This window comes from Cydia pomonella, chromosome 7, assembly GCF_033807575.1.
Source record: "Cydia pomonella isolate Wapato2018A chromosome 7, ilCydPomo1, whole genome shotgun sequence".
In the NCBI taxonomy this organism is placed as follows: domain Eukaryota; kingdom Metazoa; phylum Arthropoda; class Insecta; order Lepidoptera; family Tortricidae; genus Cydia; species Cydia pomonella.
Window position 1 is genome coordinate 25182733 of NC_084709.1, and position 122638 is coordinate 25305370.

Here is a 122638-nt window from a genome sequence, read left to right on the forward strand (position 1 = left end):
AATATTAAGAATATGTGTCGTTGTTGACTCGCCGACAACGGAATTGAGATCTATATGGGTGCCATGTTCTGTGTTGTGTAGAAAATCCTGAAATTATAAAGGATTTGTCTTGGCTAGTTTTTACGTATAGGCTACGTATCACCGAAACGTCACAAACACCACGAAGGTTCGGCTTGTACGGGCCCTCGTTTTTCCTATATTCTTATACGCTGCGGAAACCTGGACTATCCGAAAGACAGAGAAGAAGACGATAGACGCCCTAGAAATATGGTGCTGGAGGAAAATGCTGGGGATATCCTGGACCGAGTTTCGGACTAATGTCTCCATCCTTAAAGAACTCCGTATCAAGCAGCGCCTTTCGACTCTCGTAAAGACCCGCATACTCAGTTTTTTCGGTCACGTCTCGAGGAGGAACAACGACTCCATAGAGCGTCTAGTGGTGCAGGGTAGAGCAAACGGAAAAAGACCGCGCAAAAGGCCACCTATGCGATGGACTGACCTAATCAAATCTGCCATGAAGGGTCCCCTGAACGCATTTGCCAGAATGGCCCCCAACCGCGAAAAATGGCGAGAAATCGTACGGCAAGCAACATCTGCGCCTGATATCAGCAGTTGACCACGACGCTCTGCAAAGAGTACAACGACAAAGAAGAAGAAGACGTATCATATTTGTCTAAAATTTGGTTTATTGATACACACACAAGGGATAGTCTCTAGCTAGGTACGGGGTGCCACACTCGTCAGCGCGACGGCGATATTTTTTACCTTTTACCTAAAAATCTCAAATTTGTGTACGGGCTCAGCTCCTGTTTCGTCTTAAGCCTGAATTTAACAGATTCTGACTCACAGGGGGCTTTGAGCATGTTGTTGCGTTCGTTTTCAAATTTTGAAAAAAAAGAACTAGCCTAACAACACAATAAATGCTTGTTTTTCCGCATTCTTCACTATATCTCCCTGTCTCACTACTATCTGACCTTCTAACCCAGAGGGGAAAATATACCTTATTGGGGCTACTCCATCTTCCTCATGATAATATATTTTACTTTACTGAAAAGCAATCGGTACATGATACAAGATGCACATTGTTAAGAGCCGGGGTTAAAACCCACGACCATTGGTTTTAAAATGAAGCTTTGTATATATTTAATTTGTATTTTATAATAAATCTGTTTTCTTGTTGACATTTTGTGTTCTTTCATCCTGGACAATTGTCACATGCGTCACATGTACGTTTTTATGATAGATCTACATCGACGCAACTGCATGTCATTGTCAAAGAGCATATAATCACTAGGTTTTAAGAGACGGGACTTCCATACTAGCGAGTGGAATCAGTTTGTTTCGCAAATCATTACCAAAATGTACGACAAAGAACTGTCAAAGAACCATAGTACCAACATAAGCGATTTAAATAGTGTAGTACGCTACACGCTTACGATTCTTATCGATATCGATAAAATGGGGAGGGTTGAAACATAGGCTCCTGTCTAAAAATTTTGTACTCGAAATCAGGTTAGCATCGAGTCCACATTTAAGTTGTATGTTATATAGTGGATAGTTCTTAATTGGACTACTATCTGGTCGGGCTTAATGTGGACCCGAATTATTTTAATACAGTTTTTAAGTCGAATTTTTATTTTATTAAATGCTTGATTTTCATAATGATGTGCACATACATGTTTGAATAAATGTAACTTTTCTATGGGAAGATGTATCAGGTCTTCGATCCCAACAAATTTGGCCCACTGCCTGCATCTGAAAACATACAGCCTTGGAAAAACATGACTTTATCTACAGTTTATATTCCATGTGTTTGCTAATGAGATGATCAACTGATTATTTCGCGCTAATATGCATCTATAAATCATGTTTTTCGGCATCCAGTTATCAACAACCCTTTATCAATGCTTTAACTTTTTATGTATTTATATGTCTGTTAATCATGAGAACGGGTCTGGCCTTGTTGGCAGCGACCCTGCCTATGAAGCCGATGGTCCCAGGTTCAAATCCTGGAACGGGCATTTATTAGTGTGATGAGCATGAATATTTGTTCCTGAGACATGGGTATTTTCTATGTATTTATAAATACTTATAAATTAGGTCTATGCACATATATATATATATATATACATTATTGCACAAACTGACTTAGTACTAAAGTATGAATGGCATGTGTTGTGGGTATATATATATATATATATCGTTGTCTAAGTACCCACAACACATGCCATTCATACTTTAGTACTAAGTCAGTTTGTGTAATAATGTCCTATAATATTTCTTTATTTATCATAAAAACAGAGATTAATTTTCTTACATTTTAGGTTAATATATTAAATAATCACTAGATAAAAAAATATGTTAACTAATGACCATTAATGCATAAGTAATAGATAATTTATGCACTATTAATCTTCGACGAATTAATTATGGTCATATTGCATGCTATTTAGTTCTAAGGAAATTTCACATATTTAATTTAATTATTTACACTGATATACAAATAAAACTACAGTTATCGATAGTTATAGTACATCCCTAGTTCACAACGAAAAATAATGTAAAATATCTAATTTTCGATGTGTTTATAGCCTGCTGACCCAAAATAAGGTCAAAAGTATTTAAAGCAATACTTACCAGTCTTCATCCAAGGGAAATTTCGCCATAAAATCCCTTTTTTCGTGATTTTCTCGAGTGGCTCGCTTGCCACATATTTCACACTTAGTAAACCGTTTTCTCGCTGGCATTGTAACAAACTCGCTCTTTACTCTGATCACGGTTGACTATTTTCGATTTTTGCACTAAATAATAAAGAAATTACACGAAATACCCGAACAAAACATTGAAGCCTTCAAAACAAACAAAGCATTTAGGCTGACAGTAGACTTGATGTAAACTTGACATAATAAATAGCACTGACGTTTTCTTTTTCTTCGTTGGCAATGATTTGCGAAACAAATTCCATACAAAACTTTTTTCTTCCTAGTTGCGTCAGCCTGATCGGAATTTGGCAGCTAACTCCATCTTGCGTCCAGTAGAAGAATCAAAATCGTACAGGTAAAACTACTCTCTGCCTTAGGATCCCCTTTTAAATGTCATAAATCCAAACATGGCAGCCATACCCATCGACAAAAAAGTCTACCGTTGATCTAATTTCATTTGACAGTTAACTAATACGTATTCGACACGCTTATATTTGACAACTAGAATCCTGACTAGAGCTGGGACTGCGTACCAAAAGTACGTCTCTGTTACTCGTACCAAAAGTACGTCTAAAATACCAGTTTTACGAGTATGACCCCCAATAGGCAGTTTACGTATTTGCCGTGCTTAGGCGTCTTACAAATAAGGATTATTTATACAAATATCGACTTATTATTTCGGTAAGGGTCGGAAATATGGTGACGTTTTGAGTGAAGGCTATGAATCTATTGTCATATTTTTGTTATATATTATTACATTATTTTTAGATACAACAGACACCCAGACGACCATCTGTTAACAAAATTTTATTTTACCTTAAGTAACGGTAAGAATGGAGGTACGAGGTGATAAAAGTTTCATATTTGTTTTATTTCAGAAATCAAACTCCGTACTTTTAAATACTCGACAAGCTAAAAGTAGTCTATTACAAATAACCTGTTCCAAAAACTATTCCGGTACAACGCCCCGCCTCTAGTGTGGATATTGTTCACTGACAGGTGGTGATAATAGCAATTCGACAAGTCACAATATTTCTCACATCAAATGGAAATCAACACGAAACGTCACTTTTAGCATGTCGAATAAGGGCCCTGGAAGCGATCTCTACAAGCGAGTATTATACATATAATACTCGTACGACCGTAATAGCTCCTGTACGAGTTACGACCAGCATTGTGGCATTTGGTCACAGTTTGCCGTTGGCATTTCATTTCGAATAACACGTCATTTCTGCTGATAACTAATAGAAATGAGGTTAAATCAAATTCCTAGATATTTTCAGAGATGTTCGAAATTGTGTATTTGTTATTTTTTTATTATATACATGTACATTACTTATTATTACGCAATAATAACATTTTCACATATAAGTAATAAGAAATTTGTCCTAATACTAATAAACAGTTTACCTTTATGTTGCTCATAATTATGCGGTTTTTGAACGCATTATAAATTATAAAGGGTTGATATAACATTTATTATATTATGATGAGGATATCCGCAGGAAAAACAAAATTGTCCAGATAGCTCAGAGAATTGCCAGACTTGAGTGGCAGTGGGCGGGCCACATTGCCCGCAGAACCGATGGCCGATGGGGCAGAAAGGCACTCAATTAGCTTTTAATCTTATGACTTGAACATAATAAGTATCAAAATGAGCTTATTTTAATTTAATGTATGTGCTTGCACCTCCTAGTTTTAGTGTAATTTAAAGTTTTACTTGCTGTGCCCTACCTATCTACGGCACTAACTACTATGCTACCCCCGCGGTATGCTACGAGTATAAATGAATTAGATGGACCGACCTAAAGTCCCGGAAAACCGTTGGTTGAGGGTTGAGGACAGCGAATGACTGTTCGTTGTGGAGATCTTTGGGGGAGACCTTTGTCCAGCAGTGGACATCTTTAGGCTGAGATGAGGATGATCTGATGTGTGTAGATAATAGTACATTACGATACAAGTGCGAAAAATAGGAAATTTGAAACGAGTGGCGATAAATTAAAACACGACCGAAGGGAGTGTTTTAAATCGACACGAGTTGCGAATTACCTATTCGCACATGTATCATATTACGTTACTGTGTCGAACATTTAAAGGGCCATATGTACTGTAAAACGTTGTACGATACATGTGCGAATAGGTAATTCGCAACTCGTGCCCATTAAAAACACTCCCTTCGGTCGTGTTTTAATTTATCGCCACTCGTTTCGAATATCCTATTTTTCGCACTTGTATCGTATTCATTCGTCGGGCATTGTTTATCACGCGGGGACAATGCGCCTGATTTAGATACACCCAAGCCACCAGGCAGTTACATTTAGTCATTAAGTGTCTCAATTGTAACTTATTTGTAAGATTGGTTTATTGTGCTTGTGTTTTATCGACGAGTCTATAAACGCGCCGCGGCTAAAAGCTTTTAATTCGTCGACTATTGTTGAGTGGTGCCGGTGACAATGCGCCTGATTTAGACGTCGAAAGTGCCGCCAATAATAGATCGGACACGTGTACGATGTAGGCCCGTGGTTGGAAGAATGGCAGTATTGTCTTAATTTTAGTTAGTGTCCGATCGAAGCTTCATTTTTTATTTCGGCAGGTTTCGGTATAAACATCAGGTTCGTTTTCGGCCGAAACTAGAGCAAAATCGAACTTTCAGTTTGCGCAAAAAATCCGGTTTCGGTTGGACACTAATTTGAGTGCAATAACTGTGAAGTTCATTATGCCCCAAAGCATTATTGTCCTTGTCCGATAGTTTAGGAAATGTCAATGAATTCGATTTTTGTGCCACTTGATCGGTAAGTAGATAGGTCGTCAAAGTAGATTCAATATCACTCTAACGTACCTACTTGACTATACGAAGAGGCACAGACAGGGCCGGATTTAGGGGAGGGCAACCGGGGCTCCTGCCCCGGGGCCTCCACAAAAGAGGGGCCCCCACAATAGAGGATTCGGAAAATTTACCATTTTATTTGGAAAAAATTTGGGGCCAGGGGGCCTCCACTCCTTTATTGCCCGAGGCCTCCAGACCTCCAAATCCGGCATTGGGCACAGAAACCAAATTCCTACGACCAGCTGTGGAATAAATAAATAAATATTTGGGGACAATCTTACACAAGCAAGGCGTGTACAGTCAGCATCAAAAGTAATAGCGGATGAAACAACGCGCCAAAAGTATCTGATATTGCGGATAACTTTTCCAAATGTAGATAAATCTCAAAAGTTCACGTTCAAAACTACATCTTGTACAGTCTCAATTGTTCTACATATAGAACCATTCCTTCTTGTGAAGCTATTACAGAATCGTAGAATGTTTTGAAGCGTTGTTTGATCCGCTACTTTTGATGCTGACTGTACTATGGATACTAGGCGACTATATACATACTTACATATATATGTAGATAGATATATACATAAAAAACATCCATGACTCAGGAACAAATATCCATGCTCATCACACGAATAAATGCCCTTACCAGGATTTGAACCCGGGACCATCAGCTTCGTAGGCAGGGTCACTACCCACTAGGCCAAACCGGTCGTCAAAAGCGATTGCACTTGCATTTCAAGGTATTACAGAAGGTGTTACAGGCGATTCGACTGCTCGTTTGCTGGTTTATTACGAAAAAATCCTATATTACTTGATATGATAAAATGAAACGTTTTGCAATAAATAGCTACTTTTATTAAACTGGTTATAATTATATTAACCGGAGAGCTAGGTACATAAGGCGAAGGCCTAAGCTAATTGTAGCGTGTATGAAATAATTTATAAAAAGTTTTTTCTCTCAAATAGGTATTTGAGAAAGCAGAGTTTGGTTTTGACCGTCGTCGAGGCTGGTCGGGTCCCGGGACGCCTCTGGGAGCCCTTTTGAGGACCATTCTGTCGCCAGATGTGCGAACCGGACCGTGTTGAATTGACCGCGCGGGTTTCTCGTTTGATTTTCGACTTTATTAAAATATCCCGAGAAACGCGGGTTTAATGTGTGTCGGTTTTATAATGTGTAAAATCACCGCGCATACGCCGAAGTTATAAGAGTACGAGCTGTACGTGTTACCTGGTGAGAGCTTTCCATTTAACCTCTAAATAAAATTATGTTATTGTGCTTTGGGCAGGAGCACCTGCATGCCAGCTTGGACCATTCGACTCAGTCCAAAGGCGCGCTGTACGAATCGTCGACGATCCCAAACTCACAAGCGGTATTGAACCTTTAAGTCTAAGGAGAGACTTTGCCTCCTTGTGTGTGTTCTACCGCTTGTACAATGGGCTGTGCTCTGAAGAATTGTTTGACATGATGCCAACGGCCGCTTTCTATCACCGCACCGCTCGCCGTCGGCAGGGTGTTCATCCTCACACCCTAGAACCTAAATGGTCGCGTACTGTGCGGTTTAAGAGGAATTTCCTCCCGCGAACGCTTCGGCTGTGGAATGAGCTTCCTGCCGAGGTTTTCCCGAGGGGCTACAGTATGGGGTTCTTCAAAAAAGGAGTGTACAGGTTTTTAAAGGGTCGGCAACGCGCATGTAATGCCTCTGGTGTTGCAGGCGTCCATAGGCTACGGTGACTGCTTACCATCAGGCGGGCCGTATGCTTGTTTGCCACCGTCGTGGTATAAAAAAAAAAAATACAGTTATGGCATGTACAAGCAGGTAACAGTTGTTGTTTTCTTACGAACATCCTTGACTCTTGCCTCAAAATAGGCACAGTGCATTCGTACTAGTCTAGGTACTTAAAGACAGGTTAGTAAACGAACTCTAATTTTGTTTTTTAATCATTCCAATGTCGTTCTAAATAAACGATTTATAGGGCTCGTACGAAGGACGCTGCATTATAAGTAGTTGGCAAAAGCAAGTCAAGCCAAGCCAAGCAAGCAATACGCAAGAGAATTTCGCTTAAACAAAGAAATCAAAATACGAAGCCCCACAAATGGTCATTCTATTATTAACTAACTACAGAACTCTTTTTTTATATGGTCCAACTTCAATGGTCCCATCCCAACACGTGCATTTGTGCAGTTGTAAAAAAAAAAAAGGGTATGGCTACTTTCACCACACGGCGCCGGAGCGTCAGAAATATACCCAATAGAAATGCTGGTCTAGAGACTTCAAAATAAATACGAGTACCAGACTGAATTGCAAACTAAAAGATACCAAGTATGATCAGTAGAAGGCATTTTTGCATTACGAAATAGATTAGATACCTACCGGAATGGAAGAGGGTGTCAGGGGTCTCTGGTAGACCAAACTACCTAATAACACTAATAGTTTGTGTGTATTTATTATTGAATGTGTGTGTTTTCTTTAAGTGACAGTGCAGTTTTGTTATGCTCAAAGTAATTAAGTCGGTGTGCAAATTATATCTGTTTTTGTGTTTTCCTTGTGCTAGAAGTGTCTGTGTTGTGCAGTGATATAATCCAGTTTTGTATGTCCGCTGAGCAACCAACCCCGTCGTGACTGTCTAAACTACTATCGACATTTACATATATGCTGAAATTGTGTAAATCATCTGGAGGGCCGTATGCTTGTTTGCCACCGTTGTGGTATTAAAAAAGAAGAAAAAGGTAATACATAAGAAAACTATAGCGCGACTCAAGCAACTTGATTTACCTACTTGTCTTAACACTGACATGTCTAAAAGTGACCTGATGGCACCTCGCGAAGCCTAGAAGTGCTTAGTTTTGGTGCGCTTAAATTACTATATACCTATATACTCGAATTAGTTTGATATTTATGGATAAGGAAGAAATGTAAATATTTCTACCGTGCTAATGGCAGCGTTGTTTATATTTTACTATTATTTTATATAAACTACTATGTTTATTGGGTCGAGTGCTATTATGTACGAGCCTACCAGCCTTGCTTAATAAGTGCTATTACTTTTGGTTTATCATCAGTAACACAGTGCATAGTGGAGCTTGTACTCGACCGTATATTAAGAAAGCTAACGGTCCTCTTAGATACTCCTGCACCTATACAACCATTAAATAAAATTAAATATCTTGGTACTTATATCACCTCAGGTCATGACAGGAGAGCTACGATAAAAACAGTTCTGAAATATAAAGAGAAGAAGGGACGCCCAATATACCTATACGTGGGAGGTCTCACTGAACCACGATATTCGGCACTATTACCCTGATCCTATTGGGAACACATATCCGAAATCAGAAGCAGCCTAAAGAATCAAGTGGAAAGAATATATAAACAACCGGAAATGGAAGGAATCAGAGCCAGAGGAAGCCGAAAGCAACGGCGGTACTAGCGGTAGGCCATGTAATACGGAGCCAGCCCCAGGTGTCACCACGCTTTGATCAACATCAGACATTACGAATTAAGGATAAGATTATCTGGCTCTTAAAGTTGTAAGAAACAAGGGGGGGGGGGAGGGGACTTCATAAAAATAATAATACAGCAGTCACATACCCTCACATTCCTAATACCAAGTATTTATTACACACCAAGTATAGTATCTATCTACCCCATGCTGACTTAACGATGCCTTGTATTCGGGTCGGCTAAAACTTTCCCGTCTCTCCTACTATCCTGACTGCAAACCCTACACTCCAGTCCTATCTACTGGGTGCTCCGGTGTCTCGGGCAGGCTGCGGGTGCCTACGGCGGGGTGGCAGGGGTTGTTGCGTAATGAGCCGGTGTGCGAGCATACTTTGTTTGATTTCGCGTTTGAGGCTTAGCCGGTGGCATGTGACGCTGACATAATCCACCGACTCGCTGCCTCTTAGGTTGAATTAGCAGAGTCATGCGAGCCTACAGTGCTACTTTGTATCAACATCGCCTCCCCCTTGTAGTCTCCCCTTCCTAGTCCTTGCTGCAGGATCTGCTGGCTGGAGTTACCCCAAGTATCAGTATCAGTATCAGTATCAAATAGGTATTTGAGAAAGCAGTTAATTTTAATTAATCAGCAATTAATAAGTCAGCTCAATAAAATTAATACCCAGTATAATAAAATTAGCTGTTTCTTGCAAAACATTTCTTCCTTATAATCAAGTATATTCCTTATTATGGTACCTTCTACGAAGCCTTCACGTAGATAAAACACATTACATTACATGTTAAAAATTCTTACCTACCAAGTACGTCGTTAACGCGATGACATGTCGATGTTGCGCGCGCAGTTAAAACGGAATAAAACAAATCGCTATCGCGACTGCGCCTGCGCTGACAGCTGTCGTTAACTGTATTGTGTTCGTGCTAGTATATCATAAATCAAGAGGCTTATTGTTATTGATGGGGAACTTAAATAAGAGTCATCAGGCAGGTGTAGCCTCGTTCTGCATTTTATATCGCATGTATAACGCGGAGTGCTCCGAGAGTAGAGGTTGGCATTCCTTCTCTGTCCGTTTCTCCAGAAACTTCCTGCCTCGCACAGCTAAACTGTGGTATGAACAATCACCCGCGGACTCTCAACAATCATTCCGGACCGATACGACCTTTAAACCTTCAAGAAAATCCCATGTTAAATGCCGACAACGCAATTACAACCCCTCTGGTGTTACAGGTGTCCACGGGCAATGGCTTACCATCAGGCCATTCGTCTGTTCCCTTGCCTCCTAAATCATAAAAAAAAAATTAAATATATCGAGGAGTTTATCAAAACGATACGCAACGGTATGCATAAGTAGGTACTTATGCATACCGGTACTTATAGGTATAAGTAGTCAAATTTCAAAATTTCCGTCGACACCGGCAGGTATTACTCGCGATGCACATACAGTATTACCTACATATTCAGATTTTCCCTTAATTTATGTTTCTAAATTAACTTTGTAATTATCCCGTGCAACCCAAGCTTCACTAACAGACACAATTAGAAGTAATTAAGAGTTTAAACGAGTCCTGAGGGCTCTCGACTCGACGCAGCGGAGCGGAGCGCGGGCAACTCTTCACTAGCTAGTCTATTTAATTTAATTTGTGTCGTAAAATTTAATTCCTTGAAAAATAGAATTTTAAAATCTGATAAGTAGATAATACCAACCATTTCGCCGCTCCACATGAACCGACGTAGTTTCTAAAGACAGTCGTAGTATGAGGTCCGAAGCCAGAATACTTTACCTCATTTAGGTATTTTTTAATAGAACAAAACAGAAAATTCAATCACCAATTACTTGTATCATGTAAATGGTTTTTAATTAATCCTGATCAGAGACATTCCGAGGCCGCTTCTTAATAAATATAAATTTAAAGTACATATTTAAGAAGTCTTTTAAAAAAGTTTGGTTTCAAGTATTTGGTACTTACTCCTTTTTGACGGGAGTTTTTCATATTTTAAAAGTTAAATTTTAATTTGACTTATATTTTATTAAATAAGTACACTTTAATTAAAAAAACGATACCTCCTAAGTAGGGCAGAGTCGGCTATATCGTACCGCCGGTTAAATCGTACCACCTATAGTTTTCTCACTAAACAACTTAGTTTATTTACACCGCACCGTGCCGATGCAGTCTAGGATGGAACATGCTTACCTAAAAGATGTCTATTCTCTCTCGATTTAAAAAGATCCAAATTATAGTGGACTGGGAATAGATTTGCAGGAAGTAAACACCACTCCTACTTCCTACTCCACTTCTACTCCTGTATATTACCTAATTATCAAAACATTTGTAATTCATCAAATAATTGTAAATCGAATTGTTTTATTATCAGTTTGTTTACCACGTCAACCCAGTGAGTTGTATCCGTATGCTACACGTTTTTCACCCTTCTCCACGTTACTGTCCCGCGTAATGTGGGCAAGTGACTTGCCTCAGTACCTATACAATGTTCGAGTACCTGGATATAAAATGACGTTAGTTGCATCCATATTTCCAAAACCAATACGAAATTCAGCATTGGTGTTTTTATCATAAATATGTAAAACACGTAAAATCATAAAAATGTCACTTGCCTCAGTACTTAGGAGGTATCGAAATAGTCAGTGCATCGAAACTTTTTATTAATTAGCTAAACATTTAAAGAATACTTCATGAGAATTATTTTTAAGGAAACGTATAACAGCAGTTGGAAAACAAAATGAGACAAGAAAAGAGTTTTCAAAATGTATATTTAAATAATGCGTCTACTTACAGGCCCGGGAAAGTCCGGCCCCGCCACGGGTCGTCGGCCAGCTGCCTAATATCAACTCCACACCGGCCGTCGGCGCGCATCAATGGGGTTGGCCGATAGAAGTATTTTACAGATGGAGCTAGAATATTTTAAGACTTAAGCCAAATAGAACAATTCTATAGACAGTTAAAACCAATGCTGTCGCTATCTATACAAATCTTTGACAGTTACCAACCCCATTGATATTAAAAGGGTCGATTACATTATGAAACATTGATAACAATTAGTGTCGTTTCGAAATGATGTTGCTGGCATTGTATGATAGCACAGAAGCCGACAGACTTCAGAAGAGCCAACCGCATAATAAACATCAGTTTCAGGAACCTTAAAGAACCACATATCTATTATATATACGAGGTTTTGCGTGGTCTAAATACACTTTGTTACATTTTTGAGTGATTTAAAGGCGCCACAAACCATACGGCTCACGAGCTGCGGTTGGCCGACCTGGTCTAGCATTATACTTAACGGCAGCCACCTACCGTTCTTATAATATAACACATACATATTATGTATGACACCATTCTTACGTGTCTTGTGTGGTAAATACTAAAGCGCAAGATATTGGCGGAGCCGACAATAATCACTTTAACCAAATCATTTCTTTATTACTTTTGTATAGTTTTAACTCACTAACGCATTAATGTTACAAGTGCTAAGCACAATTTCTTTATTAATCATATAATTTTAACGAGATGACCGGTTACTGGAAGTTCATCCGATAAATTGCACAAAAACTTCTATATAGCATTAATAATAAATTACAAACATAAATGAGTGGTTTAGAGTCCATCTAGGGTATCTACTTGAACGTGACGAGTGGCATTGCCACACGTTTTCGTTGCAAACGCCATGCAGCACGCAGAGTTAGCTTGGTTCTGCTTTAATTAGTAAACTACTCATTTGTGTATGTACTAGTAAGTAGGAAGTTCCTATATGTGATTAGGCATAATGGTTTAGAGACACAAGGTCACGTCCTAAGTCTAGGATGAACGTCCAGCAGCCCTCGCGTCAGAACGATCCGTAACAATGGAATCTACGAACACAATCTTTCTTGATTCTTTACCCAGCAATTTACTTCGTGGCTTGTTATGTTATCGGGTTCTGTTTGCATTTCTTTCAACATTATGTAATCAGACAAGTATGATGCAAATTTTTAAATTAAGGAAGAATTTAAAAAGTCACCACTTCGGGTAAGATTCGAACTTCCGACCATTTGGCACACCGGTCCGATCGCTCTTAAGCAACTGAGTTACTGAAGTTTACCAGAAGCGTGCGAATTATTCCATTCCTTCCTTTTATTGACACGCCTCAGGGAGGCGCATAGCGACATCTACTGTAACAAGATGAAAATGACGCGGCGAAGCAACGTCATAACAATCCATGAACAGAATTGGCGGGTTTTCTCAAACAGTAAATACTATACATTATGAGCTCAGCATACATATTTTTCACAGAAATTTGACAAAATACTGAGGATCGGACCGATGAACTTTAATTTCACACTTTTTGAAATATATTCATAACTTAATTTTTCCAAAAATTAGATGTTTTTAACATGTTTTTTTCTTGGACACAATAATGTGGGTCTAATGTGTATATATTTATATTAAGCACAGTATACGTTTGCTACTAGCCAACTAATACACCTGGTTGAGCATGTCTGACCTGACATGGCTGGTATACGTGGGTATTGTAATATTATTGCACGTCTATGTACAGCCTGTACGAGTGGGTCGGCGCGAGCCGCCGGCGCCGGCGCAACGAACTTAGCTTCCGTCTAAACTAACTTTGCATCGACTTTAACAAAACAGAATGAAGAGTGTCATTATGAACGTCATATTTTCATTAAAATATAACATTAATGATGATATAGCCACACGTTGTCTTTTGCAAATGTCGTGCAGAGTTAGCTTGGTCCAACTGTTATAACACACGATAAGGCATCCCAAACTTTTTAAATACTTAGTGTCAATGCTTTATTGTCTACCATGCGATATACGCGAGTGTTTAGAAGCTACAATAAGTGTAGACATATCGAGGCTATATGGTTGTAAAATATTTTCTATGTGTGAACACGAGCAACGCCTTATTTATAAACAAGTATCAATATCATTTTGAAAAACGGACGTTACCCATTAAGTTTTTTAGTTAAGAGTAATTAAATGCCATGTAACAATGCTGCCGACATGTTCGTTCCGTGTCCCACGGGCGGGGCTCCCGGGGCGGCGCCCCGCGGCCCCCCGCGGCCCCACGGCGCCCGACATCACTCATCCTCCGCATTATCCGACCACTGATAGCGATAGCATCTTACACGCGATCTGATACCGCCGTGACTCGCCCAAACTAATGATACCCGAGCGAGCCGTGAGACGACGCCTATCTTGCTTCGATCACTCGAAATAACTGCTCAATTTACTGTTACTTTATTGTTTCCTGAGTTTAGAACTGGGTTGAGTAACGATCTATATCGCGCGCTCTGGCGACTCGCGCTTCGCATTTTCCGTACGCGTTTCACCTATCACATATCATCTATTCTTACCTATTCTAAGTAAATCTATGCTCTATAGTATGTACAAATCATAACTCTAGGTATCGCTAAATAAGTAGGTCGTATCTAAATATTTATATGGGTACTAAACGATATATTTACATAGTGTTGTGGAACTGCGCCTGCCCGCCGAGACAATTAATTTAAATTCAGTTCGAATGGAAACGGCGAAGTGATGTCGCCAGTGAACGACCGTCTCAAGGTGAAATCAGCAAACCATCACATCACTGAAACTGACACGTTCGGTATACTTGCAACGATTTATTGCACCGCGCGCAGCACTTTAGAAAAGATAATCATCACGCCAGCAAACATCCGTTAAGACGGATGGGATATAAACATCGCATGCGCTGTTATAATGCACTCATAACTCTCGTGCATCTAATTCAAAGGTAAATGACGCCTCGCAGTTGCAATTCATGCGATGTCTAAAAAACAGATATTTTCCACATCGTGGGTGACAGAAACGTATAATATGATCGTAGCGCGTTCCGATAAGTTTAATATTTATAAGTGAGGGTCGCAACACAAAAACCCTCATTATCTGGCAATTTACGGGCGCAGTGCGCGCCGCCACCTGCGCCTGCCATCCATACTCGTCACCCGCGCGAGCCTATGATGGTAGGCCTTATGGCGAGATCAAGATACGATTTATCATCCGGTCCTACTTACTGATGTACAAATGGAACAAATGCTTTATCTTTCCTATTAAACCAGCAAGCCTGACCATCTCAAATCCTCAAGATTCCGTTATTATTTTAGGTAAGCTCTGTTTATTATCCACATCATTATCATCAACAGCTTGTTCTACCAATATCGACCTGCTCCAGATCTCCGGATACAAGTATTTAATGTAATCCTAAACTACGAGGCACGAGGTGCTTTAGAAAAGGCTAATGAGGCGAAAGTCGTTCGTTTTCAATTCAAAGTGATAAATATAAAGATACAATGCAACTGAGCGAGGCGGACGCAGTTTACACGACACTGGATAAGACTGCACCAAATTCTCTAACGGAAGCGGCGCGGCGTGATATAACACGAAATATCTTGTCACTTGACAATATAACACAATTTTGACATACACGCACTTGAAAACCTGCATCCAGCGTCCTATTGTCCATTACACACTACACTAGAAACACACAGTCAATGTTCAGAGTTTTGCGTCTTCGCAGCAATTCAGGTTCAGGAGAGCTTTTCCCAAAAACTATCCGCCGCTGCAGCGTTCAGCTGTGCCATCCCAGGGTGCCATGGTGGTTAGATTGGCGTCAGACAGTGGGCTCGCTGCCGGGTGAGGGGCACACTTGTACAGGTCCCGTGAAGACTGCTGGTGGGCGATAGCGGGCGGTGGGCTCACTACGCGAGGGCACTAGTGTGCGGCAGGCCCGGCGGACTCTCAGAACCAGTACAGGTCCTTGGATGTGTCCTGCACCTGCGCTTCCAGACCTGCAACAACAACAATCGTTAGGACGATGTTGAAACATTAGGGAAAAGGCATGTAGGGTGACAAATTTTTTTTCAACATTTTATTGCCTTACTTACGTGAGGACCTAAGTAGGCAATAAAATGTAGACTTTTAAAGTAAAGACCGCACGTTGCGAGGCAAAAAGAACCGACCCAAAAATGCAAGAGGTACGTATATACCTAGTTAAAATAAATAAAATATTAGAGGACATTATTACACAAATTGACTAAGTCCCACAGTAAGCTCAATAAGGCTTGAGTTAAAAACATTATTGAAATGATAAATAGTTTTAAAAAAATATTTTGATAAGGAGGGTTGCATTCATTTATAAACAAACACCGATATATCTCTTAATAAGAGCTATTGCAAGGGCATCATAACACTGGTTTAAAATCGAGGTATAAAGATTGGACGTTATTTACCTAACTAAGGTTATTTGAACCCTAAGCTTAAAAAGCTATTTCATGTCTAATAAATAATGCACGTATAATTTAACATCTGGGTAACTAACTACTACCTACCTAACTTCACAATGTAGAGTTTGTGAAGTTAGGTTAGGTTAGTTTAGTCAAAATATGTGGCTTGGTCGACACTACATTCACATGGGCTTAAGGTGAAAATTATTGACTAAGTATTCATTATTTTTTACTATACATTAGTTCTTGTAATAACGAAACGGCCAAGGCACAATATTTTGATTAAGGTAATAAAGGTATTCATAAAGGTAAAAAAAAAAAAAAAAAAAAAAAAAGTAATTAGTAGATAGTAGTAGAGGTAATTAGGGCTTGTAGAATTAGAACACTTAGAACCTTGGCTCTACAAGAGATCTTAAATGAGATACAGATTTTACATGAAAATATTTTTACTGGGATTAGCATTAGCAATAAGGTTTTGCTCAATAAATTATTCTATTCTATTCTAATTAGTACCTTATTCGAGTTTTTTTTATTTAACACAAAATTTAACAAAATACACGGAATGTTTTTTTGACCCGGACCCTGTACTATAATAGTATCTACCGAGAACGAGATTTCCCAGTTTGCGCTAGGCATACCTAATAACAACTATCTGTGCAAGGTATTAAATATAAAATCGTATAAACTGTACATGTTTTTGATGTTGAGAAAATGAAGTGCGAAGTGATCATTCTCGGCAATTGGCAGCGACGGGAGTGACGTCTGATGGTATCTACATGATTAATATCGCCATGTCGGACATAGAACAATCACTATAGCCGATGCTTGCCGAGATTTATTAGAGCGCGCGGGGGGAGGGGGGACGGGGGAGGCTGATTGTTATAAATGATGTCGTGGTGATGGCGATAGCATCTCCGCCGTCGTGTCGTGCCGCGCCGTGCCGGCAGCACGAAACAACTATCATCCTAAATTATTTGCGCAACTTTGGCCGAGCATTTAGAAGTAACCTTTAATCTCTTTTAAAATAAATTCCCTTTATAAAATCAGCTTGTAATTATAGAAATCATATCCATACTTAATTAATAATTAAAGCCTAGATGTAGTACTACATAAAATATCTATAAAGCATGTGGAGCCGGCGGCAGCGGCGGGAGAAGCCGCTTGATGATAGTTAATTGCGGCGCGCGGGCACGCGGCGGCGATAATTGACAGGAGCTCGTGATTTAGTGGCGGGGGAGGGAGGGGGCGGATCGATGTCCGAGCGGTCAGCGCGCGCCGATTGGTCGGCGGCCCCGCCCCCGCCCGCGCGCCATCGCGGCACCCGCCACCGCCGCCGGCCTCTGCGCGCCTGGTACCCGCGAGTCGCCCGCATGCCGGACAATCATACTGGACTTCAAATACCGCATGGGATAAAATGTACTTCTTTAGCGTAACTTGCACAGGCAAAGGAATAATAAAATAGTTAATGCCAGGTGAACAAGGTCTAGGTCTCCTGGAATTCGCCGAGTATGATAGTGCCACAAAGGGCCATTGATACTGATCAATCTTTAATTAGTACATTATTGTCGAGGCTGGGAACTACTTGCCGGCTGGGGATTCGTTTTCAACGGACGACCGAAGCCAGGTTACTTAGCCTTCCAGCTGAGTCATAATACTCATAATATGTGCTTCTCTCAAAAATGGTGCAAGAAATATTTTACAAAAGCAACGTTCTTCGTCCGTATATATTTTAGAAAAAAGAAAAAGTAAAAATATTTGAAAAGATTTGCTTTGTCACCTTTTTAGGGTTTCGTAGTCAACTAGGAACCCTTATAGTTTCGCTATGTCCGCCTGTCTGTCCGAGGCTTTGCTCCGTGGTCGTTAGTGCTAGAAAGCTGAAATTTGGCATGGATATATAAATCTATAAAGCCGACAAAGTCGTACAATAAAATCTAAAAAAAATTTTTTAGGGTACCTCCCCCTTTACGTAATGGGAGTGATTATTTTTTTTTGCTTCAACCATACAGTGTGGGATATCGTTGGAAAGGTCTTTCAAAACTAATAGGGGTCTTCATCAAAAAAAAAAGTGAATATTTTCGGAGATAATCGCTCCGAAAGAAAAAAAAAAAGTGTCCCCCTCCCCCCTCTAACTTTTAACTGAACCATAGGTCCAAAAAATATGAAAAAAATCGTGGAAGTAGAGCTTAAGAAAGACATTATATGAAAACTATAGCGGACATGATCAGTTTAGCTGTTTTTGAGTTATTGCAAAAAGTTTACCCTTCATAGTAAAAGACGTACACCCACAGTTCATCCCTTGGTTAACAATCTACTATACTTTAAGCTTCAGTTCAGCTTATTGTGACGGAAGAGTAACTACGGAACCCTACTCTGAGCATGGCCCGACATGTTCTTGGCTGGTTTATTATTGTATATTAATTTCGAGATCAAATATTGAATAAGGTTAATTTCATGACAGACTTCGGTGTAATAATGATTCAAAACTTCTTTTCGATATGCATAGGTATAGATAACATTGTAAGTAATGCCTTAAAATAATTGGGGTTTCTAATGCGTAACTCTGGTCATTTTACTCAAGCTAAGACGCTGAAAGTTCTCTATTTCTCTTTAGTTAGGAGTAAACTGGAATACGCTTCTTAAATCTGGAACCCCTGCTATAGAACCTACATTGATAGAAGAACGCATTCAAAAAAGTTTCTAAAATTTCTTAACTTAAAACTTAAAAGTCCTTATAACTTATAACTCAACTTACTACTACAGTATTTGCAAAAAAACACCATTTAATACCGTTTTATAAACGTCGTGAGATAGCTGACGTCACCTTCATTCTCAATATCACAAGTGGTAATCTCGATTGCTCCGAACTGCTTGCAAACTTTCATTGAATACGCCTACTCGGTCTAAACGTCATTCTCTTTCAGTTAAATGTGTTTCATACAAATATAGGCAAAATAATATTTTGATTCGAGCCAGTCGTGGCTTAAATAATGTCACAAGAGAGCTAGATATTGACATATTCAATTGTTCCATTCCTTCTGCGAGGCGAAAATTGGCGTCAAGCTGCTTCAATTGAAAAGACTGACTGTAAAATAAATAAATAAAAATAAATCAATTTAAAAATAGAAGTGTATTTTCTTCAATCTATTTGAGACAGCTATATAGTCGCGGTACCATCGTAGTAATAATAAGTACTGATCATCTGTTTGGCTGTTTAATACTTAGACCTATGCCTTCATTTGATATGGCCATTTCAACTTTTTTTTTAATTTGGAACTCGATTTCGATATCATTTTTATCTTTGGAATTTTTGACTGACCATAAACTACGCACTTCGTGACCTATTTATTAACCGGCAAAGTCGACTTTGCCGACTATTTTTGAGAAAAATAGTTTTTGTATGTTTTGTAAGAGCGAGTTATGAATACCATGATAAAACTTTTCTGGCTTGTTTTATTTGTTAGGAAAAACTGACGATTGCCTTTAACACATACACTGTTAGTGACCGCTAGGCGGGTTCTCTGATCGTAGGTAGAAGTTTTCTTCAGCCAGTGTTTCAGTAACTCTTAACTCGTTGCTCGCACTGGTACTGGATGTGTTAAATCAAAACCAAACCAAATTACCATCAGAACGTCCTTTTACATTTTTCAGATAAAAGAGAACGATAATTATTGTTTCTGTAAACATTATATCAGCGCTGTCGCGATCAAAGATGGCGGGTGACGGCCGTAAATCGCGCGATATTCAAATTAAACAATTTGCTGCGTTTGACGCGCCGCAGTCGTGAAGCGGGAGGAGCGGAGGAGCGGGGCACCGCAGGAGGGGGGGGGGGGAGCAAGATTTACGGGGCGCGCCGTGATGGAAACAACCTCTTTCAGTCGCGGGAAACGGTCTAAAGTTTTCAGTCCAAATATTTAAACGTTTACAACAAACAACAATCGACTTCAAACGATCCTGAACAGATTTATAACCAATTAAGATAATTTAGTTGTGTATCTGCCTATAAAACACGTTCGAAATAATGCTTTGTTTCTTTCTTTGACTTCACAGCACAAACGAATACCTACCTAAAGTTCAAAGTAATAATTAATTTAGCATATTGTCAACCTCAACGTATTTCATCAGATAAAATATAAGTAATTCCTTAAATCTTATCGTTTTTGCACAATATACCATCGTAAAAATTTAATTATTATACAAATTGATCCAACGGTCAGCCACAACACAACATATACTTACCTAAGAACTAAGTTATTTAATTATAACCAATTATATGTAAGTAGTATCTATATACCACATTAATGTGGGAATCATTATGAATTAAATAAATAGATACCACCACCTAACCTAAAAAATAACATGAAGTACCTAATACCTACACGGATTATACCTAATAAAAACACATGAGGTTGATACAAATGAGTGCTGGACCTCAGACTACAAACTTATACTTATTTCCTTACATTAGATTAATGTTACAAAAGTTTATCAGCCCACTAGGTATTTATCAGGCCACTATTAGGTATTTATCAGCCCACTAGGTATTTATCAGCCCACTACGTATTTATCAGCCCACTAGCAAATTATACTCCTGAACTATTCTCAAAAACCACTCTATTCATAGATAAAACCGCATTAAAATCCGTACTCAGTAGAACGAAAACACGGTTTCAGTAAACCTACTGTTTTCATAGAAATTATTACGATGTTTGCTTACTTCTCACTTAATAAGGCTTTGTGACAAAATACGCCCATAGTTGCAACCGCCTGTGCGGCGCTGTAGTCGTGCACGGTCCCAGTAAGTCAGGATTTTTGATATTTCGTTCCCGAAATACTTGGAACTTAAATTCGTTTTACGGGCATCATCGTACATCATTCACTCAGTGATCAATATTGAAGTACCTAAGTAGAATTACTTATGTTTAGTTTTGTTCATAACTCAAATAATAACGATAAAACTTTACTTAACTAAAGTAGTACCTAAAGGTAAGTAAGTAAGTAAACACTTTATTGTACGAGAAAAAAGAAAAATTGATTACATCAGATAGAACGTAAATGTGTGTAGTACAAAGGCGAACCTATACCTAAGTTGTCTGTAAGAGATCACTTGACGATTTTTCTATTGTGTGGTAGTACCTATGTAAGTACAAAAATCCTTTATAATATGGCTTTTTGTCAGTTATATTACCTATGTCATGTATATGTTTTATCAAATAAGTTATTTAAATAAAAGACATATTTAGGAATCATAATTTTGTAAAACGTAATGATTATGAAACTGAATTATTGTCAATTGTTGTTTCTGAAATGATTGTTCATTGAACGAAAGACGACAAAAATTAGTGTTAGGTAGCTATTTATTTATTTACCTAAAAATTATCTATATATTTTAGGAAATTTCCCAGGTTTCAGTTATATATTCTTATTCTCTTTTTCTTTGTATCATAAAAAATTACAATTTAATTTATATTTACAATTCTTGTAGAGCACAAGTCACAAGTCTACCCACAGATGGTATTTTATTGTGTATAAATTCCAGGGAGTTATTGGCTATGCTTTATAAGTACTCATGTTTTTAGTATATTATTTATTGTAAGCGCTGTAGAACTTCTCAATAAATAAATATTTTACAAAAGAAAACTTTCACGTACAAAGATTTCAAACATACTTAGGTATATAAAGTTTTTGCCTTAGTATTAAAACGATGCAAACGTATCCTATTAACATAGGTATATTTAATATTGACCGAATAAAACGAGTCACGTAGGCAAATGGATTTTAAACCTCTCAATTAAATATTTCACATTTATTTATTTTTTGCGTAGACTTATTCCTAATGAAAAGTGATTAAGTTTCGGTAGGTAGTCGGTAATTATTACCGTTTACAACATAGGAACTTGGCATATCTATACTCCAGTCATTTCACGGTCGGCTAGTGTGGTGGAATGGAAATTATTCATAATAGCTAAATTATCTTGTATATTGGATACATGATGACTCGAAAATACGTGCGGAATCCTACAAAACATCCATGTATTTAAGAGTTTAAATATGTTAAGAGCCTAAACAAAGGTTTTTTCAGTCGGATTTCTGAGAAAACGCCTTTTCATACTTGAATGAGCTTTTATTAAATAGCTACTTTTTACCATTTGTACTTAATACAGTCATCACTCCCACCATAAAGTCTGTTTATTTTGTAGCCCTTGGGTAAAAGTGTTTGATTTCCCTTTTGACTGATTGTAAACTAAAATGTCGATATATCTCTCAAACAAATATATTTAAGTACCTACTTATTTATACATGTATTTGGATACAAGAACCAGCGCTTTTTCACAAAATGGCTTATAAACCGACATTTGGATGATGATTTTGCAGGATTCTTTCTTAACTAAAAAATATCGAATCCAAATGAAATCAAGTAATAGCTAAGTAAGTTTGCGCAACCGTAACACCTATCAACTTGAGCGTCCTAATGTAATGATGAGTTTTATTTGGCGGTAGAATGATGCGATCTACTACTAAGACGTTACGTTGTTAGTTATGTATGTATAATAGCTACGTATGTTTTTCGTTTCGCATCGTGCCGACTCATGTCTCCGTCCCCGCCGCGGGTCGGTATGTGGCGTCGCACAATAGGGCCGCGCGGTATTTGTCAATAAAGCACCCTCCCTCCCCCCACACGCCGCCACCCCGCGCCGGAATGCGGCCGCCCTTTGATGCCCCCTCCCGCAACCCTTCTCGTGTCCAGCGCGAGAAACATTCCATTAACCGGGCCGCTAATACATTCGCAACCTGCATCAAATACCACCCTATTCCATCTAGATACGCTTTATTTCTCTATGAACGCTTGATGAGATTTGAGAAGTTCCCTTTAAAGTCACGTCTGACGCGAAGGGTCGCTGCGACAATAATTGCGAGAGGAACCTGACCTGACAAGTGAAGTGGTCGAGATATCGATTAAAAAGCATAAGTTATAGCTAAGACAAATGCTTCCGAGGGAGAGGGAGGCACGTAGTGGCGGAAGAACGTTATCAATCAAGCGGATGGCGGAGACCCTCGGAGGGGCGAGGGAGGAATTTAATTTAGCAGGCGGAGAGGGGCGGGGGCGCAAATTAATTTTAATCGGCGTCATTAGACCGCCCTTTCAACTCGCCGGCGGTTTTTGCCCCGCAATTACTCGGGGTCTAAAAATGGCGCAGCACGCGAGGTTTTTGCCCCCTCCGTCCTTCAATCATCACAATAAAGCTGCCGCGCGCGGAATCTCTTTGATAATTAAAATAGAAGAGCGTTGTCTGGCGTGGGACGCGACGTGGGACGCGACGTGGGACACGGCCCGGGAGGTTTTCGGACGGAAGGATTTCTCCCGATAGTCCCGATATTCAGGAATTTTGATAATGTAGGTATGATATCAAGAAAACACAGACGTTAGGGTTGTTGATACGTCCGTGGCGTACATAATATCCAAGACAGCCTACTGGATCCTAATGCCGATAGTTACCTGATGCTATCAGTTTCTGCAAATCGCTTACCAGCCAATTGTAACAACAATTTGTCAAGATTTTTGTTTTACTAAAATCAAGAATTGCCTCAGAATTTTAAAACTTTGCCGTTATTTATATTTCACTTACACATGAATTAGGAAATAATTGCGGGACTGCGGGAATGACTGCGATAAATCCTGATGAATAACAACTTACACCTACACACGCTACACGCCGACTGCGATACTAACGTCAAACATAATACACCTTATGCACTAGTAATACGGCGGAAAACTGTATCCACATCGTTGAGTACAATTTTACTCTAGCGTACTTACGCGTCGCGAATTTAAATAAATGAATGTGGTGCGCGCGAAGAACGCCGAGTGACGGCTCATTCGTAATACTCTAATTCATAATTAAATCTCAAACGCTAATAATACGTCAAATATGTATTTCATGATAGTCAGACTAATTGCGAATGATTGAAAGCTTCGTCACCAACAGTTTATTATTTAAACCGACCGAAGTTCGTCGGGAATGTTAAGTTAAGGCATGCCACTGAAACAAAACATGTTGAATTGAATAAAAAATACTTCAGCTTTCACTTCCGTTGGCCTCATGTCAACATACAATACCTGGACTTGAAACTTTGGCGATCTCACTCTTAAATTAGGTATATGACATGACACACACCTAGATTTTTTTTATTTGAGCGAGATGATAATACTTATATACTTACGAGGTTATGACGTGCACCACCTAAAACACCTGGTACGGTCAAGGAATTTAATTTCAGTACCATGTTGTGATGAGTAAAAAGAAAACACGCTTAAAGCACGTGACGTGTCTATAGTGTAACTAAATAAATGTCATTAATGTTTTATTTATTAGTTAACAAACCAAATAAAAAAAATAGTAACTATCTATTACTAAGAAAGCAAAATAATGTTTGGACCCGGGTACGTCATTAAACTACGTCCAAAAGAGAGGTATGGGCATGTGAATGTCATCTCGCTTTGCTTGGTAGGGCACAGCCAGTGGATGTCATTCCAGATCTAGAGCAGAGCCCAACTGGGGAAGTACCTCCACCTTACAGAAAACAGCAGCCAAATAATACTAGACCCTACTCATAGTGTTGTGTTCCTGTCGGTGAGTAAGGTTGCCAGAGCTACATCTTTTAAAGTTGATCGGAAATCTACCGATTACAGTGTAATTAATAGCACACTCGTTGATGTACTTAACTGTTTTACTATTAACAATTTGCTTCTTCATGCTAAGAAAACCAAATGTATTAGATTTTCTTTGCCAAATGTTAAACCAGCCGAGACTAAGATACTTTTGAATAATGAATGCTTAGAGATGGTAGATAAAGCACTGTTTCTTGGTTTAACATTGAACAAAAATCTACAATGGAGTCCTCATATAAAAACGCTAGCAAACAAATTAAGTTCGGCCGCTTACGCCGTTAGGAAAATCAGGCAATTGACCAATGTTGAGACAGCGTGGCCTGTCTATTATAGTTATTTTCATAGTGTAATGTCATATGGTATTCTGGTTTGGGGCAAAGCAGCTGACATACAAACTATATTTGTCTTACAAAAGAGAGCCATTTGTTCTATATATAACTTAAGAGCACGTGAATCATTAAGAGAATTTTCTATAAAGAAAAGTAGCTACTGTATGTAATTGCATGATTTCTATAGTAATCTAAATTGTACTTTATTTTTCTTATTTAATGCATGTTAATTATAAGATGTAATGTTTTGAAAAGATGTGTCCCGCAGAGTTTCTTGCCGGTCCATATTGGCATACCTTTCCCCAATTGAGGGGGGATTTAAATCTTCTCGGGTCAAAGGTGCAGAGTTAGAGCCGGTGTAGCTTTATTTGACGTTCATAAGCGCATTGTAATATGCCTACTTGAATAATATACTATCTTTATCTAATTATTTAATCAAATCATCACGAAATATTTTTATTAGCAAAATGGCACCATTTTAGCAGCTACATTGTTATATTTGTTACGTTGAGTAAGTATTAATATTGCGTTAAGTTAAAACATTAATTGACTTTAATATTCTTGCCTAGTAAAATACCAGATTGTGGTTTGTTTACATTTTGTTAAAAACCTAAATAAATAGGTACCTCCACTATAGCATATCACATCGCCGGCGCGCATGCCTGCACCTATAGTATTTTTCTGGTTGAATTTTTGATTATTTAGTGCAATTTATGGTAAATAAAAAATTACCATTTGTTTGATTATAAATTTCACCTACGACTGCTATGAGTCTGATTTGTAATAAACCAAAAACATGGTGTTTTTTGAAACTTTCAAAATTTCTGCCTCGAGAAACCCTACCGGCAGCAGTGGATGAAATGATGAGGTCGTACTGACCAGGCACCGCGGGGTAGGAGTAGGGCGAGCAGGCGGCGTGCGCGGCGTGCGGCGCGTGCGGCGCGTGGTGCTCCAGCGAGTGCTGCCACTCCACGGGCTTGTACTGCGCGTGCAGGGGCGAGCGGCCGAGCAGCAGCGGCGGGTAGCCGGCGGCGGCCATGTTGTGCGCCTGCGCGGCCTGCGCCGCCGCCGCCGCGTGGTACTCCGCCGCGTGTCGGTGCGCCGCGTGACCGTACCTGGGGACGTAACACAACAGTTAACCATCTGTGGAAGCAAGCTCAGTGTTCAGTTCAGCAGGCGTACGAAGACGTTATCCATGAGTTAAATAACTGTCACATATTAACACCGCGTGATCGAAAGAGACATATATATCATATAGTATACACAGGAGTCGGAAAACTTTTGAGGAGAAGAACCCACTGCAGTGGAAATTACCAGTTTGAGGAAGCTTAAAGAGCCGCGAATGTTGTTTTCAGTGGTGTAAGAACTCCCAAGGGTTAATTTTATGGATGACGTAAAGAACCGCAATTGTATCTCCGAAGAGACACATACAGGTTGCGAGCCGCGGTTTGCCTATGCGACCATTATATCTGTACCTGGCGTATATCTGGGCGTACACGCCCAGATAATAACTACAGGTTAAAATTATTCCGTTTATCGACAAACGCCAATGGGAAAGTATGAAATGCCGACCGAACGAAGCACAACGATATTTGCCATAAATTAAGTTTCGATCGGCGAATTCTATCAGCGATTATTACTTGGCTAGTTGGTTAGCCCCCTAATTTTCGTAAAACGTTTTTGCAGAGGTCAATTCTTATTTTAAAAATATTATGGTTTTGAACCGGTTTTGATTCGACTATCGGTGATGGAGGCGCATCTCATACGACTTTCACTTATATAATTTCGCATGCACTGAGCGATCTTTAGATATCAAAACCAATTCAAAAACAAATAGTAAAGTTTGTATCGGGCTCCTGGCCGAGAATAGGTCAATTGTCGCCCCTTATAGACGACTAAAAGGGGTCACCGAGGTGACGACGCCATTTGCGGTGCCGCAGTATAGAAGACGGCAAACAATAGCCCGGGCCCCGTTTGTTTATTTTCAGAAACTGGACATTAGTAAGGAAACACCTAGGCAGCTAAGTACTACAAGCCTGTGTGCTCTGTCATTTTTCAAAACAAATTAGTGCTTTTAACACATATTTACGTATCCCAAGGAATAGTAGATTGTTAACCAAAGGCTGAAAGGTACTCATTCCTGTCGAGGTAGTTTGCTAATTAGCATTGAAATAGTACCTTTCACCCGAGTTAAACACTCTACTTGTTAGTCTACGTGCTGGAACAATATTCCTCCACCTATTTATCATATGAAAACCAAGCATTTTTTCAAGCGCGCGCCGCCTCTATAAGGAGTTAACAAAGCGCCTTTTAAAGGCCTCGGGTGACCAGAGGGCTGGGCTGTACTTCGCTCAGCGGATAAGCATTGCTATCCAGAGGGGCAATGCAGCCAGCCTTCTGGGCACCCTACCTATTTTGATAAAATTTCATAGCCGATTATTGGAAAATCGAATTATCGGTTACGGTTATTTTGAGTTATTTAATTATGATGAATGGATCTTCTAATCTCGAAACAATCTAGACTAGTATTTTTTCTACATTTTTTTTGTATGTCTATATTTTGTGAAATTTTTAGTATTAAATTTGATCTATGAATTATATTCATTAGTATTATATATGGAATAATATTTACAACATCAATAAATTGCTCTGATAATTAGATTAAGATAATTATATGTAATACTGTCTTACTATTCATAAGTGCTTGTTGCTAGGCCTACATGAATAAAGTATATTTGAATTGAATAATGACTATAAAATCTCATATATGTACTTAACGATAATATACCAAATTATTTCGATTATTCCCTTATTTTTGATATTTTGATTGAATATTGTGTCACGTTCACGTCCAAAGTCATATTTTCACTTCTACCTACTATATTTTGTGTGTAAGCATTAAAAAAAAACGAAGACTTATATTCACATTCCCTAATACTACACGTTTATTTTAGTACTTTTATGATTACTTGATTGTAAAATTATCATTTTTGGAAAAAAATACCGTCGCCGATTATCGGTTACTTTTTAGTCATAACCGTGTATCTATACCTCATCGGCAATCGTATTCCTTAAATATTGCATTCCCTAATTGTATTGCTCGGTAATAATAATCTAAATATATAAAAGAAGAAACGGACTGACTGACTGACTGACTGACATATCAACGCACAGCCTAAACCGCTGGTTCTAGAGATTCCAAATTTGGTACATAGGTTCTTTAGAAGGTCTAGGAATGCACTAAGAAAGGATTTTTCAAAATTCACCCGCTAAGGGGGTGAAATGGGGGTCCAACGTTTGTATGGGGAAACAAGATTAGTTAGACTATTTTCTTCGAAATTTTACAAGAGTATTCCTAACGACGTTGTTATTTTTGCCAAATTGCAATTCAATCGGTCCAGTAGTTACGGAGCAAATCGGTTGTAACAGATGGATTGACAGAGAGCCACACGTGATCCTGTAAATAATGGTTCTTTTTAGGGTTCCGTAGCCAAATGGCATAAAACGGAACCCTTATAGTTTCGCCATGTCCGTCTGTCTGTCTGTCTGTCTGTCTGTCTGTCTGTCTGTCTGTCTGTCTGTCCGAGGCTTTGCTCCGTGGTCGTTAGTGCTAGAACGCTGAAATTTGGCATGGATATACAAATCAATAAAGCCGACAAAGTCGTACAATAAAATCTAAAAATTTAATTTTTTTTAGGGTACCTCCCCTACACGTAAAGTGGGGGTGAATTTTTTTTTCGCTTCAACCCTAGAGTGTGGGGTATCGTTGGAAAGGTCTTTCAAAACTAATAGGGGTTTTCAAGAAACATTTTTTGATAAAGTGAATATATTCGGAGATAATCGCTCCGAAAGAAAAAAAAAATGTGTCCCCCCCCTCTAACTTTTGAACCATAGGTCCAAAAAATATGAAAAAAATCGTGGAAGTAGAGCTTAAGAAAGACATTAAATAAAAACTATAGCGGACATGATCAGTTTAGCTGTTTTTGAGTTATCGCAAAAAGTTTTCCCTTCATAGTAAAAAGACTTACTTCAATTAGGTACTGATTATGCAAATTTGCCTATTTGTTTAACTCGGGTGAAAGGTACCGTTTCATCCCTTGGTTAACAATTTACTATACTTTAAGCTCCAGTTTAGCTTATTGTGACGGAAGAGTAACTACGGAACCCTACACTGAGCGTGGCCCGACATTTATTATTATTGTGGTTTGTGGGCCTTTGAATGCCACGTCGACCAGGTATTGGTCTATTGTGACAGCCCTTTAAAGTTCATTACTGATGCCCGTTGAATCCAGGAAATTCCAGATTCTTTGGGCCGTAATGTTCTGTACCTCATAGGGTTGCAATACGTGCCGCCCTAGGTGGGTACTTCTTTTTGACATTAGTGGTCCACAGGAGCAGAGAATGTGCATTGCAGTCTCCTCTGACTCATGGCAGAACCTGCATGTCGCGTCTTGTTTCTTTCCGATTTGAAACATGTGTTTGTTCAATTTACAGTGTCCCGACATGCTCTTGGCCGGTTTTTTTAGTTTTTGAAGTATGGAACGAGACCCGCGTTATCCTAATAGATACTACGACAGGACTGTTTCTCCCACGGTCAGTTCTATGTGGCGTGCTCCCGTGTAAGTTCACCTCAAAGTTTGGTTCTATTGCTACCTGGTTATATTTCACAACTTTATACTGATTGAAACGCGTTAGTTTTCACTCATTATTTAAACTAAAACGGGACTGGATCGGGCTTGCAATAATAAAAGTAAGTTTAACAACTTCTTTATGAATTCACATTTATACACGAAGGTTATCTTGTTTTTAAAGATTTATACTTAAAATTTTAGTGTAGACGGTTTTTCCCGGTTTGACGTTCATTGGAGTCTCGTCAGCCATCCATCAGAAAAGGTTTTGTGACAATCTTTTTTTCAAGATATAGGTATACCTAGGAGGCAAACGGACGTCACCTGGTGGCAAGTAGTTACCGTCACCCATGGACACCTGCAACACCAGAGGGGTTTAAGAATGGACGTACGCTCTTTTATTGAAGGTTTGAATTGTCGGTATCGGTCCGGAAATACCACGGGCGTAAGTTCATTCCACAGTTTAGCTGTGCGAGGCAAGAAGTTTTTAGAGAAACGCACAGTTGAGGGCTGCCAACCATCTAATTGGTGAAGAGTGATGTAGAGTATCTGAAATGTTGAATTAAGGGAGGGAAGAGGAAAGGGGTATAACCGGATCGAGACACCGCAGGCCGCGCCGGCTGCAGCTTTAACAAAGGACGCCGGGAGGTTGCGGGACACCATCGGGACAACAAGGGACACATACCGTAGTGCTGATGCCACGGGTCGTAGTCGTACAGGTCGACGACGCAGGCCGGGCCGGCCGCCGCGTTGAAGGAGGTCGGGAGGTTGCGGGACACCATCGGGACAACAAGGGACACATACCCGGAGTAGTGCTGATGCCACGGGTCGTAGTCGTACAGGTCGACGACGCAGGCCGGGCCGGCCGCCGCGTTGAAGGAGGTCGGGAGGTTGCGGGACACCATCGGGACAACAAGGGACACATACCCGGAGTAGTGCTGATGCCACGGGTCGTAGTCGTACAGATCGACGCCGCAGGCCGCGCCGGCCGCCGCGTTGAAGAAGGACGCAGGGAGGTTTCGGGACACCATCGGGACACTCTCTGAAAAACAAATACTAATATTAGCAAATTTATTATTAGGTATGCGAAGAGGGAGATCCTTTTTTTGAAAATTATCTTTTGGTACACATACCTACTCGGTTTAAAAAAGTTTTTGGCAAAAAATTTATTTTTGGTACAAACTTTTATCGCTGACTGTACTTTTCTTTCCACAGGCAACTAATACTCATCGAGTAAATTCTAAAAACCCCAAACACAATTAGGTTGCGTTGTTTTATCACAGAGTTCCTATGTCCCCCTCTTGTCTCCATCATCAGATCAGCTCGATGGTACCATAATATTGCATTGTCACTCGACTTACATATGTATGCAAATTTTCAGCTCAATCGGAAACCGGGAAGTGGATCAAATTTAACTTGCAAGATTTGATTACAAACAGACAACGGTCAGGTGAACGTAAATAAAAGCTTGTAAATAGAACACTCATTGAACCAGCAAATGGAAAACAATGGGTATAAAAATACACGACTTAAAAGTTTGATTATTTATCAACATCGATTTGATTAAAGAACTTTAAACTAAGAGCATTTTCACACTGTCCAATCCGATATCGGATGTCGGGAACCTTTCGAAAAATCAGGTGCTAAGAAATTGCCATATATGGCATCAATCTAGTCCTTTTATTATTATATTAACGCTTTATTTTGAACAACAAACAACAATTAAATGTAAGTGTAAAAAATATTCTGCTTCTTCGTAGTCGTTTCCGACATCCTATATCGGATCGGAGAATGTGAAAACACTCTAAGCCTCTCCATATTGTATGTCTATGGCCTCTCCCTTAATATAGTGTTTTCACATTCGCCGATTCGGTGATCAAGATCAGCCTCAGTGCAAGTTTAGTTCAGCTACACGTAACCATCCAATTAGAACTAAGGTAGACTTCATTTAGACTGTTCCTTAATCGAGGAGGTTGGTATTGTAAGTAACCTATTCATGTGAATCATGTGTGACATACCTACCTACATATACCGAGTTAGTAGAAGTAGTCGAAGTAGCTTACAGCCAAATGAACGAGCATCCCGCCGCCGCCGCCGCGCCGGTGGCCCGCATCCACTTTATTAACTATAATGTATTTTCCTACATTTACCTACCGGTGTTCGATTCATAATATTGATGAAATAGGTTCAAAACAGATCTGATCACAAAATTCGTCGATTTAGCAAATCGATATTGGCTTAATAAGATATCGATATTCAGTCAAATCCTACTTGCTCTTAGCACGCCAAGTACATTTAAGAAGGTAATTTATTATCTACTTACTTAAATTGTTCTGTCATTTTATTTTTTCACGATTATAAATTTTAAATCCTTATAAAGTGATGCCCTTCCACACAACTTTGCTATATTTACACTTATTAAAAAAGGTTTAATTTTTTCATCTCATTATAAACCATTAATTTTGAAGCTATTATGTTTATTTAATTATGTGTGTTTGTTATGTCCTTTATTCATTAATCGTCATATATTCAGTGTATAGTAAAAAGAGGACAATATTAATGAACTCGAAGGATGGCTGATGAAGTCTGCGAGTCACGATTCCGGTAATGTTAATGTACCGTTAATGAAAACGCAATCAGCTGCCGTCACCGTCCATTCTGCCCTTTTTGTTCGACAGTTCCAGTTTGAGATACCATCTCTACAGCCCAGATGGAGGAAACCACGATTTACGTCCGACATCAAACATTATATGAAATTTTTTCGCCTTATGACAACGAGATAAGGCTCAGAGTTTACCTCAAAAGATACGATCTATAGGTTTCCTACACCCACCGTGCACCGCCGATTCCTAATACTCGTAAAAGAGGTTCTCGGAAGACGTGTAGAACATGGGACCGGAGACTGGACCTATTTGTCCTGAATTATTGCTAAACCTAACCATTAGGTAACCAGTTTTTAAGACTTAGGGCTCATTTAAACGGCGCGCGAACTAGCATGCGATTTTAGTAACATTACGGACTATAGAGGTTTCACCCAATTCAGCCAACCCATCGAATACCACAATGTAATGAAACTCGCACGCAAGTTCTCGCACCGTCTAAGAACCCATAAGTAAGGTAGGCGGTAAGCATCAGGTTGGTAATGTAGGTTTAATATGACTTTATATTGCATTCTGTAATAATAAAATGTACCAGATTACAAGTGTCAAATATCTAAAGACTTTTATGTTTACTGTTTGATAACGATCACATCGTAAACTCATTGAACTCAATTGAGGTCCACTCCAGCAAGTGTAAATTAGGTACATTTTTAAATCGTAAATCGTTATCAGAAGTTGAATGAGGAATTTGATTACTTTTCGCACTAACCAAGAACTGAATAATACATGTTAACGATTACGAAGCTGCTACCTTTTTAATATGATTATGCTAGTAGGTAATTATGACTCTTTTGAAAAAGCATTACCCTCTTGTTACTATTAGCCACTCAAGGGCTAGGGGTTACAAACAGAAACAACAAAACAAATAGAAAACAAACTGAGCGCCCCCTCGCGCAGCTCCCGAGATCGCTCAGTCGAGGAAGCTCACAATTATTTAAATGAAAATGCCGATCTCTAAATCGAGTCGGGCCGTACTCTCAATTTAGCCATTACGAGGCATTCCTCATTACGAATTAAAACGCAGACGGAGCCGAGCCGTCTGAGCGGCCGCGGGACAAAGGCGAAATGAAACCGACTTTAGTTTAATAACGCTAAACAAAGGGCCGCGAAAAACGGCGGTGAGATAAAGCGCGTTTGTTTTTGCGCGTCGGCCATCTTTAACGTGATTTGGCGATCTAATCGGTGTCCGGCGATTCGGGCCGGGCTGTGTCGCGCCGACATCTGTCCTCGGACGAGTATCAATCATGTCGGAGTTTCGAAAAATGCGAAATATAAACTGAAAAAATATTTCTGAAACTTCACATAATTTTTGAATAGGAATCGCAGTTTTCCATCGCCAAAATGAAAGTTTCCTTTGTTTCTTGTGAAATCGTCCTGAAGTTTTGGAGAACCTTTCAAACTTTTTGGAAACTTTCCATAACTTGCACATCTGTAGTCGCAGTGTCGTGATAAAGGTGAAAATTGACTAAAAACGACAATGCACTACTTATAAGACGACTCAGGGTGTAAAATTGCATGTTACCTGCTAATAAGTAAAGTCTTAGATACCTTACGCTAGGATGGGCTGCGTGAAATTGGTGTCCCCGAGAAAACACCTACCTTGTAAAGGCCATCTATTGGAATTACTCTTGTAGAGCCTCGTCTCCGAGGATATTCCAGTGAATACGGGTGTGCGACAAGGGTGTCTTCTTTCTCCTCTACTCTTCCTTAACAGGTATGTATGAGTAGGTAAGTAGAGTGTTGCGCATTTCATTTAAAGTTGTACCTACACTTTTATTTGTATATTTATTGTTATTTCGACTCAGACTCACGAGCTTTTTCGTTCCTGATAGGAGAAATAAGGTATCCCAAGGTTTTATTCCCATTCCGTTACTATTTTTCATAGACTTTGTATGGCGGTAACGCAATGGAAAGACCAAATAATAACCTGCCTATGAAAATTTCGGGGCACTTTTGTTCTCCTATAAGGATCGAAAGAGCTCGTGATTCTGATTAGAAATAACATACACGTTTCCCAAATTTCAAAAAAGTGTTGTGTAAAACTTTAAAATAATACGTTCGTATGAAGAGCACCTACCTACAACCTAACTCAAGGCTGCTGTGTACTTACGATGGCGATGGCGAGCTCCGGCTCCGGCTCTGCTCGCAACAGCGAACCACAATGAAGCGTCGTTGCGAAGCGCAATGAAGCGCGGGCTAGTTGTAATGAAGGGGGTTTAATTAAGGCCCGGTTGATTTACCCACCCCCACCCCTTCTAACCGAGGAGGGAGGCGATCGCGGCCGGACTCCGTTACACTACAAAACCGAAGTGATAGGTACTAAACTAAACTTCGTCCGCTTTGCGGAGAAGAACCAATTTAACTTTGGTTATTTGATTTATCAAGGAAACTTTGAAAGGAGCTGAACGCCAATATTACAAAGATCACTTATTTAATTCGCTGTGCAGCAAGCGACTGACAGAAAGCGGCGCGTGGCACACGTCATAAAGCGATGCGCAGGACTATTAGTGCTTGAAAATGGATATTCGTAGGCTCTCCGAACAATGTCACACGAGTGACGAAAACATGTGAGTTAGTGAGCGGTATGGTACGATAAATTTAATTTTTAGTTGGCGTTCATGTTTCCTTTTAAAAGAGATCTATACCTACATATTACTCTTGCAAAATACCTAACTTGTGGACGTAGCGTAATAGTGCGTGAACACGACGCAGTCAGCGCTGACGTACTGCACAGTTGTGGCTCACCTTTAGGCTTGTCGGCGGCGAGGGCCCTGGCGAAGTGCTCGTCGACGACGGCGGCGACGTCGCCCGAGTAGTGCGTGAACACGACGCAGTTGGCGCTGACGTACTGCGCCCGCGCGCGTCCGTGCGCCGCGCACTCGCCCTCCGACTCTGATGATCCGCCACCTATAAAATAACTTTTATTAGTTTGGGAAGATTTTTTTCTAGGTATTTCTATTCCACAGATAGAACGCTATAGGAGTAACAACGTATCAGCTGTTAATATCTGTAACTAAAAAATCCTCACACTCGCTCGCTCTTAAATAGCTCCCAAAGTATTGGTTAAGGATTCTAAACTGTGGACTATAAGCTAGAGGGCACCAGGGCTTCAGGTAGGCGAAGGTCGGTCATATATTTGATCCAGTTTTCAAAATGCCTGTTAGGAGTACGCACCGTCGGCGCTGGCGCGGCCGGGCGCGGACAGCTCCTCCTTGGCGCGGAGGTGCGCCGCGTGCGGCGGGGAGCCCGGGGACTGCGCGCCGGACGAGGCCGACCCGCTGCTGACGCCGGCCGCCGCGCCGTAGCCCTCGCCGCCGTTGCCCGTCTGCACGTTAAACTGCAACAATAAATACAACACATTATTAATCTATAACTAGTGATATATGATGACTGAAACGAGTTATCGTCTCGTTCGAATTTGAAGCAACCCAATTAGGGAAGCATCTAAAGCTAAACAAACATTTTGTTTGGGTAGGTAAAGTCAAGGAATTTATTTTTGGATCAATTCATGCTTTGTCTGCGTAGATGAATCATTGTCGTTGTGACAAGGTAGGTCAGATAGGAAGTTGACCAGAAATTAAATTCCTAATCAGATAGAAATCGACCATATACTTATTTCGGTTGTTTAGTGGCCCTATAAACTGGTTTTTTTTTACAATGAAGTACTGCCCATAAGAAATAGTATGGAACACTCATTATTTTCTTGCATATATTTTTTATGTAAATAAACAATATTTACTCATAAAATGTATAGGCGTGAGTAGGCGACACGAGGACAGTTGGGTTATAATAATAATAATAATAAATTTTCTTTATTTCAGATACATGCGATCCATAATTACACAATCATTAATATTATAGCAATTTTGATAAAATTATTTAGACAAAATAAAAATTAATAAAAACAAATATACATTAAAATTACAATACTTACTTAATTACTTGCACACATAAAATTAAAAACTAAAACGAATAACATACAATTGATAAAAACTAATAAATCAGTTAGACGCCCTGTGCAGCTTATCCCAATGAAGCTGGAAAGGGCCGTCTAGGCGCTCTGCCACCGTCTGAAGGAGGCTATTCGGGCTGCCGCGCAGGCGCCTCACCAAGGACGCAACGCGCTTGCGGATTATGGCATGGAAGCCGTCCGTACGTCTCTCGCAAAACATTCCCGATGCACTGCAATGGCGCGGCAGCCCCAACAGCATCCTAAAGCTATTATTATATTGGACGCGTAGGGCGCTGAGAGCCCGTAGTGTGTAGTTAATCCATAGGCTGCAAGTGTAAAACGATTGACAATACGCCTTAAAAAGGGTAACCTTAGCTTCTTTAGTACACCTTGCGAACCTACGAATCAACATATTGCTCCTTACTGCGAGCGCCCTACGCTCCCTCTCCACATCTTTGTCGTCACTCAGACTGTCCGTGACCCAGTGTCCAAGGTATTTAAACTCTTTAACGATACTAAGAGGTGTGTTGTCCAGTTTAGCCGGCGGCACGCGTGGATAATGTTTGGTACCCGCTTTAAAAACCAACATCACGCTCTTAGACGTGTTGTACTTAAGCCCGTGTGCCTTGGCATACTGTTCACAAATACTGAGCATCTTGTTGAGAGCGTTGACGGATGGGGCTAGCAGCACCATGTCGTCTGCATAACTAATGTTATTCACAAAAGTGCCATCCACAGAGCATCCTACCATGGTGCTACTGAGCTCCCTAATCAACCTGTCAACGTACAAGCTAAAGAGCCTGGGCGACGACAAGCCACCCTGTCTTACACCACATTCCAGCCTGTATGAGACTGACAGCGAATTAGCCCACCTGACAACATTTCTCTGATGGTTGTACCAGTACTTAAATAATTCAACCAACTCACTGGGTAGGTGCGCATCCTCATACAGTTTCTGCCAAAGTTTGTCGTAGCATACCAAGTCGAAGGCCTTTGACAGATCGAGGAAACATGCATACACAGGTGTTTCCCTGTCCGTGTAGTACCGCACAGTGTGTTTCAGACAGAGAACTGCTGTCTCTGTAGAAAGGCCGGCTCTAAATCCAAATTGTGCATCATGCAGAGTCAAATGTTTTTCCAGTTCCCTGTCCAACACACTGTCCAGCACCTTTGCCACAATCGTGGCCAACGAAATGGGTCTATAATTATTTATGGTAGCGACATCTCCCGTTCTATTCTTGACTATGGGCACCACCACGGTCTTCATCATGTCGTCAGGTAGGTATGTATGGCTCACGCATAAAGTGAAGAGCATGGCTAACACTCTTGGCAGATGTGCTCCGGCGTTCTGTAAGTGCTCTATACTAAGAGAATCATGTCCCGGTGACTTACCGCGTCGCATGCCCCTCAAGATTGCTGCCACATCCTTCGCTGTGATTCTCACACGAAAGCCTTCCGTTACCCGCTCCACGTGTGGCACCCCCACGCCAGCCACGCCAGGTTATGAATGGGGTGAGGAGGGATGACAGAGGGGTGAGTTAGTTTTTACAGGCTACTGCGTGCTACGTAAATTTTATATTCTAATAACAAATCAAGCTATTAATCCCAAAGTGTCGATCCAACAATTCTCGAAACTCACCTTAGTAGGAAATCCCTCTTCACCCCTACTACGAGGTGAGCTGAAATTTCCTACTACTTTCGTATTTATCTCTAAAGTTATAAAATGGAACTATACAAAATCATAAAAAAACTAATATTCAAACGACCGGAACTTTTATTATCTATAAAAATCAGTTTGCCACATGTAAAAATAAAATTTTATCGAGGTTTGAACGTCAGTTTTGTGATTTGTCCCTACTCGCCCCATCTTACGGTACCTAAAAGACCAGAGACAGAAGACTATGTTTTTTTCAAAATCAAAAGATTAATTCAAAAATTACGGAAGGTCTCCTAAGACCATTTCCGCATAGCAGCAATGGATCAGGTAGCTGCCCTCAGTGCCCCATTTAAAAATTCCAGCCTGTATAGATTAGTGCAATTATTTATCAAATGAAGTCTCCTTGTTACCAATAGATCGCTAGCAAAAGCGGGTCTCTGACCGTTTGGTGCCAAGCAGTTATGAAATGAAATGAAATGAAATGAAATGAAATTTATTATTAATAACGGAGTTACAGGTCACCACATTTTAAATATCACAATATTAATAATATTTATACAATAGTATATAAATTAATTACATTAGTTTAGTAAATTTTAATTGTAATAAATGCAAATCTCAGTATGTTTTTGGTTTAAATATTTATAGGTAAATCGAAGAAATCTTGATAATTATAAAATAATTCTTGCGACAACCAATTTTTTAGTCTGACTTTAAACGCCGCGATGGAAGTTGCATTTCTTATAGTGTCAGGCAGGCGGTTATCGTATAAGTAACCCAAATGAAATAGGTAATTAGGTACTACTTTGTGGCAAGGTTTGTCGCCCGCGCCGACCACGCTGCGCGGGCGAATTCCGCGCGCGTCGCAACACTCGCAACACGCATCCAGCTAGTTATCCACGGCGATCACTAGCAACTATCGCTACACATCTTACAACGTCGTTAACATGGTACCTAACTTTGTGCAGTCCAAGATGAAACACCTTGGGTATAAATTAATTATAAAGGGTTCAACTTTTTGCGCGTTTCTTTGTGCATGAAGTTTTTCCAGCATACCTACTACAGTCAGCATCTACTCGTACACTAGTCGATGAAACAACGCGCCTAAAGGATCAGCCATCCTCGAATACTTTACCAAGTCTAGATACCTATATCTAGGGTTGCCACCTTTTTTCTACCGAAAAATACTATGTTTGTGTAAATATCAGGCACGGACTTTGCGGAAATCTGATTCAGTTGTCGGGCGTCAGACCGTCAACATCTCCAGCGTCTCCTGAGGATGCCTCGTAGAGAGGCGAAACACGGGTCGAGTTTTGTACTTTTGGTGGTGGGCTATTGTTATATTTATTTCAGTATTTATTTTGCCGTGGGAGGGGGAGAACATTCATTGCATGTAAAACTACTAAACATAACGTGTTAGCACTGATTGCAGAGCACGTTATTTTTTTCGCGGATTAGCAAAGTAACATTTTTTGTTTTAATTTGTCAAATATTGAAAAAATATAGTATTTACTGGGAAAATGGAAAAAAATAGGACACCGATTTGAGCCGAATTGCGGCGTTTAAAAATCAAAGTCGCATAGAGTCAGACCAAACTAAGTTGGCAGCGATTTTGATAGCTCAGCCTGTGCAAGTGTTAAGTAAACGTCATAATTTCATAGATATTTGACGTTTAAAATAACACTTGCGCTGTCTGGGCTATCAAAATCGATGGCAACTTAGCTTGGTCTGACTCTACGATGCGATATCCGGGGATATTTGTATACCCCTTTCTTTAGTGATGAAAATATAGTTTTTTTAGTACTATATCGTTTTTGTATAATATATAAAATATTTATTAACTAAAATATAGTAGGATACTATTTAATATATTTAGTATGGGTGGCAACCCCACCTATATCGTATCGATTTGTTACAAATAATTCCTTAAATTATTTTATATTAGACTTATAGGGAGACACATATCTGTTTGTTAAATTAAAGTATGAGAGAATGGTATTTACTTTTGATGCGTGATTTGACGACACTTCAGCATTCACACGTCTATTAACCCAAGTAGTTATAAATGTTGAAATTTTGCGCAGACGCACACGCATAGTGCAGTGAATGAGCGCCGGTGCGGCGCGGGCGCGGATAGCGCACCGCGCATGCGTCACCGCCGTCGCCGCATTCCGCGCCCAAAAAACTCGCCCGACGACACACCGAGCGCTGGGCGGAGGGGACCACAAGCCAACCACATACCTACTTGTGCTATATTCACGCAGGAAAACACTCTTCTGTAAGAGGCTGTCAATACGTAAAGCGCGCACACTGTCTATTTGTATTGGAGTAAATGAGATAGCACTGTCGCATGTTACTGAGCCTGGGCAACGGAATAATAAGAAAATTATTTAAATAAAAAAAAGTGGATTATTAATGTAATATTTTACTCGTTAGCGGTTTAGATATAAATGTTTTGAAATTTTGATTTTAATTGCAGACCCATAAGTCAAAACAATAAAGACATAGAACCGTTTAATTGTGATTTTAAGACCAATCTTTGCAATTATTTTCTATCGAGCCGATTTCGTTCAATCATGTATCGGGTACAACCACGGTCTTAAAAATATAATTAATATGAACATATATTTTTCTTACTTGACTAAAACAAATAGTCTTTCTTAAAAAACTGTTTAAGTAACATCAATTTCAAGGACATTGGGTGTTGACAGCCCCTTAAGAGGAAAGTGGACGACCGCTTCTCCAAACAAAAGCCTGTTAACAGACGGAGCGCTAATATACCAAAAGATATCTTATCACAAGGCATCTTACGATATATTTTACGTACCATTTGACAGAGTCCACACACGAAGCTGTGGGCTATATACCTATATGTTGGTATCTTACGTTATCTTATAGGAACAAATCTGTATTCATCAATAAATGCCCTTACCGGGATTCGAACCCGGGGCCAACGGCTTCATAGGCAGGGTCACTACCCACTAGACCAGACCGGTCGTCAATAATATTTATTTATTATTGTTATAAATAATATACGAATCCAATCAATGAAAAAAAAATTCAAAACAATTTTTAAAAGCTCCTAATTCTTATTGTTATTAAAGAATCAAAATGAAACCTCAAATTGTGTAAAAGTATTTCCTATAAGATAGACGTTTGTATAGATAAGATAGGCGGTTTCGCGCGATCGGTGAATGTAAGATAATTTAGAATAACCGGCCAAGAGCATGTCGGGCCACGCTCATTGTAGGGTTCCGTAGTTACTCTTCCGTCACAATAAGCTAAACTGGAGCTTAAAGTATAGTAAATTGTTAACCAAGGGATCTAAACGGTACCTTACACCCAAGTTAAACAAATAGGCAAATTTGCATAATCAGTACCTAATTAAAGTAAGTCTTTTTACTATGAAGGGAAAACTTTTTGCGATAACTCAAAAACAGCTAAACTGATCACGTCCGCTATAGTTTTCATTTAATGTCTTTCTTAAGCTCTACTTCCACGATTTTTTTCATATTTTTTGGACCTATGGTTCAAAAGTTAGAGGGGGGGGACACAATTTTTTTTTTCTTTCGGTGCGATTATCTCCAAATATATTCACTTTATCAAAAAATGTTTCTTGAAAACCCCTATTAGTTTTGAAAGACCTTTCCAACGATTTTCCACTCTAGGGTTGAAGCGAAAAAAAAATTTCCATTTTGTGGGGCCCAATAGGGTTGTTTCCATCTACAAATCTTAGGGCAGAATTGTATCCCAATAAATTATTTTGGATTATAAGAACATGTTAAACTACTTTTAGGGGACCTGTAATGACCATATTTTTGTAAATATTAAATTTAAAATATCTTTTGGCACACGTCACGTGACCAAACTCGAAACGTCACTGAATATTCTGATGATGTCACAACTCTCGGGTTGACACTGTTGACAGTTAGGCGATAAACAACAAATTACAAATGTCAGTTGACAGTTCGTATCTTCTACTTGCGTATGTACTTATGTGTCAAACCGTAAACTGTGACGTCACACAATTTTCAAAGAGCGTTTTGGGCGCGAAAGCATCTGTCAAAATATATTTTGTTAATTTAACGTATTTAAAGTCGTTTTTAGTATAATAGTTGAATTTTAGGGCAACTTTTAGTTAATATAGAACGTAATACAAGCGTTTCAAAAAATTGGAAACAACCCTATTGGTGGTTGATTTATCCCATAAGTCACCTGACATACGGCAACCGTGTCCCGCCCAGTCTCTCTTCAGCTAGGCGGCTGTTTCAGCCACGTCAGCTGTTTGGGTTTTGGAGCGTATAGAAGTAAAATATAATAAATCTACTTTCTAAATAACTTCACCTAGTATTCATTTTTTATTACAAAAACTTATTCTAAATCCTAAATGTTGAATACACTCTTTAACCAAATGATGTAATTAGCAGAATTATGATATAATGCTAGTTAAGGCGAAATTATTGTATCTTCCTACTACTCGTAAAGGGAAATGTAATTTAAGGTAGGCAGTAACATTGAAAACGCAGTTTGGTGACTAACAGCAGCACTCATTGACCATTGTTAGATTAGACCATATCTTGTTGTACTAGGTCAATGTCCAATTAGGTATGTATTAGGCGGCCTTACGGGTAGAGGTGGTAGGTAGTACATGATGAGCTCTGTCAGTAGTGGAAGTGCGGTGCGTGGTGGCAGGAGCGGGCGGCCGTACGGGTAGAGGTGGTAGGTAGTACATGATGAGCTACTGACCCGGTCATACTGGAAGTGCGGCGCGTGGTGGAAGGAGCGGGCGGCCGTACGGGTAGAGGTGGTAGGTCGTACATGATGAGCTACTGACCCGGTCATACTGGAAGTGCAGCGCGTGGTGGAAGGAGCGGGCGGCCGTACGGGTAGAGGTGGTAGGTAGTACATGATGAGCTACTGACCCGGTCGTACTGGAAGTGCGGCGCGTGGTGGAAGGAGCGGGCGGCCGTACGGGTAGAGGTGGTAGGTAGTACATGATGAGCTACTGACCCGGTCATACTGGAAGTGCGGTGCGTGGTGGAAGGAGCGGGCGGCCGTACGGGTAGAGGTGGTAGGTAGTACATGATGAGCTACTGACCCGGTCATACTGGAAGTGCGGCGCGTGGTGGAAGGAGCGGGCGGCCGTACGGGTAGAGGTGGTAGGTCGTACATGATGAGCTACTGACCCGGTCATACTGAAAGTGCGGCGCGTGGTGGAAGGAGCGGGCGGCCGTACGGGTAGAGGTGGTAGGTAGTACATGATGAGCTACTGACCCGGTCATACTGGAAGTGCGGCGAGTGGTGGAAGGAGCGGGCGGCCGTACGGGTAGAGGTGGTAGGTCGTACATGATGAGCTACTGACCCGGTCATACTAAAAGTGCGGCGCGTGGTGGAAGGAGCGGGCGGCCGTACGGGTAGAGGTGGTAGGTAGTACATGATGAGCTACTGACCCGGTCATACTGGAAGTGCGGCGCGTGGTGGAAGGAGCGGGCGCCGCGGCCGTACAGGTAGGGGTAGTAGGCGCCGTACATGAGGTCTGGACACGTCACCGCCATGCCCGCCCCATGCCGCGCCGCGCGCCCCGCGCCGCCGCCGGCCCGAGCCTGCAACAACAACACACCATGTGTACTACAGCTCATGGAAGGTCACCATCATAATGGTCATAGCACTCATAGCGCGCACCACGGCATGACCATCCAGGCATTCGGTCTAAGCTGAATATAATCTTCAGCTTTTGCAATCCTTGATGCTTAATATCTTCTATCGTAACTTTCTTTACGAGCAGATTCTAACATAACTGGTAGCGGAACATGTTTTGTTGGGATTCAGGGGCGGATTAAGAAGGCGCGGGGCCCTTAGCACAATAGCTCGCGGGGCCCCCTGGTTTGAAAAAAAAAGAATAAGTGCTATTCAGTACCATCACAACATTTTTACGATGTCTTAATTTTAGTCCACTCGTTCTCTATTAGTTTTTACCATGTTATGCAGTGTATTTTTTAGGGTTTCGTAGTCACCTAGAAACTCTTATATATGTAAGTAGATTCATTTTGTCCGTCTGTCCCTCTGTCCGAGGGTTTGCTCCGTCATCTTTAGTGCTAGATAGCTGTAATTTGGCATGGATACATAAATCATGCTTTGCGACAGAACGGGTAAAATAAAAACTATAAAAAAAAATTGGATACCTCCCATACAAAATGTTTTTTCTTTGATTTTTTTTGCGTTGACCCTGTAGTGTGGCGTATGGTTGAATAAGGTCTTTCGAAACGAATAACGGTCTCAAAAACCTTTTTTTTAAATTAAGTTATTATTTTCTGAAATAATCGCTCCGAAAGAAAAAAAAATTGACGCGCCCCACTCCTCCCAATCGCCTATAGTACCTACAAGTGTGGTGTGCAACCTTTAATTAGTATAGTAGTTTTGTCTATACACATTAATTAGTAGACATTAACTACTACATTGCCAAAAACTATAGGTATATGACGTCATTGAAAATCCGGAGTATTTTCCTATTTATTAATTTGAAGGAATTCCGATTTTTTTTTATTCAGCCATTTTAAAAGAGCCTAATCTTAATGAAGTTGTGTTATTTTATCACAGTTCCTTTCTTTTATATGGGTTTCCTCCGTACCTTCGGTTTTCATCATCAGATCGATTTTGCCAAATTTTGACAAATGGTCAAAAAAATAGTTTGCAGATGGTTTGCAGGTTTTGAAAACAACTTACGAGTATTGCAAGTTAAACAAAAGCATGTAGGGATACTGTTTAACAACATCAATATTATTAAGTTTAATAAAAGCTTTTAAAAATAGGTGAAAAGTGAGTCGGACCTAAGAAGTGGGAACTAATAGCTAAGTGAGCCAAAAAACAAGGCCGAAGGCTGAGCCCCACGAGCTGAATATCCGGACCACCCGATTTCCTAGCGTTCCCGTGCGGAGCTGCAGGAAAGCAGAGCCTAGAATGAAAACAATGCCAGAATGTGAACGAGGCCGTAGGCCGAGCTCCGTATAAGGGTGGAGGCCCGGAGCGATCTATCGTGGCGCGCCACCATGCAAAGGCTGAATTGTAGGAGAACAGAGTTTGGAATTGAACCAATGTTATCTCGGCTCGCCTGCTGCTCGGCCTTAGTTCTTGCTAGAAAATGCGACTTGCTGGGATGCTTTGGGTATCGGGCCCTATGTAGGGCTTTACATCCGGCCTATGCGAATGCAAACCCCTGCATAGGGCCCTCGCTGTTTTCTTTTCATAACATTTTGACAATTAGATCATATGTATCACGGCTTTGCAGCAACGGCATATTTTGGGCCCACGGCCAGCCGTAGAGGAGCGCCTTTGGCCTCCTACGGGCTCAAAGCTGATCATCATTAGGCATTAGCTGTAAGGTGCAATTTGTTATTTGAAATAATAATTAATAAATAAATCATCCTTCCTTGCTTTTCACTAATATGTTTTTAAACACAGTATCTTCTTTTGTTCGTTTTCGATCTCTGCCGTTTCCTGCAGCTTAGCCATGCACAAAAGTTTTAAGACACTCTGCACCTTCGGTTTTATGCTAAAATCTGCTCTTGGTCTTTGCGTATGCCTAAAAAATCTTTGAATTTGGTATTGTCGTAAAGAAAAATAGACAGGATAATAACAAATAATAATAATTGATCAATATTGTTACTGACTTACGAAAAAAATAGATTGTAAATAAAATGTGGTAGTACAGGATCCGCGGAGTGCTAGTTCTACTTGAACTTGGCTGGTACCGCGTGCCGATATCGAATGGTCAGGGTCGGAGCGCGGGGCCCCCCTTAGGCGCGGGGCCCTTAGCATATGCTTTTTCTGCTGTTCGGTTAATCCGCCACTGTTGGGATTGCAGTTCTATCCTAACCTACTTCACTGCTAGCAGATCTTTTTCGTCAGGGTCGTAATTCTGACCTGACCTACTTGCTGGTACAAATTCTTTTTCGATGGGGTCGCGGTACTAACATGACGTAATTTTACAAAGTAGCAGTTTTTTATTGGTTGGGGGTCAGAAGTTCTAAACTAATTTAACCTTCCTAACTGTTAGTGTTGCCTAGGTAAATATTCGTCTACAGTGATTTCACAATAAGAATCTGCCTAAATGTTTAGGTAGATTCTTATTGTAGACTTTAAGTAAGTGAAATACTTAATGAAACCATTAATTGTAATAAACGTTGCTTGTCATGCGATATTTTAGCAAATAATATACCTAAGTACCTATAAAATAAATTAATAGTTTGTGATTTTGGACAGGTCAAATATTTTGTCTAATAAGCTTTGCAAAATTTATTAATTCAACATTGTTTTTTAATAGTGTTGTGTTCCTGCCGGTGAGTAAGGTTGCCAGAGCTCAACGAGGGGGGTGGGGTTAGGGTCGGCAACGCCCATGTAACTCCTCTGGAGTTGCAGGTGTACATAGGCTACGGAGACTGCTTACCATCAGGCAGGCCGTATGCTTGTTTGCCACCGACGTAGTATAAAAAAAATGATGATTTGTGTTTTTATTACATGATTGGACTGGAATTTATTTTATATATTTACGAGTATATTGAAATAAACTATTGAGTTAAAGTATTCATTTGTCTTATTTGACCTTGATTGTATTGTTATACACGGTTCGTTAACATCGGCGCTGGATTCCGACAAAAATAGCTTGACAAAGAAGTGGAATCCCACTTCGAATAGTTTGAATTAAACAACTCTGCTATAATATTTTACATTTAAAGAAACGACACGATTACAAATTATTTTTTCATTATTTTATTACAGCTTTCCTTTCAACTAGTGACAGCCTGACAGTCAGACAGCAACACTTAAAAACTGACATTTCGAATGGTGACGAATAGCCCGTGAACTATGTCGACGATGGTACGTGCAATTTAATTAAGTAGGTATAATTATACATTTTTGGCTGTGTTCCATCCGACATGTTTCAACGACAGCTACATTTTTAGTGACGTATCGAGATATAAAAGACCAATCTCATGAAAATTTCGTCAATGCCATTGTGTTTATGCTGAGTATTCGAACGTCGTAGGACATAGAAAGATGAACGTCGGAGCGGTCTCCTAACCCAGTAGGTATTAGTGACCCTGCCGATCCCTCACGCCGGTGGGGTGATGGAGTGGCCGTCGTGCGCGAGATGCACGCCAATCATTATGGTATAAAAACCAGGTCAAAACCATTCGGTACTTTAGAATCGAAATACCTGAACCAAACGTGGTTATCTACACAACGGATTGAAAGACACAGACAATGACTAATACCTACGTATTTGTGGATACTTACAAATACATATAAGTACACCGTGTTTTTATTGAATTCTGTTAACTCCGGGGTATGGGTAAGTACGTTTAAGGAAACTAAATCGCATAGTTAATTTAAAATATTTTTTGTGATAAGTCATTAATGTTGCATATAGCGTTGATGTAACACGGGCATTACATTTAATTCAACCAAACAATTGAAAACTGTGACATATCAATGTTATTTTGAACATCAATCGTCCGAGATGGTACTTATGTTTAGTAGCAAATGAATACACTCGTACTAAACACTATTCAAATATCTAAACAGACCCTAAGTTAAGTGTATACGCTCGTATATAAGATAAAAATAAATTATTTATTATCTCCGAAATGGAGTTAATTAGAATATCGATGTCTTTGTTACTTAATTACTTAATACAACCTTGAAATTATCGAAAAAAAAGGTGTATAGTGAAACAAAATGACATCAGAAATACTCGCAAGTTCGTCTCACCACACCCTGTGTTAACACGTAGGTGCAACATAAATGTGCTAAAATAATGCAATAAAAGCGGCCAAGTGCGAGTCGGACTCGCCCATGAAGGGTTCCGTACCATTTATGACGTATTAAAAAAAACTACTTACTAGATCTCGTTCTAACCAATTTTCGGTGGAAGTTTGCATGGTAATGTGTATCACATATTTTTTGTTAGATTTTTCATTCTGTTATTTTAGAAGTTATAGGGGGGGGGGGGACACACATTTTACCACTTTAGAAGTGTCTCTCGCGCAAACTATTCAGTTTATAAAAAAATGATATTAGAAACCTAAATATCATTTTTGAAGACCTATTCATAGATTCCCCACACGTATGGGTTAGATGAAAAAAAAATATATTTTATGACGTATTAAAAAAAACTACTTACTAGATCTCGTTCAAACCAATTTTCGGTGGAAGTGTGCATGGTAATGTAATACATATATTTTTTTAGGTTTATCATTCTCTTATTTTAGAAGTTACGGAGGGGGGGGGGGACACACATTTTACCACTTTGGAAGTGTCTCTCGCGCAAACTATTCAGTTTAGGATTTTTTTTTATTAGAAACCTCAATATCATTTTTGAAGACGTATCAATAGATACCTCACACGTATGGGTTTGATGAAAAAAGATTTTTTAAGTTTCAGTTCTAAGTATGGGAAATCCCAATTATTATTTTTTCAATTTTTGTGTAAATATCTTAATGTGTTTCATAGAATACATCTACTTGCCAAGTTTGAACAGTATAGCTCTTATAGTTTCGGAAAAAAGTGGCTGTGACATAATCGGACTGACAGACGGACATGACGAATCTATAAGGGTTCCGTTTTTGCCATTTGGCTACGGAACCCTAAAAATGAGGCGATAAATTATTAAAGGGGTCATTCTTTCCTGTGGACATAATAATATGAATAGACTTTACAGTACATATATGATGTTATTTTCCTGCACTAAGCATTATTCGTGTACAGCTTCGGTCGTGTTTTAATACTTTTAATGTCGCACTTGTATTGTAATAGTATATTACAATACAAGTGCGAAAAATAGGAAATTTGAACAGAGTGGCAATAAATTAAAACACGACCGAAGGGAGTGTTTTAAATCGACACGAGTTGTGAATTACCTATTCGCACATGTATCATACAACGTTTTACAGTACATATGGCAATTTAAATGTTCGACACTAGTGCGGTAAAGTAGCACCAAATGTACTGTAAATAACTATTAAAACCTAATTGGAAATAATAATATAATCATAATAATTTATATATTAATAGTCATGTTCAAACCCACATAATGAATTTCATGCAGATAGACATTTCCCAGTTAAATGATGGGACGGTATATATGTAGTATATGTACAATACAGTGAACCTGAACAGTGTTTGTGTCTGATTTGTATGTGTCGCACGCGTGTTGGTGCGGAGTGCGGACGCGGACGGAGCTCGCCCCGCGGGCCGCGGGCCGGAGCCGGCGCGGCGCCCGGAATGCGCGCGCGCGGCTTTTTCTGCGCCTGCGCAGACCCGTCTGCGCACGGGCATATGCTGCCAGTTTCATAAACATGATGTCTGACTACTGAGCATTTCTCGAACCCTACTGGAATACGTAGGAACCGAATAAACTTGATATTAATTAACAGATTGATTTAAGGTGCGTATGGTTGATTTGCGTTTTAGCTCCGAAAATCAACCTAGCAAAATCCATTGCTCTCATTTGTATTCGATACATTGCTAACTACTGAGTACAAAAAAATCTGGCAACCGACCAAATACCGCAATGTAACGAAAATCACATGCGAGTTCTTGATCCGTCTATAAATAGGGATTATACCGCAGTAAAAAAAAATAACGTAATGAACACGTGCATAGCGAATAGCGCCGTACGAAGTACCGTACTTACTATGACTGCGGTAGAGGTCATGGCCTTACGGCTAGACAAATACAACTGAACTTAGATAAGGGTGCAGTTCTAACCCAACTTACTTTTCTGACAATAGTTCAATTGAGAATATGATAAAGAATCGAAGAAATAATGTTTTCAAACATAGAAACATATGTTGATATGATTCTAAACTACTAATATTTTCAATAAAATAAATGTTATATAACAAATGTTATTTATACAAATTTTGATTTGTTTCCTCATGTTGGTGAATGGACTTTGACATTTTGAAAAATAGATATTAAATGGCGTTCATTTGGATTTAATTTGTAATGTTTTACAATCAGTATTTTCCTCGCGTTGGTGTGATGATTTTTTTCTCGGTAGCAAATTTGGTTTAGCTCTCGTGGTTTGAAACCCTCGCAACGCTCAAGCTAGAGCTTGTTTTTTTAGACTCTTAGAATTTTCTGAGATTATTTTTTCGGCTCAAACCTTAATCCTTTAAGAGGCTGTCAATATCTAAAGCGCGCACACTGTCTATTTGTATCGGAGTAAATGAGATAGCACTGTCGCATGTTACTGGGCCTGGGCAAGGGAATAATAAGAAAAATATTTAAATAAAAAAAGCGGATTATTAGTGTAATATTTTACTCGTTAGCGGTTTAGATATAAATGTTTTGAAATTGTGATTTTAATTGCAGACCCATAAGTCAAAACAATAAAGACATAGAACCGTTTAATTGTGATTTTAAGACCAGTCTTTGCAATTATTTTCTATCGAGCCGATTTCGTTCAATCATGTATCGAGTACAACCACGGTCTTTGGAATATAATTAATATGAACATATATTTTTCTTACTTGACTAAAACAAATAGTCTTTCTTAAGAAACTGTTTAAGTAACATCAATTTCAAGGACATTGGGTGTTGACAGCCTCTTAATCATAACGCATTGCTTCTTTTGTGCACCGCGGCAGCTACCAAATTTGTCATTAGTGAGAAGGATCCAGCCTGTTTAAAAGGCAATTTTAGCGTTCTTCTTACGTATATGGTTCAACTTCATGTAAGTAACAGCATTCGGAGATAAATAACACGTTTGAGTAATGTAGGACGAGTGACCGGCCAAATTCGCATTCAGGTAAAAATCCTCGGAGATAACAATAAGCTAGAGATAAAATGGCCTTTTAAATGGACTTGATTCTTCTCTCATATCAAATTCGGTACCTAGCTACCACGATGCATAAAATAAACAGTGTCTTTGTTAAACAGATTAGGGTTTGAGCCGAAAACATCATCTCAGAAAATCTCAACTATAACACGAGAATACGAGAAGTTAACAAACATCTTTCCGGCTTGTAAAACAAATATACCGACTATTGATACTAAGAGAAAAATAATGCGAAAGTTCTGAATTTAGATCTATAGGAAAAAATGTTTCGGGCAATCGTGCATTATAAGATCGAACTCGATGCCTACATTACCTACTCGTACTACTTAACTTGGTCACTTTTCCGAAGAATAAAACAGCTCCCTTTAAATGGGAGGTAAGACGGCAGTCAATATTACTACACTTTGTACTATAAGGTTTTCTTTTGTGCAATAAATATTAAATAAATAAATAAATTTTCGAAAAACCACATAAAAAGTATCATTTGTTTACCAAAATAACAGTTTTGGAAAAGTAGATTAAAATTAACTTTACTAGTAATACCGGTTATTCTATTTGGGGCCGCAGAATCCGAACGTAACCTATTTACTTGACTAACTCTTGTATCTTTAGGTATTTAAATAAAAGTAAACAAACAATTTGTACATTTTCGGGTAGTTATAACATTTATTGGTTAACCAACCAAATACAAACTCGCCTGGATGTGACTGAACCAGAACGAACTGACTTTAACCTACATTATTTGATCATGTAATGTTTTCATCTACCCTCAACTGGCTTAAGGAGCCATTTGAAGGTAGATTTTGTTTACTTTTATTTAAATACCTAAAGAGTTTTATTTTAAGAGTCTGTCTGTCTGTCTGACCGAGGCTTTGCTCCGTGGTCGTTAGGGCTAGAAAGATGAAATTTGGCATGGACATATAAATCAATAAAACCGACAAAGTCGTAGAATAAAATCTAAAATTTTAATTTTTTTTGGGGTACCTCCCCTACACGTAAAGTGGGGGTGAATTTTATTTTTTGCTTCCGCCCTACATTGTGGGGTATCGTTGGAAAGGTCTCTCAAAACTAATAGGGGTCGACATGCTCTTGGCCGGTTTTTTCTGTATTCCCTTTTCATTATGTGGTGCACAATAAAGAATATATTATTGAGAGTTTATGGAATCTAAAATGAACTGGGCTATTGGGTAAAAGCGATGGACTAAATACTGGGCTATGGGATAAAAAAAAACCGGGCGCCTTCCTAATAAAACGGTATTCAATTTTATTCCCGGCAGACGGTGACTCGCCCCCACAAGATGGGCCCCCACAAAAAGCGACATATTATTATTATTATGCTCTTCATTTTTCTTTCATCTTAAGCTAGGATTTTATAATAAACAAAAAGTTATACACAAATAATACAAAATACATATAAACATATTATAATAAACCTAACCTAGGGTGCAGCCAGTAGCGGGGCAGGGCCCAAGCTGCCGGTGGTCAGAGCCGCAGAGAGAGGAACCGACGGCCTTAAACATAATGTATGATTTAATTATTTTATGTAATAACATAATTTATAATAGATATAGGCATTAAAAGCAGTATGTCAATCCATATTTTTCATTTAAAATGATTGTTAACATCAACTGATTTAAAATTATCGATACAAACGCGGTATGCTGTACATCACTGACCAAGCAGCCTACGTATACTATGGACTATGAGACAATTTGTGATTGAGTGTTTCGTTTTCTAACCCTCATTTCATTGCGCAGTCTTCGTTGTGTTTCATTTACATTGCGGCGTAAACACTTGACTTTGCAATTATGTAACTTGGACAGCAGCAATGTAATATGTTGAATAGGTATTGTTGAATGACAACAAAACGTTAATGTATATATGGATGAATGTCAGAATATTGGGTTGAATTCGTTGTTTTATTATAAATTAATTAATGGTTTTTATCATATTTACCTGTGAAAAGTGATCCCATTGGTATGGAAATCAATCAAGTCACTACGATGTTTGCAGGTAACTATTGCACAACTCGGCATTTTGGATAAAAACGGAATATACTCTGTGTCTCAGCATTAGTGCACACTCGGTAACAACTGACGGTGAACTAGGGGCAGTGTATGCTCAATGAGCTAACATCTGCGACACGGCCGGCGGCTTGTCCTCTCTCTACTATTCTATGCTCTGAGCTATTAAGCTTACAAACAAATTAAAAGTGGAAAAATTCACTGACTTTGAACCCACGACCACTAAGTCGCTAGCCCAGAGCTCTGCCAGCTGAGCTACCAAGAGCGTACCCAATACAGGTTCATACATTAGTGGAAATATTCGCTAATAATTCTCTGTAAGATCAGAAAATGTTATAAAAAAACATGCAAATTATACGCGACCTGTTCAAAGTGATTTTGCCCCTTATTTATTTTACTTTTTTACATGAATCTTACATAAAACAAAAGCTGGGTCTTTTATACCTATAATACATGTGAATTGTCAAAATTGCTACTCTACCTACATGTTTTACCAAACCTATTACCTACTCGTTGGATGGCAGTCAAAAATGAGCGTGCTACAGAAAACTACCCTAAGTTTGAAGGGTATTCGCTGAAGTAGCTACAGACTTGTCGGAGAATTAAATGCTGCTGATAAAATAACGGTCTAGTTGTACCTATTTTATTATTGTATATATAGACACGATCTTAATTTAGTTAATTTTAAACTAATTATAGTACTTATATATTACGTTTTGATCAGTATAAAACAAGGTTTCAAATCATGGCTTTTATTTTTCTAAACTTTATTCATTAAAAGCTTTGTACTAAGTTTAGGTAATTGTTCTTTAATAATGCAGTTAGTTTGGTATATTTTTTGTGGTTAATTTTAACTTTTTGCGTACCTATTTATAAATAGGTACGACTGTTAACATTATTTGCATGTAAAAACATGCAAGTACCTAACTGAGTAGAGCTAAAAGGTAGCACCTGATAGACTAGCACGTTATTATTTCGTGGATTATATAGTAATTTTATTTTAATAAAGCGATTTTAGGAATTATTATTCTAACAAATATGGATCTCCGCAGAATAACGGTTGATTCCATAAATTATACAAAATACTTATTTCTATCGTAGTTACTAACCCAACAGCAACACTTCTTTAACTGACCATCGTATCGATGGACGATGGGCCTTAGGTACTCTAAGGTGCTATGCATTTGCAAGAAGGAGCTAACGAACCTAATTGAAAGCCGTCGGTAGGTGAAGCTATACCTACACACCGACCTAGATAAATGACACTACACGCTCTCAGGGTAAGTTAGGGTCTAGGGTTGGCAATCCGAATATTCGGATATTCAAATGATTCGAATATCCGCCAATATAAATATCCGAAAATATTCGGATAATAACACTCAAAATATCCGATTAAACGGATATTTTAGATAGCACAGAAATGACATTTTTAAGTATGTTTTAATGCAAAGATGTTTAGTAGCTAGACTAACAATAACATCAATCAGTAGATTAAGCAGCAGTAAATAGACCTATAGTTTCCTTAATTTACATATCAAAATACGAAGCTAATGCACTTTTTAAATACAAAAAATCGTATATAAATGCAATCAATTTCTACAATACTTTAAACAAATATCTACAGCTTGTCTATATGCAGTACAAATTGATTAACACCTAAAAATAAAAGTGAATATCAAAGTCATGTGAAATTTAAGCTAAATAACAAGCAAAGATGTATATATCTCAATTATTAGAAAAAATATGCTTATTTAGGTATTCTTTATACATATTATGTAAATGCTTTTTTCAGTAAAGTAGTTGTACAGTTAATATATCCACATCTGTGAGTTTTTCATTATTATTAAACAGTTTACAAACACGTTTAATAAATGCATTACTAGCATAACGAGTCCGACTGCGAGGAATAGAGAAAAGGATTTTTTTGCGACACTGGCGCTCTCGTCTACGCAGAACTCTGAAACTTATTTTATTATTCGAATTATCCGAATAATAAAATCGGACGGATATTGCAAACCCTATTAGGGCCGGAGTCCAGTGCATTGCATGAGCATGAGATACTTCAATGAATCTTGTTTTTGGTGAAATGTATTTAGTCAGAGAGTAAGGGCCGGTACAGACTGACTGCAACTCGACTGCAACTTGTATGGGAACTGCATGCCGACTGCACTCCAACTGCAACGTCGACGTGCAGTTCCCATACAAGTTGCAGTCGAGTTGCAGTCCGTCTGTACCGGCACTTAAGACCTCATTTAAATATATGAATTTGTAGAATATTTGGTTTAGGTACCTTACGTTTAATTCTTGGCGTCACGTCCATTACAGGGTTGTATTTAAAACCTAACATTGAATGTGTTACCGGTAACATATATATGTAAGTACCTAACCATTGGTGCCTAGGTAGTTATATATACTTAAGCTTTCTATAGGTAGGTATGTAGGTTGAGTTAGATTGTAATGTTTCTAAGTCAATCATTTGAAAATAGGTAGTAAGTAGTAACCGGATAGATATAATATGTAGGCAGGTGATGCTTGAGGTGAGCCTTGTGGAGGCGACAGGCTGCTGGACAGAGACGCGTGGAGGAATATAGGAGAGGCCCATACCTACCAAGGGCAACCGGACAAAACGTCTGCGGAGAGAGGCTAGCAGTAACTAAGATATAATATGTTTTTCACCTCAGCAGCTCGATCAAGCCTACTTTCGTCACTCCAGGGAGTGAAGAAAGTGCGACTTTCCTCACTCCAGGCCTTTCAATCATGAATGTAAATAAATGTGGTTAACTTTACTTGATGGTGAATTTTATTAACCTTTAATATGTTCTCACTACTGAGGTGAAAAGTTGTATGTGTCACACGAGAGCAAAGTTATTTTACATCGCGTGTTTTTGAGTCCCTCGCTACGCTCAAGATTCTAACTTAGAATCACTTGCTTCGCTCATGATTCTATTATGGAATCTTTCGCTTACTCAGGACTCAAAATCAACACTCAAGAAAAGCCAACCTTCCTCTTGCACAAATAACTATACCTACATACACGATACTGCCTACTAGATAGGTACTTATACTTACGTTCATCTACCAACCTAAATGAAATTTCTTTTATATTGTCTAATAAGAATATACCGAGGTATCTAATTTCCAATTGGTATCCAACGAGTGTAATAAAATGTTTTGAAAGCGCACGGCAGGTATTTTAATTCCTTCCATCTAAATAAGTGTTCTGAGGGCCTACCGCGTAACACGAAAATCGAAATATCATTATCTGCCTCTCTATCGGTCAAATACCTATGAAAGAGTGATAGAGAGACAGATAACGAAATATAAAATTTTGGACTCAAAAGGGATGTGTCTCAACTCGGACCTAACGCGGCGGATAATGATCTAGGTATTCAAGAAAATACCTACATACCTCGAGCAGGAAATAGGCACCTGTCCAACAAACTACTGTGGTCATAATGATAACAGAACCTAGGTATTTAGCCGTAGCCTAGAAACTATGTAGGTCTATTTTAACCTAACCCATTCAAACAGTCGATGGGTAGTTCTGGCAGTGACCGCTTATTTATATGAATTCGTGCGTCTACGGCGTAGACTTTACAATAGCTTGCCCTACGTAATCCTATTGTTACATACCTATATCAATATTCCAAATGCACTATTATCCTTTCAAACACACTTCAGCATCAGCACCAACAATTCAGAAAACACTACGTTCAAAATAACACTGTATTCCAACACTTAATCCACACTGAGCGCGAAGTCGACACAAGTCACACAACACTCGCGGAGACACACACGTCGACACGTCCACACGTCGGCCGCTGCGGCGCGGCGCGCAACACTGCGCCGCGCGCGCGCATCCCGCCCCGCCCCCGCGCGCCATTGGCTGCGCCTGCACACCCCCCGCGCCGCGCCTGCCCCGCCTATATCACCCTTGGCGAACACGTGGCGCGGGGCTAGACGGGCGGAGCCTCACCGGATTGGTTCCCCCTACCCAGAGACTCCGATTACATTGCAGCAACAGTATTTTATAATATTGCATAGATATCACAGGGCACCTGGGGGCCTACCGCGAAAACCGAAATTCGCAAATTGTGGGGATCTTTCTCTTTTACTCTCACTAAGACGTAATTAGAGTGACAGAGAAAAATGCCCGTAATTGACTAACTTCGATTTTCGCGGTTATAGCCCTGGCAAAAGCGAGTTTCAGTTCACGAAGCCACGACTCACTTTTTTTTTAAAGTTAGTCGTGGAAAATGTAACTTTGTAATAGGTTGTAAGTAGTAGACATACTGGTCGAGCGCGGGCACTAGCCTTTTCGACCACTTTATAACAATAGAAACATCTAGAGCTATAACGTAAATTATTTGATCCGGCCATTTTTTAAAGTTTTGCGTATGATCTATAAAATTAAAATTAAATGAGTTCAATGTACAATACACAATTTAAATACTTAAGTGTTTTCCTTTGTTTTGTTTTTTGTCCCAGTAAAATTTAATTTTTCCCATGTAAAACACCTAAGTACCTACCTACATTGGAATCACCTGTTAGGTAGGATAAGGTAGGACCGGTTGGTTTTTAGGTAGATAGATAGATAGAATACTCTTTATTGGCACACCTCAGTAAAAATATAGGTACAAGAAAAATAAACAATTGATTAAATTTAGAGGCAGACAACAGGCGGTCTTATCGCTAAAAAGCGATCTCTTCCAGACAACCTTTGGGTAGCGGAAATAGAGAAGTTAACTAGGTAGGTTTTATGAATTAATAATTATAGTAATTACAGCTTTACAGCTATAGGGCGAAGTTTGGTTTTCATATACATAATAGTTATATTGTTAAATAGTGTTGTTAGTATAATTTTCATGTGATTATACACTCTAATATTATATTCTATCAAGTGTTTAATTAAGTATTACATTATTATGTCATTATGACATTAAGTACATTAAATTGTCATCATTAATATGTAGGTCACATTAATAACTAATTTTAATATCAACAAATATTACAGTACAAATAATCCAAACGAAATTTCGACCAATCATCATTATTTCACAGTTAAAATTAAATTCACACTAACAAAATTAATAATAAGTACAACATAATATAAACTGACCATAATAACAAACGATTATTAACATTATGTCACAGATTTTACAACAGAGCTAGTAGGGGTTATTTACGATTTACTTACAATACAAGTGCGGAAAATAGGAAATTCGCAACGAGCGGTGATAAATTGAAACACAAACCGAAGGGATCTATATAAATCTACACGAGTTGCAAATTTCCTATTCGCACGTGTATCGTACAACGTTTTACAGTAGGTAGTTTCGGCATATGCACGGAAAGTGCTTATTCCCGCACACGTGCGGGAAAGTAGCACCATAGGTACCTATGTAAGTACATACTGTACTGTAAAACTCTTTGTAACAAAGCCGGATAGGATGACTTCGCCTAATGACCAGGCCAGGCCAGGTGTGCGGAAGAGAATTGTCGTAATTTTGAGTGTTCAAATTATCGTACCGTTGAAAAAAAAGTTGTACGTCCATCTAAAAGACAGTACCCCTAAAATTGCTAAATAAGCTTATATTAACAGCACCAGCAACATTTAAGAGAAAATTTGGAGTGTTTTGATATTTCACCGACACCTGTAAAAATTCTACCGCTTTACACTTTAAAAGTTGAACGGCCAATTCGTCCTTTCTTTTCAATGGAGTTTTATATTTGTGTATTTTTGTGACAGATCCGAATGGTTTACAAAAAAAAATTGTCAATTTTGCTTACCTATGCCAAGGAGCCAAGTATCCAAAAGGTGCTAATTTTAGCCTATTTCTGAGGGGAAGGGTCATATTTTGCTTCAAATACCTACTAGACTTAATTAGGTTAGCATCGTCCAAGGGCTGAAGTTATGGTACTTTTGCATACGATAATGTTCTTTGGAACTTACCTACATCGTGCCGGAGCCCAAATTATCGTTCATGTACCTACGACAATTATCGTAATACAACCTGGCAACACTGCTTTGACATAAGTATCGCTTACTATGACCTATTATTCTTATTTTCATAGAATTATGACAAGTTATACTGACATTTTCACTGGTTTTCCTGACCGTAAGCAGTAAGTGCTTACCACACGTACTCGTACTCGGTAGGTGTAGGTACCTATTTCTCTGCAAAGAGTTAGGAGCTATGTCGCACATGGCATCGGAAGTATTCTTTTTAAATTCTCAGTGTTAAATGTCTCAGTTAATGTTAAACTCAAGGCTAATAAAACTCATCTCTCGCAAATGAATTTAGTATTAATTAAGGAAATTAAGGAATAATTAAGGAAAACGTAACAAAAATATTGATCAACTACCTACCTAGGCTTTGTATGACATCCACTTATTAGGACTATTTACCTACTTATGACATGGTTGGTCAGTTCCCTTCGATGTCTTTATAACCAGATTCTACTATACCTAGGCACCTAGTATCTACTATTAGGTAGGTATTATACCTACATTGGTACCTACAAACAGAAAGATTTAGATATAAGTAGGTAGGTATTTAATTGCAGTGAACTTATTTAGTTACTACTTATATATAAAAGCATGACACAGTGGCTAACAATGACACTAATGAGTTGACTTGCGCCAAGTTTAGCAAAAGAAGTAAGGAATTGATAGATATACTGTACCCCTAGTGTAAATAAATTCGATTTTGAAACGTGACGTACGCGTTTGCGTTTAGTCTCATTTTGTATTGGATTTAGAAAGAGCGCGCCAAGCGGGACGTTTTGGAAACTCAAAATCCTATACAAAATGAGACTTAACGCAAACGCGTTCGTCACGTTATGATGTCGATAAAATTTACACTAGGGGTACTGGTCTATTCTATACAAGGGGTCTATTATGTTTGAGAACACGATTTTGACTGCGATGAGTGCGATGTAAGTCCGGGCTTGTAAAGTAGAGTAGTTGTTGCGACTGCAACTTAATATTATATAAAAATCAATGCAGTAGCTAAACGCAGCCGTCGGGCTCGGCTATTATTCGGAGGCTTTTTAAAAGCACCAATAGGAGCGCTCCACATAATCTGTATCGCGGCCAATTGGAAGCATTTAAATGTAAACCTTTTGTACTGATCAAGTAAAATATGGCAAATCACTCTTGCATCATCCTCCATACTTTCACCACCTATTTTCTACATTGAACCGTTTTGGCAAGAACCCTTGTAAACCAGTACCTTTGGGAAGATTATACTTCACTTCATTATAAATCGAAGTTTTATTTAAGTCGTCGAGATCCTGACCTGTACGGCGGCTACAGTAGTAGTACTGTGTAGACTGTAGACCCAACTAGCAAAACAGTCTTATAAGAATTGATTTACTCAGCCTGTAATCGTATAACAGCCGAGTTACGGTTGTTGAAACACACTCATGTCGATAAAGTCATATCGATGAACTATCGACATTTCTTACATTTAATTTTACTTGAAAGGATTAACGATTAACTATACCTAAAATGAACAGAAAACGATTTTATTCTTTATCGTGGCTATCAGGTCACGATTTGATTATGCTAACACAGGTTGAAACGAAGGGAAAGTTTGGATTTTTAATTACAATACAATAAATAACTACTAAAATATGTTCTCTACAACAATTGAGTTATTTAATTATATTAAAAAATATTTATTATCCATTAGCATATCTATGATGTTTATTTTTAGTGAAGTGCTTTAATTAATCATTATTCCGTTCCGCTGTGTAGCCTCCTCCTAGATCCCTAAAAACACACACATACACATTTTTACGCATAGATACACAGCAGTGTAACCACCAAAATAGCTACGGCTTGAGCATTCAATTTTGTATTGAGAACAGACAACGTTGGGGCCGCAGAGCCATTATTTATCAAAATAAATTGACAACGTAAAGCCTGTCAACAGTTTATTTGACCCTCGCCATTTTGCGGATTTTCAATGGTACTAATTTCTTTTACTGGCAACAAGTACTCTTTGACAACGAACGTTGGAAGTCATCCAATGTCACCGATGTAAACAAACAGAAAATATATTCAAATATAGACGGTTTTATTACAAGAATGCCAATAAAAATTTCCAAAGATGCGAAAAAAATTGTAGTGAATGCAATCAAATACTTACAGCTTAAAAAAGACGAAGGATTACATATCACAACTATTCTATAAATCGTAATGAATATGTAATTTATATCAGCATTCCAATAAACAATGTTTTAAAGTTGGTTATAGTGCGGTTGTATTGAACTGGTTAGTAGTTTGGTTTAAACTTTGATATTTCGTTTAATATTTCATTTAAGGTTGATGTAGATCGACGTTAAAAAATATTTCTAAAAATAATGAGACTGTCTTGACTTTGCCACCTGTACAAAACAAAGCCCCGCACAAAAAGAGAATTCAAATAGACGACTTCGATAAATGTGCCATAAGGCATAAAATTCATGAATTTTATGCCGTGCGAAAACAAGTACCGAGTATTAAAACTCTGCTCACTGCTTTAAAAAAAGACATTTGATTTACTGATTTGAAAACTGGTGAACAGTATGGAATTCAAATATAAAAAATGCAGAAACCAACGTTCAATATTGATGGAGCGTTCCGATTGTTTGTGGTTTGGCGTGAAAGTTATTTGGATCAAATACAAGAAGTAAGGGATAACAATATGCCTATAGTTTATTTGGACGAGACTTACATTCATACTTCTCTGAACCACGCCAAATGTTGGCAGAGCAAAAATGAACCTGGAGTATCGATAGCCGTTTCAACAGGGAAACGACATATATTATTGTTCATGCCGGTGGACCATCCGGATTTGTTCCTAATGCACTTCTGGTATATAATGATAAAGAAAAAAAAGCAGATTACCATGATTCGATGAATAAAAATAATTTTAAGAAATGGGTTACGCAGAAATTAATTCCCAATCTAAGTGAACCCACATGTATAGTTATAGTTATGGATAATGCCCGATACCATTCCTTTCGCATTAATAAACCACCAACATCTGGCGACAGAAAACATGTAATTGCAGAGTGGCTGCGTTCGAATAAAATTTCATTTCCACAAAAAGCATCCAAAGCTAGATTGGTGGAGATTTGAGATTTGATTTGATGAGACGTCAGAAACCTGAACCAATATATGAAATAGACACGATTCTCTCCACATACGGACACAAAGTGATAAGATTACCGCCATATCACTGTGATTTAAATCCTATTGAGATGATTTGGGGCATTGTAAAAGCTAAAGTGGCAGCTAAACATATGTCTATCGATCATAAGGTTTTTCTACAGCTTGTTGAAGATAGTTTTCAGATATAAAACTTATTTTAATGTTGAGAATTTAGTTAAGTTATGTAAATTATTTTGAATTCAGTCAGAATAAATTATTATCGTATAGGAAGTAACTCAGGAAAATTGGAGCAATTGATGTGACCATGTTAAAAAAATTGAAGACGATTATAGGAATAAAGGTCCTATAATCGAATTGCAGACTGAACGTTTTATAATCGAGGTTGGTGGTCCTGAAAGGGACACAACATCTGATGAAAATCAGAATTCGTCAGAGTCAGAAAACGAAGAATATATAAATATTGAATATTTAGAATCAGATTTTGACGAATAGGTAAATTGAAAGAACCGAATTCTCTGTAAGCAATGTTTTGACATTATACGATTATCAACATGAAGCCATTGCCCACTACCCCGACTATACATGACGTACGCACATTATTGCCATACGTAAGCTGTTTGCAGCGACATTATCTCAGGGTTAAATAAACTGTTGTCAGGCTTTAAATAAATAAATAAATGAACTGTAATTGTCGCTCAATACCTAAACATCATCAGAGAGGAATGATAAATTTAGTGCAATTCGGACCACAAGCGTCGTAGCGTGACAGCCAACAAAACTGACATTGACATGGTGAAGCTGTCAAAAGTTGACAACTTCCAATTATTAATTTTCCACAATAAACATCCGTGTTTTGCAAGAAAATGCTCCGGGATCTTTACAATGGATTGCCTGAACGTTGCTGAGTGGTCCCCGGCGCAAGTGGAAGGATGGCTGAAAGGTAACCGCGCGGGCGGGCGCCGGCGGCCGAGAGCGTGACTCACAGGGGCCCCTGCGACGCTTAGGCCTTCGACACCGCTATATCTTGCCGGCAGCTGGTTTCCTGCAGCTGACCAGTTAAAATCCAGATTGTAGTTGGTAGAGGCAGTGGCAGCTACTGTAAATCATGATAGCGAGTGTCAAAAGTGCCGTGTTGGGCGCAAGAACGGTCTGAGAGTAGATAATATTGCCCTTTCACCAAGGAAATACTGTAAAATTGGCTTGAGAAAGGCGGATATTGTATAGAAATGTACATATAGGGTAGTGTTTGCTATAAGTGAGTGAAATTTCATCTTTTTTTTTTTTTTATGGAGGATAGGCAGGCGTTTGACCACGATCACACCTGATGGTAAGTGATGATGCAGTCTACGGTGGAGCACGCTTACCTATGAGATACCTATTTACTCTAGGCTTGAAGAGATTCAGATTGTACTCATACGGAAACACAGACTCGGGCAGGGCATTCCACTCCTTGGCAGTTCACATAAGGAATGTTGAAGCGAAACTTATCATGTAGTTCCAAGCCCAATCTTTCCGTTTAGCAATGTAAGATATGTTGCTTTACATTGTCAGCCTTGAGATTACAAGTAACTAGCCATATTATAATGAATATTACAGCTTTTTGTTCCACTTTACAAGTATTACAGTGTATTTCCAATTTATATCTAACTATTTTGTTACTTTTCTTTATTATGTGGCTCCTCTAAGGGTAAAAGCCACCTCCATTCTTTACCACCTTTCCCTGTCCTTTGCCATGTGCATCCAACTTTTTCCTGCCGTGTTGATTATGTCAGTCCATCTTTTCTTTTGTCTTTTCTTTCACCTTTTGGGCTCGGCCATTTAGTTATTTGGTAAATCCATCTCTTATTTTCGTATCTTGACAAGTGCCTTGCCCAATTACACTTCTGTTTCATAAAAAAATTGCCAACTAGCCTTAAAAAAAATACCAGTTGTGAGGAGTGTCAACTTTGCCTTGCTTGCTTGCCAAAGCAAGAACTTATTTGACTTGATTCTTCTTTGATAATAATAAATTAAGGCACCTATTTTATCTTCGTACATAAAGTCAAGGTTTTCTAATACATTGCTGCCTATCTCATGTATGAAACAAGAAACTTCAACACAATAATAAGAAGAATGAAAAACTCAACATTTAAACTGAAACGGGGCTTTATTGTATGCACTTACTTTGATTTATTATTTTCTTAACTTTTATTAGGCCAAATAATAAAAGTAAGTGCACGCTATTAAGTCCCATCTCATTTTAAATTATGAGTGAAAATTGTGTTTGTTTAAATCAATATAATGAAAAACTCCTTTCTGTGTGTCAGGTCTGGGTGCGCCGGTGGGCGGGTACGCGGCGGGGCTGCGCGCGCGCGGGCTCGACGGCGCCAAGCTGCTGATGCTGCGTTGCGACGACCTCGAGCATCTCGGCATGCGCACCATCGGCCACCAGGAGCTGCTGCTCGAGGCTGTTGAGCATCTCCGCAATTTTGTGAGTGTCAGTTGGGTCTATGAAATCTCACGGTCCCAAGCTGCTGTTGCTGCACTGCGATGACCTAGGGCACCTTGGCAGGCGCAGGAGCTACTGCATGAGGATGTTGAGCAGCTCTGCAATTTTGTGAGTTCATTGTCTGTTGATACCTTGTGATCTCTTGATAAATTACGTCAACTTTGTATGGCATGAGGGTAAGAATTAGATACATTTTACCCGGTAAGCATATACATTTACCTACAAGAAGTGCATACCTAAGATACAAGTACATATTTACTTAGTTTAGGTATTATTATTAATGTACTAGTGTTTAACTATAAATTCTACATATATTTACCATTGTAAAAAATCAATTTATTATTATTATTATTTGGTTTAAGACAGGCAGCTGATGCTGGTACGTCTAAATCAGAGTTCACTACACGATTAAAAAAATAAATAAATAAATAAATATTATCTTATCTTATTTGGCTGGCAAACTAGTAATATAGTCTGGCCTAGGACTGTCTCATTTCAAACATAGACCGATAAAATCATACTGTCTTTGTCTTACGCTGGTATTAGCACCCAAAAGAAAGGGATGAGTATAGTTTTCCTGGTTCTTAGTGACTGATAAGTTGTGTTTGCCAGACTAATTTTATTCTTTTCCTGTTTTTATATAATTATTATCAGAGGTGCAACGAATATTCGGCCACTATTCGGTATTCGGCCACCTTTTCACTATTTGGCCGAATACCGAATAGTACGTTAACGCGTATATACTGGTAAACGAGGGGTACAAAAAGTAACAAACTACAAGTAATCAATTATTAAAATCAGTATAATCCTTCAGACTACCTTTATATTTATAGATAGTACAAAACCATGAGAAAATAATATAAAATATTTTTTTACACACACGACGAAAATGAACGCAACGCAATGTCCGCAATTCAATATGCACTGCGTTCAGAATAAGCGCAATTTCTATCAAAGACTGCCTACAGCGAGAAACGCGCGTTCGAATTTACTTCATTTTAAGTAAAACTTCTAACCGAATATTCGGCGGCCGGATATTTGGCTATTCGGCCGATGATTCCGCCGGATATTCGATATTCGGCAAAGCCACTATTCGTTGCATCTATACAAAAGGAGCCGCAGTAATAGTAAGATACATTTTGCAGGCACAATTAGGCTATTTATTCCTTACTTGCTATTGTATTTTATAAAAAAAATCTATACCACAATAAGATTGTAATTAAGTAAGTTAATTCTTGTACACACCATAGATCTTTCTTATTGACTTTATGAAGGACAAGACTGTTCCAGGGCATGCCCGATGGAAGAAGTTTGTTTTGAGCGAGTCGAGTGCCGGTCATTGTTGTTCTGCAACAAGTATGACTAATCTCGTTTTAAAGTGCGTATATATGGAATGGAGGATGTGCTATTGTTGCCTTATCTGTAACTCGGATGAGTAATGCTTACATTTATACCTGATGACTCATGTTGTCCAAGTATTGTTTAGTCTTATCAAAGGTTTCCTAAGAAGCTAACAACAAGCAAAACATTTAATAAATCTTAACAAACCTACCTTGTAGCTGATATTTTTATATGTTTTTTTTTTGTAGGGTTTTCAGAGAGGGTCAGGAAAAAAAATGCAATTTTAATATCTATACATTTTACACCCTTGTGATGTGAACCAGCATTAATTATATCTATAACTATTATTATTCAGGGTATGATTCGCTTTCATATTAATGTGATTTTATAATTGCACCTATGAAGAAGGTTATATTGACTTACAGACTGTCTCATTAGCTTCAAAATACACGCTTATTGAATCTTTTACATGCACTTTTTATTCGGTACTTATCCATCAATACTATTAGCTTAGCACCTTTGCATACAAGCTTCTATGCCTCTTGGGTACCTTTTCTCTGCAGTTGACTATGTACAGTGACGCTGTAAATAGTGTAAATTAGTGTAAATCATACTTAATTACAGAGAAGTGATAGTTCCTTATAGCTTTCATGTCTGAATACCATGTTGTCGACAGCAATACGAGACCTCACGCGAGTGCGTACAGCAGATGGCGCTGCGAGTGTCCGTGGCGGCCACCGGGCTCGCCCGGGCCCTGGCGGGGGGCTGCGAGCGGCTCGAGACGCAGGCCCTTATGGACGTGGCGCGAGCTGTAGCAGCTGTCAAGGTACATGTGGCGCGGGCTCGCATTATGTTGAAAGTGAAGGACTACCCAGTAGACACCCGTCTAGCGTGTTGGCAGCATTTTAGCGGTATCTCTGAACGGGAAACCCCTTCCTAGAGCTAAGTCGAATGAACGTGTAAACAATTCAAAGGGAAAGCTAATCGTTGGGGCTTTTCGATGAACGACTAAGCCATTTAAAGCTTTTTTCTGGGAAGGGGTGGACGGGTCCCTGAGCAAGATGAAAGAGGCCGCGAGGCCTACTTGTAGAATAAATTTAAATTTTTTCGACATATGCAGGCGCTGGTGTGCTGGCTAGCCCGCTTCCCGATGTCAGGCGGGCTGCTCCGCGACCGCGCCGCGCACCTGCTGGGGCTGTGCCTGGAGGCGGCCACGTGCGCGCAGCGGGACCGCTTCGCCGAGCAGCCGGCGCGGACCGTCGCCTCCGCCGCCGCGGCCGCCGCCGCCTCCGCCGACACCATCATACAGGTACCGTCGGGCTCCACCTGCAGCGTCGCCTCCGCCGACACCATCATACAGGTACCGTCGGGCTCCACCTGCAGCGTCGCCTCCGCCGACACCATCATACAGGTACCGTCGGGCTCCACCTGCAGCGTCGCCTCCGCCGACACCATCATACAGGTACCGTCGGGCTCCACCTGCAGCGTCGCCTCCGCCGACACCATCATACAGGTACCGTCGGGCTCCACCTGCAGCGTCGCCTCCGCCGACACCATCATACAGGTACCGTCGGGCTCCACCTGCAGCGTCGCCTCCGCCGACACCATCATACAGGTACCGTCGGGCTCCACCTGCAGCGTCGCCTCCGCCGACACCATCATACAGGTACCGTCGGGCTCCACCTGCAGCGTCGCCTCCGCCGACATCATCATACAGGTACCGTCGGGCTCCACCTGCAGCGTCGCCTCCGCCGACACCATCATACAGGTACCGTCGGGCTCCACCTGCAGCGTCGCCTCCGCCGACATCATCATACAGGTACCGTCGGGCTCCACCTGCAGCGTCGCCTCCGCCGACACCATCATACAGGTACCGTCGGGCTCCACCTGCAGCGTCGCCTCCGCCGACACCATCATACAGGTACCGTCGGGCTCCACCTGCAGCGTCGCCTCCGCCGACATCATCATACAGGTACCGTCGGGCTCCACCTGCAGCGTCGCCTCCGCCGACACCATCATACAGGTACCGTCGGGCTCCACCTGCAGCGTCGCCTCCGCCGACACCATCGTGCAAGTACTGTAGGGTTCCACTGCTGGGCTTCCCCGGGAGGCGGCCGCCTGCAAGTCGGGCTCGGTACTGTACACTTTCCGAGTTCGATTACAAATCATATTCAGACTGTCGTGAGTCTAATATTGCTGTATAATATTATATTAGTTTCGTGATGTAACTCACGTATTTTAGTCTTCATTTTCATTTTCAAACATTTTTAAGAATGTCGAGTACCGAGTACTGTCGTTCATCACGCTAAGACATTACTATGCCCGGGGGTTTTGGGAATAATTTCGTTTATTTATAACTTTGTTTATTGTAAAACTTGAAAATAATTGTAATAGGTAGGAAACTGCATATGCTTAGAAATGTGAAAATAATTTCCTTTTTACAGTTTTTCTCTATTTTTGGCTAGTGTATAACATCCCCGCACCCAAAACCCCGTGGCATATACATAACCGGTTAGGTTAGTCCGTTGGGAGCCACAACCAATTTCCAAATGATTGTGGGCGCAGCACGTGTCGGACTCGTTCGTGCTGGCGCCGGCGACGCTGGAGACGGTGTCGCTGCGCCAGGCCGGCAAGCCGCTCGGCTTCAGCGTGCTGCCCGCCCTGAGCGGCCACCTGCAGCTGGCCAACATACGCTTCGGCTCCCCGGCGCACGCTTCGGGGGCCGTCCACGAGGGCGATGAGATCGTGCAGGTAATATACCTTAACCTAAACCTATCGCTTAAAAAATACGTCGCTTGACCTTATCAGTACTACTTTTGGTTACCATCAGTCACAGAAATCGTTTGCAAGTCGCTTAGCGTCTGTCTTTTCAATGGGTTTTTAAAGATCTTTCTGTACTAAAAGTGTGAGAATCTGCTATATTACCAACTTAAATTTTGTACAGTGAATATTCATAGATTAAGTGTTATCGAACTCGTATTTGTGTCGACAGGTGGGCGGCCAGTGCGTGGTAGGATGGAGCGGGGCGGCCGTGGAGCACGCGTGCGCGGAGCGGGCGCAGGGCGGCGGCGAGCTGCTGCTGCGGCTGCGGCGGCGGGGCGCGCGCGTGGGTGTGCAGACTCGCAGGGACAGGTAGGATGGAGCGGGGCGGCCGTGGAGCACGCGGGCGCGGAGCGGGCGCAGGGCGGCGGCGAGCTGCTGCTGCGGCTGCGGCGGCGGGGCGCGCGCGTGGGTGTGCAGACTCGCAGGGACAGGTAGGATGGAGCGGGGCGGCCGTGGAGCACGCGGGCGCGGAGCGGGCGCAGGGCGGCGGCGAGCTGCTGCTGCGGCTGCGGCGGCGGGGCGCGCGCGTGGGTGTGCAGACTCGCAGGGACAGGTAGGATGGAGCGGGGCGGCCGTGGAGCACGCGGGCGCGGAGCGGGCGCAGGGCGGCGGCGAGCTGCTGCTGCGGCTGCGGCGGCGGGGCGCGCGCGTGGGTGTGCAGACTCGCAGGGACAGGTAGGATGGAGCGGGGCGGCCGTGGAGCACGCGGGCGCGGAGCGGGCGCAGGGCGGCGGCGAGCTGCTGCTGCGGCTGCGGCGGCGGGGCGCGCGCGTGGGTGTGCAGACTCGCAGGGACAGGTAGGATGGAGCGGGGCGGCCGTGGAGCACGCGGGCGCGGAGCGGGCGCAGGGCGGCGGCGAGCTGCTGCTGCGGCTGCGGCGGCGGGGCGCGCGCGTGGGTGTGCAGACTCGCAGGGACAGGTAGGATGGAGCGGGGCGGCCGTGGAGCACGCGGGCGCGGAGCGGGCGCAGGGCGGCGGCGAGCTGCTGCTGCGGCTGCGGCGGCGGGGCGCGCGCGTGGGTGTGCAGACTCGCAGGGACAGGTAGGATGGAGCGGGGCGGCCGTGGAGCACGCGGGCGCGGAGCGGGCGCAGGGCGGCGGCGAGCTGCTGCTGCGGCTGCGGCGGCGGGGGCGCGCGCGTGGGTGTGCAGACTCGCAGGGACAGGTAGGATGGAGCGGGGCGGCCGTGGAGCACGCGGGCGCGGAGCGGGCGCAGGGCGGCGGCGAGCTGCTGCTGCGGCTGCGGCGGCGGGGCGCGCGCGTGGGTGTGCAGACTCGCAGGGACAGGTAGGATGGAGCGGGGCGGCCGTGGAGCACGCGGGCGCGGAGCGGGCGCAGGGCGGCGGCGAGCTGCTGCTGCGGCTGCGGCGGCGGGGCGCGCGCGTGGGTGTGCAGACTCGCAGGGACAGGTAGGATGGAGCGGGGCGGCCGTGGAGCACGCGTGCGCGGAGCGGGCGCAGGGCGGCGGCGAGCTGCTGCTGCGGCTGCGGCGGCGGGGCGCGCGCGTGGGTGTGCAGACTCGCAGGGACAGGTAGGATGGAGCGGGGCGGGGGCAGTAGACTCGTAGGTGTGTGTAAAGCAGAGTTGGCCCTTACGCTTTTACGGTTCAATTCGTAATGGTTAATGCCGTAAGGGACGGTTTACGGTTCAATTCGTAATGGTTAATGCCGTAAGGGACGGTTTAAGGTTCAATTCGTAATGGTTAATACCGTAAGGGATGGTTTACGATTCAATTCGTAATGGTTAATGCTGTAAGGGACGGTTTACGGTTCAATTCGTAATGGTTAATGCCGTAAGGGACGGTTTAAGGTTCAATTCGTAATGGTTAATACCGTAAGGGACCCTTTAAAATCACCCCTTTTAAGGCAGTCAGGCTATTGTCAGTCATTTTACACCTCAGCCTATGGATCAACTTTACTCAAAAAACTTACACCGCCCTACGCGTGCAATATAATAACGCTTTTAGGATGCTGTTGGGGCTGCCGCGCTATTGCAGCTGTACTCTAGGCATGACGTAGAGTTTCAACGTATGCAAAGGTTACGACCTAATTGAAGAACTTAAATAATAATTATTTATGCATATGTTAAATGTCAACTAAATGTCAGTACACGTAGATGACTACTATATAAACCCGGTATATCTTGAATAAATCAGTTAGTATTGAACCGGGCTCCTGAGTATCAATTACTACCCCTAACGCCTCGCATTTCATGGCGACCCTGCCAATAAATGTTTATTTAATTTAATTTAATTTTTAAATATAAGTTTAGGTCCTTATTTTGTACTCCATAAACTCATTAAAGCTATAATTTAAGTGTGCTCGATCTCGATAAGCCATTTTTCAGTTGCATTTTAATACTCATTTATGACGGCACATTCGTGACATGACCCGGCAATCGGTTGTACACAGTCGGCCCCATTACGTGCTTTAGTTTCGCTGATTTAGCTAACCTATGTTTAACAATCAAGAGTTTGTGAGCGTTCCGCAAGTTACGATCGTGGACGTCAGCCCCCCACGGGTATTCATTAAGGTGACATCGCACATAGACAGCCACTTGGTATATCACCATGGAGGGCAGCGTGAGAATCGGGAGGTCCTTGAAGTGCGGTTTTGCAGATGTACTTTGTCCTACCTGCGCAATCGCTCGGACGGCTGTCGTTTGCGTTCGAAAGACACGCTCCCATTCGGCAGCGCGGCCCCACAGCTCCACGCCGTATTGGACGATCAAGTGCACAGTGGCAAAATAGCAAGACCTTACCCATCCCTGGGCACCACCCTTGCCAGCCGTCACAGTGCGAAGCAGGCATTCGCCAGTCTCTTACAAACTTTAATAGTGTGTGCTTCCCATCAGAGGCCCCTATCAAGTTCAATACCCAGAAATGCGGTGTTTTGGACCTGATCTACTTTGACACGGTCCACGAGTACCATAAGATCCCTAGGATCCCTTCCTCCAAGAGGGAAATGCAGGAAATGGGACTTTTTAGGTTTAGTACTAAGCCGTTCACACTGAAATACCGTGAAATACTGAATTAAGGCAGTTAATCGTAAAAAAGAGACCAGATTACCCACAGACAAAGAATCTTATCATTCACGAACATGGCAACTGACCGATTCAAATATATGAACATCGTAAGTCACCAAAAATAAAAAGAGTTACTCGTATTTATTTCGAACGCTAATAATACATACATTATTTATTTATTTATTTATTTAATCTTTATTGCACAAAAGAAAACAATCTTATAGTACAAAAGGCAGACTTAATGCTAAGAGGCATTCTCTACCAGTCAACCTTAAGGCTAAGCAGAGAGATTGAGAGCGGTGCTACAATTACAATAGCAAAACAAATCAAACAAAAATACATAAAATAACATATACATACAAACATAATACACACATACATATATAAATATATATATATATATATATAAAGACGAAACATCTGAAGCTAATAAATAAATACATTAAGAATCTTTCATTATATTTCGTCACTTCATTTTTCAGATATAATTTTATATTAACCATTGAGTTTCCCTATTGTACAGATAGCATCGCACACATTTAAGAGTAACTATTTTGATTAAAATTGTGAAAACCAACATCCGCCCACTTCCGCTTACTGGTTACCTGCGTGCGGCGACCGCTGCGCTCTTCATTCTTTATTTGTGCGTGGTAGCGTCCACACCTCGGTCTAGTTGCCGAACACTTCGGCACAAGACCACATTTTTTATAACGATTTTCGTTGCCTATGCCTACTATGGTGTTAGCTGTGAGATTTCATTGAATTCGTTGTGCAATATACATATATTTGTTTTTAAAATCGTTGTGCAATCCTTCAACTTGAAGGACATACATACATCCTGGAGGTTAGTCGAGAACTAACACGATGGAAAAAATCATCCTGGAGGTTGGTCGTGAACCAACACGAAGGAAAGTCTGTTCGTATTTCGAACACCGATTTCGCCCGGGGGTTGGTCGTGAACCAACACGAAGGTATAAGATCGGATAACGCACAACGAAACAAAGGCATAAAAAATCATCCTGGGGGTTGGTCGTGAACCAACACGAAGGAAAGTCTGTTCGTATTTCGAACACCGATTTCGCCCGGCGCGGCGATTGGTCGTGAACCAAAAGATCGGATAATGCACAAAGCACAACGAAACAAAGGGCCTAGACATTCATATTGGTGCATTTTTCATAATACCCATATATTTTGTGGGAAATTTATTGCCTTAAAAATGGGAATAATGTTGTGTTACAAAGCCAAGGGAGGCTTTCTTTTTATTTGGTTTTAGATGGCCCAACACTTAAAATATATCCAAATTTTACTCACACCTAACCCATAGTACGGTATTAAATGAAAAAAGAAGTATGAATCCCCGCCCATAGGTTGAATGTAAATCAACAAGCGACTCACAAATGTTGTATTTAACACAATAGTACATTGTGTTTATACTACACTACCCACATAAATATAATATTAATACATTGGGTAGGTATAACTTGTATCTAAAAGTGGGAATTGCTACGTGTACCTACATCACGTCACAGTATTATTTAAAGTATATTCTTTCTGACGTACAATATTTAAACTCTTATATGTTATAAAAGACGTGTAGTGAATTTGAAAGCAATTTCTAAACTTAATCTTGATAAAATATCTTGTTAATATGTATAGTGGTGCCCTGAGAGTGCATACATTTTGGTGTCGATTTTTAAATGATTATGATAAGCAGAAACATTCATAAATCGAACTAAAAAAATATGGCTACGTACGTCAATAATGTTATGGGCGATAAAACTTGAACAACTTTGGTCTACTCCTATATTAAATCGCATAAAAAAAGAGTCAACCAAATGAATACTTATATAAAAATATATATGTATTTATAATATCAGCTTTAAGAATCTTTATTTCTCAGAATAAGATATAACAAAACTTGATAATAAATGAGTAATTATCCTGGTCGCTCATAGGCGATGCCAGTAAGTACTTATTATCTGTTTGAAAATTAGATTTTTTCTTAAAGGTATTTTGGACAATTAATTCAATTGAATCATTAAATTATAATAAGTACAATTACTTCAATTGAATTAGAGGAAGACGAGTTTTCTCATCACAATTTGCAAGAACTCATTGTCAAGCTCCACTAGAGTACCATCCATCTGAGTTAATCAGAAAGCGGTTTTCTCTTCATTTTGGCGAGTTGCACTTATTAATAAATTTTGTTCGCATCTCTCACAGATATTGAGTGTTTATTTTTATGATTGTAAATAATCGGTAACTAGGCTATACCTATTCATATATTTATTTAATTGTATTAAAACAACAAGACGATCACCCTCTGATTATCCTTTAAAGGATTACCCCTCAGATTACTACTTAAATAACTAAGTTATTAAATAGGTAATAGAAATCGTATAAAATTAATAAATTAATGTATGGTTCAACTCTCATGTGTCGGTCGCGGTACTCTTTCAGCCATTATTAATGCGATGGTACTATGCAATACGTTCACTAGACTTAAAACACTCATAACGGTTATGCAATACGTTTTTGCTACGTTTGAAATATATGTACATATACATTTAGTATCATAATTAATATAGTCATTCATAAAATTAAGACCGAATCACTAAATATAATATTTAGTACCCACGCGCGCGTGGGTGTGCAGACTCGCAGGGACAGGTAGGATGGAGCGGGGCGGCCGTGGAGCACGCGGGCGCGGAGCGGGCGCAGGGCGGCGGCGAGCTGCTGCTGCGGCTGCGGCGGCGGGGCGCGCGCGTGGGTGTGCAGACTCGCAGGGACAGGTAGGATGGAGCGGGGCGGCCGTGGAGCACGCGGGCGCGGAGCGGGCGCAGGGCGGCGGCGAGCTGCTGCTGCGGCTGCGGCGGCGGGGCGCGCGCGTGGGTGTGCAGACTCGCAGGGACAGGTAGGATGGAGCGGGGCGGGGGCAGTAGACTCGTAGGTGTGTGTAAAGCAGAGTTGGCCCTTACGCTTTTACGGTTCAATTCGTAATGGTTAATGCCGTAAGGGACGGTTTACGGTTCAATTCGTAATGGTTAATGCCGTAAGGGACGGTTTAAGGTTCAATTCGTAATGGTTAATACCGTAAGGGATGGTTTACGATTCAATTCGTAATGGTTAATGCTGTAAGGGACGGTTTACGGTTCAATTCGTAATGGTTAATGCCGTAAGGGACGGTTTAAGGTTCAATTCGTAATGGTTAATACCGTAAGGGACCCTTTAAAATCACCCCTTTTAAGGCAGTCAGGCTATTGTCAGTCATTTTACACCTCAGCCTATGGATCAACTTTACTCAAAAAACTTACACCGCCCTACGCGTGCAATATAATAACGCTTTTAGGATGCTGTTGGGGCTGCCGCGCTATTGCAGCTGTACTCTAGGCATGACGTAGAGTTTCAACGTATGCAAAGGTTACGACCTAATTGAAGAACTTAAATAATAATTATTTATGCATATGTTAAATGTCAACTAAATGTCAGTACACGTAGATGACTACTATATAAACCCGGTATATCTTGAATAAATCAGTTAGTATTGAACCGGGCTCCTGAGTATCAATTACTACCCCTAACGCCTCGCATTTCATGGCGACCCTGCCAATAAATGTTTATTTAATTTAATTTAATTTTTAAATATAAGTTTAGGTCCTTATTTTGTACTCCATAAACTCATTAAAGCTATAATTTAAGTGTGCTCGATCTCGATAAGCCATTTTTCAGTTGCATTTTAATACTCATTTATGACGGCACATTCGTGACATGACCCGGCAATCGGTTGTACACAGTCGGCCCCATTACGTGCTTTAGTTTCGCTGATTTAGCTAACCTATGTTTAACAATCAAGAGTTTGTGAGCGTTCCGCAAGTTACGATCGTGGACGTCAGCCCCCCACGGGTATTCATTAAGGTGACATCGCACATAGACAGCCACTTGGTATATCACCATGGAGGGCAGCGTGAGAATCGGGAGGTCCTTGAAGTGCGGTTTTGCAGATGTACTTTGTCCTACCTGCGCAATCGCTCGGACGGCTGTCGTTTGCGTTCGAAAGACACGCTCCCATTCGGCAGCGCGGCCCCACAGCTCCACGCCGTATTGGACGATCAAGTGCACAGTGGCAAAATAGCAAGACCTTACCCATCCCTGGGCACCACCCTTGCCAGCCGTCACAGTGCGAAGCAGGCATTCGCCAGTCTCTTACAAACTTTAATAGTGTGTGCTTCCCATCAGAGGCCCCTATCAAGTTCAATACCCAGAAATGCGGTGTTTTGGACCTGATCTACTTTGACACGGTCCACGAGTACCATAAGATCCCTAGGATCCCTTCCTCCAAGAGGGAAATGCAGGAAATGGGACTTTTTAGGTTTAGTACTAAGCCGTTCACACTGAAATACCGTGAAATACTGAATTAAGGCAGTTAATCGTAAAAAAGAGACCAGATTACCCACAGACAAAGAATCTTATCATTCACGAACATGGCAACTGACCGATTCAAATATATGAACATCGTAAGTCACCAAAAATAAAAAGAGTTACTCGTATTTATTTCGAACGCTAATAATACATACATTATTTATTTATTTATTTATTTAATCTTTATTGCACAAAAGAAAACAATCTTATAGTACAAAAGGCAGACTTAATGCTAAGAGGCATTCTCTACCAGTCAACCTTAAGGCTAAGCAGAGAGATTGAGAGCGGTGCTACAATTACAATAGCAAAACAAATCAAACAAAAATACATAAAATAACATATACATACAAACATAATACACACATACATATATAAATATATATATATATATATATATATATAAAGACGAAACATCTGAAGCTAATAAATAAATACATTAAGAATCTTTCATTATATTTCGTCACTTCATTTTTCAGATATAATTTTATATTAACCATGTAGTTTCCCTATTGTACAGATAGCATCGCACACATTTAAGAGTAACTATTTTGATTAAAACTGTGAAAACCAACATCCGCCCACTTCCGCTTACTGGTTACCTGCGTGCGGCGACCGCTGCGCTCTTCATTCTTTATTTGTGCGTGGTAGCGTCCACACCTCGGTCTAGTTGCCGAACACTTCGGCACAAGACCACATTTTTTATAACGATTTTCGTTGCCTATGCCTACTATGGTGTTAGCTGTGAGATTTCATTGAATTCGTTGTGCAATATACATATATTTGTTTTTAAAATCGTTGTGCAATCCTTCAACTTGAAGGACATACATACATCCTGGAGGTTAGTCGAGAACTAACACGATGGAAAAAATCATCCTGGAGGTTGGTCGTGAACCAACACGAAGGAAAGTCTGTTCGTATTTCGAACACCGATTTCGCCCGGGGGTTGGTCGTGAACCAACACGAAGGTATAAGATCGGATAACGCACAACGAAACAAAGGCATAAAAAATCATCCTGGGGGTTGGTCGTGAACCAACACGAAGGAAAGTCTGTTCGTATTTCGAACACCGATTTCGCCCGGCGCGGCGATTGGTCGTGAACCAAAAGATCGGATAATGCACAAAGCACAACGAAACAAAGGGCCTAGACATTCATATTGGTGCATTTTTCATAATACCCATATATTTTGTGGGAAATTTATTGCCTTAAAAATGGGAATAATGTTGTGTTACAAAGCCAAGGGAGGCTTTCTTTTTATTTGGTTTTAGATGGCCCAACACTTAAAATATATCCAAATTTTACTCACACCTAACCCATAGTACGGTATTAAATGAAAAAAGAAGTATGAATCCCCGCCCATAGGTTGAATGTAAATCAACAAGCGACTCACAAATGTTGTATTTAACACAATAGTACATTGTGTTTATACTACACTACCCACATAAATATAATATTAATACATTGGGTAGGTATAACTTGTATCTAAAAGTGGGAATTGCTACGTGTACCTACATCACGTCACAGTATTATTTAAAGTATATTCTTTCTGACGTACAATATTTAAACTCTTATATGTTATAAAAGACGTGTAGTGAATTTGAAAGCAATTTCTAAACTTAATCTTGATAAAATATCTTGTTAATATGTATAGTGGTGCCCTGAGAGTGCATACATTTTGGTGTCGATTTTTAAATGATTATGATATGCAGAAACATTCATAAATCGAACTAAAAAAAATATGGCTACGTACGTCAATAATGTTATGGGCGATAAAACTTGAACAACTTTGGTCTACTCCTATATTAAATCGCATAAAAAAAGAGTCAACCAAATGAATACTTATATAAAAATATATATGTATTTATAATATCAGCTTTAAGAATCTTTATTTCTCAGAATAAGATATAACAAAACTTGATAATAAATGAGTAATTATCCTGGTCGCTCATAGGCGATGCCAGTAAGTACTTATTATCTGTTTGAAAATTAGATTTTTTCTTAAAGGTATTTTGGACAATTAATTCAATTGAATCATTAAATTATAATAAGTACAATTACTTCAATTGAATTAGAGGAAGACGAGTTTTCTCATCACAATTTGCAAGAACTCATTGTCAAGCACCACTAGAGTACCATCCATCTGAGTTAATCAGAAAGCGGTTTTCTCTTCATTTTGGCGAGTTGCACTTATTAATAAATTTTGTTCGCATCTCTCACAGATATTGAGTGTTTATTTTTATGATTGTAAATAATCGGTAACTAGGCTATACCTATTCATATATTTATTTAATTGTATTAAAACAACAAGACGATCACCCTCTGATTATCCTTTAAAGGATTACCCCTCAGATTACTACTTAAATAACTAAGTTATTAAATAGGTAATAGAAATCGTATAAAATTAATAAATTAATGTATGGTTCAACTCTCATGTGTCGGTCGCGGTACTCTTTCAGCCATTATTAATGCGATGGTACTATGCAATACGTTCACTAGACTTAAAACACTCATAACGGTTATGCAATACGTTTTTGCTACGTTTGAAATATATGTACATATACATTTAGTATCATAATTAATATAGTCATTCATAAAATTAAGACCGAATCACTAAATATAATATTTGTTTTCTAAACTCACAATACAACCACAGTAGCAATACAGCAAATACATTTTCTATTTTATTATGTCAGTTCTATAAGTGTATTTTTTTTATACATTATAAAAATATACAACATTACGTCTCAGTCTTTCGTTACCGACAGAGCGAATATTTGGATAAAATAAGAATAGAGGGCATTTGAGATTTGATGCTTAATACCTGAAATACTGTGGATTGTTATTGTTATCGTGGTTGATTGCTGTGCTAGTTTAGTTTGCGCTGAGAGAATAGCAGCTACAGCACCGATATTTGTGCAAATATGGTCAAACGTGTCATGCTGTCATTAATATTTAATAAAAAAAAAAAAGTTCATCTTATTTATCTTTATTCAAATGAAAAGACTTACTGATCATGTTTGTTGTACGCTGACTTTACCTACTCAGGTTTAACTGGTTATTATTAACTAAGCACCGTAATACGAGTAGCTCGAATATACATAAGGTATATAAAATTGATTTATAAATATATTCCGATGTCATTAATTGGCCTTGGCCCTTGCCCTATTTATTGTATGCAATATGAGCGCAATAATAAACATTTGAATTTGGGTAAATTCTAATCTTATATAAGAAATAACTTCGAAAGTTGAGTAGTAGTTATAGTAGCCTTATAAATTTATTTTTTCATAACTTAACCGAAAGCATATGGAATTATGCACGTTCATATATTTCTTATATTTCAAGAACTTGATGGATTTTTACATTTGATAATATCCGAAGTATATTTCTTCTTGAATAGATCAGAGATTTTAACGAATTTCAATGACGTTAGACACGTTTTGGAGAAAAGTAAAATAAAAAACTATTCTTTTTAAGTTAAAAATCTTAAAACGCGCTAGGCCGCGTAAGTCTTTGTAGGCCGTTGTATCACTATTCGTTCAGCAGGAGCTGCTTTAAGCCAACTTGCGTGTGCATGAGCCTAATAACTGAATTTTCTCATTGTCGCCAGCTGCTCAGTGAACACAGCGTATCCCACCCTGTCTGGAGGTAACGCTGGGTTGTATCGTTAACATAAATTAGGTCTTATTTTAGTTATTACTCTTAGACGAGTCTAAAGTTGATATCAATAGTAGTACCGCCTGTCTTCTTTAATTCCGTATCGCGGACAAGGACCGCTAGTGAACGTTCATACATTCATAAAAGGACGTTTTATGAATTAATTCTACTTTTTGTAATCGAATTAAACTGAATGTAAAGTAGACCACAAAGTGTATAGAATCTTAGTGAATTATGTTTCAGTGTGAACAACAAATTGAAACGTGATTGTTAGGCTTTGTTTTGATATCCTAATAGGCGTGTTACAATGTATATATATCATGTGTACATACCTAATATGTACTTTTTATTTTGAACCTACATACCTAAACTTTCTTTATGCTTTTAAACAAGGCTATATAACTCAATTGGCACAGTATACTTGTGTATAGTACATGTACATGTTATGTCCTGAACTTGGTCTGCAGTCTACGCAGGTGGGCTACTCTGCGCTGGTGGGATACAGCGATAATAACTTCAATTACTTGATGGCTTAAAACACAACCCGTTAGACAGTTGTTCGCTAAAGCATTGATTTAATTTTGGTTCAGTTTAATTTACCATACTTCTGGATTTCTTTAGCAGTCAATTAAAATAGTATCATGTGTTTTCATGAAAAAGGATCATCAGATCGTTTTCTTTTATTACAGAATTGGTTAAAGTTAAACGACTGCTGAAATACGGTTTTAAATCATATAACTCAAAACATCAAAATATGGTACATTTGGGACACTAACTTAATACAACTTATCAAAATAAATCCCTGGAAATTGAAAATAAATAAATTCAGATCAAAATAAATCCCTAGCACCTGAAAATAAATAAATTCTTGCCATTAACTTATATAATCTAATAATTTGAAATATTAAACTATAATAATTATAAGTTTTTAATTGTTTTTCCACCCATTTGTGTTTATTATAATAACTGTTTAAATATCACCTTGATTTTGAAACGTGAACTATATTATAAATATCTCATACCAAGGATACTAACTACAAATACAGTAGGTCAGATAAAAAAAAAATACAAAACATTTCGGTTTATCACCATGGTTAACATTAACAAATAAATTTCACCCGAATGACTTATTTTACTTCGGGCTAAGATAGATATATGTTTTTAGTGTCTCACTATGATGTTTTTTAATAATATTTTTCTAATGTTAGTACGGTGTATACGTAACGTAGAGTAATTAAAATAAAAATCCTGCGGTCATTGGCATGGCATATACATTGAGAAGTTTTTTTTTTTTTCTATGTGGTGTGTGGAGTTAGGAGGAACGTCTTAACTTAAACTAGGCACTCAGACAGCCAAAGATTTTGTCTTATTTCAACCAAAACTTATATCTCTAAACATCTACATGGTTAATATAAAATTATATCTGAAAAATGAAGTGACGAAATATAATTGATGATCAAACGAACTTCTTGAAGTGAAGTTCGATCGAAATTATATGAGTCACTTCATTTGAAGATATAATATAAAGTCCCACCCACCCTAGAACCTTGATATAAGTTTTGGTTCTTGCCTTCTCTAAAAATAATGAAGAGCGCAGCGGTCGCCGCACGCAGGTAACCAGTAAGCGGAAGTGGGCGGATGTTGGTTTTCACAGTTTTAATCAAAATAGTTACTCTTAAATGTGTGCGATGCTATCTGTACAATAGGGAAACTACATGGTTAATATAAAATTATATCTTCAAATGAAGTGACTCATATAATTTCGATCGAACTTCACTTCAAGAAGTTCGTTTGATCATCAATTCTGCTAGCAAAGAAAGCACGTAATGATTTTTTGAAAGCGAACTTATTTGGCGCATTTTTGATGTAAAAAGGAAGTCCATTCCAAAGACGCGCCACCTGCACGGTGAACGAATTTAACATGAACCCAGTCCGGTGAAGAGGGATGGACGCCATAATATTGAAAGAAGGATTTGAGGTATTCAGGAGAATGTGGGTCGTTAAGCACAGAAAAAAGAGTGGAAAGCAAGCGAATATTGCGTCGTTGACGAATGGGAAGCCAGCCAAGTTGTGCGCGAAAAGAAGAAACGTGATCATATTTGCGGAGGCAAAAAACGAAGCGAATGCAGTTATTAAGCAGGCGGTCCAATTTATCGAGCAACTCTTCGTTTAAGTCCGGATAACACACATCACCATAATCAATAATGGGCAGTATAAGGGTGTTAATTAGTGCAACTTTAGTTTTGATCGGTAAGAAGTGCTTCATTTTGTTGAGAGAATGAAGTGAGCCCATGACCTTACGGCTGATTTCAGTAACCTGTGCTCTCCAACTCAAGGTACTGTCTAAAAGAACACCCAGGTCTTTAACACTTTGACTAAATATTATTGGGGAGCCGTTAAAGTTTACTGGTGCAAGTGCGTCCAAGTCTAGTTTAGTAAGCTGTTTGGAACTACCTATAACAATAGCTTGGCACTTAGACGGATTTACAAAGAGGCCAAACCTCTCGGACCACTGCTGGATATGTAAAAGGTCTAGATTTAGTTTACCAATGCAAGTTGGAACGTCAGTCACGGAGCACTGGTCGTAGAGTTGCAAGTCATCAGCATACAGATGGTAGGAACAGCGAAGGTCAGGTGTGATAAAATTAATAAAGGTAGAAAAAAGAAGTGGAGATAAGATACCTCTTTGAGGCACGCCAGTCGCCAGATCACACCAGTCAGACAAAGACCGGTCAACTCGGACTGCCTGCTGGCGGCCTCGCAAGTAGGCAGCAAACCAGTTAAGGGCTATTTCAGAGACACTCATATGTTTGAGCAAGGCAAGGAGAATGTCATGGTCAACGGTATTAAACGCGTTAGAAAAGTCAATAAGAATAAGCACCGTGACCATTTGCCTCTCCATGCCTCGCCTGATGTCTTCTGTTACCTTGAGAAGCGCAGTACTGGTGCTATGACTTGGTCGGAAACCTGACTGCAAAGGGCTTAAAAGGTTATGCGAGTAAACGAAGACGGAAAGTTGTTTATGAACAACTGCCTCAGCTATTTTCGAGAGGAAAGGAAGAATTGAAATGGGCCGAAAGTTACTGAGAGTGGTGGGATTACTAATTTTAGGCAGTGGAATCACAAATGCTTTACGCCAAAGAGAAGGGAATTCACCAGTGGCCAGTGAAGTGTTGATAATGTCAGCAAGTACAGGAAGTACGCAGTCGAGGACCGACACAATCATGTAACGACTCACATCATCACAACCTACGGCTTTTGACTTGATAGCTTTAATAATGACCTTTATGTCAAATTCAGAAACAGGACAGAATGAGAAAGAATCTGAGATAAGAGAAATCAAAGAAGAGATGTTAGAAAGTGTAATGGCCTTAGTAGCGGTGTCAACAGAAGGAGCGGAGGAGAAATGCCTGTTAAGGTCATTGAGAGAAAAGGAACTGCCATTAAAACTGTTGGGGGGTTTTCCCAGGCCAAGAGATCTGAGGAATTTCCAAACATCGGCCATAGACGAAGAGGAAACATTACGGTGAATAAATCGTCGCTTCGCTGTACGTACCATCTGGTTGCAACGATTACGAGCTGATTTAAAGAGATTCCAGTTCTCATCCGTGCGGTCACGTTTAAAGAGCCCGAAAGCTCTGTTCCTCCCTTTCATTGCCATTCGGACGCCCTCAGTGATCCAAGGAGCCGGTGGACGCCTTACTCTAACTGTATGAACAGGCGCATGCTTGTCAAAGAGCCCCAGAATCGCATTATTAAACAGAGAAACCTTAGCGTCAGTTGATGAGGTCGAGAGCACAGGAGACCAATCGATAGCAGCGGCATCTTTTAAAAGAGATTCAGGATTAATCTTGGCGAAGCTACGCATAATTAAGAATTATAAAAATATAAAAGAATAACAATTGTACGTCTATGTAGTGTATAGGTAGTATCTATACATAAATAGATACACACCGTCTCGGGCGCAGACCGCATAGGATGCCGCGTCAGTTTCACGAGAGCCGAGGGCGAGAGTGGACGTGTGACATTGCTGTGCGTGTCTGTGTGAGCGAGCCAGTGTTTACTGATCAGGGCGGGTCCTACATATGGCGACGAGCTAAAAGGTAAATTTATTCACCGTCCACTTTGTTGCAAATAAGGGAAAAATAAATCAAACAAAAACAACACACGAAAGAAATATCATACTCGTATATTGTAGTAATGGCAAAAAAAAATGTATTTTGCTCAATCATTTATTTTAATAATTGAGAGAGAATTATAGATTTGATTTTCGAAATGAAATAACGAATCCTGGGTAGGTAAGTACTTACTAAATAAAAATACAAAAGAGTTTGATAAAACGGACGATTGTTTTGAATATTTTGGCTTAATTGTTATATTTAGCTTGATTAATCCGATACGACACTGTTTCGCAAATGTAAATAATGCATAGATAAAAACACCTATGCATAAATATATGCTATACTTGATTCAACAATCAGTAGGTAATAGTGCTTCTCTTGCTTTAGCTTTTCACTCTAAAACAATAGATTGTTCCAATATTTCTATAATTTCCTGCACTGTAGTGTAGTGTTAGTATTAGCACCCACTGGAAATATACGATTGGGACTAAATTTTACGTGTAAAAATAATTTTTAATTAAAAAAAAAACCGCCTTCAAAAAATATCCAATAAAAAAAATAGTAACTATATACACAGTAAGATAAAACACTAAAAAGTTAGAAATAATAAAGTTTTTTCTGTATTATAAATCCAAAGTTCGTTAAAGAACCCCTTTACAAAATATATTATTTACTTACAAATCAATAATAATAAACAATATTTGGAGTCGGTGCCAGCAACGATATAATGGGATTAAGATTTTGTAAACATATCTACATTATCTACTAATTTCTAAGTTATTGAATTGAAAACGACATTTAAGTTGTATCACTAGTTATTTTTATATCGTTGCTGGCACCGACTCCAAATATTGTTTATTATTATTGATTTGTAAGTAAATAATATATTTTGTAAAGGGGTTCTTTAACGAACTTTGGATTTATAATACAGAAAAAACTTTATTATTTCTAACTTTTTAGTGTTTTATCTTACTGTGTATATAGTTACTATTTTCTTTATTGGATATTTTTTGAAGGCGGTTTTTTTTTTAATTAAAAATTATTTATTTTTTGCTTTTTAGTGATGTAAATATATATATAGCCATCATGATGTGGTGTGCACCATTTGCAATAAAATGATATATCCTCAGCAGCGTACGAGACTAGTAACTACAAATCTAGACAATTTACTTCCTGCTGTTTTAATCGCTTTAGGTAATATCGTGACCTGTACTCGTTGTTCAAATCATATTAAAAAACGAAAAATTCCTGCTCAGGCAAACTGGAACAAAATGACCGTTTCAGATATTCCTGACTTATATTGTTTAACTTAGTTTTAATTTTAGACACTTGGAGACCTTATACATCTCTAAATTTTTACTTTTATTTTGTGTTTAATTTGATTGTGTATACCTATATTTTTAATAATTCTGACACTTAGAGACCTTTACATCTCATAGTACATTTAAGTTAATTTAAGCTAGTAATTTTGTGTAGCTATTGCGTCTTTTATCTGACATACAAGCACAAAATGTTGTGTCTCACAGCTACATGTTATTACTATTTTATTTCTTCCTATTTCTTTTTGATAGCGAGTCGGGTGTGTTGGGAACGCAAGATACCTAACACTCCTCCTCGCTTCGCTCGTCGTCGTACCTAACGGTGACTCTGGGACTGTATTTATTTTTTGATAGCGAGTCGGGTGTGTTGGGAACGCAAGATACCTAACACTCCTCCTCGCTTCGCTCGTCGTCGCACCTAACGGTGAGTCTGGGGCTGCATTTCTTTTTTGATAGCGAGTCGGGTGTGTTGGGGACGCAATATACCTAACACTCCTCCTCGCTACGCTCGTCGTCGTACCTAACGGTGACTCTGGGACTGTATTTCCTTTTTGATAGCGAGTCGGTTGTGTTGGGGACGCAAGATACCTAACAATCCTATTATGCCTACTTAGCAGAAAATAATTATGCAATGTAATAGTACGCTATAGGATTATTATGGTATCTAAAATGATTATTTATTTATTTTGACACTTGTAGAGACTTTACACCTCCAAATTTTATTAGTATTAGTACTCTAACATTGGGGACCTTTTACATCTCCAGATTTAATGTGTTTTTAACCATAGAGACTATACATCTCTATTGTATTGTATTAATTATTTATTTTAAGACTATTATAATGTAATGTTTACCCAGGTATTGGCTGTTGTATTTATAAATGTTGTTATGTATTTTTCATGTCACTATATGATGTTATTATAAATGTTGTATTGACTTGTAAAAGAGCCCTTGAGGCCTACTTGAAGAATAAATTTTTGAATTTTGAATTTTGATGCTAAACCAAAGTCGACCAAAGTAATGTTCTACGAAACAATGTTCTGCAAAATGTGTCGTATGCGTGGTATTAATAATTCCAACTATACCTTTATGCAAAATTACCATTCGACCGAAAGTGTCTCTGCGAAACATGTTATGCCAAGTGTGTTTCTGACCAATATTGTTCTGCCACATGAGGGTAACCCTTATTGTTGATGCGCTTGTTTTTGTTTGTATGTAAATTCCATGTTGACGTGTAAAAGTGCCCTTGTGGCCTAATTGCTGAATAAATGTTGAAGTTGAAGAAGTTGAATGTTACCTATTATTTTATGCTGGGGTGTAATAGTACATAAACTACAGGGTATAACCCTCGATAAAGCTGTTATAGATTTAGGAAAAAAGAATTTTGCTAAGGGACAAGTATATGTAGCAGAGTAAAAACTGGAAGGAATAGCTCTATCTGATTTAGAACCCACTAAACTGTTAACTAAACCCCACGATGAACGGGCATTAGCAGAAATGCAACGGTTGAGATATCTCATTACTGACTAAAGGTAGACAGGTACCTATTCATTAGGCCAAGAAAGCGGTTTGCTAGTATTGACAAGGTTTCCCGTGTATTCATCATCATTAAAGTAAACGTATTGTTGCAACAACGGAAGCTATCTACCCCCTATCTCTTTACCGTTAAGGAATTGTATCTTCCATCATCAGCTCTGCAACGAGATGATGACTACCAGGCGCAAATACCTAAATAGCTTTACGAAGTATATGAAAAACGTTAAAATTGCCCATAAAATTTTAAGAATACCACTAGTTTCTCAAGGATACCATCATCAGATCCTGACCTAATGACTATGGGACCACCTGGGAAGTATACCCTATCAAACAAAAAAAGAATTTTGCAAATCGGTCCAGGCGTCTTTGAGTAATCGGTGAACATACATAAAAAAAAAAAAAAAAAAATATTCCGACGAATTGAGAACCTCCTCCTTTTTTGAAGTCGGTTAAAAATGTATGTGATTGCAATATAAACTGGAAGGTAGTTACGTACAATGCAAGTTAAAAGGTTTATTTTGTTTATCCCTATTGCGACTAAAGTAGGTACGGTACGGTGATTAATTTGATAGAAATAGTATTGTGGTCAGTAAATAACGGTTTTAATCACCTGTCAAATTAAAATCGTTATTGTTTTGAGATCCCATTAAATTGGAATAACTGTGATCGGGTAATTTGCGAAGAAAATGGGCTATTTGTGATTGCAAACCTCCATTAAATTGGAATTGTTTTGGTTTGGAAATCTCCATTCAATTGGAATATATAGCTGTGGTTTTGAGACTCCCATTAAATTGGGATACCTGAGGTCTCAAAACGACCATTAAATTGGTGTTAGCTTGTCTGTGATTTCAAACCTCCATTAAATTGGAATTGTTGTGGTTTTGAAATCTCCATTCAATTGGAATATATAGCTGTGGTTTTGAGACTCCCATTAAATTGGGATACCTGAGGTCTCAAAACGATCATTAAATTGGTGTTTGCCTGTCTGTGATTTCAAACCTCCATTAAATTGGAATTGTAGTGGTTTTGAAATCTCCATTTAATTGGAATATATAGCTGCGGTTGTGAGACGCCCATTAAATTGGAATATCTGAGGTCTCAAAATTACCATTAGATTGGTATTTGCCTGTGTGTACTTTTAAAACTCCATTAAATTGGAATTGTTGATGTTTTAAAATTTCCATTTAATTGGATTCTATAGTGCAATTTGGAGACTACCAGTAAATTGGAATGAAGGAGGTCTGGAATTATTAAACTTAAAAAGAGACGAATTCGAAGTAAAAAATTGGTGTAAGATAGTGAGTCCAAAAATAATAGACACGGTAGGAAATCTAGATCGCTTTACCTAATCTTCCTAAGTAAAACCCCGTCATGAAAATTTGCCAACGGAAGAAAAGTTAAATTTATAAGGTAGCATTAGGGCAAAAGATGGAAAAACTGGAAGGGATCCTTTGAGATATGTATATAGAAGCGGCAGAAATTCAAACTTCTACAAAGAAATGGCAATGCTGTTATTTTTAGGAGGTACCGCGTTGCAAGATCCAGGTTAAGGTGTCGATGTGTTGATTTGATGCTTATTTCCGGCTAAAGAAAAGTCACGTTCATGAAAGGAATCTTTTTTTTTGGCTTATAAAACAGTAGGAAAAGGAAAGATTTGAAATGTCTGTAGTTAGACTGAGAAAACGAGATAAATCAGATTAGAAGCAAGGAGAAACAACTATACAAAAAGACAGAAAATAACTATTCTAGGAGATGTGGAAGCTCAAAACATAATGCCAATGACAGTTCAACTCCTGCAAATACCCAAAAATGCGATTTCTGTAAAAATTAAGGCATTATGTTCGATACTGCAAAACTGAACAAGGCCAGAAAAGGAGAAATGATGCTAGATTAGATAAAATGAAAGCGGAAAACAAAGGTACAGGATAGTATAGCTAAAAGGATGAAGAGAAACTGCAAGATAAATTGTGTAAATGATGATGTTGAGTACGTTTTCAACGTAGTCATTTAGTCATTTATTTAATATTGCATTGTAATGTACATAATAAGGTGTTACAGTTCATATAGCCATTTCATGACACCCTGTGAGGGCACACAATAGTACTGTTCTATTCTATTCAGGCTAGTCTACATATTATAATTAAGGTAACAAAATAAAGTAAAAATATTAGCGTATCAGTAGTTTAGTAACCTATTAGTTAGTCTCATAAATAAATTGAGTAACTTCAACAATAGCAACGTTAACAATGCACCGTTACAATACTGGATGATTGAATTAACTTGTCAAATTATAATATTATTATATTATTTATTTTATTACGTATTTTTACGTAGTGAATGATAAAGTTCAAAATCGAAGAGATACCTATGTACGGATGTGTTAGCGGAATCAGGTTGTAGAAATAAAAAAAGATAAAGATTTACAATCAAGTACTAAACTATAAGTCTAGTTCCGTATGGAACTCGAATACCCCTAAATGTTGAAGGTTCATTTGAGGCAGCGATCACAACAGGAATAGGTGAAATTAACGCCACATCTTACGTCATCAATGAACGGACCAAACTTATTGGGAAGACATTCCGCAACCGACTTAGGAGTTTTAAAAGTCGGAGTGGGAATAAATCAAGTCCATACCAAGGATTTTCCTAAGTTTAAAGAGCTCAGAGAGCATTAGGGCAAATATCAAGAAGAGATAAGTAACTTTAAATAAAATAAAAAAATCTGGCGGTATTAGACTCTCTCGGTTACTATGATGTTTTTCTATTAAAGGAAAAATGGGGTAATCACCGCTTCCGGCAAGACTCCAGCTTGCGACCTTTTAAAACACCCGTAAAATAGCTTTTAACCAACTAAGCTACGGAAGCTTGTTGGAAGCATGCGAATATTTCCGTTCCTTCTTTTTTGTTTACACGCCTTGGGAAGGCGCATAGCTAGAGAATGACTGGTGTCTCAAGTTTTATTCAGAGTTTCACCAGTAATAATGTGCTAACCTATACTAAACAAATTTTTATCAAGCCGATACTTTTACGAGCGATACTACAAATTTGTATATTAAAGGATAAGTATTTTACCCCTTCCAGCAATACTCAAATTTACGACCTTTTGGAACACCGGTCTAATCGATTTTAATAGTTTTAACCAACTGGTACAGATGGACTACAAGGGGCTCGGATTATAGTACCAAAACGTGAACCGACTGTACGATAACAAATGAACTATTCAGTTTCTTCTTCTTCCTCCTGCCCTTATCCCACGTTATGTGGGGTCGGCACAACACGTTCTTCTCTTCCATTCTCCTCTATCTTTCGTCACCTCAGCACTCACTCCTTTCTTTCTCATATCCTCTTTCACACAATCCATCCATCGTTTTTTGGGTCTACCATCCGCTCTCCGTCCATCAACATTCATTCCTAACATTCTTTTTCCTATATGGCATTCATCCCTCCTCATTAAATGCCCATACCACGCTAACCTACCACTCCTTATCTTCTCCGCTACCGGTGCTACTTTCAAACTTCCCCTTATATACTCATTCTTAATTCGATCCTTTCTCGTCACTCCACACATCCATCTCAACATTCTCATTTCCGCTGCGTGCACTCTTCTTTCATCCGTCACTTTTGTCGCCCAGCATTCTGATCCATACATTACAACAGGTCTCACGATCGTCCTGTAGATTTTCCCCTTAAGTTTAAGGGGCATTCGTGGATCGCAAGTTGTTCCAGAGACCTGTCGCCATTTCATCCATCCCGCATTTATTCTATTTTTCACGTCACGGTCGATGTTGCCGTCACTTTGGATCAATGACCCAAGGTACCGGAAATCGGAGCAGACTGGTAGGGATACACCGTCTAAGGCAATATGGGAAAAACTGGATAGACCACCGAAATCGCAGAACATATGCTCCGTTTTGGTTCTGCTTATTTTCAGTCCCACACTTTCCAGCTTTTCTTGCCATTTTCCCAGTCTGCTCTGGACCTCAAGTGCATTTTCTCCGACAAGAACAATGTCGTCAGCAAACAGCATACACCAGGGTGCTTCCTCCTGTATGTTCGATGTCAGAGCATCCATAACCAGGAGGAACAAATACGGACTTAAAGCTGACCCCTGGTGTAAACCTACCGCCACATTGAACTTGTCGGTTACTCCAGCTTCAGACCTGACGTGAGTACTGGCTCTATCATACATGGACTGAATAAGCCGCACATACTTCTCTGGCATTCCTTTTTCTCTCATAGCCCACCACAGAACCTTACGGGGGACTCTATCGTATGCCTTTTCCAGGTCCACGAACACCATGTGTAAGTTCTTTTGCGCAAGTCTATATTTTTCGCACAATTGGCGAAGTGCAAATATGGCGTCCGTAGTTCCCCGGCCCGGCATAAACCCAAATTGGTTCTGTGTTACCTCACTTTCTTCTCTCATTCGTCTCGCTACTACTTTTTCCCATATCTTCATACTATGTGACATGAGCTTTATTCCCCGATAATTGTTGCAATCTTGTACATCACCCTTATTCTTAAAGATGGGCACCAGCGAACTGTTGCACCATTCATCAGGGATCGCCTCTTCTTGCAACAACTTATTAAAGAATAAAGTCAGCCACTTCCATCCATCCGCTTTCAGAAACTTCCATACTTCCACAGGTATACCATCTGGCCCAACCGCTTTCCCATTCTTCATACCTTGCACTGCCAACCTTACTTCTTCTACAGAGATCTCTTTCACCATACCTATGTTACATCTATCATTTTCTAGCACTCCACTCCAATCATTCTCTTCGTTCATAAGTTTATTGAAGTAGTTCTTCCAGCGTTCTTTTATGCTTTTGTCATCCGTCAAAATCTTTCCTGCTTCGTCTCTCATACATTTCATATGATTTATATCTCTTGCATTCTTCTCTCGTTCTCTTGCTATTCTGTAAAGGTCTTTTTGGCCTTGGGGGCTCTCCAGGAAATCGTACAATTTAGCTTGTACCTTGGCCCTTGCGATTGCTATTGCTTTCTTAGCCTTCTTCTTACTTGTTAAATAAGCTGACCTCTTGATTTCTTTCTCTCTATCGTTCCCCTCTTCCACCTTTTTCCATTCTTTAAAAGCATTCTTCTTTTCTTTCAGAATCGTTCGCACATCTTCGTTCCACCACCATGTATCCCTATCAATCTTTCCTTTCCCTTTTGTTTCCCCAAAAACATCCCTTGCCACACTTCGTAAACATACCGCCATTTCATTCCAGCAATCATTCGCTCTCATCCCTGCCATGTCGCCCATTCCTACCGTTTTATCGACTATTCTTTTTCTAAAATTTTCAGCTAACTCCCTATCACTCAATCTATGCCATTTTGTTCTAGGTGGGGGCTTCGAGTTCTTTTGCAAATGTTGTACTTTAAGATTTAAGTCTAGAATCAGTAACCTATGCTGGGAAACTAGGCTCTCACTGGGTATTACTTTGCAGTCCTTAGCCGAATGTATTTTACTCCTTCTTAAAAGAAAGTAATCAATTTGGGTAGAGTGGTGGCCACTACGGTATGTGATAAGGTGTTGTTCTTTCTTTTGATAGTAGGTGTTCACTATGGCTAAGTCAAAAGCTAAGGCTGCTTCCAGTAGAGCCTCTCCCGCTTGATTCCTGACTCCGTAACCACGGCCCCCATGCACTCTTTCATATCCGTCATTCATTCTTCCCACATGTCCATTAAAATCTCCTCCAATGTACATCTCCTCACATTCTGGTATTCCCATAATTACCACATCTAAATCCTCCCAGAATTTCTTTTTCAAACTATCATCACATCCAGTCTGCGGTGCATATACACTAATAACATTCAGAATCAAGTTTTCTATCAACAATTTAACGATAATTACTCTATCATTCACTCTCTTTACTTCCATCACCTTGTTTTTAAGCTCCTTATCTAACACTACACCTACCCCATTTCTTTTTCCATCACTGCCGCAATAGTAAAACTTATACCCCGCCCCAATTTCTCTTGCTTTCTGTCCCTTCCACTTCGTCTCCTGCAGACATGCTACGTTTATTCGTCTCCTTTCCAAAACATCCGCTAACTCTCTTCCTCTTCCAGTCATCGTACCTATATTCCAACTTGCAATCCTCAGTCTTATTTCCCGGACTAGCTTCTTACGCTGCCCCCGTCCCTGGTGCAGCAACCCTCGTCCATTTCTCACAGCCGCCGGGTGCTGCGCCTGCGCGTCGCCTGCGGGGTACGCCCTAGCATTATCGCATATTCTATCATCTGTCGTGCTCATGTTGTATAAGATTTGGCATATCTTTTTACGATCGGCCGCCTGCCTGACATCAACCCTCCTTGGGAATTCTTTGCTTCGATAAGGATAGATAGATTGGGAAAGGGAAAAGGGGAAAAGGAAGGATAAGGGTAAGGATTTAGGATACTAGCGCCACGGAGACAGAGGGATGTGTGACACTAGCAGCTAGAGCAGTCCGGGGCCGCGTACCCGTAGTGATTCCAACCAGTTACCGGACAGATATAGTGGTGGATCCACCCTCTGGACAATTCAGTTTATACACTAATATCAAATTATTACATAAATATAAATTTCTTGGTCAGAACAATAGGTAACATTGTTATAGTATTAAGTCGGAGTAGTTAACTGGGATCTGTGGAACTAGATAAGTATTTGGTATATTTGCTAAATAGTCCTTTACTGAGTAAAAACATTTGCCCTCCCGTAAGTGTTTTCTTAAAGCGATTTGTAGGACATTCTAAGATACATTTATGCAGCTAGCTATAAATTTGGATAGCCATACAGAACGAGTTGTTTTTGTGAAGCTTGACTCTAGAACTCGACAATAATAATTTGTCTTTGTTTCAAAACTCTGTACCCAAAAAGGTGTTATTAGATATCTATATGCGGATCAGCACGTGTGTCAGAGTGTGCAACATGAACGACCACATGCAGTATATATGAGAGATATATGGAACACTCAGCGAAGGATTCCAAAATTTCTAGTGAGAAATCTAGGTTATATGAAGGCTGTTGGGATGATTCGGTAAAAGGATACAAGGATTTCGAAAGTGAGTTATGCTTTTATGATGGTATCCTTTTGAAATCGAATTGTCATACCCTTTAAACTATAACGTGGCAATGAAAGTTCGGCTAAGATCGAATGTATTGCGATGCGGAAAACCTTGTTAAGAGTTGCAAAGGATAAACTTTAGTTGGTGCACCTATTCAGCCAGTCCCTATGAAAAGGCGAGAATTATCTTCTGAGCCATGGGTAGACATGCGATCGATTTATTGGGATCGTTGCCCAATAACGACTAACTGCTAGTAATTTTAGACTATTAGAGTCGTTATAGAGAGATTAAGTTTAGGTTCGCAAATTATCATTATATGGGATGAAATGTTTAGCAGGCTAGGGGTAGGTATCCAGTTTCAATCACGGCTGACAATGATGGTCAATTCATCAGACAAGAGTTCAGGTCTCTTAAAATAATGCAACATGATTATTTTCAATGCAGTTTCCTATTCTGCCAATTCTAACAACGAATGCAGTGATCACACTTGAAATGTCATGCAATTGTTTATCTTTTAATATGTTCTTTGGGTAGGTATCCAGTTTCAATCACGGCTGACAATGATGGTCAATTCATCAGCCAAGAGTTCAGGTCTCTTAAAATAATGTAACATCATTATTTTCAATCCAGTTCCCTATTCTGCCAATTTTAACAACAAATGCAGTGATCACACTTGAAATGTCATGCAATTGTTTATCTTTTAATAAGTTCTTTATTTAAAAGATGTGTTTCATGTAAGTACTGCACTTACGATAAGCAGGGCAGTACTGGACTCAGCAAACTGGCGAGATCGAAAGGCAGACTGGGGAAGTGAAGATAGGAAACATGGAAAATAAAGATTCCAAGAAAACCTTGTTCGACTATCTGCTTATGTAAAATGCCATCCCATATTCAACAACAATAAAATAAAGTGAAACGGGAAATAAATTTGATTCAGAAATAAGGGATAGAGAGAGACAGAGAACAACAGAAGGAAAGAAAGAAATACGGAGATAGGAAAGCAAAATAGAGTGATCTAACCGGAAGAGACAAAGTGTATGTAAAGGAAATCGTTAATATAATATAAATGATAAGGTTAATCACAAAATCTTAATTCATAAGTTGCACAAGTTTGGCATTGCAGGTAGTTTACTTAGCTGGTGCCATACTTACCTTCAAGGCAGGCCTTCAACTGTGGTAATAGAAGGCACTCAGTCTGACTGTTATATTGCACTCTCCGGTGTACCACAGGGGTCTAATTTGGGGCCATTATTTTTTAACATATTTATTAACGACATCACCTATGAATTTAATAATTCGACTGTATCGCTGTTTGCGGATGATTTAAAATTGGTCCGGGTAGTAAAAAATCAATCTGACGTCCATCTGTTACAAGAGGATGTGGATGTGTTGGTAAAATGGTGTAAGTCTAACAAAATGGTGCTTAACCCCACTAAATGTTACCACATAAAATTTAGTCGGAAAAGAAACCCTATACCATCAGAGTACATTATTTTTAACGAAACTTTGCAAGAGGTCAATGAAATAAGAGATTTGGGTGTCATAATAGACAGCAGACTACGCTTTGTGCGTCACATAGATAAGACAATAAATGCTGCCTTTAAATCTCTAGGGTTTGTGTTAAGATGTGCTAGGGAGTTTAAAGAATGTTCTACAATGGTGACCCTTTTTAATTGTTTTGTGAGGAGTAAATTAGAATACTGTAGCGTTGTCTGGAATCCTACTTACAAAATACATATTGAAAGGATTGAACGATTGCAAAAAAGGTTTACTAGACATCTTGCTTATCGCCGTGGAACAGGCTGCCAAGCATATAACGCTAGACTTAAACCATTTAAACTAATTTCTCTTAGTAGTAGGCGTACTATGCTGGACCTAATGTTCTTGTACAAACTTCTAAACGACAAGATTGACTGCATGCATATTGTTAGTCAGATAGGGCTGAAAGTGCCGTCTCGTTTACCACGTTATCCTTGTGCCTTACTCTATGTGCGTCGTAGTCGAACTAACCTATTGGCTCACTCCCCTTTGCCTCGCCTGGCTCGCCTATACAACAAGCATGCTAATAATGTCCCTTCTTTGGATGTGTTTCACGACAGTGAAGCCTCATTTAAAAACAAATTATTATCTGTTGGCAACCTCAGCTAGCTCGGCTAACTTGGTTACTTTTGTGTGGAAAATTTATTGTTCGTATTAAGTAGACGTTTTGTTAATTAATATCATATTTATATTAAGGTCTTATTCTGAATCTTAACTTAAATAATGCATGCTGTGATTGCCTTTAAGTGGGGGATCAATTATAAATGTGCTCTTTTAGTATGTAAATTATAGTATGTGAATTGTATCTTCTGTTGGTGATCCTAATAAACAAATAAACAAATAAAATTAATAAGAAATTGGAAAATAGTAAATTAAGTGGAAGGAGAGTGGAAACCAATTGAAGAACACGCAAGTGACAGGAATTAACTACTTGATAACGATAGGTCATGTAATCAAATCAAACAATATAGAAGTTAGCTATTGTGGTAAATAATCTTTTAATAGGGAAGAGATGTAGTGTATAGGTAGTATCTATACATAAATAGATACACACCGTCTCGGGCGCAGACCGCATAGGATGCCGCGTCAGTTGCACGAGAGCCGAGGGCGAGAGTGGACGTGTGACATTGCTGTGCGTGTCTGTGTGAGCGAGCCAGTGTTTACTGATCAGGGCGGGTCCTACAGTCTATTAATGCACGACACGTTCGATCGTTTGTCTATTACCAAACCACCGACAATCACTAAGTCTACTACTGTTTGGTAGTTTGGTACTAAAGTCACCAAACCTAAGTTGTTTGTGCTCAATATCTCAGTGTTATAAATGTATTTCAATTGTGAATGTATGTATCACGATGTCAACAAAGTATTTGTGTCATAATTCAATGCTTGAACGAGAAATGTGCGCAGGCAATGCGACTCTTGGAATGAACAAATCATTCCCATTCGGTAAGTTTTATCCTCTAACTATAGCTAACAGCGTAAATGTGACGCTTAAAAACAACAATACGGGTCTCCACCCCTGTATTGTTTACCATAACAACAGCTTTAAACGTATATTAACTACTAAATTCTCATCAGACGAACATCCAACCATCTAACCTACAAAATACCTATATCCTACTAGATTTACTCGTTTGAAACACTGGGTGTACTCGTATACCCCAAAGTGTACAAGCCCTAATGTGGCTGGCCCGCCGTGTGGTGCCGGCGTTTAGAATAGCACCACCCCATCTCGTCCCGTGGGTGTCGTAAAAGGCGACTAAGGGAAAAACCGACGGACGGGCAGCAGCGTCCGTTGAGTGCATTTATTAATTTCTACTGCGGTCCCTCCAACCTAAACCAATTATGAAAACTTAAAAATCAAAAACCACTACTAAAATCAATTATAAACCATATTTCAAATTAAAACAACATTTAAAATTTCGCAAATCAAACAACCAACAGTAAAAATCACATCAAGTCCACATTAATCATAACATAACTTTCACTCAATAACAAATCTAATCGCAACAAAAACTAAGACTTCACAAATACCAACCAGGAACCATGGCCGCCCGTAATCAATGCGGGGACCATGGGTCCATCAAAAGCTCAAAACACAACAACAACGCCGGGTCTTTAAAAACTGAGCATCACCATTGTTTCGACTGATGGTGATGCCGGACCCGGCATCGCATAAAACATAAGAACCCCATCGCGAATGTCACATCGGGCACAGGGTCGCCCGTATCCCTAGCGAGGGCCCTGTGTCTAAAACTGACACTTAAAACATTTAAAAAAAAAAAAAAAATGTGGCTGGCCAGGCCGAACTTGCTCTTAAATACTCTAATGCACGCGTGACAATAAAGTTGGCCAGCTGCGTTGAACGTGTACACGTAGGAGGGCTTAGGTTTGTCTTTCCCACCTTCGCTACAAGGACGTGCTAAAACGCGTAGCGGGAGCGTTGGGAGGTGCTTGCTGGAAGGAGGTATTCTTGGCGTTCTACCATCCAAAACAATATTTTGACGACCGGTTTGGCCTAGTGGGTAGTGACCCTGCCTACGAAGCTGATGGTCGCGGGTTGAAATCCTGGTAAGGGCATTTATTCGTGTGATGAGCATGAATATTTGTTCCTGAGTCCTGGGTGTTCTCTATGTATTTAAGTATTTATAAATATTTATATATTATATATATCGTTGTCTAAGTACCCTAAACACAAGCCTTATTGAGCTTATTGTGGGACTTAGTTAATTTGTGTAATAATGTCCTATAATATATTAAAAAAAAACAGTGTCAAAACATTTGAAAATAACCGCCTCATGAGCCGAGACATAAAATAGCTAAGTACGACTGTGTAGATAATTGTGGTGTGTTGTGCAGGAAAGTGGGCCGCCTGGAGCCGGAGCGGCCGCCCGGCGGCACGCTGGCGCCGCCCGCGCCCGCGCCGGCGCCCGGGGACTCCTCCGACGAGGAGCCCGCCTCCCCCACCTTGCCGCTGGACCGCAGGTACACTGATAGACAGTCAGCCAGACCTTGTCCACTAAACTTAGAACTTTGTTGCAGAGTCGTCAAATTCCAACGTTTTCGGAAACATTGCACAGCTTGCACGTATCGGAACACGCAACGTGTGGGTAGGCCCCAAAGTAGATGGACAAACGATCTGGTTAAAGTCCCGGGAAACCGTTGGTCGAGGGCAGGGAATAACCGTTCGTTGTGGAAATCCTTGGGGAAGGTCTTTGTCCAGTAATGGCCGTCTTTCGGCTGAGATGATGACAGCTTAAACTATAGCTATGTGTTTATGCAGGATGTACCCGCCGCCGCCACGCACGCTGACTACCCGTCGTCACTCCGTGAGCGGCGGCTCCCCCACCGCCCGGCGCCCGCGGCGCGGCCTCGACCAGCTGTGGTGCTCCCTGCAGCAGGCCCGCGTCGACCTGCACTACCGCCGCGACAAGGTATGTCTCCTCGACCAGCTGTGGTGCTCCCTGCAGCAGGCCCGCGTCGACCTGCACTACCGCCGCGACAAGGTATGTCTCCTCGACCAGCTGTGGTGCTCCCTGCAGCAGGCCCGCGTCGACCTGCACTACCGCCGCGACAAGGTATGTCTCCTCGACCAGCTGTGGTGCTCCCTGCAGCATGCCCGCGTCGACCTGCACTACCGCCGCGACAAGGTATGTCTCCTCGACCAGCTGTGGTGCTCCCTGCAGCAGGCCCGCGTCGACCTGCACTACCGCCGCGACAAGGTATGTCTCCTCGACCAGCTGTGGTGCTCCCTGCAGCAGGCCCGCGTCGACCTGCACTACCGCCGCGACAAGGTATGTCTCCTCGACCAGCTGTGGTGCTCCCTGCAGCAGGCCCGCGTCGACCTGCACTACCGCCGCGACAAGGTATGTCTCCTCGACCAGCTGTGGTGCTCCCTGCAGCAGGCCCGCGTCGACCTGCACTACCGCCGCGACAAGGTATTTCGGGTTTTTCGGAGTTTCGTTCACTGTAGAAAAATACACGTGAGGACTCCTTATACCCCCCCTACCCCCATCGTGATCTGTCGTGATTTTTTCGTGATTCCATAAAAATAAGGATGTGAAGCCAATGTGGTCAAACACATCGGGTATTTAGCTGGGTGTACTAAATAATATTTATTAGTCTCACAGTATATTAATTCGCGATGGCAGGCGGTGTCGTGCAGCACGGGGCTGGAGCTGTCCCCGCGGCCGCTGACGTGCCCGGCGGGGCCCGGCGGGGGGCCCGGCGGGGGGCCAGGCGGGGGGCCAGGCGGGGGGCCCGGCGCGGGGCCCGGCGCGCCCGAGCCGCCGCGCGACGAGCGGCCGCGCGGCAAGCTCGACAAGAGCCACTCCACGCCCGCCTACGACTTCCACACCGAGCCGCCCGGCCCGCTGATGCAGCAGGTAATATGGAGCAAGATTCCATGGAAACGTGTGTTCCATTTCGCATTGCGTTTTTTTCGATCGTCTCATAATTAAAAAATCATAAGGAAGAAGCGTGGAATGCGTGGATCATTGTGTTGTTAGACAACAAAATAAATGTTTTATTTATTATCTGTTAACGTCACTTTTCGTTATATTCTGACATTGTTCACTATAACCAGGTGATCCCCGAATCCCCGACAACGCCTGCCGACTCGCCGACAGTGTTCGTGCACTCCGCCGAGAAAGCCGACCAGATCCTCGACTTCAAGAAGTCCAGCTCGCAGATCGAAGAGGCCATCTTGCATAAGAGAAGGCTCACGGACGAGAGGAACGAGTTCGCGTTCGGCGAGGCCGAGACGGGCCCGGAAACGGTCGAGGCCGTTAATGTCGACGTCGAGGCCCAAGGTCGCGTGCGGCGACTGTCGGCTAAGAGTCCGCAGGTACTTTTATTAGATATACACTTATACAGGTATCTTCCAGTAGAGGTGGCTGACGGATGAGCGCAACGAGTTCGCGTTAGGCGAACGGTTGAGGCTACTAATGTCAACGTCGAGGCCAAAGGGCGTGTGCGGAGTCCGCAGGCCGCAGGTCTACTGTAGATCTACAATCGTATAGAAGGCTGCCGGAGCACCGATTACGCGTTCTAATTCATATTTTCGTTTAACTTTTTATCAGGTCGACGTTTTCGGTCAGTCTATGGTTTCTGATATAAATAATGATTGTTGTTCAGGAGGAGCGCTCGCTATCCGTGAGCGAGGCGGTCCGCAACATCCAGGAGTCGCTAGCGCGGGCCCCGCCCCCTCCCCTGCGGGCCGCGCCCTCCCCCGCGCGGCCCCGCCCCGCGCCCCTCCCCTACCCCGCGCTGCGCCCCGTGCCGCCCGAGCCCGCGCCCACCAGCCCGCCCCGCCCGCACAGGATCGACGTGTCGCAGGTGAGCTGGAGCCCGGGAGTTCCCTCCCGAGAGCTCGCGCCCACCAGCCCGCCCCGTATTTCATAGAAGTTGACGTATTAAATAACATCTATCTCGTGTGTGCTATCAAAATCGCTGCCAACTAAGCTTGGTCTGACTCACATACCGTATTCAGCTCCTTTTTGCGAAGAACACGTATCAATTTGATGCATATTATCGGAACCCTTAGATATCCGTCCCGCTCCGCCATCTGACGCGGCACGACCTGCGCGTGCCGCCCGCGGAGCCGCCGGCGCGGGGCGCTCCGCCCGCAGCGCCCGGCCCCGGCCAGCCCGGCCCCGGCCAGCCCGGCCCCGGCCAGCCCGGCCCCGGCCAGCCCGGCCCCGGCCAGCCCGGCCCCGGCCTGCCCGGCCCCGGCCTGCCGGGCCCGCGGCCGGAGGCGCCCGCCGCGACCCACGCGCCCACCCGCGGCATCTTCCCCGCCTACAAGTCCAAGAGCTTGAAGAAGAAGAACTCCTTACTTGCCAGTGAGTTCCACTACATTTATTTATACAGATTCAGGAAATGAAGGCGAAGTTTTGATATTCTCTAGTTATTTTTGAACATTATTTTTATTGTATATTTCGTCGATATATATTATTATATATATTGAGCACAATTTTTTTTTTTCCCTCGTTTGCGACTGCAAACTGACCTGTGTGTTGCAGAACGTCGCGGCGTCGCCGCTCGGGCCCTGGCGGGGGGCGAGGGCGGCCCCGTGTGGCAGCGAGTGCGGGCGCGCGGCCAGCAGCAGGCGCGCTGGGCGAGACGACACCTGCTGCTGGCCGACACCACCCTGTACGCTTATCGGAGCCCGGACGTGAGTGCAGAGGCGCTGCAGTATCGAGGAAGCACAAACAGCATTCTGAAAATGTTAATTACAGTACATATGGGGCTACTTTATAGCACTAGTGCGAGAAGTAGCATATTACGTTTCTGTGTCGAACATTTAAAGGGCCATATGTACTGTAAAACGTTGTACGATACATGTGCGAATAGGTAATTCGCAACTCGTGTCGATTTAAAACACTCCCTTCGGTCGTGTTTTAATTTATCGCCACTCGTTTCGAATTTCCTATTTTTCGCACTTGTATCGTAATGTACTATTATATTGTATACGCAATGACCGTGAATGAATGATAAAATATAAATGTAATGAATCTCAGGGCACACGGGCGGACTGCATGATCCAGCTGGCGGGGTTCACGGCGGCGGCGGCGGGCGAGGTGAAGTCGCGGCCGCACGCCTTCAAGGTGTACCACACCGGCACCGCCTTCTACTTCGCGTGCGACAGCGCCGACGCCACCCGCGCCTGGCTCGACCTCATCACCCGCGCCACGCACGACCAGCCCGCGCCCGTGAGTGTTGCTCCCTGCAGGGCCACCACACCTGCCCGCCCTCTACTTCGCGTGCGACAGCGCCGACGCCACCCGCGCCTGGCTCGACCTCATCACCCGCGCCACGCACGACCAGCCCGCACCCGTGAGTGTTGCTCCCTGCAGGGCTACCACACCTGCCCGCCCTCTACTTCGCGTGCGACAGCGCCGACGCCACCCGCGCCTGGCTCGACCTCATCACCCGCGCCACGCACGACCAGCCCGCACCCGTGAGTGTTGCTCCCTGCAGGGCTACCACACCTGCCCGCCCTCTACTTCGCGTGCGACAGCGCCGACGCCACCCGCGCCTGGCTCGACCTCATCACCCGCGCCACGCACGACCAGCCCGCACCCGTGAGTGTTGCTCCCTGCAGGGCTACCACACCTGCCCGCCCTCTACTTCGCGTGCGACAGCGCCGACGCCACCCGCGCCTGGCTCGACCTCATCACCCGCGCCACGCACGACCAGCCCGCGCCCGTGAGTGTTGCTCCCTGCAGGGCTACCACACCTGCCCGCCCTCTACTTCGCGTGCGACAGCGCCGACGCCACCCGCGCCTGGCTCGACCTCATCACCCGCGCCACGCACGACCAGCCCGCACCCGTGAGTGTTGCTCCCTGCAGGGCTACCACACCTGCCCGCCCTCTACTTCGCGTGCGACAGCGCCGACGCCACCCGCGCCTGGCTCGACCTCATCACCCGCGCCACGCACGACCAGCCCGCGCCCGTGAGTGTTGCTCCCTGCAGGGCTACCACACCTGCCCGCCCTCTACTTCGCGTGCGACAGCGCCGACGCCACCCGCGCCTGGCTCGACCTCATCACCCGCGCCACGCACGACCAGCCCGCACCCGTGAGTGTTGCTCCCTGCAGGGCTACCACACCTGCCCGCCCTCTACTTCGCGTGCGACAGCGCCGACGCCACCCGCGCCTGGCTCGACCTCATCACCCGCGCCACGCACGACCAGCCCGCGCCCGTGAGTGTTGCTCCCTGCAGGGCTACCACACCTGCCCGCCCTCTACTTCGCGTGCGACAGCGCCGACGCCACCCGCGCCTGGCTCGACCTCATCACCCGCGCCACGCACGACCAGCCCGCGCCCGTGAGTGTTGCTCCCTGCAGGGCTACCACACCTGCCCGCCCTCTACTTCGCGTGCGACAGCGCCGACGCCACCCGCGCCTGGCTCGACCTCATCACCCGCGCCACGCACGACCAGCCCGCGCCCGTGAGTGTTGCTCCCTGCAGGGCCACCTCACCGGCCCGCCCTGCTGCCTGCGACAGCGCCGACGAAACTTATTTCGCGTAACACGTGTGATAAAAGCTATTATTAAGCCTTCTATTTTCCACTGTTTATAAAAAACCCCAATGTAAAGAGATAATTCGTGTTGCAGTTATCTGCGGACTTACCGAGACAGTACTCGGAGACGGACTATTCTACGGACTCGGATATCGAGGCCGAGAGGCCGAGGGACCGCGACCGCGACACCAAGGACAAGGAGAAGGACAAGTCCAAGTTCGGCTCCCTCAAGAAGCTCACCCATCGGATGCATAGGTAATATAGCACTCGACGACAGCGAGGCCGAGGGACCGCGATTGCGAAAACAAGGGCAAGGGAAGAACTAGTCCAAGTTCTGCCTCTCTTAAGAAACTCACGCATCGCATGCAAAGGTAATTTGCGAAGCAAATACTTAACTGACCATTTCTAGACCTTACCTTAACGCAATAATGTTCATGAACTATTAGGTAACTGTATTTCGAATTGTATTTTTTTATCTGAACATGTCATTTAACACTCCACTTTTTTATAATGGATGGCTCACTTTCTATCCGTTTAGCTAAATTTTGATATAATATTCAACATGTGTCAAGGCCTGTCAAGTACCCAATTGGTAGATGTTAGTATGTTAACTCAGTCGGGCGGTTGCAGGAGCGAGTCGACGGAGACGGTGGGCGCGGCGAGTCTCGACCGCAAGTACCTGCGCTTCTTCTCGCGGAACAAGAACAAAGACGATAAAAAGGTACGCACCAAGCTTTTGTGCTCCCGGAAACCTAGAAAACGACTACAATTATGTTTTTTAATGATTTATACGAATTTCCTTTCTTATTTAACACCATCATTACATGTTTTTTTATTTGATGACGAAGCTAAGCTTAAGCATTCCACATTACAAGAAAATTGTGCTGCGACATGTAAAAAGTAACATTATAAAGCGTGTGTTACGTGACCAGTTAGCAATATGCAGTTTACATGTATACGTTACAAAGCGCCTGACTGCTGAATAGTAATAATAAAATATGTGTAATCACGAATACAAAAATTCATCATGTGTAAATCTTGAAAATTATCTCCCGACGTTTAGAGCGACATGCCCATTACCGTAGTACAGGAGAATGACCGCTCCTTGTGTTAAAATTAATAATAGGCAAATTGAAATAAATATGGCAAATTTCGCAAAAGAGTAAGCAGTCCCTGGTGCCGGTGCCGACGGAGCACTACCGCAGCTACCGACGGCCGTCGCAGTCGCAGGCCGAGTCCTCTCCGGCCTCGCCGACCTCCGCAGCCTCTCCGGTCTCGCCGGCCTCCGCAGCCTCCCCGGCCTCGCCGGCCGCGCAGGCTCCGGCCTCGCCCCCGCAGCCGCCGCCCGCGGTGCCGCTGCTGCAGGCTCCGCCCGCGCCGCCGAGGAAGCCGCATAATTATATGCACGCTTCTAACCCGAATTTACTGGGTACGTACTTAAATAGCTCGAAAAAACCGCTCGAGAAATATTGTATTGGATAATTAATAGAATCAAGCTTTACCAAAAATATCAAATCCATATCATGTAAATGTAGGTACAGGTTGTTCTAAAAATACGTTGGCAATATTTTTACCGCGGCATATTTGGGTTGATGCGTTGGTGTATTCAAGTTATAGGTAAGGAGCTTTGAAGATGATACGATCTTAGTTACGAATAAATGATGATAGTTTAAATATTTTATGTTAATTTGTAAAAGATCTGTAAGTAAGAAGAATATTCCGAAAAATTCTGTCAAAGTATTTTTGGGCCAACCTTTATGAAATAAAGTTGTTGTTTTCGTTTCCCAGAGTTTGGCAACAACGACATCGTGGCGTCCCGCATCTTCATCCCGCGGCCGGCGCCCGCCTCCTTCTCCGGCTTCGTCACGCTCGAGGAGTTCATGCTGCAGAAGCAGGAGGAGGACCGCCGCGAGCTGTACACCAACCGCGTGCTGCTGGGCGTCGAGGCGGGCTCGCTGCGGCGGCGGCTCGACCGGGTCGTGCCCGACGTGCTGTACGGCACCTCCCGGGTCGAGCCCGAGCACAGGTGACTACAACAGGGTGCTGCTGGGCGTCGAGGCGGGCTCGTTGCGGCGGCGGCTCGACCGGGTCGTGCCCGACGTGCTGTACGGCACCTCACGGGTCGTGCCCGAGCACAAGTGACTACAACAGGGTGCTGCTGGGCGTCGAGGCGGGCTCGCTGCGGCGGCGGCTCGACCGGGTCGTGCCCGACGTGCTGTACGGCACCTCCCGGGTCGAGCCCGGGCACAGGTGACTATAACAGGGTGCTGCTGGGCGTGTTGGTGGGCTCGCTGCGGCGGTGGCTTGACCGGGTCGTGCCCGACGTGCTGTACGGTACCTCCCGGGTCGAACCCGAACACAGGTGATTACAACAGGGTGCTGCTGGGCGTGGATGCGAGCTCCCTGCGGTAGCGGCTCGACCGGATCGTGCCCGACGTGCTGTACGGCACCTCGCGGGTCGAACCCGAGTACAGGGGACTATACTGACAGGGTACTACCGGGCGTAGCTGTGGAATTAATTATAGTCTTATAGTAAATATCCCTGTGACGTAGAGTGTTCTGTGTTACTTCAGATTTCCGTCGATATCTTCAATGTGCTCATTTACTTCAAATATGTTTATGTTGTTTGGAACATGTCAATCATGCCAATACGTTGTACTAGCCCGGAGCCTCCCGCCACCGCGCCGCGCACGCTGTCGCCGCACGGTGCGCACGGCTCGCACGGTACGCACGGCTCGCACGGCACGCACGGCACGCACGGCACGCACGGCGCGCACGCGGCGCACGTGCAGGCGCGCTCGCTGCCGCGCACGCCGCCGCCGCGCGTGGCCGCGCGCCCCGCCAGGGATCTTAAGCCCATCTCCGTCAAGGGCAAGGATGGGTAAGACTACTAGAAATTACAACATTATCTTTCTAGTGCTGGGGTCAATTTCTCGAACCATACTCGTATTAGACTAATATTATTAGTCCAAAAACTGTCAAATCGTAAAGGTTTTCATGACAACAACCTTGATGGAGTTAATCTAAAGAAACCTAAATATCATTTTTGAAGACGTATCCATAGATACCCCACACGTATGGGGTTTGATGAAAGAATTTTTTTTTTAAATTTTATGACATATTAAAAAAAAACTACTTAGGTACTAGATCTCGTTCAAACCAATTTTCGGTGGAAGTTTGCATGGCAATGTATATCATATATTTTTTTAGATTTTTCATTCTGTCATTTTAGAAGTTACGGGGGGGGGGACACATTTTACCACTTTGGAAGTGTCTCTCGCGCAAACTATTCAGTTTAGAAAAAAATTATATTAGAAACCTCAATATCATTTTTAAAGACCTATCCATAGATACCCCACACGTATGGGTTTGATGAAAAAAAGATTTTTTGAGTTTCAGTTCTAAGTATGGGGAACCTCCAAAATTTATTGTTTTTTTTTTTCTATTTTTGTGTATAAATCTTAATGCGGTTCATAGAATACATCTACTTACCAAGTTTGAACAGTATAGCTGTAGTATATGCATGCAAACCGACGCGGGCGCGGTGTCGCTCCCCGCGCCCCCTTTTGTATCCACCAGTAATAAACGGACCGTCGACTGAACTGCTGTGTTTCCTTTACGCTCACATCTACTTCACTGGCGACGAATCTACCCGCGCGTGGAAAAAAAAAACAACCATTTATTATGGCTTGTATCGGAAGTCTTACAGTTTTTGACCATAATTCTCAAGAGTGGAAGATATTTCTTGGAAGGCTGCAGCAGTATATTATTTTAAATTCAGTTGAGGATGCAAAGAAGGCCCCGTTATTACTCACTCATCTATCGGATGAGACTTACCGTCTGGCTACGGATCTCGTGCATCCGATGAAAGTAGAGGAGGTTGCGTTTGACGCTTTAGTCGAAGTGCTGAACAAGCATTTTTCGCCGAAAAGGTGTACCTTCGCCGACAGGGAGAAGTTTTCCGAGGCGAGAAGGACAACGGGAGAAAGTGTCGAGGGATGGGCGGCGCGAGTGCGCGGACTAGCCGTGCACTGCGAGTTCGGCAGTGCATTGGACATGCTCCTAGTCAATCGTTTTGTGCTAGGCATGAACGTAGGCCGCGAACGTGATCGCTTATTCGAGCAGGACGCTACCACGCTTTCGTTTGCGAAGGCTTTGGAAGTAGCACAGCAGGCGGCGAGTGCGCGCCATGCCCGAGCGACCGCCACGGAGTCAACGGCGGCGGCGCTCGTGAAGGAGGAACCGGTGTACCGGGTGAGCGGGACAAAGCCCGCCACCGACCGCGGACGAGAGGTTCGCAAGTGCACCGTGTGCGGCATGAAAAATCATGATGCGGAGCAGTGCAAGTATAAAGGTTACAAGTGTCAAAAGTGCGGTTTAGTTGGACATTTGAAAAAAGTGTGTAAGGGCAAGTTGTCGCGAATCAATAATATAGTGCAGCAAAATACTGACACTTCGGATGAGGCATCGTGCTGTGTGGAGTGCCAAAACTATAGATTAAGGTACGTTTCAATAAAACCTATTGAAGTTGAGGTCAAGTTAGGCGATAATCTTGTCACTATGGAACTAGATTCCGGTTCGGGTACCTGCGTCATATCAGACTCTTTATATTATGATAAGTTTCATAAATACAAATTATTGCCTTGTAATGTCCGTATGTGCTTTTATAACGGTCATAAAATCGCACCCTTAGGAGTGTTTGATATTGAGGCTACTTTTAACAATAGCACCAAGTGCATCAGCATTTTTGTTGTCAAAGATGGGGGTCCCGGTTTATTGGGCCGCGATTTTATGGCCGCCTTTGATATATATTTCACTGCGAGAATAAATAAAATAAGTGAAAATAAGGATGTTGATCTTTTGTTAGAGCAATACCCTAACCTGTGGCGTGACGAGCTAGGTGCATTTAATAAGTTTAAAGTCACTTTAATATTAAATAATAAAGCTAGCCCCAAATTTTTTAAGCCACGACCAATACCCTTTGCCCTTAAAGGAAAAGTAGAAGCTGAACTGGATAGATTGGTAGGTTTAGGTATTTTAGTACCCGTCAACCATTCCTTATACGCCACTCCAATTGTACCAGTGCTTAAAGAGAACGGTAAAGTAAGAATCGCGGGGGATTTTTCAGTTACCCTGAATAAGGACTTAGTGATTGATAAGTATCCGCTTCCGCGTATAGAGGAAGTATTCGCAAAGCTGGGCGGCGGCGAGCACTATAGTAAAATAGATTTGAAGAACGCATACAATCAATTTGTTTTAAGCGATGCGTCCCAGGAGCTCACCACAATAAACACGCCGAAGGGGTTATTTAAGTATACTCGTCTCGTATATGGCTTAGCGAATGCCCCGGCTATTTTTCAAAAAGCCATGGAGACGTTGCTTGCCGGCATAGAGGGTGTAAGTTGCTGGCTGGACGACATATGTGTTACAGGTCCCAACAAAGTTGTCCACCTTAGCAGGTTACGGGAAGTACTGAGTAGGCTTGACAAAGCGGGTCTCCGTCTGCAGAAAGAAAAGTGTGAGTTTTTCAAAAATAGTGTTACTTATTTAGGTTACACGATAAGTAAAGAAGGGCTTCAATCCAGCGCGCAAAAGGTAAAAGCAGTAATTAATGCACCGGAACCTAAAAATATAACGGAGGTTAAACGTTTTTTAGGCATGGTTAACTATTACAGGAATTTCATTCCAAACGCGTCTAGTGTGTTAAGTCCGCTGCATGAATTACTACGGTCGGGAGCAGAGTGGGAGTGGGGCGAGCGGCAACGCCGCGCCGTGCGACAGGTGCAGCGCGAGCTGGCCTCAGAGCGCGCGCTCGCGCACTTCGACCCCGAAGCTCAGCTGGTTCTAGCGGCTGACGCTGGCCCCGCCGGCCTTGGCGCAGTTCTGTCGACTCGTGATGCTGAGGGTCTGGAGCGGCCGCTTGCATTTGCTTCCAGGTCACTAACAAGTAGTGAACGCAATTACAGCCAAATAGAGAAAGAAGCGACGGCAATTATATTTGCGGTAAAAAAGTTTCATCAATATCTGTACGGTCGTAGTGAGCCGTTCATTCTAAAAACTGATCATCGACCGCTCGTATCGATTTTTAACAATAAAACTGGTATTTCTATTACAACCGCCTTAAGATTACAAAGATATGCCATTATTTTGTCCGCGTACAACTACGTCGTACAATACATCTCCAGTGAAAATAATTTAGTTGCAGATTATTTTTCCCGCGCTCCCTTATCAGAGACTTATTGTGATAGCGATAACCAGTTTGATACTTTTAACTCCCTGCATTTTATGAATGCAATATCGCCGGCGGTAACGTGCGACGAAATAATTCAAGCCACAGGAAACGATACCGTATTAAAGACGGTTATAAAGTACATGCATAATGGTTGGCCGCGTAAAATAGTATGCGATCAAATTAGACCTTATTTCCTATGCAAATCGGACCTACAACTGGAAGGTGGGATCTTATTACGGGGACATAGGGTCGTCATTCCAATGATACTTAGGGAGCGCATGTTGAAAGAACTCCATAGTACGCATCTAGGTATCGTTAAAATGAAGAGTAATGCTCGAACTCGGATGTGGTGGCCGGGGATCGACGCCGATATCGAGCGCTGTATCGGCGCGTGCGCCACCTGCATTTCGTTACGCGCCAAACCGCCGCGCGAGGCGCCAGCGAGCTGGCCGCGGCCGTCTGGAGTTTGGAACCGTGTTCATTTTGATTACATGACGGTGGGGCAACGGGTATATCTGGTCGTGGTCGATGCGTTTAGCAAGTGGCTAGATTGTTTACATATGAATAATGGTACCTCTACGCAAGCACTTATTTCTAAGTTGACATATTTATTTTCGTATTTCGGTATACCGAATGTATTAGTTTCAGACAATGATGTCAAGATAAATTGCGCCGAGTTTAGACTTTTTTGTTCTAACAATGGAATTAAGTACATGAATTCTCCTGTATACCATCCAAATAGTAATGGTCAGGCGGAGAATACAGTAAAAAACTGCAAACGTATGATTAAATGTATTTTGAATGAGAATATGTCTCACCAAAAAATGATTGACGCCTTGTATGAGTATTTGTTTACTTACAGAAATACCGCGCACTGTACTACAGGAACGACCCCCGCCGAACTAATGTTTGGAAGAAATTTGAGGTCGCGTCTTGATTTAATTTTACCTCGTGCTAATAATAATAAGCACGCGCAAACACCTGCGCCGGAACATCGCCGTTGTTTCGACTTAGGGGACAAAGTTTGGGTTCGGTGGTACAGTGCTCGAAAAGAAAGTTGGCAGTTAGGTGTCATAAAGGAAAGGGTTGGCAATAAAATGTTTAAAATATTTATGTATAAATATAATTCTTATTGTGTACGCCACATAGACCAATTGTTAAAGTATAAAGGTCCTAATGATAGTATCACTACTATGAGTGATTTAGAGGACCTGGATACACCTACCCAATTGCCTTCACTTCCCAGCCCGCTAGTGTCTGAACCCTCAATGAATTGTTCAAGTTTACCCGAAGGATCTCTTATTAATAAGGATAATGGGTCTGGTGAGTTAGCCTCCGAGGTGACTCGGGAGACACGCGCGGAGGAGGAAATGTGGGCAGATTGCGTTGGTGACGGAGGCTCCCCGCCGGCCTCCCCGAGCGGCTCCGCGCCGGGGACGCCGGTGCAGCTGCCGAGCGCGGTCGACGCACCTGTGCAAGAGACCGCTGAGTCAACCGCTCTCGCAGAGTCCTCATCAAGACGTCTGCTGCGTCCAAGAAAAGACATTAACTATAAAGTTTAGGAGTAGGAAAATAATATGCCTACTTATTATTATTAATATTAATTATTTGTTTGTTACTAGGTTTCAAGATTAGTGTGGGAGAAATGTAGTATATGCATGCAAACCGACGCGGGCGCGGTGTCGCTCCCCGCGCCCCCTTTTGTATCCACCAGTAATAAACGGACCGTCGACTGAACTGCTGTGTTTCCTTTACGCTCACATCTACCTCAATAGCTCTTATAGTTTCGGAAAAAAGTGGCTGTGACATAATCGGACAAACAGACGGACATGACGAATCTATAAGGGTTCCGTTTTTTGCCATTTGGCTACGGATCCCTAAAAATTACAGATTCTGCCCTGAAAATCAAAATATTAGATTAGTACTTGGTACAGAAACCCTTTGCATCAAGAACAGCTTAGCATCTTCGGGGAAGTGATGCAATCAACTTCGCGAAGAAAGAACTTGAAATGCGTTCCCACTCTTCCTTTAATTGTTCAAATCTTTCGTTGACATTTCTTGCACTCACACGACGACCTAGCTCCTTCCATAGGTTTTCTATAGGATTCAAGTCCGGACTTTGGCTGGGCCATTCCAAAACCCTCACTCTACGTTTTTTGAACAATTGTTTAATTAGACGAATGTTTCGGGTCATTATCTTGCTGAAACATAAACGCTCTGCCGAAATTTTGGCGTGCCCAGGGAAGAAACACATCTTGTAATATTCCTTCATAAACTTCCTTCGTCATAATGTCGTTTATTCGATGTAAAGGACCAACTCCACTTGCACTGAAACAGCCCCACACCATAAGGGAACCGCCGCCGTGTGTGACTGTAGGGAGCTGATACTTGTGGGGTCAAAGCGAGCATTGTTGGGACGTCGTCGTGGTCGGAACCGGATCCGGACCCAAATCGAACCCGGATTCGATCTCGGACCCGGACCTGGCTGGGACAGTGGCTCTGAATATATCATGTTCGCTGATGATACTTGTGTGATTGTGCATGCGGATGATTTTGAAACTTTAAAAACGAAACTTAATTATGTAATAAATCAACTCTTCAAATGGTTTAATGCTAATGGTATGGTATTAAACTTGGATAAAACGAATATTATCCACTTCCAGTTAAGAAACACGATTAAAACAAAATTAAATATAGTTCTTAACAACACCCAAATCCCTCAGGTTGATACAGTTAAATATCTTGGGTTCGAAATTGATGCCGGGCTGACTTGGGGTCCACATATCCAGTCGACCTGCGACAGGCTAGCTTCAGCCTGCTATGCACTGTCCAGGTTAGCACCCAGCCTAACTTCGGATAATCTCAAAAGAGCGTATTACGGATATTTCCATTCGATCCTTACACATGGTGTAGATCTCTGGGCCACAGCCGCTGAACGTGATAGGGTGTTTAGAATGCAAAAACGTGCTCTCCGCATAATCGACGGTAAACCCTCTGACCACCCAGCACAACCGCTATTTAAAAAGCATAAAATATTAACTTTGCCTTGTATATTTGTACTGTCGGCTTGTATGTACGTCAGAGCAAATATGCATACGTATAAAACTAATGCATCTATACGTACCTGTGACCGGCCGCCCCGCAGGACTCCCAAACTGGTTGCTCCGAGTTGCCGACTCGCTAAGTCGAGACGGTCGCTTAGTGTAATCGGACCAAAATTATATAATTCACTCCCATCTACATTAAAGGACTCGAAAACTGACTCAATTTTTAAAAAAAATCTTAAATTATTACTTATTCAACACGCATGCTACTCAATTGATGACTTCATGTGTATAACCTTAACCAAAGATCATTGACCCAACATCGTGAAACGAAATATTATTATTTTTCTATTCCTGATTTGTTTCATTGAATCTATAATTATTAATTGTAAAATTGTATTTTATTTTGACTTGTAAGACGTACTTTTATTTTACCAATAAATTCTGTATTCTGTATTCTGTATCCTGGACCGGGACCTGTATCTGATGGATCTGGAGTCTTGGAGTATGAGATGAGTATCTAGAAACCAAGCATTATTTGCATTCAGATAGCGCTATTTGGTGATGGAACTGCTCAGAAAGACCAGACTGGAACTCCTCTACGACAAACTGCGATTCTTACAGAACCGAACTCTTACCTTAAAAATGGGCCAGTTTAGGTTAGAACTGCGACACTTTCAGAACCGAACTGCTATCAGAAAAATGGGTTAGGTTAGAACTGCGAGCCTTTCAGAACCGAACTGCTATCAGAAAAATGGATGATTAGGTTAGGTTAACTGAACCCTTACAGAACCTAAGTGCTATTAAAAAAGTGGGTTAGGTTAGTTAACTAATCACTTGACCATCTATCAATATAACCTGCAAAAATACTAAGTTTATTGCATTTCACATTATGTAATGGTATACCACGTGGACTTTGAATATTATGACTAACAATAACGATGGCTAAAATCAGAACTGCAATTTATATTGTTTGTTTGACTATTGAAAATGTGACTAATAAAAATTATGATGGAAAACGTTACGGACAAATATTTGAAATTAAGATTTATGGGTACGATAGAGACCCGTTTTTCTTAGTCTTGAAGCTACTTGAAATTAAATATGAACTGCACGATGATTATAAATAATTTATATGGCATTTCGAACTGTTTTGAGAGGTCGGTTTTTTTCTATTAAAGATTATAGTCTCGTAAAATATATTTTTAAGATACCTCCTAACAGAAGTGCCAAACTTAAGATGAGGATTCGACACCATGGAAAAAACCTGTTAATAATAAATGAGTTTTGTTTTTATTTTGAATAGATATGAGAAGATAGTGTACACCGAGGAGAAGCCGGCCGGAGGCGAGCGCATGCGCCGGCCGTCGCCGCCGCCCGACGCGCGCGCCCTGCACGACGCCGCCCCCAGGCACGATAAGGTAAAACATTGCCTTTTGACCAATCTACTTAAGGCTCGCTGAGCACTGAGCGGACGGCCGTGCGTGTCCGGGATCGCAGATGTAATTGTTATTGAATTGTTATTTTTAGGTAAGTAGCTTAAACAAAAAAGTAATCGATGAGTTGGATTAAAATTAACATTACGCATTTAGAAACAATTTGCATTTTAATAACTTTTGTGCAAAAATAGTAAAAAAGCGTTTTAGACTTATGTTCATGATTTATCCACCGAGCGAAAGTTGTTTAATCCGGTTTCGAATTGAAGGCCTCGAGATTGCTATTCATATTTTTTGGCAACCGTATTATAATCTAAAAAAAAGCGATACGATTTTTCAAAAACTCTGCTGGCTAAACCCACTGTACCTTAAAAAAAACATTGCTTAAATGAATTACCTCAAAAATGAAACATTTGTGGCCTGCTGAACAAATGTTTTTTTTACTTCTCATGCTCGTAAAATTGAGGTTTAAGTCTAAGTAATGTATATATAAATACCTATATGTATTATACAATATTGCCTGATCAATAAAGTTCAATATCTGCCATACTGCATGCCACTGGCGGCTGGCGCGTTCCTACCGGCCCGAGAACGATCTTATCGATCGAACCTAATATAGGATATTTCTGTATATTTTCCCACACAATTTAAGTGAAAAGCAAAGTAAATAATTCGATTATTTTATCCTTGATCTATATCGGCCCGAACGGCATTTATTTATTGACTAAATTGAGAGTGTTGTAATCTGTGTCGTGTGTCAGGGCCCGAGCGGCGCGCGGCGCGTGGCCCCGCTGCAGTCGCCCGCGCCCGGAGCTCCAGACAGGTACCACTCTATATGTTTTTTTCTCAGGAAAGCCTAACTAGCATTACAATGTTAACTTATATATGTTGCTACATGGGAGGGAGGAATATGAAAAGATAATATTTTATTGTAAAAATTGTGTAAAAAGTATTACGCAAATTATAAATAATACAAATACAAATACAAATAATTTTATTGAAACCAGTATAAGTACAGTGTTAGCACTTAAAGACTAAGGATTAAGGATAAGGAAAAGTTTACAAATGCCTGAACTAGGAGTTCCTGTGTTTCAGGCAGAATAGGACCATATTAATTAATTTGTAATTATTCACTTAATTATAATTATAAATAGTACACAATAAAAATCTGGTAGGGTGATAACCTTAACAAAATAACTTATTTAAGTATTCTATATCAAAGTACAGTAAGAAATCATTTTACGACTATTAGTAAGTTCTCTGTATCATCGTACCTGAATGTGTCAGATATAATGAATGTTTGTATTGCAGTGTGCCGGCGTCGGGCGCGGGCGTGTCGCGGCTGCGGCTCATGTTCGGTCGTAGCGCGTCGCGCGACACCTCTAGACAGGTGAGGATACTGTTATATGTATATATATATTAAATATATACACAGAGACCGATCAAAACGAGTAGCGACTATATGACGACAGGTTCTTGTTTTTTATAATTTTAGTGCTGCACGATGTAAAAAATATTTTTTTTGCATAGTATAGTCAACAACTCTATTGGACTTACATGCTATTGTCGTATTGTCCTTATTGTGCTTGTGTGTGTGTTATATTTTTATTCGTTGCTGTATATTTTTAGTGACGATAAATGACTATATTTCTTACACCATTAGCATAAACGACACGGCCATCGAGTTGAAAAGTTGCGAGAAAAATACATACGTATCTATTATCTCTCCTCAATCAACTATTTGTATAAGTATTGTACACTAGATTGGCAACTCGTGGTGAAGTGTGATTCGTGGTCGCAGGAGTCGTCGCCGTCAGCGGGCAGCGCGGCCGCCCCGCCGGCGGGCGCGGGGGCGGGTGCGGGGGCGGGGAGGGGGGAGTGGGCGTGGCGCACGCACCACTACCCGTACCTGCAGTGCCCGCCCACGTTCGTGCCCGAGACCTACTCGCTGGCCGCCGCCGCGCGCCGCCCGCGCCCGCCGCCCTCCTGACTCGCGGCTCCGACCTGCTAACGCGGCATCCACGTGCCTCCACTCCATCCACTGACCTGAACCCGTATGAATAAATATGTTTTAATTATTTGCGACGGAGTGCTATGTTCTAATATTTTTTATTGTATTTTATGTATATTTTAATGCCACCGGAAAAAAACAATAAAAAACCTAAGTATTATGTGACGATCGAAATAAGTTTTATCTATTTTAAATATTTTGTATACTGCATGTTTTTCTCTCAATATCTACATATACAATATACATTATTTATAAGGATTACTTTAAGTAAATAAGACAGCTGATTAACGGAAAACGTTATAACGATTAAATTTTAATAGAATCATGAAGACCCGAACGAATCTTATACAGTTATAAAGTATATCGAAGAAAATCCGCGTCTTCTGCATACTCATAGATAGAATATAATAGGAAACAAATGTGATGAGGCTCGTGTGAGTGCTGTGTGAAATAGATAGAACATTTTGTGCACTAGTTTTAATCAAATATACCTAGTAGTTAAGTTCAGCAGCCTCATTCGGTCATACATTTTATTATAATATAGGTACAATGTATGACTGAATGAGAGCGTACGAGTATTTCGCTCTTCACAATATTGTATTTTTTTTACGTTGCGAAATGTAATATAAGGTGTACAATATCTTGCCAACGCGGCCGTGACGTGTGTAAGGTTGACATCCGGGAGGCAGCTGCGCGGCGCGGCGGCGGACGGCCGCTTCATTGTGTACGCTGTGTTTATATCCCAGAAATTAGAATGACTGCTCGATTGGCGGTTTATGTTGCAATTTACTACTGACAGTTTTTGTTGCAATTGACTACTGACTGTTTTTGTTCCAATTTTGTACTAAAATGGTAGATTAAGCTTAGAATAAATATAAAGTGGAAAAATTACTGCCTTAGGTGAGACTTGAACTCACGGCCTCTGGATCGATACTCCAGCGCTCTGCCAAATGAGCGACCAAGATCTCATCAATAGCCAGCAAATTTTCCCACCATATGGGCCTAGGGCACCCTAGCGACATCTACCGTAAGAACGTTACACTTCTTAAACGGTTACTGGAGTTCCAAGTTAATTTTTTCCACTTTTAAATTTATTCTAAGCTTTATAGCATCGTTCGCAAACGTTCCTGCTTGTTAAAAATTAATGGTAGATTAGATTAAAAATTAGCACCCGAAATACTGTCCTTTTAATATCTAGAAAATAAGAACAAGGTTCATTGAAAATGAAAATGTTTATTTGGGTAACAAATATTTCATTAACCTTTTGAACGTCACGAATATCGTGTGCGGCGCGACATCGTGAACCTTGTCGCAATGCACGAAGGTTGATATTGTTCTGTAGCCGCGCGCGTCCCTTGACGTCTTTGGCGGTCAGAGGGTTAAGTACCGGTAACAGGTGCCGAGGGTTGATGAGGATAAACATGGTGCTGTTTTAAAGAGTTCCTTTATGGGCGAACCACGCGTGACTTCGATATGACGTACACTCGAACGCAAACATAGAACTATGTACATACTACACTACACTATGTACATACACGCAAGAACAATGGAAATAGGTCACGCTGTATAGATGTTTACATTCAAGCATTAATTCAATTACATCAATAATCAAATGGGATCACCCATTTGATTGTATTCAGTGTGGCTACATGTCTCGCCTGCATGCATGCAAAAGTGTGATGTATTTGTCGTAGACTGTACGCGTATCCCGCCCTGTATTTGCTGGTGTGTAAGTAAGAAGTAAGGACGCATCTGTCTGTTGACAGCTAGAACTCCACGAGTAGCTTCCCTACCTTTAAACTGAGACTAGATAATATATAATGGTAATTATATTTATGGTAAAAGTAAACGTTTTCTGCTCACACTTCCGATAAGAAACGTGCCAATGTGTGCTTGTTTGTTTACCCATAGAAAATATGTATTTTAAGAAAACATCACCTATTTATTCCGAGTTTAGGCCTAAGCTAAGATTAAGTTTTACTCGCTGTAATATAAGATGGTGCTTTTATTGAATGTTTATTATGCAGTAGGTAGCTTCAATGTGCTCAATAGCGGTTATATTTACTCGTACCTATAATATTATTGTGAGTTTTAAGATCTACTTATGAGTACTGCGAGACGAGAGAGGCTAAATGTGATGTTCCACGGGTAAAGGTCCCTTGTGGCGCTTTGGCTATTAGTAACGACGCTCCAATACCGATGCGGTGCTACGCGACGTAAGCCGCGTCATATGGTACCTTTACTCGTTGTGAGAACATCACAAATGTTTTGTACGCCGAATAGCACAAAGATATGTAAAATCCAAAAACGGTGTTTTATAATTTTGTATGCTTCGCGTGAGATAGGCCAGGATACCTATTATTTGAGTGTATTTTGGACTTTGCTTATTTATTGTACTTGGTATCAGACGAGGTCAAATATAGGTGGCATGCATTTCTGTACTTTATCGCCAAGGAACAAGGCTCTATCTCAGCTAACAAGTGTTTTTTTTAAATATTTATCTTCAATAATTGTCAATGAAATATCGTTTTCAACCGACGTGCTTAGTCTCGACATACATATAGCGTAAGGTTGATATCAAATAAAATAAATAAAACGCACTTTTGTAAAAATGAAAAGGAACATATTGTTAGAGTTTATGGATTGACTGAGCGTAATATCCGTAAGTAGGTCTATTATGGGCCACGAGGCAGTCGGGCCACGTGGCAGTTGGGCCGCGAGGCAGTCGGGCCACGAGTTGGATCGTAACATTCCTATTACGTATTGTTACGTATTTTTGTTACTGAGAGGTATTCAACACTAACAACCCATTTTGATTGATTGAAATGTGTAAAGTTTATTCCAAGTTCCATACAAGGCAGTTACTTAGGGCCACTTGCGCGTTCCAGGGTTAACTCGTTAATACAGAGTTAAACTGTACTACAGTATAAGGAAGGTACAGATGTAGTGAATAATCCTTTCCCATCGTATTTTTTCGGGATCGTTCGTATTTGTCCTCCTACTTCCTCAGTACTGAGGTTGACTGAAATAGCATAACACGTTCGTACGGTACGTTTCCATAAAAAAAAACGATGTGAAAGTATTATTCACTACATCTGTATCTTTTTAAACCCAGTAGTCCAAAATCGAACATGTTATAATTCTCGTTAGAAATTCAAAATCTCGGACGCAGGGCTGCGCTGCGCCAAGGCATTTCTTCTATTTTTAAATTACCTACTTGATTATTTTAATTCCGGTACAAACATAGTATGGTATATATATATACTATAGGCATCTATGATCATTATACAAGATGTTACAAAAATACTGACGATATATTTGAGAGCATTATTAGTATCGTATTCCGACAAGGAAAAAGTAAAAAGAAATATTCTAGCGTCAATTCAAAAACCTAACTGCAGCGCCGAGTCTAAACGTAAAAAATAATTCAAAAAGATATCTTTAGTAATAAAAATATAACTAACTAATACTTTTAGCTCACCGGCGACGGTCGCCCTGGTGCAACCCTTAGCAAACATGCTTAAATCTGTCGCGTCGTCACTTGTTTTTACCCGAGATCTGCACATTTTTTTTGTTCGAAGTTGGACTACACGGTATAAATCGGTGTACACTGACTGTACTGTATGAAAATGGCAAGCAAATGCAAATGGCCCTTAAGGCTACTTGCACCATCCCAGTACCCCTGGCAACCATGGTCACTCCAAGCTTAACCGGTGATCCCCCGGTTTTTGATTGGTGCAAGTGACCCTAAGCGCCACTCGCAATATCCCACTAATCCGGGGTTAACCGGTTAACGCCGGGTTAGTGGGATGGTGCAAGTGGCGCTTAGAGTAATAAATCCTACAAACCTAGTTTCATAAATGATGATGTAATGAAAGTTCTTTTGCACCAGCGAAGCGCAACCTTAACAGAAACATGATAAAAACGTTCAGAAACCATTTCCTTATAGTTCGAAAATCAATGTTTCCCCGCGATTCTAAGTAACCCTAGTTTACTGGTATAATGTTTTTTTTTTTAATTTACTTAAAAACCGAACTGTGTGCTCGTGGCTACTGGTAAGACTTGGTCGCTTTAACTCGATATTATATTTATTATATACAATATATTTTGTATAGTAATAGGATATGACTGTATACGTAGTTTTACCTTCCTCCCTGCGACTGCAGATTGTGTACATACGTAGATATACATACATTTATGGATATATTAGTAGGTTGACTCGTAAGAGCTGGCGCGAGAATTGAACTGAACTGTTAAAATTCTACCATTTTTATTACTTCTGTGTTTAGACCTATGGTGGATTGGTAGAGAATGCCTTTAGGCATTAGATCCGCCATTTCTACAGTTTTTTGTATTTTGTGCAGTAAAGTTTAAATGAATAAAATTATAAAGTAAAATCCGCGTCTGCTCTCGCGACCCAGCCTGTACCTACACTGACATTGTTATACTTTAGTGTCGGACCAAGCTAACTCTGCATGGCCTTTGCAATGACAACGTCTGGCGATGTCATTATAAATGTCAAATTTCTTTCAAAATATGACGTTTATCATGACACCGCCGCCCTTTGTTCTGTCAAAATGTGTGCAAATATTGAATCTATTCTATCAATCGGCCGTTTATACCTAATATGTAGGTATAGCCCGGAACATTGGTATATTATACACTATTTGCGTAAGCTGCATCATGTTATCATTTTAATAGTATAATGGGTGTCTCAATAAGAGTGCATGATTTCAATAGTGTTTTTTTTTCGTGTATGTGGCAACTATGAAATTTGACAGCTGTCACACACAATGGAGCGTTACACAAAAGAAGGTATTATCATTGTGAAAACGCCCATGAAACAATCGATTTATTTCAGTAACAATTTCCAGACCGGATCATCTCACGAAATTCAGATGTCAACTGGCTACCAAAATCATGCGATTTAACGCCGTGCGAATGCTGTGCGAATGAATTTGTGAAATCTCGGTTTTATGCGAATAAACCAGAAACAATTTCTGAGCTCAAAGCCGAGATCCAACGCGTTATCAGTGATATAGGCACATCTTTGTCAAAAAGTAATCGAAAATTTCATCAAAAAAATGAAAAGAAAGAATGGCCTGACATTTCGCGGGGGCTATTTTCCGGATATTTTATTCCATGCATAACCGGAACGTTTTTATAATGCGATATACGTGTTTTGTTTTTTTTTTTTTTTTTAACTTAAAAGTGCACTATTATTGAGACATCCTTTATAATTATTAATGGCTATGTGGTCTATAAATAAATTTTCTAGGATTTCATTGCCAATTATGTAGCAGCTCATTTTTATAAAATTTGAAAACTGTTTTGTTGTGAAAACTCATAACTTAGGACCTTAGTCGATGAGGTTTAAACTGCCTTCATTTTCATTACGTACTCGTGTTTCGGAGGTTCCGAATAATCCTTTTATTAAACTACACATAATAGCAATATCTGACATGGAGTTGCATATCTACCTAACGATGGCAAATGATTTTATAGATTTCATGGCGATTATACCATTTTTATCTCGCGTTTGAACTTCAAGTAACTTAACGGGTCGACCGAACAATAAATGTAATAGCAACGATGTTTGAAAGTATATCTAGTAAAATACATAAGTTAATGTCACAACTTCCTACAGCTATGTAAGACAGGGATGAAATTAAATAATGTTTACATTTATTACGTGTTTTATTTCGGATAACTACCTACTTACGTACCGACTCTACTCGCGAGTCGCGGAACCTGGCTGACCTTATGATGCATTCATTGTTATTAACCTTATTTTGAACATTTGTACATAAAAACGTTCTTGTGGATTTCTACTACTATAAGTAAGTAAGTAAATATTCTTTATTGCAGCAACAATTATTAGTTTACTTCGCCAGGGATACCTACATTTTGCGTGACGTTCTCTCCTTCGTACACGTGGCACTTTTTATCGACCCTACGTAAGTACTCAATACGGGGTGCCCCACGTACTCGACCATCACGGTTATTTTCTTGGCAATAAAGTAAGAACTGTCCTGTGTGGACCAAACATGCACACACCTTGTCCATTCGACCCTAAAGGCTCCAGTCCGTGGCACTTGCCGCTACGGGCAGGGTGAACACGGATGCACCGCGTTTGAACACTTTGAACTGCTACATTCTTACATAACAAACTCAATTGACGTGATATTTTGCACGTGTCAGCTTGGTGATGACGCGGCACTGACGCATTGCCCGCGCGACAGCCGCGGAGGTCAACGCATCCTCATGAATATTCATCAACTTCAGTTCGTGTAACGTAATGCATACATTAGTTACATTACACAAACGGCCAAGGCGCATATCAGGCAGTGCTCGGTGTAGGGTTCCGTATGTTGCCCGTCCGTCATACTAGGCGAACTTAAACA

At 41.0% G+C, this 122638-nt stretch overlaps 4 protein-coding genes across 7 annotated transcripts; 3 read left to right on the forward strand and 1 right to left on the reverse strand.

The window, feature by feature from the left end:
- Positions 1-11735: 11735 nt before the first annotated feature.
- Positions 11736-56929, reverse strand: LOC133520215 (protein vestigial). Of its 4 annotated transcripts, none has more exons than XM_061854588.1 (7): positions 56639-56929; positions 43591-43743; positions 35706-35868; positions 35277-35438; positions 30676-30913; positions 26123-26358; positions 11736-15811 (listed from the first exon to the last, which is right to left on the reverse strand). In XM_061854588.1, the coding sequence occupies exons 2-7, from the start codon at positions 43693-43695 to the stop codon at positions 15762-15764; spliced, it is 954 nt and encodes a 317-aa protein (XP_061710572.1). In that variant the 5' UTR covers positions 43696-43743; positions 56639-56929; the 3' UTR covers positions 11736-15761. The 4 variants fall into 4 exon arrangements, with proteins under 4 accessions (XP_061710572.1, XP_061710575.1, XP_061710571.1 ...); XM_061854591.1 differs by having other exon boundaries at positions 30799-30913; positions 56639-56918; XM_061854587.1 differs by lacking the exons at positions 43591-43743; positions 56639-56929 and adding an exon at positions 42887-43547.
- Positions 56930-61560: 4631 nt separating this feature from the next.
- LOC133520222 (connector enhancer of kinase suppressor of ras 3-like) lies at positions 61561-69272 on the forward strand. The gene is made up of 6 exons (XM_061854603.1): positions 61561-63108; positions 64475-64638; positions 66674-66823; positions 67118-67306; positions 68563-68748; positions 68990-69272. Exons 1-6 carry the CDS (start codon positions 62958-62960, stop codon positions 69131-69133), a joined length of 984 nt encoding a protein of 327 aa, XP_061710587.1. The 5' UTR covers positions 61561-62957; the 3' UTR covers positions 69134-69272.
- Positions 69273-69953: 681 nt separating this feature from the next.
- Positions 69954-116026, forward strand: LOC133520224 (uncharacterized). Its single transcript, XM_061854605.1, has 17 exons — positions 69954-74757; positions 98346-98471; positions 98770-99424; positions 99638-99871; positions 100072-100332; positions 100623-100823; positions 101032-101329; positions 101510-101661; positions 102008-102205; positions 103606-103766; positions 104142-104232; positions 104673-104940; positions 105300-105537; positions 106174-106392; positions 114094-114208; positions 114985-115046; positions 115535-116026. Exons 1-17 carry the CDS (start codon positions 74519-74521, stop codon positions 115644-115646), a joined length of 3630 nt encoding a protein of 1209 aa, XP_061710589.1. The 5' UTR covers positions 69954-74518; the 3' UTR covers positions 115647-116026.
- On the forward strand, positions 106400-112222 carry LOC133520223 (uncharacterized). Its single transcript, XM_061854604.1, has 2 exons — positions 106400-108013; positions 111366-112222. Exons 1-2 carry the CDS (start codon positions 107196-107198, stop codon positions 111376-111378), a joined length of 831 nt encoding a protein of 276 aa, XP_061710588.1. The 5' UTR covers positions 106400-107195; the 3' UTR covers positions 111379-112222.
- Positions 116027-122638: the final 6612 nt, after the last annotated feature.

Excerpts from the sequence above, each read along its gene's own strand:
- LOC133520222 (XM_061854603.1), top strand. The coding sequence starts at position 62,958 with ATGGTGAAGCTGTCAAAAGTTGACAACTTCCAATTATTAATTTTCCAC. Across the intron at positions 63,109-64,474 it reads AGTGGAAGGATGGCTGAAAG|GTCTGGGTGCGCCGGTGGGC; the intron begins GTAACCGCGCGG and ends TCTGTGTGTCAG. Across the intron at positions 68,749-68,989 it reads AGGGCGATGAGATCGTGCAG|GTGGGCGGCCAGTGCGTGGT; the intron begins GTAATATACCTT and ends TTGTGTCGACAG.
- LOC133520224 (XM_061854605.1), top strand. The coding sequence starts at position 74,519 with ATGGAGCGGGGCGGCCGTGGAGCACGCGGGCGCGGAGCGGGCGCAGGG. Across the intron at positions 100,333-100,622 it reads TGTCGGCTAAGAGTCCGCAG|GAGGAGCGCTCGCTATCCGT; the intron begins GTACTTTTATTA and ends ATTGTTGTTCAG. Across the intron at positions 106,393-114,093 it reads TCCGTCAAGGGCAAGGATGG|ATATGAGAAGATAGTGTACA; the intron begins GTAAGACTACTA and ends TATTTTGAATAG.
- LOC133520223 (XM_061854604.1), top strand. The coding sequence starts at position 107,196 with ATGGCTTGTATCGGAAGTCTTACAGTTTTTGACCATAATTCTCAAGAG.
- LOC133520215 (XM_061854587.1), bottom strand. The coding sequence starts at position 43,048 with ATGTACTACCTACCACCTCTACCCGTACGGCCGCCCGCTCCTTCCACC. Across the intron at positions 35,869-42,886 it reads CGCACTTCCAGTATGACCGG|TTTAACGTGCAGACGGGCAA; the intron begins GTCAGTAGCTCA and ends TTATTGTTGCAG. Across the intron at positions 26,359-30,675 it reads TGGCATCAGCACTACTCCGG|GTACGGTCACGCGGCGCACC; the intron begins GTATGTGTCCCT and ends TTACGTCCCCAG.